This window comes from Phoenix dactylifera, chromosome 4, assembly GCF_051530095.1.
Source record: "Phoenix dactylifera cultivar Ajwa chromosome 4, Ajwa_hap1_PhDact_Kaust_v1.1, whole genome shotgun sequence".
In the NCBI taxonomy this organism is placed as follows: Eukaryota; Viridiplantae; Streptophyta; class Magnoliopsida; order Arecales; family Arecaceae; genus Phoenix; species Phoenix dactylifera.
In genome coordinates, this window is record NC_143193.1 from 25,557,518 (window position 1) to 25,701,696 (window position 144,179).

Genomic DNA, 144,179 nt, shown 5'->3' on the forward strand with positions numbered 1-144,179 from the left:
CAAATAACAAACAATGTCGCCATGTGTCAAGCAATGGGTCCATGTGCCATGCAATAATTTTGGTTTATTTAAAATTCATGAAATCCAATTCCATGTTACCAATAATTGCCACATCATCTGAGCCTAATCCCCTTGGGTTGCACCTAATCAAATTTGGTCAAACCCGAATTAAAACAAAGCAATTTGGTTGAACCCAATCTAATCAGGTCAGACCCTGATTGAGCTCAAATTGAATCCAATTCAATTTTGGCTCATGCAAACTCAATCAAATTGAATTATTACTTTGTGTTGGACCTAATTCAATTAGGTCAATCCCCAATTAAGAACAAATTAATTTAAAATTAATTTGATCAGCTTAAGTCCTTTTTGGTTCTGACCTAATCCAATCAGGTCAAAACCCTGATTGAGCCCAAACTTGAATCCAATTCAATTTGGCTCATCCTTAGCACAATTACTCAATCAAATTGAGTTTATTAGTAATTTAATTACTAATTAATCCTTCAATAATTACTTTAATTATTTTATAAGATAATTTGCCAATCAAATTGACCAAATTACCCCTGAATGATTCTTAATCATTCATCAGCTTTCTTGATCAATCAGGAATCTTCTATGCGTGTGACCTCATAGGTTCGAACCTAAGCCGGTAGTATAGGAACAATTTTCTACACTAATCGATGTGACCATCTAGCAATGGTACCCGACGTCCGGATAGGTCGAATATATGCGAAGCAAATATTCTGGAATCCTGAACTATGGTTACTGTATAATTCAATCCCTTTGACTCCTAATGCCAGGATGACTTAGAGCTCACTGTCAACCCTATAATTAGTACATCCATTATGTGATTAACTTTAGATATCCTGTGACTCCTCACTGGGATTACCCTGGCCAAGGTTTTGCTAAATTAATCACAAGACATTATCTCCTGTTTTCAGGAGGGGTCAATTCCATCTTGACTCATAACTGACTACGCAAGTACTTGACTGCACCCAGTGACCTTCCGTCACTGAATTAGAAATTCAGGTAGTCCGGTACCAAAATACAGTGAGTTGCTTGCTAGTCACAGGTTGCGGTCTCAGGTCAGAGGGCCAAACTTATACCCATATCCACTCGGAACATCTCTCGACAGTAGAGCGTTCCGGAATTGGTCACGTTTAGTGAAATGTACTTCTACACTTCACTTGTGTGGCATACCAGTGTCTCCACACTCCTTGGTTAAGAGGACAACCAACGTATATGTCACACAACGACCTAATCTCGATAATGTTGTCGTCCTAGTAACAACATATCATTTCGTCGCAAACAAGTTTAAGGACTCAAAGATAAATCCTCATTTATCATAACATAAGTCCTAAGGACTTCATCATATAAGAGTTCATTTGAAGATGAAATGATGAATAATGCCAAATAACACTTTATTAATTTGTCAATTTATTTACATAATTCAATCATCAATATGCTGACGATTGACATTTAGGATACAAATTCCAACAAAAAGGGGATGTAATTTATTATTATTTTTATTTTACATCTGGTTGTATTTCTGTGATGTGATGTACGTCAACGATCAAGTTGAAGATAAGGCATGAGATGAACGGCGATCTAAGCGGTTGATGGCGATGGGATCAAGAGTTGATCAAGGATCGAATCAAGGAGGCTTGGAACCAATTCAAGAGTTGAAGACCAATTGATCGATTGACGTGCATGTGCTTGTAATACGACCTAATTAGAATCCATGATCATCACCTATTTAAAGTTTAGCTTTATTTGATGCTGCGATTATAACTGCCTGTGATGTGCCGTTTGCATGTGATGTGAATGAGAGCGGGATAGATAGGTTTACATGTGATGTAACAAACCCAATTGAGACCTAAATTAAAACCTCCTCAATCAAGTCGAGAGTGAACCAACATGAGCGAGTCATATTAGATTAATTGATCTAATTGGTGTCTAGGAAAGCATGAAAGGTGGTTACTTAATTAGGACCTTACTCTCTGAGTAAGGGGAGCCTCCCACCTGCTTACCTGGCCAATTGTTCGACCTCTTATGAAGAGCTCAAGTTGCAAACACTAAGACCTGATTAACCAATATTAAGTCAATAGGTCTTCCACTGTAGTAGAGCTGCTAAGGTCTTTCTGATGTTGATTTGTCTCGGCTGGATACAGTGGGCAAGTTGCATCGGAGGGCTGGACCTCTCTATAGATATGAGATGTTGTAGGGTAAAGGTGGGGTTGGGCACCAATAACTGTTAGGTGAGGACCCAATGACGACTTTATTTCTACGGTTATACGGTGGGTCTGACTTAACTAAGAAATGGGACCAATAACTATTAGGTGAGGTCTTCATGGCTTAGAGATCAAGTTGCACTGCAACATGCTTGAGAAGCATTGTACAAGAGTTGTACACTCATCCATCTATGTGTCACCAATAACTATTAGGTGAGGTGCCATGTAGATTGGTGAGACCGCAGTACCTACTAGAAACCCTAATCGCGTAGGATTTCCGTTTTTTTTACCAGGGGAGTGTAAGGAATTCGAGAAAATAGTAGGAGGTACATTTGTTCTAAAAGACCTTAGAATAGATTAAGGATTACGTACAAAAGTCTAACTAGAATCTTTACTCTCTGCAGATACAATGTCAGCTTCAAATCCTTTGACCCGTATTCTTGAGACCAACCGACTGACCGAAACCAATTACAAGGACTAGCTTAGAAACCTCAAAATTGTTTTGAACTGTGAAAAAATAGGCTACATACTCGATTCAGATATCCCCACACTACCAACACATGCTACTGATGTTCAGCGTGAGATGCATCAAAAGTGGATGGATGATGACATTAGAGTCAAGTGCCATATGATGGCATCCATGTCCAATGAACTCCAATGCCAGCATGAGAATATGAAGACTGCTAGGGACATACTAGCACACCTGCAAGAGTTGTATGGTGAACAGAGTCGCACAGCTCGTTTTGAAGTGTCCAAAAGGCTCTTCAAAGCAAAGATGCGCGAGGGGCAGTCTGTCCATGATCACGGTTTGACTATGATCAAGGACCTAGAGGAGCTTGAGAAGCTCGGTATGAACATGCACAAGGAATTGCAAGTAGATCTGATCCTTCAATCCCTTCCTGATTCATTTGGTCAGTTTATAGTAAACTACCACATGAATAAGATTGAATGCACTAAGACTGAACTGATAAATATGTTGGTAACTGCTGAGGGAGCCTTGAAAGGTTCAAGGGGCAATGTCCTTGCTGCTGAGTTGACTTCTGGCTCCAAGAGAAAGTCTACTTGGAAGAAAAAGAAACCTGCTAAGAAGCAGAAGAAAGACAAGAAGCCAAAGAAGGAAGTTCAAAGAAAAAAGGCTAATGACAAAGGAAAATGTTTCCACTGCAATGTCGACAGCCACTGGAAGAGAAACTGTCCATCATACCTCGAGAGCCTGAAGAACAAGAAAGGTGACACACCTTCAGAAGGTATAGACTTGCTCATAATTGAAACTAATCTATCGGTTTCTTCTACTTCTAGTTGGGTTATAGATTCTGGTTCTAGTGCTCATTTGTGCACTACCATGCAGGGTCTAAAGGAAAGTAGAAGGCTGGCGGAAGGTGCGGTAACCCTTCGGGTTGGCAACGGGGCAAAAGTTGATGTTGTGGCTGTGGGCACCTACCATCTGCGACTACCGTCTAGTTTTAGTTTATTACTTAAAGACTGCTATTATGTACCTGCTACTAGCAGAAATTTGATTTCTGTTTCATGTCTAGCACAGGAAGGTCATGTTTTTATATTTGACAAAGACTGCTGTTCTATTTATTTCAGAAATAAAATAGTCGCACGTAGTTTTATAATTGACAGTCTCTATCATTTGCATATGGATGTATCTGTAAATGTGTCTGAGCAAGAAGTGAGTGCCAAAGGATCCAAGAGATCCAGGGATGAGATAAACCAAAAATATTTGTGGCACCTCAGGCTTGGCCATATTGGAGAGGACAGAATGAACAAAATGGATAAAGATGGGCTTCTCGGCTCATTGACTTCTGAGTCATATCCAGTTTGCGAGTCCTGTCTTCAAGAAAAAATGGCTAGATTGCCCTTTGCAGGACATGGGACGTTATTCGTACTTCATTATCTTTACCTATGGCACATTGAGAGAAAAACAAAGTTTAATTGTTTTGTTAAGTTTTTTTTATTGTGATTCGACATAACATAAACGGAATCACGCTCTGCTGGCTGAAGGCAAGCGAGAACAACTCTTTTCGCGTTGTCTCTTTTTCAACAGGGTAGGAAGAACAGGAGGCTTCCCCAACTCAATGTGCCATGTGATCTGTCCCCGTTTACGTACCCCACTGGCTTCTTAGTACCCTGCCACCCATTCGACGCGTCGGGGGTACTCGACCACCGGGAGATAGGGATTTAGTGACTTACCAACCAACCGGACTAGGAGGGCAAGACATACCATACAAATCACGGCTTCGGCTGCTGCTCCCCTTCCCTAGACCAACTGACCTACCCTCGTCCTGTTTTTGTGCGGAATAACACACAGCGGGTCAATCTTTGAAAATTTCATTGTAAATGTGAAATACTAATACTAATACAAATGTGGGAGGGATCAAGAGCAGGGTCGTTCCTGCCTTTTTAGAGCTTGGTCTCGGGCATCTTCTCTCCAAAGCCCGCTCTCCTCTGGTTTCAATCTCATCAGGGCTTCCCTAGCCTGTTGATAATTTAGGGGGTCGAGTAGGACATTCCTTGATGATATGGCCATCCTTTTTGCAGTACTTGCATAATTTTTTGGGACAGTTTGAAGCATAATGGCCAAATCCTTTGCAACAAAAATACTGAAATACTTACCCTAGTACACACAGATGTATGTGGCCCATTCGATGTGCAAGCTAGGGGACGTTATTCGTACTTCATTATCTTTACCGATGATTATTCACGGTATGGGTATGTGTATCTTATGAGACACAAGTCTGAATCTTTTGAAAAGTTCAAGGAGTTCAAGAATGAAATAGAAAAACAAACTGGAAAACCTCTTAAGGCTCTTCGATCAGATCGAGGAGGATAATACCTTAGTGGGGAAAACGGCATAGTCTCACAGTGGACACCTCCGGGTACACCTCAACTCAACGGGGTGTCAGAGAGAAGAAATCAGACTCTATTAGATATGGTCCGGTCCATGATGAGCTTCACTAATCTACCAATATTTCTTTGGGGAGATGCCTTAGTTACCGCAGTATATCTACTGAATAGAGTTCCCTCTAAATCCGTTCCTACCACACCGTATGAGATATGGCATGGTAAGAAACCAAGTCTTGGTCATCTCAAGATTTGGGGATGTCCGGCCCACGTCAAAAGACTACAGGCGGACAAACTAGAGGCTAGGACCATAAGTGCTCGTTTTATAGGATATCCTAAAGAGTCATTAGGATACAATTTTTACATCTCAGAGGATCACAATGTATTTGTGAGCCGTCATGCCATCTTCTTGGAAAACCAGTTTATCCTTGATAAAGGTAGTGGGAGGAAAATTGAGCTTGAAGAGAAAGTTTCTGAAAAGCAACGAGTCATGAATCCTATCGAACCCATTCATATAGAGCCAGTACACGATGTTCCTCAACCACCTCGCAGATCTAGTAGGGTCTCCCATCCTCCCGATAGATACTTAGGTATACTAGAAGAGGATACCGAGAAAATGTTCCTAGTGGGAGATAGGGATCACATACAGGATCCCAAAACCTACGACGAGGCGATATCTGATATCGATTCCGAGAAATGGTTGGAAGCTATAAAGTCAGAGTTAGACTCCATGCATTCCAACCAAGTCTGGACCTTAGTAGATCCACTAGAAGATATTGTACCTATTAGATGCAAATGGATCTACAAAAGGAAGATAGGTTCGGATGGAAAGGTAGAGACCTATAAAGCAAGGCTAGTGGTGAAAGGGTATAGTCAACGCGAAGGCATTGACTATCAGGAGACCTTTTCACCTGTAGCCATGCTAAAATCCATCCGAACATTGCTTGCCATTGCAGCATTTCATGATTATGAAATCTGGCAGATGGATGTGAAAACTGCTTTCCTGAATGGATATCTTGATGAAGATATCTATATGGAACAGCCTTTGGGTTTCACTTAAAGCGATGGAGATCACAAGGTCTGCAAGCTGCAAAGATTCATCTATGGACTAAAGCAAGCATCTCGGAGTTGGAACACTCGTTTCGATGACGCAATCAAAATATTTGATTTCATCAAAAATGAAGAGGAACCGTGTATTTACAAAAAGGTTAGTGGGAGTGCTGTCGTTTTTCTCGTACTGTACGTGGACGACATCCTCCTGATAGGAAATGATATTCCCATGCTAACCTCGATCAAGGTCTGGTTGTCAAAAGAGTTCTCCATGAAAGACCTTGGGGAAGCATCCTATATTTTGGGAATAAAGGTCTATAGAGATAGATCTAAAAGGATGCTTGGCCTATCACAGAAGATGTACATAGAGGAAGTGCTGAAAAGGTTCAGCATGGAAAACTCTAAAAGGGGTCTCTTACCCTAAGGCATGGAATTCATCTCTCGAAGAAGATGTGCCCCAACACATCTGAAGAGATTCAACGCATGAGCAAGATCCCCTATGCATCGGCAATAGGGAGCCTCATGTATGCCATGCTATGTACACGACCTGATATAGCCCTTGCTGTGAGTGTCACAAGCAGATATCAGTCGAATCCAGGTGAAGAACATTAGACAGCTATGAAGAATATTCTTAAGTACTTGAGAAGAACTAAAGATTTATTCTTGGTCTTTGAAGGATCATCAGAGTTAAAGGTAGAAGGGTACACAGATTCAGACGTCATGACTGACGTTGATGATAGAAAGTCAACATCTGGATATATGTTCTTGTGCAATGGTGGTACGGTGAATTGGAAGAGTTCTAAACAACCGATCATTGCTGATTCTACTATGGAAGCTGAATACATCGCCGCCTCTGAAGCTGCTAAAGAAGGCTTCTGGTTCAAGAAATTTATTGCAGAGTTGGACGTGATGACATCAGATGCCATAACACTCTACTGCGATAATAATGGCGCCATAGCTCTTGCTAAGAAGCCAAGGTCTCATCAAAAGTCCAAGCATATAGAGCGGCGCTTCCACCTCATACGCGACTATGTTGAGAAAAAGTATGTCGAGGTGCAGAGAGTAGACTCCGCGGACAACGTGGCAGACCCATTCACTAAGCAGCTGAGTCAGCAAAAGACTGAAGCCCACCTTGAGAAGATGGGCCTAAGATATATGACCAATTGGCTTTAGTGCAAGTGGGAGATTGTTAGATGTATGCCCTAGAAGCCAATCTGGCTGACACATTGTTAATTCTGGGGATATAATTTTGTACTTGACTATTTATTATTGAATAAATGAAAGGCATCTTTTTCATTCATATTGTTATTGTGTCTATGAATCGTCCAAGGAATTAATAAGATGATGATCCATATTCTCAAGAGTTGAGAATTTGAGCCATGTATCATTAGTGATTAATTTCTAAACGCTCCTAATCGATGGATCATCACGAGGACGGTGATCGATCCGATGAGATCAGTACACACATTACTTTTCCTATGGATGGACGAGACTCGAGTCCACGGTGTGGAGACACTGAAGTAATAGTGCAGGTGCTTGTTAGAGAAAAAGGTACTGAGCGTGACCAAAACAAGAAGTCACTTGGATGTCTATCCACTCGTCAGTGACTTGCTTGATGTAGCAGTAGTATGACTGATCCTTTGACCTGCGATGCTTCGGCTACTCATAGTGAGGTTATTGTAGTTTGACTGCACATATACATGGTCTCTAGCCATATGGGTCCATGCAGTGTAGATTGGCTGCAGTAGGTTCACTGTAGGAGTAGGGTATGCACCTATAAGAAATCTATCGACCTTGATAGATAAGGAGAGATCCTATGTGATTTATAAGACTGAGTTTGTAAGACCTCGGCCGGGGCAGATTGCACAGTGGAGAAAGAGTTCTCCGCTCTCGAACTTAAGTCGAATAAATCTTGACATATGATAGGTGATGGGGTTTGACGAGTTGTCCATGACCTCCATCCTGTAGGGATCCACGATAGTAGGACTGTATCACATGATAACTGCATCTAGAGGTTCATCATTCTATTATACTGGGTAGTCACTACATGCTGCTAGGTGTCACTGATGGATGGTCGAACTCATAGGGATTATCTCGATGATCGATAAACCCTAATGAGTAGAGTTGGAATCGTTCCAATCCATTGAAAGAAGTTTTCAATGATATTGTGATAGAGATCACAATATATCTCACTACCAGTCAGAGTAGAACCTATGGGGTCACACACACTAGAGGTATTGACCGATCCGATGGTTGAATCATGATTAGGAATCACAAGTAATCAATTCGATTGATAATAAGTTGAAGAAGGAACAGAGGAAAATAATTAAATTGGACTTAAAACAAGAATCCTACTTGGACTGGGATTCCTACTTGGACTGAGAATCCTATTTGGAGTAGGACTAGGATTCCTACTTGGAGTAGGATTCCTACAATCCTAATTAGATTAGGAGTTTTGAATTAAATTTGGATTCCTACTTGGAGTAGGATTTCTAGAGTCCTAATCGGATTAGGACTTCAAATTCAAATAAGAGTCCTAATTGGATTAGGACTAAAATTAAATAAGTCCTAATTGGATTAGGATTTCTTAAGTCCTAATTAATTATTAGTCTAATGAATCAACATGACTCCTAATTGGATTAGGATTGAAGGGTTCAATTGAATCATGGTTCATTCAAGTTCTAATTGGATTAGGACTAGCATAGATTGAACCCAATTGATTCATGATTTGACTTAAGCCTAATTGGATTAGGACTAAGCCACAAGAGGGACACCTAATCCTCCTTGGAGGAGGATTAGGTTAACCAAATAAGAGGGGCATGATCCCCTCTCCTTTTCTTGGTGTGGCATGAAGAGAGGGGGCCGGCGCCCCCTCTTAGGAAGTTAGTCTAGGGCTCCTAAATTGTAGGAGCCCTAGATGGCTTTAAAAGGGGAGCAAGGGCCGGCGCCCTATGTGATGTGATCTCCCTCTCCTTGCAGCCGTGGCCTCCCTCTCCTCCTTCTCCATCTTCAGCCGCAAGCAAGGGAAAGCAAAGGAAGATTGTTTGGTGGCCTCTTCCTCCTCCCTTCTTCCTTCCAACGTAGGAAAAAGAAAGAAGGCTGCAGGGGCTTTGATCTTCTTCCTCTCTTCATCCTTCTTCTTCCTCCTCCCAAGCACAATCAAGGGTTGATTAAAAGGAAGGACATCAGCCATCAAAAGTTATCTCTGCAAGGGAGCTAGCACCCCGGGGAGATAGAAAGCTTGGATCGGTTCCTGCTTCGTGTGGATACCCGTAGAGGCCGGGCACTTGAACGGCTTCAAGCGAACCTTCATCCAAAAACTACGATCATCAGTTTGTGGTGATCATCTACCCGCACCAGGTGAAGATCTGATCTTCTAATATTTTAAAAAGTTTTTAATCCTTGTCTATCTACGAACGATTTTAAACAACGTTCATGCGATGAACGGTTGATCCCGCGCATGCCTCTTCCGCTGCATCTGAAATTTTTGAAATTTTTCTGCGGCATGGGCGGGTTTCTAACATATTGGATATGGTCTGGTCCATTATGAACTTCACTTATTTATCCTTGTTTCTTTAGATAGATGCCATATTTTCAGCTATTTACATATTGAATAGTGTTTTCTCTAAGTCTGTTCCTACCACACCGTATGAGATATGGCATGGTAAGAAGCCGAGTCTTGGTCATCTCAAGATTTGGGGATGTCCAGCCCACGTCAAGCGACAACAGGCGTACAAGTTAGAGGATAGGATAATTAATGCTCGTTTTATTAGATATCCTAAAAGATTTATTAGGATACGATTTTTACGTCCCAAAGGATCACAAAGTGTTTGTGAGTCGACATGCTATCTTCATGAAAATAGTTTATCCTTGATAGAGGCAGTGGGAGGAAAAATAAGCTCAAAGAGAAAGTCACTGAAAAGCAACGAGCCATTGTGCTTATGGAACCTATTCATATTAAGCCAGTACACGTAGTACCTCCTCCACCTCGTAAATCTAGTAGGATCTCCCGTCCGCCTGAAAGGTACTTAGGTATGCTTACAGAGGATGTAGAGGAAGTGTTCCTCATGGGAGATAGAGATCAAGGTAAGGATCCCAATACCTACAACGAGGCGATGTTAGACATCGATTTCGAGAGATGGCTGGAAGCAATGAAGTCAGAGTTGAACTCCATGCATTCCAACCAAGTCTGAACCTTAGTAGATTCACCAAAAGGTATAGTACCTATTGGGTGTAAATGGATCTACAAGAGAAAATTAAGTTCGGATGGCTAGGTAGAGACCTATAAGGCAAGGCTAATGGCGAAAGGTTATAGTCAGTGCGAAGGCACTGAATATCAGGATACTTTTTTACCTGTAGCCATGCTGAAGTCCATTCGAATATTGCTTGATATTGCAGCATAATATGATTATGAGATATTGTGATGGTGATCACAAGATCTGCAAACTGCAAAGGTCCTTCTATGGACTAAAGCAAGCATCTCGGAGTTGGAATACTCGTTTCAACGATGTAATCAAATCGTTTGATTTCATCAAGAATGAAGAGGAACCATGTGTTTATAAGAAGGGTTAGTAGGAGGGCTATTGTATTCCTCGTGTTGTACATGGATGATATTCTTCCAATTGGAAATGGTGTTCCCAAGCTAACTTAGGTCAAGGTATAGTAGTCTAAGGATTTCTCCATAAAAGACTTTGGAAAAGCATCCTATATTTTGAGAATTAAGGTCTATAGAGATAGATCTAAAAGGATGCTTGTCCTGTCACAGAATATTACATAGAGGGAGTGCTGAAGAGGTTCGGCATGGAAACCTCTAAAAGGGGATTATTATCCCTTAGGCATGAAATAAATCTCTCCAAGAAGATGGGCCTCAACACATCTGAAGAGATTCAGCGAATGAGCAAGATCCTTTATGCTTCGGCTATAGGGAGCCTCATGTATACCATCCTATGTACGTGATATGATATAGTATATGCTGTGAGTGTCACGAGCATATATCAGTCAAATTCAGGCAAGAAGCACTGGATAGATATGAAGAACAGTCTTAAGTACTTGAGAAGAACTAAAGGACATGTTCTTGATCTTTGGAAGAATATCAGAGTTGAAGGTAGAAGGATGCACACATATTGATGATAGAAAGTCTACATCAGAATATGTGCAATGATGGTTCAGTAAATTGGAAGAGTTCCAAACAACTGATCATTGTAGATTCTACCTTAGAAGCTGAATGTTAAGCCGTATCTAAGGGTGCAGAGAAAACCTTCTGGTTTAAGAAGTTCATTGCTGAGTTAGGTGTAAGGTCATCAGATGCCATAACCCTCAACTACGATAACAAAGGCACCATAGCACTAGCTAAAGAGTCAAGGTCTCACCAGAAGTCGAAGCACATAGAGCGGCGGTTTAACCTAATAAGCGATTACCTCGAAAAGAAATAAGTAGAGAATCAGAGAGTAGACTCCATAGAAAATATGGTGGACCCATTGACTAAGCAGCTAAGTCGGCAGAAAACTGAAGTGCATCTTGAGAAGATGGGGCTTTAGGTTTATGGCCGATTGGCTTTAGTGCAAGTGGGAGATTGTTGGAAGTATGCCCTAGAAGCCAATTTGGCTGATGCATTATTTTATTCGGGGACATAAATTTGTACTTGACCTTACTATGAATTTATGAAGTTGGGCATTCTTTTCATTCATGTTCTTATGTATCCATGAATCGTCCAAGGAATTAATAAGATGATGACACATATTCTCAAGAGTTGAAAATTTGAGCCATGTGTCATTAGTAATTAATTTCTAAATGCTCCTGATCAATGGATCATCACGAGGACGGTGATCGATCCGATGAGATCAGTACACAGATCGCTTTCCTTATGGATGGACGAGACTCGAGTCCACAGTGTAGGGACACTGAAGTGATAGTGCAGGTGCTTGTTAGAGAACAAGGGTACTGAGCATGACCAAGACAAGAAGTCACTTGGATGTCTATCCACTCGTCAGTGACTTGCTTGATGTTGCAGTAGTGTGACTGGTCCTTTGACCTGCGGTGCTTCGGCTACTCACAGTGAGGTTATTGTAGTTTGACTGCACATATACATGGTCTCTAGACATATGGGTCCATGCAGTGTAGATTGGCTGCAGTAGGTTCACTGTAGGAGTACGGTATGCACCTATATGGAATCTATCGACCTTGGTAGATAAGGAGAGATCCTATGTGATTTATAAGACTGAGTTCGTAAGACCTCGGCCGGGGCAGTAAAAATAGTGGAGAAAGAGTTTTCCACTCTCGAACTTAAGTCGAATAAATCTTGACATATGACAGACGATGGGGTTTGACAAGTTGTCCATGACCTCCGTCCTGTAGGAATCTACGATAGTAGGACTGTATCATACGATAACTGCACCTAGAGGTTCATTATTCTATTCTACTGGGTTGCCACTATATACTGCTAGGTGTCACTTGTGGATGTCGGGACTCACGGGCATTTACCTGATGATCGGTAAACCCTGACGAGTAGAACTAAAAGTGTTTCAGTCCACTGAAAGGTGTTTCAGTGATATTAAGATGGAGATCTCAATATGTCTCATTACCAGTTAGATTAGAACCTACGATGTCACACACATTAGGGGTTCTGATTATTAGGATTGTCGCATTGTGATTTGAAATCACAATGACAATGTGATTGATGTTTGAAATAACCCACTAAGAGTTAGTGAGTTAAATGGAAGAATTAAATAATTATAATTAGATTATAATTAAGTCTTTTATTGCTGATTAATTGAGTCAAATTATGTTGGGTCTGACACAAAGAAATTTGACTCAAATCCTAGTCAAGAGTTGGCTAGATCGAGTCCCTAAAAATGCTGCCTAATTCAGCCTTTTTCTTATTATTGGAGCCTCCCTCTTGATGCCTTATTTTGAGGGGTCAAAATAGGCAAGAGGGGGCAGCCAAGAGGGCAAGGAGTGGCGTGGCCCCCTCTCCTTCTTTGTTTTCAGCCGGCACCCCTTGATTCTTTCCAAGAATCAAGGGGCCATCCAATTAAAAAAGGGGAGGCGCCAAGGAATCCTAGTGGGACTAGGACCCTTGGCGCCTAGGGTTTTGTGCCTTATAAAACCTTGACATATGACAGACGATGGGGTTTGACAAGTTGTCCATGACCTCCGTCCTGTAGGAATCTACGATAGTAGGACTGTATCATACGATAACTGCACCTAGAGGTTCATTATTCTATTCTACTGGGTTGCCACTATATACTGCTAGGTGTCACTTGTGGATGTCGGGACTCACGGGCATTTACCTGATGATCGGTAAACCCTGACGAGTAGAACTAAAAGTGTTTCAGTCCACTGAAAGGTGTTTCAGTGATATTGAGATGGAGATCTCAATATGTCTCATTACCAGTTAGATTAGAACCTACGATGTCACACACATTAGGGGTTCTGATTATTAGGATTGTCGCATTGTGATTTGAAATCACAATGTCAATGTGATTGATGTTTGAAATAACCCACTAAGAGTTAGTGAGTTAAATGAAAGAATTAAATAATTATAATTAGATTATAATTAAGTCTTTTATTGCTGATTAATTGAGTCAAATTATGTTGGGTCTGACACAAAGAAATTTGACTCAAATCCTAGTCAAGAGTTGGCTAGATCGAGTCCCTAAAAATGCTGCCTAATTCAGCCTTTTTCTTATTATTGGAGCCTCCCTCTTGATGCCTTATTTTGAGGGGTCAAAATAGGCAAGAGGGGGCAGCCAAGAGGGCAAGGAGTGGCGTGGCCCCCTCTCCTTCTTTGTTTTCAGCCGGCACCCCTTGATTCTTTCCAAGAATCAAGGGGCCATCCAATTAAAAAAGGGGAGGCGCCAAGGAATCCTAGTGGGACTAGGACCCTTGGCGCCTAGGGTTTTGTGCCTTATAAAAAAAGAAGCCCCATGCCCCCACTTTTTTAAATGAGTTCTTCTTCCAGCCGTGGGGCAGCAAGAAGGATTTTTTGGGATATTTAAATCAGCAAAGAAAGGGAGAGAAAAGAAAAAAAAACAGTGAAGGGTTTTCTTCTTACTTTGAAGGCTTCACAAGGTGGGATCCTTGTGATTTCTTCTTCCTCCTTCTTCGACATCCAAGAGAGGCTTTTGCAAGGAGCTAGCACACCGGTGAAGCTCCATCTCTGATCTTCAGCAACCTCGTGTGGATACTTGTAGAAGCTGAGTATATCACTGCCTCTGAAGCTGCAAAGGAAGCCTTCTGATTCAAGAAATTCATTGCAGAGCTAGATGTAATACCATCAGATGCCATCACACTCTACTGCGATAATAATAGCGCCATAGCTCCTGCTAAGGAGCCTAGGTCTCATCAGAAGTCCAAGCACATAGAGCGGCGTTTTCACCTCATACGCGACTACCTCGAAAAGAAATATGTCGAGGTGCAGAGAGTAGACTCCGCGACAATGTGGCGGACCCGCTCACTAAGCAGTTAAATCAGCAGAAGACTGAAGCCCACCTTGAGAAGATGGGACTTAGTTATATGTCTGATTGACTTTAGTGCAAGTGGGAGATTGTTAGATGTATGCCCTAGAAGCCAATCTGGCGGACACATTTTTAATTCTGGGACATAAATTTGTACTTGACTTTATTATTATTGAATAATAAATGGGCATCTTTTCATTCATATTGTTTATGTGTCTATGAATCGTCCAAGAAATTAATAAGATGATGATACATATTCTCAAGAGTTGAGAATTTGAGCCATGTATCATTGGTGATTAATTTCTAAATGCTTCTGATCAATGGATCATCATGAGGACGGTGATCGATCCGATCAGTGTACAGATCGCTTTCTTTATGGATGGATGAGACTAGAGTCCACAGTGTAGGGACACTGAAGTGATAGTGCAGGTGCTCGTTAGAGAACAAGGGTACTGAGCGTGACCAAGACAAGAAGTCACTTGGATGTCTATCCACTCGTCATTGACTTGCTTGATGTTGCAGTAGTGTGACTGGTCCTTTGACCTGCGGTGCTTCGGCTATTCACAGTGAGGTTATCGTAGTTTGACTGCACATATACATGGTCTCTAGTCATATGTGTCCTTGTTATGTAGATTGGCTGCAGTAGGTTCACTGTAGGAGTAGGGTATGCACTTACATGGAATCTATCGACCTTGATAGATGAGGAGAGATCCTATGTGATTTATAAGACTGAGTTCTAAGACCTTGGCTAGGGCAGAATATATAGTGGAAAAGAGTTTTCTACTCTCGAACTCAAGTCGAATAAATCTAGACATATGACAGACGACAGGGTTTGACGAGTTATCCATGACCTCCGGTCTGTAGGGATCCATGATAGAAGGACTGTATCATACGATAACTGCACCTAGAGGTTCATCATTCTATTCTGCTGGGTGGTCACTACATACTGCTAGGTGTCACTAGTGGATGGTGAGACTCACAGAAATCATCTTGATGGTCGATAATCCCTGGTGAGTTGAGTTGAAATTGTTTCAACCCATTGAAAGGAGTTTTCAATGATATTATGATAGAGATCGCAATATATCTCACTACCAGTCAGAATAGAACCTATGGGGTCACACACATTAGAAATATTGATCGATCTGATGGTTGAATGTGATTAAGAATTACAAATAATTAATTAGATTGATAAATGGATAACCCGCTAAGAGTTAGTGGTTGGAAGAAGGAACAATTGCAATCGAATTGCAATTTAATTTAATTAATTGGATTTAATTATTTAGACTTGATCATGAGTCCTACTTGAAGTAGGATCCTTGGAGTCCTAATTGGATTAGAATTTCAAATTAAATTAGAGTCCTACTAGGAGTAGGATTTCTTAAGTCCTAGTTGTCTTAGGGCTAAAATTTGAACAAGTCCTGATTAGATTAGGATTTTCTTAAGTCCTAATTAATTTTAAATTTAATCTAATTAATTTCATGACTCCTAATTAGATTAGAATTGAAGAGTTCATTAGAGTCATGGTTCAATTAAATCCTAATTAGATTAGGATAAGGAGGAAATTGAAATGGGTTCATAAAAATCCTATTTTGAATAGGATTGGACTCATAAAATAAACCCAAATTAAATCACCCTTTAATTTGATTAAATGGTGAATTTAATTGGACTTGAGGGAGGGGCCCACGCCCCTCCCCTTGGTGCTTGCGTGAGAAGAAAAGGAGGGGGCTACGCCCCTCCTTGCTTGCCACCTAAAGGGATAAGAATGAGTTCCTTAAAAATAGGAACTCATCTTTATCCCTTAAGGCATTAAAAGAGCATGGGAATTTCGGCCACTATTCAAGGCTTTTCCTCCTCATTCCAGCTGTGAGCATCCTCCTCCATCTTCCTCCTTTGAGCCGCAATCAAGAGAAGAAAAAGGAAAGCCTAGGACGCCCTCTTCCTTCTTCATCTTAGTTCAAAAAGAAGGAAAAGAAAAAGGCTGCGCAGAGGCATTCAATCTTCTTCCTTGGTTCTTCTTTCTTACTATTCCTCTCAAGCCAATCAAAGGTTGATTCAAAAAAGAGGACTTCAGCCATCAAAAGCCTTCTCTGCAAGGGAGCTAGCACCCCGAGAAGATCCAAAGGCTTCGATCGACTCATTACTTCGTGTGGATATCCGTAGAGGCCGGACGCGTGTGCAGCTTCCACTGAGCCTTGATCAAATACCACGTAAATCAGATTTGCGGAGACTATCTACCCGCACAAGGTGAAGATCCGATCTTCTTAATGATTTTAAAATGGTTTAAAATAATTTAATTCTAATCTATCTACAAACGAAAGGTTTTAAAATACGTTCATGCGATGAACGGATCCCGCATATGTTTTTTCGCTGCAATCTGAAAATTATTTCAAAATTTTCATGGCATATGAGGGATGCTAACATCAAGATCGAGTCAAGAGTTGAAGACGATTAAACCAATTGACGGATCCCATTTTCTTAACCAATTGAAGACGATTAAACCATTGTACAAGAGTTGTACACTCATCCATTTATATGTCACCAATAACTATTAGGTGAGGCGGCATGTAAATCGGTGAGACCGTAGTACCCACTAGAAATCCTAATCATGTAGGGTTTTCGTTTCTCCATCAGGGGAGTATGAGGGATTCGAGAAAATAGTGGGAGCATATTTGTTTTAAAAGTTTCTAGAACAAATTAAGTTTAAGTACAAAGTCTAACTAGAATCTTTACTCTCTACAGATCACAATGTCAGCTTCAAACCCTTTGACCCGTATTCTTGAGACCAACCGACTGACCGGAACCAATTACAAAGACTGGCTTAGAAACCTCAAAATTGTTCTAAGCTGCGAGAAATTAGGGTATGTGCTCGAGAACGACATCCCAAAGTTACCATCACGTCCGACCGATGATCAGCGTGAGACGCATGAGAAATGGACGGACGATGACATTAGAGTCAAGTGCTACATCATGGCATCCATGACTAATGAACTTCACTGTCAGCATGAGAACATGAAGACTGCTAGGAAAATATTGGCACTCCTGCAAGAGTTGTATGGTGAGCAAAGCTGCACTGCACGCTTTGAAGTGTCCAAGAGGCTCTTCAAGGCAAAAATGCGCGAGGGGTAATCTGTCCACAATCACTGTTTGACTATGATCAAGGATCTAGAGGAGCTTGAGAAGCTCGGTAAGACCATGCATAAGGAACTGCAGATAGATCTGATCCTGCAATCCCTTCCTGATTCATTTGGTCAGTTTATAGTAAACTACCATATAAATAAGATTGAATGCACTGAGACTGAACTATTGAATATGTTGGTAACTGCTAAGGGGGCCTTGAAAGGTTCAAGGGGCTCTGTTCTGGCTGCTGAGCTAACTTCTGGTTCCAAGAGAAAGTCTACTTGGAAGAAAAAGAAGCCTGTAAAGAAGCAGAAGAAAGACAAGAAGCCTAAGAAGGAAGTTCATAAGAAAAAGGTAAGTAACAAGGAAAAATGTTTCCACTGCAATATCGATGGCCACTAGAAAAGGAACTGCCCTTCATACTGTTAGAATGTGTCACATGCCGCTGAAAATTCAAAAATTTTCAGATATGCAGCAGAAAAACATGTGCATATCCCGTTCATCGTATGAACGTATTTTAAAACCATTTATAGATATATTAGGATTAAATTCTTATTAAATCATTTTAAAATCATGATTAAGAAGATCAGATCTTCACCTTGTGCGGATAGATGGTCTCCGCAAATCTGATTCACGTGGTATTTGATGAGGGTTCAGTGGAAGCCGCACATGCGTCCGGCCTCTACGGGTATGCACACGAAGTAGTGAGTCGATTGAAGCCTTTGGATCTCCTCAGGGTGCTAGCTCTCTTGCAGAGAAGGCTATTGATGGCTGATATCCTTCCTATCAATCAACTCTTGAATGCCTAAGGGAGGAGGAAGAAGAAGGATGGTTCAATGGAAGGAGAACAAAAACCCGCAACCTTTTCTTTTTCCTTCGCATTGGAACCAAGGAAGGGGATGAAGTAGACCATGCCAAGAGCTTCTTTTCCCTTGCTTCCTTGTGGCTGAAAGGAGGAATGGAAGAAGGTTCCTTGCTGCCAAAAATCCCAATAAAAATTATGAAAAATTCGAAGCCCCTTTAAACCCCTCTTTTATGGTGTGTGGATAGAGATGAACTCCTAAATTTTAGGAGCTCATCTTTATCCCTTTGTGAATTCAAAATAGGAGGGGCATGGTCCCTCCTTTTTCCTTCACACCACCAGCCAATGGAGGGGCGTAGGCCCCTCCCTCTTCTCCCATATGGTTGACCCCTAGTTGATCAAATCAAGTAGGGAGGGTTGGGTCCAAAGGATGGGTCCAATCCTATTCAAAATAGGATTATGTACACCCATTTTAATTTCTCCAAATTCTAATCCAATAGAATTTAATTGAACCATGACTCAATTGAACTCTTCAATCCTAATCTAATTAGAAGTCATTTAATTAATTAGATTAAAATTAAAATTAATTAGGACTTGAGAAAATCCTAATCTAATCAGGACTTGTTCAAATTTCAGCCCTAAGACAATTAGGACTTCAGAAATCCTATTCCAAGTAGGACTCTAATTTAATTTGAAATCCTAATCTAATTAGAACTTCATGAATTCCACTCCAAGTAGGACTCATGATCAAGTCCAATTAATTAAATTAAATTGCAATCTGATTGCAATTATTACTTCTTCAACTCACTAACTCTTGGCGGGTTAACCAATTATCAATCAAATTGATTATTTGTAATTTCTAATCACAATTCAACCATTGGATCGGTCAATACCTCTAATGTGTGTGATCTCATAGGTTCTATTCTGACTGGTAGTGAGATATATATTGCGATCTCTATCACAATATCATTGAATACTCCTTTCAATGGGTTGAAACAATTCCAACTCAACTCACCAGGGATCATCGACCATCAAGATGGTCCCTGTGAGTCTCACCATCCACCAATGACTCCTAGCAGTATGTAGTGGCTACCCAGCAGAATGGAATGATGAACCTCTAGGTACAGTTATCGTATGATACAGTCCTTTTATCGTGGATCTCTACAGATCGGAGGTCATAGATAACTCGTCAAACCCCGTCGTCTGACATATGTTTAGATTTATTCGACTTGAGTTCGAGAGTGAAAAACTCTTTCTCCACTATATATATTGCCCTGGCCAAGATCTTAGAACTCAGTCTTATAAATCACATAGGATCTCTTCTCATCTATCAAGGTCGATAGATTCCATGTAAGTGCATACCCTACTCCTATAGTGAACCTACTGCAGCCAATCTACACAACAAGGACCCATATGACTAGAGACCATGTATATGTGCAGTCAAACTACAATAACCTCACTGTGAATAGCCGAAGCACCGTAGGTCAAAGGACCAATCACACTACTGCAACATCAAGCAAATTACTGACGAGTGGATAGACATCCAAGTGACTTCTTATCTTGGTCACGCTCAGTACCCTTGTTCTCTAACAAGCACCTGCACTATCACTTCAGTGTCCCTACATTGTGGACTCGAGTCTCATCCATCCATAAGGAAAGCGATCTGTGCACTGATCGGATCGATCACCATCCTCGTGATGATCCATTGATCAGGAGCATTTAGAAATTAATCACCAATGATACATGGCTCAAATTCTCAACTCTTGAGAATATGTATTATCATCTTATTAATTCCTTGGACGATTCATAGACACATAAACAATATGAATGAAAAGATGCCCATTTATTATTCAATAATAATAAAGTCAAGTACAAATTTATGTCCTAAAATTAATAATGTGTCCGTCATATTGGCTTCTAGGGCATACATCTAACACATACCTCGAGAGCCTGAAGAACAAAAAGGCAAACACACCTTCTAAAGGTATGTTAGACTTGCTTGTAATTGAAACTAACCTTACGGTTTCTTCTACTTCTAGTTGGGTTATAAATTCTGGTTCTAGTGCTTATTTGATTACCTTATCAAAACGTATATTCCAACTCCGTGAAGCTTGCTTTAATTCATAAATGGATTTTTGAAACTTGCACACTTTATACTCATCTGCATATGTAAAACCTTCAGGTTGTATCATATACACTTGCTCTTCTAAATCTCCATTTAGAAATGCGGTCTTTACATCCATTTGCCGGATTTTATAGTCTAAATATGCTGCTATCGCAAGCAAAATCTGAATGAACTTGCGCATTGCTACAGGAGAAAACGTCTCGTCATAGTCAATACCATAATGTTGACGATATCCCTTGGCAACCAGACGGGCTTTATAGGTCTCTACCTTTACGTCTGCGCCCCATTTCCTTTTGAATATCCACTTAGACCCTATGGGTTTAATCCCTTCGGGTGGGTCAACTAATGTCCATACATCATTGACCTTTATGGATTTCATTTCGGATTGCATGGCTCCAAGCCATTTATCAGAATCATACCTCTTCATTGCATCCATATATGTGATCGGATCCTCATCATTTTCATCAAGTTTGATAGGATCCCCATCCCGGACCAAGAAACCATAGTATCTGTCCAGCTGATGTGGTACTCTACCCGATCATGGTGCATCTAATATAGGTTCTGCATATGATCTAATCAAATCCGACTCAACTGGTTCAATAGATGGTGTCAGGTCTTCTACATGTTGAACTTCTCTAAGCTCAACATTAGAGCTTTTTGTTCCTTCACCAAGAAATTCCTTCTATAAGAAAATTGCTCTATTGCTTACGAACAACTTTTGTTCTTCAGCAAAGTAGAAGTAATATCCTTTTGTTTCTTTAGGGTAACCAACAAAGAAACATTTGTCAGACTTGGGTTCAAGTTTGTCTATCTTCAAACGTTTGATGTACGCCGGACACTCCCAAATCCTAAAGTGAGAGAGCATCGGCTTACGTCCAGTCCACATCTCATGTAGTGTTTTATTTACAGACTTACTTGGAACTTTATTTAGAATATAACAGGCTGACTCAATAGCATATCCCCAAAAGGATATGGGCAGATCAGCAAATCCCATCATGGATCGAACCATATCTAACAGAGTTTGATTTTTACTTTCTGACACACCATTATATTGTGGTGTACCAGGAGGAGTCCATTAGGAGAGAATCCCATTTTCTTCTAGATAAAAACTCACTGGAGAGGTATTCACCTTCTCGATCTGATCGAAGAGTTTTAATACTCTTTCCAGTTTATTTTTCTACTTCATTACGATATAATTTAAATATTTCAAATGATTCAGATTTATGTCTCATTAAATAGACATAACCATACCTAGAAAAGTCATCTGTAAACGTAATGAAATATGAATACCCATCTCTAGCATTTGTACTCATTGGCCCACATACATTAGAATGCACAAGGGTCAATAAATCACTGGCTCATTCACCTTTTTCGGTAAAAGGTGATTTGGTCATCTTACCAAGAAGGCATGATTCACAGGTTGTCAATGATTCACAATCATTAACATCGAGGATTCCCTCTTTACTTAACCTGTTCATCCTGTTCTTGTTAATATGACCTAGCCTATGATGCCAAAGGTAGACATCCGTGATATTATCTATTTTATGGCGCTTATTGGATTTATACATTACATGAACAGGCTGTGACAAAATGTAAATGCCATTACTCAGAATTCCATTCATTACAACAACACCATTCCAAATGACATTGCAATAATCCTTTTTTATTGATATTTCATAACCTTTTTTGGCCAAAAGGCCTACAGAAATGATATTCAATAGAAAACTTGGACAATAGTGACAATCACTAAGGACATTTACATGAGAGCTGAATTCAAGTTTAAGAATTCTTAAAGCTAGAACTGAAACTGGTCTTCCATATCCAAAATTCAGGAACCTTTCTCCTTCTTCAAACCTCTTACTGACTTGTAGCCCCTGCAATGAATTGCAAATATTAAAAGGACTACCCGTATCCAATACCCAAGTCAAATTATCACAAATAGAAAAATTGCAAGGTGTTATCATATAAGTACCTTGATTGGCAACTGATTGCCTACTTTTCTTAGGCCGGTTCGGATCGAGGGATGTAATGTAAAGAGGACAGTTCCTCTTCTAATATCCTTGCTGTTAGAAGTATGCCTTATAAGCCAACGTGGCTGACGCATATTTGTAATCTGGAGTACAAATTTGCAATTTGACTCTTATTAATAAATAAGATTGGGCAATTTATTTTTCATTCATGTTTGTATGTGTCCATGAATCGTCCAAGAAATTAATAGATGATGACACATATTCTCAAGGAGTTGAGAATTTGAGGCATATGTCATTGGGGATTAATTTCTAAATGCTCATGAGTCGATGGATCCATCATGAGGGATGGTGATCGATCCGCTAAGATTAGTGCACAGATCACTTAGTCATATAGATGAGTCTCGAGTCCACGTGTAGAGACACTGAAGTGATTATGCAAGTACTTATTAGAGAACAAAGTACTAAGCATGACCAAAGATATCTATCCACTCGTCAGTGATTACTTATGCTGCAGTTGTATGACTGGTCCTTTAACCCGCGATGCCTCAGCTATTCACTATGAGGTTGTTGTAGTTTGACGAGCAAGTGAACTTAGGCCCTAGCCATTCGGGTCCTTGTAGTACGGATTGGCTACAGTAGGTTCATTTTGAAATAGAGTTGCATCTAGATGGGATCTATCGACCTTGATAGATTAGGAGTGATCCTATGTGATTTATGAGACTGAGTTCGATAAATTCCTGGCCATGTATTTTAGAAAAAGAGTTTTCCATATCTCGAGCTGGAAGTCGTATAAATTTGACATATGACGGACGATGGGGTTTGACGAGATATCCATAACCTCCATCACGTCGGAATCCATGATAGAGGGACTGTATCATACGCTAACTGCACCTAAAGGTTCAGACATTCTATTCTGTTGGGTTGCCACCATATACTGCTAGGTGTCACTAGTGGATTGTGAGACTCGAAGGCATTCACTTGGTGATCAGTGAACCTTGAGAGTAGAACTGAAATCGTTTCAGTCCACTGAAAGGAGTTTCAGTGATATTGAGATGGAGACCTCAATATATCTCACTACCTGTCAGAATAGAACCTACGGGGTCACACATATAGAGGATTTAATTAGTCAGACTATTATAATTATGATTTGGAATCACAATAGAAATCAATCATCAATATGATTGGTGATTGAATTAACCCACTAAGTGTTAGTAAGTTAATGGAAGAAGAATTAAGTGGAATTGGTTGCAATTGGATTGCAATTGGGCTGATTTAATGAGCCAAATCAAATTGGGTTCGATCCAAATTGATTTGGGTTCATGATTGGGTCAATTTGATTAAACCCAAGTTTGTGTGGATTTTAAAGACCACATGTCGTCGTAGGATGAATATGACTTAAGTCATGTTCACACTATGCAGACTTTAAAGTCCACATGGCGTCGTAGGATGCATGCTCCCAAATCAATTAATTCTCCTAATGAGATCAGAAATTCTAATGTGATCAGAAAATTAATCAATTGATTAAGTGGACATATGTCATGCATCTATGTGCACAAGGATTGGACACTTGGCATTAATCCAAGAGTGGGTTATAGTCGCATACTCCTAATAAAATTAGGAGAGGCCCTAAACCCAATCTATAAAAGGGTAGCAAGGAAGACATTATGAATCAATTCTCTCCTCTTCCTCTCCACGCCTCCTCTTCTTTCTTCCTCCTTCTCCACGGCAGCAAGGGGTCTTCATCCTCCTCTTCTTCCACGGTAGCAAGGCAAGGAAGATCCACGTGCAAGGTTCCTCCTTCTTCCTCCATCGCGAGCAAGGTTGAAGAAGAAAGGTTCTTCATCAAGAAGGTAAGTTGCAGATTCTTATTCCAACTTATGATAGTCATGAGAGGTCTTTGCAAGGAGCTAGCACTCCGGTAAGACCTATTCTCAGATGATTAGATCCTCGTATGGATACCTGTAGAGGCCGGACAATTGTGCGGCTCAAACAGGAACCTAGAATAGATCATCAGGCTGCGGTGTTCTACACCTGCAGAATTTTTGAAGATAAGATCTTCGAATCTAATAACTTCTGATTTTGTTTTAGTTTTATAAATCTTAATCAACCCTCCTCAGATCCTAATCTTTCCTTTCTAATGAGTTTAAAGATCTTCTGGATTTGGATCCAGAAAAATTTTTGAATTCTACGATCCGAGGCACGTTCATACGATGAACGACGTTCCGTTCGAATTCCACTGCAAACGTCGCATCGAACGGGGCGTAACTCAGCACTTGCTTCTTGCAGAAGAAGCACTCTGCCTTTCTCTGATCAGCCTTTTTATTCTTTTTCTGACTAGGCTGAGCATGGTGCACCGATTTTTTTTGGAATTTTTTTTTCCTTTCTTAAAGGGGCGACCCTTGGATGAACCTCCCACTAAGTTTACCGTCTTCTTAAGAAGTTGGTGATCATTCTCAAATGTCTGTAGTAACCCCAACAATTGGTGATAATTTACTACAGGTTTCGTCATACGAAAATGAGTGAGAAAAGGACGGTATGATCCAGGCAATAAGTTTAGTATGGCATTCTTCCCCAATTGATCATGAAGGGAAAAGCCAAGAGAGCTTAGACGCTCGATCAACTCAATCATGTACAGTACATGATCAGTTACCGAGGTTCCATCTTTCATTCGGGCGCTGAAGATGGCACAACTAGTTTTGTGCCTCTCAACGTTGTCAGGAACACCGAATGATTCATTCAACACTTGAATGATATCTTCCGGCTGCATATTCTCAAAATGCCTACTAAACTCATCACTCATTGCTGCCAACATGATGCATCGAACAGTGATCCGGTCACTGAGCCACTTCTGATAAGTGTCTCTGGCCGATCTTGATGCATTAGCAGCGGGCTGCTCAGGTGCTTGATCCGTTATCGCATAAAGGATCCTCTCATGCTCTAGCACTATTTTCAGTTTCCTATGCCAATTATTGAAATTTGTACCAGTCAACTTGTCATTGTCCAACAATGAGCGAAGTGACAAATTAGTGGCCATTTCTGCATAAAAAGAAAATTTGGCTATTAGTATATGAATTGACTAAACTCAATAAACTTGGACTTTAGTCTAAAGGTACTCCCACTATTTTATACAAATTGGTAGCCTCTACCTCTAATTCAAAAAATTACTCCTAATTCTTTAGTGGGCACTAGAATCCACCAAATCGCATATAGGCTCGAGTGTGGCTCGGCCAACCCATATGCACCTATTGGTAGGTTTTTAACCAATTGCTTCACCAAGCAACTTCTAGTGATAATGTTGCCCTAGATTTTTCGGCAGGCATGTAGCGCCTCCACCGAATATCCTAGTCAGGTCCAACCATTAAATGATAGGGTTAAGTCTAATCAACTAATAGACGACCAAGACCGAGTATGGCTCGGCTCATCTGACCACCTATTGAAGGTACACTTATCTCATCATATATTGAATAACAATTCCAATGCTTGATAGGTATCAGGCGTGTGGCGCCTCCAATAATTATCAAAATATTGGACCCATTATCACCCAACTTAATGGAAGGCTATGACCTAGTTATCTCCATAACCATTTCATTTTAAGGACCTAATAATTTTAGAGGATTTCATAATTAGGATAGATGAGAAGATTCGGTTAGTCTAATTTCTCCCACTGACTTCACCAAATCAGATTAGACTGAAACCGGTTAAGGAGACACCTAAATTAGTCATACTGATTTTTCTTAAGGCATGCGCTAACTCGAATCATTAAGTGATCCAATCAAAATGTGATTGACCATGCCGGCCAGGTAAGTAAGATCGGTGGAAGGGATATGCCATTAACTCGACAAAGACGAATCAGTGCGAGTAGCTCCCAATTAAAAACCACCGATCAAGTCTGCCAAACTTACCTTAGACACTGACTGGTTAATCAATTTCGATTTGATTACTGAAATGACTCGGGCTACACCACTGAGCCTAAATCAAGTTACATCTTGGTCTAATCAAAGACATGGACTTGATCCATCTACAACTATTGTAAATTGACTTAGAATTTTCTTGACCTAATCTAGTTACTACTTAATTAGATTTGATCAATTAATTCTATTAGTCCATGTATGATTCTAACCTTAGGTCTAACCCAATCCTAAGAACTTGATTCAAGCTAACCCATATGCCCAAAGAATTATGCAATGTCAATTAATTGAGTTACAATTCTATTTCATAACACTTAATTCTTAATTAAGTTTAGACTTATGAAAGTTTTGATCATTGCATATTTCTTTTTAATTACATATTAATTTTAATCTTTTAGTTCTTAAAACATATTTTCAGATCTGAGTTTTTGTAATTAATCACATGTAATCAGATTTAATTTATGTTTAAGTCATTATGTTTTATGTTCATGCATCACATATATATAACAACATGAATTAATACAAACAACATACATCTTATATATTTGTTTTTTCACTTTTATTTTCAGATCTGATTTGTTTATTAAAATCAGAGATCATATGAATCATAAACTTTATTTAGATCTAATCTAAACAATATTATGATTTCAGATTTATTCATGTTACTAATTCTAACACAAACATGCATCATATGCATCCAAAATTTCAGATCTACTTAATCATGCATAATCAGCAATTAAATCAATCATAAAAAGTACTTTAGATCTAATCTAAATATGTTAATGATTTCATATTTAATTGCAAGAATTAAAACATAAAAATTTAAATATAAACCTAGCTCTGATACCACTGATCGTGCATCCTAGGTTCTTCGGTGTTTAGCATGTTGAATTTTTTTTTTTGAAAACCATGGCTGAACCTGATCGGGTTGCCTACGTACCCCTTCACAAGGGGGATCAAGCCACACGTAGTTCTTTTTAAGTTTCAAAAATGTAGTGGGAAAATGAATCAAACAATTTAATTCATGCATGCTTATAAGATCAAATTTAGAAATCAGCACATTAAGAACACATAGGATTATGCTGGAATTGTTTAAACAATTATGCTAAAACTTTTATGCATGATTAACTATCAGATCTGAAACTTGAGAATTCCATTCTAATTAATCTCCGAATATCCATCGAATGGATTCTAGAGATATCTCCATAAGGAGCCCCAAAAGAGGGTAAAACCTCGGGAAATCGGACCTAGACCTTGGCACCATAATAAATGATTAATGCTAGATTAATACCTTTTATGATGGATGAAAGTTGTGGATCTAATTCTTGACTTTGCAACCATGCACACGAATGGCCTCTACGAGAAGTACACGCGAAGCCCTGAAGGATCTTCTTCCGCAACAGTGTTAGCAGCTGCAGAACACTTGAAAGCTGAAATCTGCTCGCCAGGATTCAATCAACTCTTGATCAATCGTCTTGAAGCAGATGGAGATGAGGTTTGTAAGAAAAGTAGAGGACTCAGATCTGATCTTGAATCTTCGAGATATTCACCCTGAAAACCCTATCTAAAATGGAGAAGAAGAGGAGGAGGAGGCGTGTGAGAAAGAAGGCTGCAATTGATATTTTCGGTGCTCATGTTTGACCCCTTTTAATGGCCTCCGAATTTTCATTCAAAATTCAAAATTTATATTCAGAAAACCTTCTTTAGTTGGTGCATGCAAAGGAATAGGAACAACCCAAATCAGATCTCAACAAAATCTGATTTAAATTCAAATTTTAAACACATGTGCAAGAGGGGAGGAATTTGAAATCCATGCAGCAGAATTTTCCTTCCTCCTGTCGCATATATTTCATTTGAATTTTGAATTTAAATGATTCAGAGGTTCACACGCCAGCTAGGAAAGTTATTTGATGTATGAAATCATTTAATATATTGCTTAATGTTTGAATACAAATTCAAACAACAAACAATGTCGCCATGTGTCAAGCAATGGATCCATGCGCCATGCAATAATTTTGGTTTATTTAAAATTCATGAAATCCAATTCCATGTCACCACTAATTGCCACATCATCTGAGCCTAATCCTCTTGGGTTGCACCTAATCAAATTTGGTCAAACCCGGATTAAAACAAAGCAATTTGGTTGAACCCTAATCTAATCAGGTCAGACCCTGATTGAGCTCAAATTGAATCCAATTCAATTTTTGGCTCACCAAACTCAATCAAATTGAATTAATTACTTTGTGTTGGACCTAATCCAATTAGGTCATCCCCAATTAAGCGCAAATTAATTTAAAATTAATTTGATCAGCTTAGGTCCTTTTTGGTTCCGACCTAATCCAATCAGGTCAAAACCCTGATTGAGCCCAAAGTTGAATCCAATTCAATTTGGCTCATTCTTAGTACAATTACTCAATTAAATTAAGTTTATTAGTAATTTAATTATTAATTAATCATCCAATAATTACTTTAATTATTTTATAAGATAATTTGCCAATCAAATTGACTAAATTACCCCTGAATGATTCTTAATCATTCATCAGCCTTCTTGATCAATCAGGAATCTTCTATGCGTGTGACCTCATAGGTTCGAACCTAGGTCGGTAGTATAGGAATGACTTCCTACACTAATCAATATAACTATCTAGCAATGGTACCCGACGTCCGGATAGGCCGAATATATGTGAAGCAAATATTCTCGAACCCTGGATTATAGTTACTATATAATTCAATCTCTTTGACTCCTAATGCCAGGATGACTTAGAGCTCACTGTCAACCCTATAATTAGTATATCCATTATGTGATTAACTTTAGATATCCCGTGACTCCTCACTGGGATTACCCTGACCAAGGTTTTGCTAAATTAATCACAAGACATTATCTCCTATTTTCAGGAGGGATCAATTCCATCTTGACTCACAACTGACTCGCAAGTACTTGACTGCACCCGGTGATCTTCCGTCACTGAATTAGAAATTCAGGTAGTCCGGTACCAAAGCACCGTGAGTTGCTTGCTAGTCACAAGTTGCGGTCTCAGGTCAGACGGCCAAACTTATACCCATATCCATTCGGAACATCTCTCAACAGTAGAGCGTTCCGGAATTGGTCACGTTCAGTGAAATGTACTCATACACTTCACCTGTGTGGCATACCAGTGTCTCCACACTCCTTGGTTAAGAGGACAACCAACGTATATGTCACACAATGACCTAATCTCGATAATGCTGTCTCCTAATAACAACATATCATTTGGTCGCGAATAAGTTTAAGGACTCAAAGATAAATCCTCCTTTATCATAACATAAGTCCTAAGAACTTCATCATATAAGAGTTCATTTGAAGATGAAATGATTAATAATGTCAAATAACACTTTATTAATTTGTCAATTCATTTACAAAATTCAATCATCAATATGCTGACGATTGACATTTAGGATACAAATCCCAACAGTTTCAGAAAGGGATATACTAGTAATGCACCATATCATCCAAGGACTCCCACTGAACCTACCTTGCCTGATGCTTAGATACATGGAAGCTCAAGGTCAAAGAAAAGGAGCTTCACTTCCTTATGGTATGGTCTTAACTTAAGTCCTCTGTAACTTCAATGTAAATCTAGAAGGAGAAACCAAGAAAGAATTATCATCTTCTGATGTTTACAATGACAAATCACTGAAGAAGATGGGATTTGTCAAATCTAAGGAAAAAATGGACTCATAAACGAAAAGGATCTCAAGATGAAAGTGGTCAAGACACTACTACACCACTAAAAGGCAAAAGAATCCCTACACAAGCACCTCCAACAGAACCACCAGTCAGTTAGCCTCCTCCAATACAAAGACCATCAGATCCTCCACTCAGACTTGACAAATGGCAGTTAAAATTTATTGGAGACAATATTATAAAAGCTATGTTCAATTTTGGAGAAAGTTTTTTATCGTCTGAGAAAAGCTTGAAGAGTTGACCCTTGTTCAAAATGAGTCGACCCCCGAAATTGAAGAGTTGACCCTTGCATTTGAAGAGTCGACCCCTGCTCAGTCTTAGCGCCGGGCGAAAAACTAAAGCATGAGTCGACCCTTGTGTTTAAAGAGACGACTCCTTATGAAGATGAGCCGACCCTTAAGAATTAAGAGTCGACCCTTTGAAGATGACACAGCAAAAGCACTCTCCACGATTTGAAGTGTCAATCCAGAAAGAACATGAGTCGACCCCTGAGATACATGAGTCAACCCTTGTACTGCTAGGATCACAACGGAAAGCTGTGAACGATTTGTCTCTTCTGTAACAGAAAAAGATTCTCATCAAAATAGAAAGAAAGGAATTCAAATCCCGTCGAAGAATTTGTTTATAAATACGAGGGAACCTTAGAATAGAAACAACAAGAAAAGGGAAAAGATTCCATTGAAAACAAAAAGTTTCCACTGAGAAAAAGAGAAGAAAAGCTTAACAGTTCATCTTCCTCACCAGCACTGTAATCAGAAACTTTCTCTTGTGAGGAGATCAGTCGAAGTTTCTCATTGCATCGTGAAGAGCTGCTGTTCAGACATTGGAACATCCTTCCATAGCAAACTACTTCATCGGCTTCAGCTTTTTTGCTTTCATTGATTTATTTTTTATATGCTCTGAAGCTTTAAGTTTTCAAGTTACAGCATTCTTTTAGTTGGATTAATTGCTGTTGTAACAGTTTCATTGATTTGAAACTTGTAAAGGCTCTTCCAAGCCTTGATTGGAAGTTGCTGAATCAGGTGTATTCAGCAAGGGTGATAGTTTTGGTTGGTTCATCTGAAAACAAATGGTGTAAAGTTTTTGGTTGGTTTGTCTAAAAACCAACTGGGTTGTTTGTGATCTCGGAAAATAAAAAATTTTTGGTTGGTTGCCTGAAAAAACCAACTGGATTTTTGATTGTGAACCTGAAAAACAATCAGGCTGTAATCTGCTGGGTTATAGTAAAAATCTCAAGCTAGGCTTGAGGAGTGGACGTAGATGCTGGGAGTGCACCGAACCACTATAAACCTTGGTGTTTGTGATTGCGGTTCTTCTCTTTCTTTCCTCTGCATATTCCTTACTGCATTCCTAACTTTTATTTATTGTCATATTTGTGCAATCTCATTTTCGCTGCTGAATCTATAAGATATTAGTAACTCATACTCTCTATACGTTTCAATGTTCATAAATTTTTTTTAAGAGACCCAATTCATCCCCCCTCTTGGGCTGCACCTCTGGGCAACATACCTTTAACTCCGATCCTCCTCCAAAGACCAAGAACAAATCTTTAATTCTTCTTAAGTACTTAAGAATGTTCTTCACAGCTGTCCAGTGCTCCTTGCCTGTATTCGACTGATATCTACTAGTGACACTCACAGCAAGGGCTATATCAGGTCATGTACATAGCATGGCGTATATGAGGCTTCCTAGAGCCTAAGCATAAGGGATCTTGCTCATGCGTTGAATCTCTTCAGATGTGTTGGGGCACATCTTCTTGGAGAAATGAATCCCATGCCTAAGGGGTAGAATTCTCCTTTTGGAGTTTTCCATGCTGAACCTTTTCAGGGCATAAATCTAACATGCCTGCCTCTCCTCCTTCTCACACTTCCCTCCTCCAAGGGCATGGGCATAAATCTAAGATATCCGCCCCTCCTCCTTCTCACACGCCCAAAGGAAGGAGGGGCGTCCGCCCCTCCTTTCGTTTTTGGTCCACACGCCAAGAGGAGGGGCATCCACCCCTCCTCCTCCTCGTCGTTCATATGGATTGCCACACGGCACAAGCTTATCCCTTGGATTCTCTCCAATCTCTTTTAAGTAAGGAATTTGATAGAATTAAGTAAGAGGTATGGTAGAATTTGGAGGGATGAATCAAGGAGTGATTTATCATTGAGATTATTCCTTATTTGAATGGGCATGAGATGCCTATAAAAGAGGGCTAAGTGTGAGGCATAAAAGCATTAGAGCCTTCATTCAGCCGCCCACTCCTTCCTCCTTCTCCTCCCTGGCTTGAGCAAAAGAAAGAAGAGGAGAGGCGTCTTCTTCTTCTTCCTCTTCGTCCTTCTTCATCCTCCTTCTTCCTCTCAAAGTAATCAAGGAGTTGAGGGAGAGAAAATCAGCCATCAAACCGATCTCTGCAAGGAAGCTAGTACCCTGGTGAGATCAAGAAGCTTGAAACGATCTACCTCGTATGGACACCTGTAGAGGTCGGATGCTTGTGCGGCTTCAAGCAAACCAAATCCAACGATCATCAGATAACGGTAAAGTTCTACCCACTCAAAGGTAAAGATTAGATCTTTATAAATTCTTTACAATTAAGAATTGTAGTAGATCTGAAAATTAATCTAGTCTTTAATTTTAATTTTTTCTTTAGATTTCATAAATCTGAGTTAGAGAACACAAAATTTTTTTTGAAATCTACGTTCTCTAGGACGTTCATGAGATGAACGACCCTGCATATGTCTTTCCGTTACGATCGTCGCAACGTGTGCGGGGGTAACTCGATAGTTGTCACGTGAGAAGGGCTGGGGATTAGTGTTTTGGCCAGTAGACATGTTGGTAGAGTTGTTGGCAGGGACAAAGCCTTTTCGTTTGGAAGAGAAGGATCTGGTGTTTTTGGAATTTTTATTGGTTTGCTTGGGATTGGTTTTCTGGTTAAAGAAAGCTTGGAAGGATGTCGAGTCTGGGTTGTGAAGTGAAATACGGGTTTCATAACTTTGTAGAAGGGGAACAACCTCACTGTATGATGGCATAGGAGGTTTAAGCATGGAAGTAGTAAAAGGTTCATAGTGAATGCCTAAGCCAGTAAGAAGGGAGAAAATCTTGGTTTTGTCACTTACCGCGTTGCCAATGGCTGCAAGACTATCGCAAATACTCTTGAATTTGTGAATATAATCATTGAGGGAAGTATCCGAATCTTTCCAAAGATAAGTTAATTGTTTGAGTGAGTTGAATTGACACTCCTGTGAAGCTTGGGCATAGACTTCCTTCAATTGACGCTCCTGACTTCTTTGGAGGTATCCACGCCGATCACATGACCGAGTGCTTCCTCTCCCAGGGTGCCAATAATCCAGTCTCATAGAAGACGATCAGTGGTCTTCCATTTTTTGAATTCTGGATTAGGAATGGGTGCTGAAGTGGAATCGCCAGTGGCAGGGAGTAGAGCTGGAGGGAGTGATATGTCACCAGTTAAATAATCTAACAAATCTTGACTCTCGGCTAAGGCAAGAATTTGTTCTCTCCAAAGTGGATAGTTTTCTGGTTTAAGACGAAGTGTCACAAAATTGCTAACACTTAAAGAAGATGCGGAAGTCATTTTGATGCTCTAATACCAAGCAGAAGACAAAGAAAAAAATGGTTTTTGAAGTCTCACCACACCTAACAGAGTGGGTAGATACTTGTATTTATTGAGTATTGTAATAACCAATTATTGAATATATACCAAGATTTACTACACAAGACTCTGTCAAGGTAAAACAAGAATGAACAAGAGTTGTTATCTAAGAGTGGTTAGGACTCGTGAGTTTAAGTTTTTGAAACACAATCTGTGCTGACTTGGTCTTCTATTCGGACTTGGTCTTCGCTGTTAACAATCACCAAGTGTAAAGGTTGCTTGCACCCGGAAGACAAGCAGTTTGTAAAGCTTTGGAAAACATAGTGAATTAAATCTTGAAAAGGAGTCCCAAAGAGTGGATGTAGGCTCACAAGAAGACCGAACCACTATAAATCATTACGTATTATTTTTCTTCCCTTCGCTCTTTAATTTTCCATACTTAGCTGCATATTTGTGATTATCACTTGTTGCATCTAGTTTATTTCATTAGATTTAAAAACTTAAGGAGATTTGTTTTTATTTCACAAAATTTTATAAAACTCAATTCACCCTCTCTCTTGAGTTTGCCACTCCGGGCCAACAGATTTCCCATACTTTACTTATGGAATAATAGATGAAACCTTTCAGATTCAAACAAAAACATTATTAGTACAATTTTAGCAAAAAATCATGCCAAAAAACTAGGAATAAGTAAGGTTCAAACCAGATACAAGATCAATATTTTGTTCGGCCATTCTCTGCTCGTCAAGCCACTTGAATGCTTTAATTGATGAAGCTAACATCTTTCAAAAATTATCAAATTTTGTTGGTTTATGACCCATGAGCTAACAATTAAAATTTCAGATTAAAATACTTATCCAATTATGAGTTAAAATTCTCGGACTATAATAAGGGCGTCCACTTTGGGATTGCCATCAAAATATACAAAATCCTTCCTATCCCCTAATTCATTGTTACCTGTGGAGTAATTGAGTATTCCCTAATTGATTTTGATGAGCACAAAGCATTTTGAGTATATCTTATGTTGTACTAATGAATTCAATCTAGTGTTTCAGGCAAATATGTGTGAATTTCTGTTTAAGTGCCTCGAGCTTTGGTTCAAAGTAATTTGGCTAAGTTGATGACCCAAAGATTGAGTTAAAGATTGATTTTGATGATCACAAAACCTTGAAGTATAATTACTAATGTTTATGTTGCAAGAAGAAAGATATTTATTTTGCTAGAAACATAACAAGTTGGAAGAATAGAAGAAGGCCTCAAAAGCTCTCAAAAAGTTGGAAGAAAGATATACTTAATTGGCCCAAGTTTCAAGTTCAAAGGATTCAAGTTGGAGGAGCAAACTCAAAGAAAGATTCAAAAGAATAGTCCTCGAGTCGACTCCTGGAAGTTCCGAGTCGACTCTGGCACTCTAGAGCTTCAAAGAACAGTGCTCGAGTCGACTCCGGAACTTTACGAGTCGACTCCGACTGAGAACAAACAAAAAAAACAGAGAGTTGATTTTCAGTGCTACAGTGCTCGAGTCGACTCCCAGGTCGACTCCGAGACTGCGAGTCAGCTCCCAGGTCGACTCCAGGACTGCAAACAGACAAAACAGAAAGTTGATTTTCAGCAGAGTCGACTCCTACTTCAGCCGAGTCGACTCCAGCACGCTGGGAGGCGTAACGGCTAGTTTTTTCTTGGCTCCAACGGCTCTATTCTTGTCTCTAACGGCTAGATTTTTGTTCCCAAGTCATCCAAAGCTATAAAATCAAGAGGAGAGCTAGGGAAGAAGTTATGAAAGTGGGAGAAAACATTTAGGAAAGAGATTTCAAAGAGATTACAAGAAAAATCTCCCATAAGCACAAAAGGGCCATCCAAAGCGAAATAGAGAGAAGAAGAGCATCCTAGTGAATCCCAAAGCTTCCTCTCCATCCGTGTGCTGCCTCAATCATCCTCTACCTCGTGCCAAATCAGAAGAGGGTCAAGTAAAGAAGAAGCCGAGTTCCTTCATCTTCAAAATTCGTTTGAGAGCTTCTCTTTACTCCATTTGTTTATATTTGATATATTTGCTTAGTTAAGAAGCTTGTACTTGCTTTAAATTCTTAGTCTAATATCTTGTAACTTGATTCAATCAAGGGATTGAATCAAGAGGTTAAGGTTTGTTGGTGAGCCAAAGAAAAACCAACGGTGTTAAGGTTTGTTGGTGAGCCAAAGGAAAAACCAACGTTGTAAGGTTGTGGTTGGTGAGCCTTTGGGAAAACCAACTGGGTTGGATTGTGAGCCCGTGAAAACAATCGATAGGTTCTAGTCGGTGAGCCTGTGAAAACCGACCGAGTTCGTTGTGATCTCGCAAAACAACAAGTTGGGTTGTGAGCTTGTAAACAACCGGCTGTAATCTGAGGGATTATAGTGAAATTCCCAAGAGGTCTTGGGGAGTGGATGTAGGTGCTGGGATGCACCGAACCACTATATTTTTGTTGTATTTGTGATGCTCTTTGTTGTCTGACTTCCTCACTCACTTACTTACTTAGATACTAAGCTTGCTTAACTCTTCTTCGTGCATCCTTTAGTTGCAAGCATATTCAATTTACTTAATCAAGTCTCATTCAATTGAATTGCATACTTGGGCAAACCTAGACTAATCTTTTATTGAATCCGCTGCTTAATAGTTGATTAGATCAGAATCATACTCTTGCTAAGTTTAAATTTCACTAAGCATCCATACAACTTAGCTTAATTAATTCTAAAAGATTAGAAGTAGTTTAAAAGTTTTTAAAAGACCCAATTCACCCCCCCCTCTTGGCTTGTCACCTTGGGCAACAAGTGGTATCAGAGCAGGTGCTCAAGATTAATTATTGATCTCACGATCAAGAGCCAAAGATCATGACAACTCAAATAGATAGTTATCTAGGAGAGGGACAGTTAATTGATAGCCCTCCACTGTTTAATGGCATAAACTACACATATTGGAAAGCACGCATGCGCATTTTTATTCAATCACAAAACTATTATTTATAGAAAATCATAATAAATGACCTTCACACACTCTCTCAAACTATTAATGAAAAGGACTTAGCACAATTGAATGCTAATGCTATGAACATATTATATTGTGCTATTCATGAAACGAAGTTTAATGAAATTTCTGCATGCTTATCTGCTAAGGAGATCTGGGATACTTTAGAAAATATTTATGATAAATCTCAGATTAGCTCACATGTGCTTCAATTGCGTACTAACAATGAGATTGCAGAATCCTCCACAGTAGCCGAGTCGACTCCTAGTTTGTCCGAGTCGACTCCTAGAGAAGAACAGTCTGAAAGGCAGAGACACAGTCTTGAAGACCCTGTGAACGAGTCGACTCCAAGTAGTTCCGAGTCGACTCCCAAGTTAGCCGAGTCGACTCCGACAAGGCCCGAGTCGACTCCGAGGCAGAACAGTTCAAAAGACAGAGAATCATCTTTTAGGCCTCTGAGAACGAGACATCTCCCGAAGATCTCGAGTCGACTCTCAAGTCAGTCGAGTCGACTCCAAGTAAACCCGAGTCGACTCGAGGAAGAAAGAACAACAAAAAAATTCAAAAGCTTCCTAAAGACAAAGAAGAAGAGGAAGCAAGAAGAAAGAAAGAAAGAGATAAAAAGGAAGAAAGTTTTGACCAAGGAAGAGTCAAGCAAGAAATTAAAAGCCAGAAGCAACAATGAACTACAAAAGGTAACTAACTTATGTTTTATGGCACTAGAAGATAAAGTAGAATCTGAATCTAATGAATTTCATGAAGAATATTCTTATGATGAACTATTAAATACTTTTCATGATTTGTATAGTGAATGTAGAAAATTAGCTATCAAAAATAAAAATCTTAAAAAGCTAAATCTCGAAATCTCAAAAGAAAAAAATTCTATTGCTGAAATATATGACAAACTAAATTCTGAAAATAAAAGCTTAAGGTTAAATTCAGAACAATTGATTCAAAAAAATCAGAATTTAATTAAAGAAAATCAAAACTTAAATGAAGAAACTAACCAATTAAAATCTTTTATTAACAAATTCACTGTAAGTTCAGAAAGATTAAAAATAATGTTTGAAAGTCAATATGTTGCTTATGATAAATCAAAATTTAGCTTGACACCCTTACTTAATAATAAATCTCTAGAGAAAAAGGTTATCAATTCACCAAGCAAACTATTAAATAAGATAACTTATTTCAAACATAAAAAGAAGGGGCATAACAACTTTATCTATCGTTCTAACATAATTAAATCAAGTGGTAAAGTTATTACAATTAAACAAATCTGGGTTCCAAAAGGAACCATATGTCCTAACTCTCAAGGACCCAAGTAAGCTTGGGTACCCAAAATGAAAATATGAGGATGTAGACATAGATGTGCTAAGATACCCATGGAACAAATAGATTCATACAAATGGGTGTTCTAGACACACGTCAAAAAAATGAAACTTAAAACATACTTATGAAAAGTAATTTTAAATAAAAATAATAATAATAATAATAATGAAATCAGTAATCCTTGCATCTCATCATTATTTTTGCTTTAGTATTTGATTAAAATATGAATTGCATGTATTGATCAATTTTGTGATATAGAAAATACTTTTGGAAATATAATCAAATCACTTCATTTTATAGTATACTTTACTCACTATTGGATAAGTTGCTAAATGATTAATCAATTTATTAAGAATAACTCTATGAATTCTCTATATGCTTGATTGAGAGTTTTTATTCATGGCATTATTGTTTATTGATCATAGATATGATAATGTGTACTTGGTGTGCTTTTGAATATATGCACTATGAATACCAAGATTAAAGAAACCATCTTTGGCATATAAAATCAACTCATGCTAGTATGTACTTAATCTCAAAAGACCTTGCCATTGGCTTACTTAGATTATCTTCTGAAAGGTCAAAGTTTGCTATGCATGCTAACTAAGAAAACAAACAAAAATCAATTTCTAAATCTAAAGATGTTGTTTCCATCACTAAGTTTTCAAAAGCTTACATTGGATTTGTTCTTGGCAAATAAAATTGAAATATTTTCTGTATTTGCTAAATCTTGTAAAAGTGTTTCAAATGATAAAGGTTTCCAAACTATGAAGATAAAGAGTATCATGGCACAGTGTTGAAAACCAAAATCCTGATAAAGTTCATACAAAAATTAATTATTTCAGCACCAAGGACACCATAAGTAAAATAGGGTTAATAGAATTCTTGAAGAAATGAAAAAGACAATTGTGTATGATAGTCATCTACTTAAATATTTTTTTAAAGCTATCATCACTGCTTGTCATACATATGATTTCTATTAGATCTATTTTTGATGAAAACTCCTTTTGATCTTCTGAAAAATAGAAAATGAACTATTGCATATCTTTCATATTTATCAGTAGTATATGTTATACTTGATATGGTTTCTTGAAAGTAATGCCAAATCTGATAGAGATATGTCTATCCTTGGATATCATTCATCAAGCAATGCATATAGAATATTCAATGAAAAGATTTTAGTTGCAGAAATATCAATTCATTTTATTCTTTATGAGACTAATGATTTATTATCAAGATACTAAAATCAAATTATATATGTATATGGTTAATCTTTTACATATAACAATCTGAAAATATGTTAATAATTAGAACCAAATTGAGTTTTTCAGAAATGCACTTAATGAAGAAAAATTGATGACTACTAAAAGACCAAATCAAGAAAAGATGAAATAGATCTTGATAAGATTCTTGTATGATTAGAAGTAAAGATCACCATTATCATTTGCTTGCTTTATGAGCTTTATATTCTATCAAATGAGTGTGTAGAATGGACTCCTATGTGCTTACTTTATTAAAGAAGATATTTGTTAAATAACTACCATATTTGAAAACACTCATTACAAATATGATAAAGCAATATATGATTTGAAACAAGCATCAAAAGCATGATATAAAAGCTTAAGCAACCTTTTTGATAGAAAGTAATAGTGATAAATCTTTGTATCAAAAAGAAGAATTTGTGATATCTTACTTGCTCAAAGTATACATTGATGACATCATTCTTGGTTCTACTAATGGAGATTTATATGAAGATTTTACTAAGCTCATGCAAGGTGAGTTTGAAATATGTATGATGAATGAATTAACATTTTCTCTCGAACTCCAAATTAAGCCAAACAAGAAAGGGGATCTTCATTGACCAAAGTTAGTCCACAAGAAAACTCTTAATAGAAGATTGGCATGAAGAAGGTATGTCTGTGACCCCATCTTGTAGAATTTGAAAAGGATGAGCAAAGTAGATCTATTGTTTTAAAGCTGTATTGAAGCATGATAGAATAACTATTTTATCATACAGCTAGTAGACCAGATTGTATGCTCATTATGTGCCCTTGTGCAAGACTTCAATCTAACTTTAATGAATCATATTTTATTGATAACAAATAAATCATAATCTGAATTTTGATAGAAACAACCGTTTAAGATAAGTTGATTAAAACTTAGCTAACATGTCTTATTGATAATTATCTTAAGCAAATAGAATCTAAGCTAAATTGATTCTGAAAATAAAAAAAATTAATTTGACCTTGATAAATCTTTCTATTGCCTCACATGCTTGTCCTTGAACCATCTTGGTTAATGAAACTATCTCTTTAGTTCAAGTGATATGTGCTTGCTTATATTTAGGCAATCTCTTGAGTAAAGTGACTCAACATGCAACTATTGTCATATCTTATATTGAGTCATCTAGTTAAAAAAATATGTTGGATGAATGTTTTGTATCTTGAAGAAACTAATGACTTTCCTTCAAGAAAGAAAAGGAGTTTGTTAATAATGCAGGATCCTTGAGCAAGAAAATGAGAGATCTCAACTTGAAGGATATCTCCATGTAAGATACAATAAATATTCACATGCAAACAAGAGAGAGGACCTTCTTCAGCCAAAAGTTCATACATAAGAAATCTAGTAGGTATTTGACTGAAGAATGCAGAATGAATTGGTAATTCTAGATACTTCTCTCATAAATTAATTGAGCAAAGTCAATAACTTAAATCTTATTATGGCATGATTAAGGTCTTTAATTATAAATTTTTGATATCATGTCTATATATATATATATTGATTGACTTATACTTTTAGAAATTATTTCATGGTTTGCCCAAACTAAAATATATCTTTGCCTATGTCATAACCATGAAATACACAAGTTTATGCTTAAAATTTTGATTTAAAATAACTTGTGAGAAATTATGAATCCTTGAGCACAATGAAAATGTTGTGTGCATGATATACATCTATATGATACATAAGATTATTTCTTTATTCTACTCTTTCATGTAAATTACTTGAGAATAACAAACAGAGAGAGAGATAAAGAAAAGAAAATGGATATTATTCAAGAGATGTAAAATCTAAGCAAAGGCAAATACTCCAATCTTAAGGAAAAGCAAAACAAGCATAATATATTCGGCACATTTGGAAGGGATAAAATTCGTAATTAATTACACTTAAACAGGGAGAGTTTGAAGTGAACTTTATAAATTTTCTATATTGCTCATCATAGGGATGGTGCCAATGGGGAGGCTAGTGGTAGTACCCGGCACTATTTGACCCAACTATTCGGTGTAGGGTATATTAGGAATGGCACAAGAGGGAGGCTAGTGGTAGTACCTCGTGCCCCTTCCAACTCCACCGGATAGGGAGCAAATAGAGTATAGAGCATAAGAAAGTAAAAAAAAATGAAAGACAAAATAAATGAAAGTATATAAGAAGAATCAAGTCAATTTTTTCTTTTATCACTTGAAAACACACTTTAAGGATGAAATCAATGCAAGATTATATTTAAATAGGGGGAGTTTATTTAAAAAGAATTGATTTTGATCCTTAACATGCTTGTTCTTAGTATTTTTATGCATGACTTAACACATAATATATTTTGCATGTGGCATGATGTTTTGAATTATGAGTTCTCGATATTTTGTAATGCCGCATACTTGAATAAGTTGATTGAAATAGGTCTTAACTTGGAATATGTCTTAACTTTGCTCACAAGTCTTTGCTTCACCCTTGCCTCAAACTAACTTGTGTTCCAATGCTTGAATGTTTAAAATACTACATAAAGTTTTTTTTTAAGTAATATTAAAAAGAAATTTCAGTTTTATCATTCACGATTAACTTTGAAAGTTAAATAGATTTACAAAAAGAAGAAGAGAAGGAAATTTCTATTTAGGCAAAATGAATTGATCTTGATCTATCTTTCTACTTGCCTAACTTTGATACATAATGTCCTAATACTTGTTAAAATATCCTTTATTTTGTATCGAAACTCAATATTAAATACAAAGATTCTGAAAGTGCTCGAATGTTATTGAAATATGTGTTTTCAATCTTAGTGATTTAAGATGAGCTACAATGTAGAAGATACATATCTAAAATTATAATTTTGAAAGCCTCTATTGAAAATCCTTATGTAATTCAGAATCTGATTTTGTATAAAAGCTTAAACTCAATATGATTTCTAAATAAATTCTTAATGTAAGAAAAACAGAATTAATTTTGATGCCTTGGTTGATTGCTCCGATACGCATCCGAAACATATCATTTCTTATCTTTAAAGTGTACTAATATTGGTCCAAATGATGTGTCTTTCGATGATCTTGATTGAAAACAAAAATTTCTAAATATATGATTTTATTTTGATATTAAAAAGATTTATTGTGCTTCATGTATACATTGCTGAAAAACTATAATTAAGAAATTGAGTTCTATAAATATATATATTTCAATGATCATCTATATGTTTTTCTCTCCTACATTATTAAAGACTTCCATCAATATATATATATATATATATATATTATTAAGAGAGTGAATGATCTTAAGTCTAGAAACATTTCAGCTCACTCAAATGATTCTTAAAAGAAAGAAAATGTAAATGCTTTTAAAAGAATTTGAGCTTCAAATAAATCATTTTCTGATTAATATTTCAGTACATTTTCTCAAAGATTAAGAGGAAGCATAACTTGTTCTTGAAAGATTAAAAAGAGTGATTGCTATAAATTTTGAATAATTCTAGATCACTCTACATTCTTGATATCATAAAGTTTCAGTTTTATTCACGTTTATCATTAAAATCTGAAATTCAACAAAAGAAAAAAATGATTAAAGAAGAATGCATCTTTTGAGGGGGAGCTTTAGATATTCAGTATCTTATCCTATAGTTACTTTAATACATACCTTGAATTTTATGGATTGATTTTGATGAACCTCCTTATATTGCAAGACTTGCTTTAATTATATAATAAGTTTATACCTTGAGATGAGTTCTATAAAGGTTGTCTTATCTCAAACCTTGAGTCTTATGAAAATAAGCTGAAACTTATAGAAAATATATTTTTGAGATTGACAATTTTATTGAACATTATCTTCAAATTCTAAACTCTTAAATGGAATGATCAATTGAGGGGGAGAAAGAAAATTTCAGAAGGAGAGATCTGATGGAACTTAATCGCATAAATCTATAACTAAAGGAGAGAAAATGAATACTAAATGAAAAGTGATCCTAATACTCTCCAATATGTGTCATCTGAAATTTAAATCTGAAAATCTTTATGATACACCTTGAAGCTTGTTATTTAGTTAATATATCTTATGCATAAATCATGAACCAAATTGCAATTCAAACAGATGATCTTAAGAGCCTCTAACTTAATGAAAAAGGGGGAGAATAATGTGTTGAATTTTCTTGAGTATCTCTCAGAAAATCTATTTTGAAAATTCAGTAATGAGTCCTAATTGGCTTGTTCTTTAGAACTTCAATTTTGTGCCAATTCATTATTATATGTATCAAAATGTACTTATTTTTAAAGGAATAAAAGAACTTTGAAATTATACTTAAAATATTGCTATTATACTCCATAAAAGAAAATTAGTTCAATTGCTCTCATGCTGCTAAAATACTTAATATATTGGGCAAAAGATCTTAAATGAACAAGCTTTCATACTTATTATTAAAAAAAATGATTAGATTTTCATTCGTGCTTTTCTTAAATATCATTTGTGGTACTTCTTGAATTAACTTAAGAAAGATTCCACCTACACTTGAGTTGAAAACTATCCTTGGAATCACATTCGATGTGCTCTCATCATCATTTGCCTATTCTGATTAATCTGATTCTGACATTATTGCCTTGAGTTATATGATTCATATTCTTGCAATAATTTGACATGCATTAATTGAAAATCAGAGTACTATAAGAAAAAGAAATATTTGAATATTCTTATCTTTGTGCTTAATGTTTCACTATCTTTTTGATGTTGTCAAAAAGGGGGAGAAATATCTAAGTATATGCTCATAATGCTTTATGTGTTGATTATGTTAAGTTGATTAAATCTAAAGCACTATCATGAAGTATATTTTAAAGATACATACATATTTTCTACTTCATGCAACTTAGTTATGCATTAGTTCTAGAACATAATCTATTTTATATTGCATATACTCCAAGTTTTGTCATCATCAAAAAGGGGGAGACTGATGACCCAAAGATTGAGTTAAAGATTGATTTTGATGATCACAAAACCTTGAAGTATAATTACTAATGTTTATGTTGCAAGAAGAAAGATATTTATTTTGCTAGAAACAGAACAAGTTGGAAGAATAGAAGAAGGCCTCAAAAGCTCTCAAAAAGTTGGAAGAAAGATATACTTAATTGGCCCAAGTTTCAAGTTCAAAGGATTCAAGTTGGAGGAGCAAACTCAAAGAAAGATTCAAAAGAATAGTCCTCGAGTCGACTCCTGGAAGTTCCGAGTCGACTCTGGCACTCTAGAGCTTCAAAGAACAGTGCTCGAGTCGACTCCGGAACTTTACGAGTCGACTCCGACTGAGAACAAACAAAAAAAACAGAGAGTTGATTTTCAGTGCTACAGTGCTCGAGTCGACTCCCAGGTCGACTCCGAGACTGCGAGTCAGCTCCCAGGTCGACTCCAGGACTGCAAACAGACAAAACAGAAAGTTGATTTTCAGCAGAGTCGACTCCTACTTCAGCCGAGTCGACTCCAGCACGCTGGGAGGCGTAACGGCTAGTTTTTTCTTGGCTCCAACGGCTCTATTCTTGTCTCTAACGGCTAGATTTTTGTTCCCAAGTCATCCAAAGCTATAAAATCAAGAGGAGAGCTAGGGAAGAAGTTATGGAAGTGGGAGAAAACATTTAGGGAAGAGATTTCAAAGAGATTACAAGGAAAATCTCCCATAAGCACAAAAGGGCCATCCAAAGCGAAATAGAGAGAAGAAGAGCATCCTAGTGAATCCCAAAGCTTCCTCTCCATCCGTGTGCTGCCTCAATCATCCTCTACCTCGTGCCAAATCAGAAGAGGGTCAAGTAAAGAAGAAGCCGAGTTCCTTCATCTTCAAAATTCGTTTGAGAGCTTCTCTTTACTCCATTTGTTTATATTTGATATATTTGCTTAGTTAAGAAGCTTGTACTTGCTTTAAATTCTTAGTCTAATATCTTGTAACTTGATTCAATCAAGGGATTGAATCAAGAGGTTAAGGTTTGTTGGTGAGCCAAAGAAAAACCAACGGTGTTAAGGTTTGTTGGTGAGCCAAAGAGAAAACCAACGTTGTAAGGTTGTGGTTGGTGAGCCTTTGGGAAAACCAACTGGGTTGGATTGTGAGCCCGTGAAAACAATCGGTAGGTTCTAGTCGGTGAGCCTGTGAAAACCGACCGAGTTCGTTGTGATCTCGCAAAACAACAAGTTGGGTTGTGAGCTTGTAAAACAACCGGCTGTAATCTGAGGGATTATAGTGAAATTCCCAAGAGGTCTTGGGGAGTGGATGTAGGTGCTGGGATGCACCGAACCACTATATTTTTGTTGTGTTTGTGATGCTCTTTGTTGTCTGACTTCCTCACTCACTTACTTACTTAGATACTAAGCTTGCTTAACTCTTCTTCGTGCATCCTTTAGTTGCAAGCATATTCAATTTACTTAATCAAGTCTCATTCAATTGAATTGCATACTTGGGCAAACCTAGACTAATCTTTTATTGAATCCGCTGCTTAATAGTTGATTAGATCAGAATCATACTCTTGCTAAGTTTAAATTTCACTAAGCATCCATACAACTTAGCTTAATTAATTCTAAAAGATTAGAAGTAGTTTAAAAGTTTTTAAAAGACCCAATTCACCCCCCCTCTTGGCTTGTCACCTTGGGCAACATAAGTGTTGGACTCAATTTGAACCAAAGTCTGCATCACGAGTTGACTCTGGGTGGTTTGATGTTTCTGGCACAAGCTCGAGTCGACTCTGGAACTCCTCGAGTCGACTCCGACTGAGAACAGACAGAACGATGGTTTTCAGACCCTATCAGCGAGTCGACTCCTGAAGGTTTCGAGTCGACTCCGATGGTCTCGAGTCGACTCCAAAGGGTAACAGACAGAAAGATAGAACGATGGATTTTAGATCCTATTACCGAGTCGACTCTAAAAGGTTGCGAGTCGACTCCCAGAGGAAAGCAGTCTGAAAAGGCAGAGACTCACTTTCGGAGACCCTGTGAACGAGTTGACTCCAAGTGTTGTAGAGTCGACCCCCAAGATCGAGTCGACTCTAGTAAGGTCCGAGTCGACTCCAAGGCAGAAATGTTCAAAAGACAGAGAATCAATTTTTCGGTCTCTGAGAACGAGTCGTCTTCCGAAAATGTCGAGTTGTCTCTCAAGTCAGCTGAGTCGACTCCAAGTAAACCCGAGTCAACTCGAGGAAGAAAAACAGAAAGTTAAGTTTCTGAAACCCTGAGAACGAGCCGACCCCTAAGTGCCCGAGTCATCTTCAGCTGTTAGCGAGTTGACTCCAGTTTGGTCCGAGTCAACTCCAGGACGAGGCATGCACTTTGATTCAAATTTGGAACAGCGGACGAGTCGTTTCCAGTAAAGCGCGAGTCGACTCCAGTAACAGCCGAGTCGACTCCAGATCGCACGAGTCGACTCCAAATCGCACGAGTCGACTCTGATCCTAACGGATACATTGTTAGGATGTGCAGACGGGACAGAACGGCTCCGGCTCCAAATCTCTCTCTAACGGCTAGTTTTCGAATGAAACCACTTAAATAGCCAGAGTGAATAGTAGTAGACAACAAGAGAGCTATTTCACTTGAGCATTAAAGCATATCAACCACTAAGAGCTTCAAGAGAGTTAATCCGAGCAAAAGAAGAAAGAAGCATATTCAATTCAAACCGAAAAGTGCTTCCTTCGCATTCAAGGCTCTACTACTGTCCTCCAACCTTCGATGCTTTCAAGAGGAGACTCAGAAATCGAGAAGCCCCATTTTCTCATCTAAAATCTGTTTGAGGGCTTCTAACTCTACTTTGCTTATATTGTTCTCACACTTGCTTCTTAGAAGCTTTCTTTGTGAACTCTTAAACTTTGTCTTTTTCTTACTTGATTCAATCAGGGGATTGAATCAAGGATTGTAAGGTTTGTTGCTGAGCCAAAGATAAAACCAATGGTGTAAGGTTGTGGTTGGTGAATCGGAGAAAGCCAACTGGGTTTGATTATGAACTCGGAAAAATAATTGGGTGGTTTTAGTCGGTGAGCCTGTCAAAATCGACCGAGTTCGTTGTGGCCTCGTGAAAACAACAAGTTGGGTTGTGAGCTTGTAAAACAACCGGTTGTAATTCTAGGGATTATAGTGAACTCCCAAGTATGGCTGGGGAGTGGACGTAGGAGCAAGAGTTGGCTCCGAACCACTATAAATCTTTTGTGTTTGTATTGCATCATGTCTCTTTCACTCTCTTCACTCACTGCATCTAGTAATCTAATTAATCCGCTTGCAATAGATTTAGTTAATTACTTATCATATTTTTAATTGATCAATATTTAATTAAAACCCAATTCATCCCCTCCTCTTGGATTGTCTCCTTGAGCAACATTACCCAATCTCTCTGAAATTTTGGGAATTAAATCTTACTTGAACCTTTCAAAATTTAGTTCTATCATTTCAAAAATCTGATTAAAGAAAAGTTTAGGGTCTTAGCTTGATGATGGCTTTTTTCTCTAAAGCTCCGACCAGCGACAACGAGGCAGCAACTGATGAGGCTCAGTTGAGAGGAGGAGAAGAGAGAGGAGGAGAAGGTGGAGGGAAGAGGGGGAACAGAGAGTCAGAGATGGTGATCGGAGGCTGAGGTGCTTACAAGAAGAAAGAGGCCACAATCGTGTGAGAGAGAAGAAGGTGCGTGAGAAGCGGCGATGGCAGAGCGAGGCAGTGGAGCTAAGGTCACAAATCAGGTGAAGACCCGTGATAGGAAAGGGAGAGGCGGTGGAGCAGAGAACTTTAAGCGCTCGTGCAAAATAGGGTGAGTTCTCCCCTATTTTGAATCTTAAAATGGGAAAGGGCACTGCCTTTAATGACGGACCCAACATATGTATGAGCTCGGGCTGCGATCATGAGCTGGGGTATCATAGCGTGGCAGCAAACAAACTACATGACAGAAAAGCTAGGCAGATCGGGCTTTTCTGGGATTGAAAGGATTAGCGTCAAGTATTGAGATGAGGTTGTTACATCATTTTGTATCCTGAATTTTTTTTTTCTAAGATCGTGAGATTTGAATATATCTTGAAAAGAGATATTTATTTGATGTACCATATGCTGAACAGCATACTTTTGAACCTCCTTTTATTGTTAATTAGCCAAATGCATAAATCTGTAAGCGGAGCTAACTCCACTCTACCTTATGGCATGATATTAACTGTTATCATCAAGAATTATGGAGTGGATTTGAGTAATAAGAATAAGGAGAAGTTACTCCATTCGAATACATACAACTAGAATACTCTTCATGGAATGGGATCCTCTAAGATTGATGGATAGTGGACTAGAGCTAAGGGAGAAGCTAGAGTAGAGAAGAAGGAGAGTATGAGGAACGAGCTGAGCATCCTCCTTGTCCAAGTGGCACAGTAGTAACAGCAGGATCCTCCACTTCAGCAGCAGAAGCAGGGAGTCAGTTTACTGATTTTGAGCATCCCTCACCAGAACCATAGGAAATGGGGACATATTTTGGAATAGATAGACCAAAGAATAATATGTAACACAATAAAGTACAACTCTTTAAAGACAAATATAATTAATAAATGGAGCTTTGAATCTACTGATTGGTCTTGATTGATCTTGAATGCACTTCACAAACTCTCTCAATTATAGAGGATATGATCTTTCAGCTCTTAATGAATGTACTTGAATATTTATTTTTTTAAGGCTCCATTTTTTTTCTTTGGCGGTTCATTTCAATCTATTTTCCATCTTCTTGCTTTCTTTTGGTATTCTTATACATTTATACCACTTAGGAGTGGTTGGAAGACTCTCCTAGCCATTAGATTGGTCAAAACAGCCATTGTGAGATAAAAACAGTCATTCTAGTTTATAGAAAAACTAGTCATTAGTGTTGTCAGACGCAGAGGAGTCGACTCGACATTTTTAGGGTCGATTTATGATCTCGAAGAGTCGACTCATGATCTTCGGGGGTAGACTCAAACTAGCTGCTGTTTTTGCGGCACTTTGTCTTTCTTCTACGACCATTATGGAGTCAACATTTTTTGTTTAGAGGTCGACTCGTTCTCTTCAGGGGTCGACTGTCCAACCGACCGAATTTTACTATTCTTTGTCTTTTTTCTATTGCCATTTAAGGATCGACTTATTTGCTTTGGGGGATTGACTCTTGTCCGACTAGAATCAGCTCGTATTTTTCATGTGTCGACTCGCTAATATGATGAAATTTATAGCAATCTGTCTGTTTTCTGAGACTGCTCTAGGTCAACTCGTGATCTGTGGGAGTTGACTTGTGAAGACGTATCAGTCTATATTAGTGTATTAAGGTCGACTCATTGTAATCTAAGAGTCGACTCTTAAGATAATCCAAATCGGAATTTTCTGTATTTGCATGTGAGCAATCGAGAGTTGCTTCAAGGTATTTTTGGAGTTGAGTTTCTTTGTGTAAAACTTTGAATAATTAATCTTCATTTAAAAGTTATTGAAGGCTTTTTTTCTTAGTGTTTTTTTTAAACATTCAAGTATACCCCAAAAAAAAAAAAATGATAAGTATATTTTTTATTTAAATATCTTATGTCATCAAAATTAATTTTTTAGGGTCCACATGGTTCAAACCTAACACAACCATCACGATCAGAAATAGGTACGAGTTCAAGATTTGGAGTGACAGCTCTAAGATTCTCTTCATTTATACACCCCTGAGAATCACAGCCGTCGGAATCCTCCCACCGCATGATGAGAGTCACTGCCAAAATGACTTGATTCTCACCTGATCCTATCCACTACCAGAACCCTATCCTATCCTTATGGTGCCAACGATTTCCTTGCAACCACCCGTCGGTGGACTCATGGTTCGTTTCTTCAGGCATCATCATCTTCATCCTCATCCCGGCGAAAGATACAACAATGATAAGGGCTTGGACTCCCGCTGCCTCATGCGCTCCTCCAACACCAAGTACTGTTACTTCAAAGTCCAAGCCCATTGCAAAGGCACCTCCACCCGTTCCTTTAAGCAGGCGCCACGGCCTTTCCGTCGGTCTCACGGCTCTCACCCTCTCCGTCCTTGCGAATCCTTCCAGGGCTGCCATCTTGGAGGCGGACGACGATGAGGAGCTCCTGGAGAGGGTGAAGAAGGACAGAAAGAAGAGGCTCCAAAGGCAAGGCGTCATCAGCTCCTCCGATAAGGAAACAGGTTCTTCTTTCTTGACCCCTCCCTTTTGCAGGACTGCCATTTCAAATCATTTTGCTTCTTTTGTCCAACCCTGTATTTGAGGCCTTGTTTTACGACACTGTTCAAACCATCTAAACAATGGAGTAGTATAGGCCGGGTTTTAAGGGTATATTTACAATAATAACCGCATCACACTACCAGGGGAATGTCTAGCTAAGCCAGTTCATTTTTCAAATTTATCACTAGCATATGAATTCCATTATAGCATTTCATAGGTCATGCGAATGCTACGGTCCAGTGACCACTGGTTCTTCTATTCGAACAGCAGATAAAGAAAAGACAACGATATTGGATAAAAAATCGCAGTGTTGATTTTATGGTTATATTTTCGTTCTGGATGGCCATAAATCATCGCATAACTCACATCTTTGGAAATTTTACGCAGCTAATTAGATTCGTATGATAGTTGTCACGCCCCCGTCCCGAGATCACGGGCCGGGGGTCGCGCCAACCGCCGCACACCCGTAGGAAACTCTCCCCACGAGCATGCAAGGCATCTAAACCAAACACCTCAATTATAAATTTCCAAAATAATTTAGCAGAATAAATTGGAATCTTATTCCATTGACTAACTCAAGTCATAATGTCTCACAAGTCTAATTATGCAGCGGAATAATCATTTACCAACATGCAGAAACCTAGTTCTTAAAATAATAAAAGTCCACCAATCGTAATAAATGTCCATAATAACAAATCAACTTAAATAACCCTAATCTAAGATAACTTGTGCCACAATCCTTCTAGTCGCTCTCCCAATTTGAATCCCCAATAGACTAGTTCTCGAAATCTGTAAAACAACAAGAGAGGGTATAATGAGCTAGACAGCCCAGTAAGTAATGAACACCCTAGCTAGATAAATCAAGCAATAATATGTGGAAAATAAATAGATATGCAGTTCCAAAGTATAAGTCAAATATTTCTTAAATTCATAAGATTCTTTTCGCGGTTTCAAGATTCTTTCACATATTCAATTCATTTTGTCGATCCTGGACTATGACCACATGTTCCCTGTGGCAGGGTCATCAACACCGACTAATCTTCTTGCGGTGAGTCCTTCAGGACAATCAATTGCCAACGTATCTGCCCCCATTGGTGGGGTCCTCAACATAGCCAGGTCGATAGTTCAATTAGTTCTCTATTTCATATTTAAGTTATAAAAACATACAGTGTCAAAACCAAATATCGTTCATATCTTAACCTCTTTCAATTTACTAGATTCAACTCAACAGCCAAGGACTATGACCACATGTTCCCTATGGCAGGGTCATATCACCGACTATTCTTCTTGCGGTACCAATGTATTAGCCCCCATTGGCAGGGTCCTCAACATAGCTCGACTGCAAGTCTGAATCTATCTCAAGTCATTATCTTTTCTTACATTATGTTCATTGTTTCAAGCCGAAAAATACAATGTCAGAGCAATTAAATACAATTCAACCAGAAGCAAATACGTCCAATCAGAGTCATACAATATTCTAAAAATATACATATAATCCACGCATCAAATTCGTAATCACAAATAATTCGATTCGTAAAACAGATATTTACTTTGCCGATAAATCTAGGAAAGAGGTTACATCACTTACCTTGCGAACGCGATCCACAACAAATCCAATTAATTCTGCAAATCCCTCGCAGCACCTAATATTCAAAAACCATATTTTCTTTTAAAATTCATCACAATATATATATATAAAACCTAAATTTTAACATTCTCCCAGGGCCAACCCTGCCGAAGTGTCTAGCACCCCGAGTTCGGGTTCGGATCCGGGTTCATACCCGTAAACCACCCTCCTTTTAGTTATTTATTCTTTTTTTTTTCTTTTTCCTTTTCTTTTCTTTTCTTTTTCTTTTCTTTTCTTTTCCCCTTCTTCTTTCTTTTTTTTTTTTTCTTTTCCCTTCTTCTCCCGAATCCCCTCTTCTTCTTCGGCGAGACAGGGGACCCGTGAGCCCCCGCCCCCTCTTCTTCTTCCCTCTCGGTCGGACGCAAGGCGGCCGCGGTGGCTGGCCTTGGCAGCAGCAGGAGGTGGCGGAGCAAGCCCGGCCACCCCGGCGACTGGCGGCGGCGAACACGCCGACGGCTAGGGCAGCCGTTTTGGAGCCAAATCCGGCGATCGGCCGGCCCCAACCCACCACACATCGTGGCCAAGCTTCAGAAGAAAAGGAGAAGGTGAGAGATTCTTACCTCAGCCCCGACGAAGAGCGGCGCCTCCCCCTCTCCGACGGAAAAGAAGAAGGAGACCACCCGCCACCCGGTGCCGTGGATCCTCTCTCTCTCCCTCTCTCCCTCTCTCTCTCTCTCTCCCTCTCTCTCGGTGGCCACACGAAGAAGACCCTCCTCCCCTTACGCGCGGCGGCTCTCTCTTTCGGTAGGCTCAAAGGAGGAGAGGAAGGAGAAGGAAGCCCTAAAACAGGGCTCCTCCTTCTTCTTCGGGATGGAGGTTCCATCCCGTTGCCTCACGTGCGTTGCACGTGAGGCCAAGATTTGGGACTGGGCCGGTCGAGTGGACCGGGCCCAGTTCCGGGTTCTTACATCCCACCCTCCTAAAAAGAAAATTTCGTCCCCGAAATTTCCGTACCTACAGTTTCAAAAAGTTGAGGGTATTTCTGCTTCATCTCATCTTCCAGTTCTCAGGTAGCTTCTCTTTCTGTATGATGGCTCCACTGCACCTTGACATAAGGTATAACACGGTGTCTCAAAACTTGATCTTTTCTGTCCACTATCCGCACTGGATGCTCCTTATATGATAGATCTTCTCTAACTTGTATAGGCTCAAGCTCCGTGACATTACTTGGGTCCGGTATATATTTCTTCAACATCGAAACATGGAAAACATCGTGTACACCAGCCAGAGAAGGCGGCAGGGCAAGTCTGTAAGCCACCTTACCAATTCTTTCTAAGATCTCGAATGGACCAACAAATCTGGGATTCAATTTTCCTCGAATGCCGAATCTTGCAACTCCCTTTGTAGGTGATATTTTAAGAAATACATAGTCACCAACTTGAAATTCTAATTCTCGTCTTCTATTATCCGCATAACTCTTCTGTCTACTTTGTGCAGTCCGAAGGCGATCTCTGATTAGCTGAATTTTCTCAACTGTCTGTTGTACAAGTTCAGGGCCCAATAATTTTCGTTCACCAATATCATCCCAACAAATTGGCGAACGACGTTTTCTTCCGTATAAAGCTTCATAAGGCGCCATCTGTATGCTACTCTGATAACTGTTGTTATATGCAAATTCTATCAGAGGTAGATGCTCATCCCAAGAACCCTCCATATCTATGACGCAAGCTCTCAACATATCCTCGAGAATCTGAATGGTCCTCTCAGACTGACCATCGGTCTGAGGGTGAAAGGCAGTACTAAAACATAATTTTGTCCCCAAAGCCTTATGCAAGCTTTTCCAAAATTGTGATACAAATCTAGTATCTCGATCCGACACAATGGATACTGGAATACCGTGCAGTCTCACAATTTCTTTAATGTATAATTTAGCTAGCCTTTCCAGACCGAACCCCACTTTGATAGGTAAAAAGTGTGCCGATTTGGTTAGCCTATCCACTATCACCCATACTGCATCATTAGAACTGGGAGTCTTTGGCAGTCCTGTCACAAAATCCATAGAAATTTGTTCCCACTTCCATATTGGAATGTCAAGAGGCTGAAGCGGTCCTGCAGGTCTTTGGTGTTCAGCTTTAACCTGCTGACATACTAGACATTGTGCCACGAATTGAGCAATTTCTCTTTTCATGTTGTTCCACCAATACAATTCCTTTAAATCTCTATACATCTTAGTTCCTCCTGGGTGCACTGTATATCCAGACTGATGGGCTTCTTTAAGAATTTCCTGTTTGATTACTAAATCCATAGGTACACAAATTCTATTCCGATACCTCAAAGATCCGTCCTCATGAATCCTGAATTCAGATATATCTCCTGCTTCTATCGACTTCCGAATCTTCAATAACTGCTGGTCATTACCCTGAGCTGTCTTGATCCTCTCTATGAGTGTCGGCTGAACCTGCATATAAGCCAGTTGAGTCCTTGTGCTAGATACTCGGATTTCTAGTTCAAGTTTCCTCACATCTTCCAAAATTTGTAGTTGGCTAGTAATCAAAGTAGCCATATTTCCTATTGACTTTCTGCTCAAGGCATCTGCAACAATGTTAGCTTTTCCAGGGTGATAATTTATCGTTAGATCATAGTCCTTCAACAGTTCCAGCCATCTTCTTTGTCTCAAATTCAATTCCTTCTGGGTAAATATATATTTCAAACTTTTGTGATCTGTAAACACCTCGCATCGTACTCCGTAAAGATGATGTCTCCAAATCTTGAGAGCAAAAATCACAGCTGCTAACTCCAAATCATGAGTAGGATAATTTTGCTCATAAGATTTTAATTGTCTAGAGGCATAGGCTACTACCTTACCATGCTGCATCAAAACACAGCCGAGTCCCTTCCTTGAAGCATCACTATAAATTGTGAATCCATCATCAACTGTAGGTATAGTAAGAATAGGTGCTGTAACCAATCGCCTCTTTAATTCCTGAAAGCCTCGTTCACATTCTTCAGTCCATTCAAACTTAACTCCTTTTTGAGTTAAACGAGTCAAAGGTATAGCTATAGAGGAAAATCCTTCCATAAATCGTCTGTAATAGCCTGCCATTCCTAGAAAGCTGCGAATCTCAGAAACATTAGTAGGCCTGTTCCACTGTACTACAGCTTCCACTTTTGCTGGATCCATAGAAATCCCATCTCCGGATATGATATGCCCCAAAAACGATATCTCATTCAACCAAAACTCACACTTCTTTAATTTAGCATAGAGCTTCTCCCTTCTTAAGAGTTGAAGTACGCTTCGTAAATGTTCCTCATGTTCTTCTTTTCCTTTTGAATAAATTAAAATGTCATCTATGAACACCACCACAAATTGATCTAGAAAAGATTTAAATATTCTGTTCATTAAGTCCATGAAAGCTGCTGGGGCATTCGTCAATCCAAAAGGCATCACCAAGAATTTATAATGTCCATAATGAGTTCTGAATGCAGTCTTGGGTACATCTTCCGCTTTGATCTTTAGCTGATGATATCCTGTGCGGAGATCAATCTTAGAGAAAACATGTGCACCTTGCAACTGGTCAAATAAATCATCTATTCGAGGCAAAGGGTACTTGTTCTTTATAGTAACTTTATTCAATTCTCTATAGTCAATGCAGAGTCTCATGCTTCCATCTTTCTTTTTCATAAAGAGCACTGGAGCTCCCCAAGGTGACACACTAGGTCGTATAAAACCCTTGTCCAGTAAATCTTGCAACTGATCTTTCAATTCTTTTAATTCAGCTGGGGCCATTCGATAAGGAGCTTTAGAAATCGGACCTGAACCGGGTACAAGATCAATAGTGAATTCAATTTCTCTGTCCGGTGGCAATCCTGATAACTCCTCGGAAAAGACGTCCGAAAATTCATTCGCTATAGGAATATCCTCTATCTTTAGTTCATCTTGTTGTATATCAATTACTGAGGCCAGATAACCTGTGCATCCTTTCCTTAACATTCGTCCAGCTTGCAAAGCCGAGATAATATGAGGAAAAGCAGTTCCCTGGTTCCCACAGAAACTGAATGCCGGTTCCTCCGAAATTTGGAAATTTACCCTCTTGCCATGACAGTCCACTGAGGCATGATAGGTAGCAAGCCAATCCATCCCCAGAATGACATCAAAATCCCGCATATCAAGTACAATTAGATCCACAGGTAACTCCCTATCTATTATTTCAATTTTGCATGCCTTGCATATAACATCAGTGCTCAACATACCACCTACTGGCGTCTCCACATAGAACTTAGTGGTCATAGATTCACACAATATATTATGTGTTTTGATAAAGCTAGAGGATATGAATGAATGTGTGGCACCCGGATCAAATAGGACATAAGCATAAATATCGAATACGGGAATAGTACCTGTCACCACTGCATTAGAAGCTTGTGCATCCTGCTGTGTAAGTGCGAACACCCTTCCTTGAGTCTTTGGCCTCTGGCTTCCTTCCATTGTCTGCGTAGATTTAATCTCGTTTTTTTGTGGGCAATCTGCAATTTTATGACCTTTCTGTCCGCAATGAAAACAAGAACCTGTAACCCAGGGACAATTTGCAAATTCATGATTACCGCCACATCTTGAACACTTTTCATTCTCATTTTTGGGATTTCTATCTTTATTTGGCTTCTGAGCTGGATTCTTGAAATTCTTGTTTCCCCCTTTAAATTCAGCAGGTCTGTTTCTTTTCTTTTGGTTTCTTTCTCTTTCAGCAAAAGCTTCGTTGACTTCCCTTTCAATGATTAAAGCTTTATTCACCACAGCTGCATAGGTAGTCAACTCATAGGGTACCACTTGCTTCCTAATTTCAGTCTTCAATCCCATCTCAAACTTGTGCACTCGGTCTTGCTCATCCTCTACCAATTTCGGAACAAATTTGGCTAGTTCTGTGAATTTTCCTCGGATTCCATTTGTAACAACCCAAGATCTCACCCAAAATGGCTAGCCGGAAGTTACTATTTGGGTTCCTTGATCCTGTATAAATACCCAAGATCTACCCAGCGAATAACCGATGTGGGACTAAACACACGCCTGCACGGGTCCTCACATACTCTTCCCGTTCAAGCCCTGACATCCTCGTCAAGCTAAGGGTTCATATCTATTCAAATCTAATCACAAGCACCACGATTGGCCCGTAGTCAGCCCCAATGGATCCGTGCTGCAGTGTCCCCTAGTTCACATAGGTTATGGGCCGGGTCCGCTCTGATACCATTTGAGTTGTCACGCCCCCGTCCCGAGATCGCGGGCCGGGGGTCGCGCCAACCGCCGCACACCCGTAGGAAACTCTCCCCACGAGCATGCAAGGCATCTAAACCAAACACCTCAATTATAAATTTCCAAAATAATTTAATAGAATAAATTGGAATCTTATTCCATTGACTAACTCAAGTCATAATGTCTCACAAGTCTAAATATGCAGCGGAATAATTATTTACCAACATGCAGAAACCTAGTTCTTAAAATAATAAAAGTCCACCAATCGTAATAAATGTCCATAATAACAAATCAACTTAAATAACCCTAATCTAAGATAACTTGTGCCACAATCCTTCTAGTCGCTCTCCCAATTTGAATCCCCAATAGACTAGTTCTCGAAATCTGTAAAACAATAAGAGAGGGTATAATGAGCTAGACAGCCCAGTAAGTAATGAACACCCTAGCTAGATAAATCAAGCAATAATATGTGGAAAATAAATAGATATGCAGTTCCAAAGTATAAGTCAAATATTTTTTCAATTCATAAGATTCTTTTCGCGGTTTCAAGATTCTTTCACATATTCAATTCATCTTGTCGATCCTGGACTATGACCACATGTTCCCTGTGGCAGGGTCATCAACACCGACTAATCTTCTTGCGGTGAGTCCTTCAGGACAATCAATTGCCAACGTATCTGCCCCCATTGGCGGGGTCCTCAACATAGCCAGGTCGATAGTTCAATTAGTTCTCTATTTCATATTTCAGTTATAAAAACATACAGTGTCAAAACCAAATATCGTTCATATCTTAACCTCTTTCAATTTACCAGATTCAACTCAACAGCCAAGGACTATGACCACATGTTCCCTGTGGCAGGGTCATATCACCGACTATTCTTCTTGCGGTACCAATGTATTAGCCCCCATTGGCAGGGTCCTCAACATAGCTCGACTGCAAGTCTGAATCTATCTCAAGTCATTATCTTTTCTTACATTATGTTCATTGTTTCAAGCCGAAAAATACAATGTCAGAGCAATTAAATACAATTCAACCAGAAGCAAATACGTCCAATCAGAGTCATACAATATTCTAAAAATATACATATAATCCACGCATCAAATTCATAATCACAAATAATTCGATTCGTAAAACAGATATTTACTTTGCCGATAAATCTAGGAAAGAGGTTACATCACTTACCTTGCGAACGCGATCCACAACAAATCCAATTAATTCTGCAAATTCCTCGCAGCACCTAATATTCAAAAACCATATTTTCTTTTAAAATTCATCACAATATATATATATAAAATCTAAATTTTAACATTCTCCCAGGGCCGACCCTGCCGAAGTGTCTAGCACCCCGGGTTCGGGTTCGGATCCGGGTTCATACCCGTAAACCACCCTCCTTTTAGTTATTTATTTTTTTTTTCTTTTTCCTTTTCTTTTCTTTTCTTTTTCTTTTCTTTTCTTTTTCCCTTCTTCTTTCTTTTTTTTTTTTTTTTCTTTTCCCTTCTTCTCCCGAATCCCCTCTTCTTCTTCGGCGAGACAGGGGACCCATGAGCCCCAGCCCCCTCTTCTTCTTCCCTCTCGGTCGGACCCAAGGCGGCCGCGGTGGCTGGCCTTGGCAGCAGCAGGAGGTGGCGGAGCAAGCCCGGCCACCCCCGGCGACTGGCGGCGGCGAACACGCCGACGGCTAGGGCAGCCGTTTTGGAGCCAAATCCGGCGATCGGCCGGCCCCAACCCACCACACATCGTGGCCAAGCTTCAGAAGAAAAGGAGAAGAAGGTGAGAGATTCTTACCTCAGCCCCGACGAAGAGCGGCGCCTCCCCCTCTCCGACGGAAAAGAAGAAGGAGACCAACCGCCACCCGGTGCCGTGGGTCCTCTCTCTCTCCCTCTCTCCCTCTCTCTCTCTCTCTCCCTCTCTCTCGGTGGCCACACGAAGAAGACCCTCCCCCCCTTACGCGCGGCGGCTCTCTCTTTCGGTAGGCTCAAAGGAGGAGAGGAAGGAGAAGGAAGCCCTAAAACAGGGCTCCTCCTTCTTCTTCGGGATGGAGGTTCCATCCCGTTGCCTCACGTGCGTTGCACGTGAGGCCAAGATTTGGGACTGGGCCGGTCGAGTGGACCGGGCCCAGTTCCGGGTTCTTACAATAGTTGTCTCCGGTCAGCGGTTTAATGACTTAAGATGGATGGAATAAAATTAGATTTACCAACTGAACCACTTGACACCTGCTTCTGCTTTTCTTAAGAAGAAAAAAAGAAAAGAAAAACTGAATTATACAATTTTGTTTAACTTGCCTCGTTGAAACCCTGCAATCCTGTACATTCAGTGAGATGATTTATGCTCATTAGATAGTTCCAAAAAGTCATGTGATCTAATTACTTTTGTGCATTGCATGACTCTTATCTTAGTGCCCTCTGTTTGAGTATCCAAACAGGCCAAGCTCAAGCAAGGCAGGCCATGCTCTAGTTTTGCTCTAGGTCAGCTAGTTTTATAATCAAGCAGAATAATCTAGTTTTCCTCTAGCTCAGCTAGTTTTATAATCAAAGAGAGCTTGAACTAGCTCTTACATTCAAGCTCATATAGTTGTTTACAAACTACACAAGGGATTTGTTAAGATGTGAGGGTTTTCAGATGTATTTCTTAATCTATTTTCTGCCATCATGTTTCAATTTTTTACAGCTAATTACATTCTTATTGCGTTAAATTTGTTAGTATCTAATAGGTAAATATAAATAACACTATTATTTAAAAATAGTAACTCAAATAGTATACTGATATGATTTATTTAATTATTTAATTTATATTTTGATCTTAATTGAGCCTGACGTGAAGGACTAGGTCAATCTCAAGCTTGACTTGTTTACTAATTGAGCAAGCCCTTTCAAGTAGAATTTGAGATTGTGCACAAACCACTTGTAAGTGTTCTGTTCACTTGACAGCCTTGCCCTCTGTTGACGCTTCAAGGTCTTTCACTTGTTGCTCAGTGTTGTTTCAGGAAAGATGTTCAATCTCAATGGATTGTTCCACATCCTTCGACACCTTGCCCCCCCATTTAAGGATATTTTAAGTTGAGACCAATCACTTTCGTTAAGACAATGAAAGCAGTACAGCAGGAGGAGAACACTTGCGTTGTTGAATTTGGCATATTTACACATAATTTCTATTCCTGCCTTTGTTATTCTATATATCATGAGGGCCTAGATCCTGTATATTTTTAGCTATACAGAAATCTTCTTCCACTAGTGCATCCATAAGATAACAAACACCACATATAAGTCATGCAACATTCTCATATAAAAAGCACTAACATCCTATGGACTTTCCAAAGAAAAGTGGTTGTTTAGTTTACTTAAATACCTGTCCTTAATGCAGACTCACCTGATGAACTGATTTGTGCTCGAATTTTACTTGTGTCTTTCTGTCTTTTGATACATAAACAGTTACGCCTGTAATATGTCATGTTCCTTTTAATTCTGTTATAAATGCTTGTAGTACGAACTTTATTTCAACAGCCAACTTTCTGATCCTCATTTGGTAATAATCTGTGAAAATCATTCTCTTCATTATACAAAGAACAATTTTTCTTATTTGTAAGTGGAGGTGACTCTATATTGACCAATAGCAAGCATCGCTGAAAGTCGCATCCTTTTTAGAATGGATTGAAAACAGCTGTGGCTAAGTTTTCACTGATGAATTTTGAGATGCTTGAGGACTATAAAGAACTAGAAGCATAGATAATCTACTGGCTCCACCAACTACTCAAATGAGCAGAGGCTGATTTACATGCCCCCCACACCCCCTTCCCCCCCCCCCCCCCCCCACCCCCGAAAATTATTCTAAAAAAATTGGCCTTTCATCCAACTTCCGAAAAATTGTCAATTCTTTAATACTTTCTGTTATCTCTATTAAGAAAATAGCGTTTATGTTTTATTGGTTTCCAAAAAATCAAATCCTTAATCTTTTTAATGTTACTATTTTAAAATCTGAATCTCATAGGAAGTTTCAGAACTTCCATTGACATACCCATGTTTGTGTTCGTACATGATACTTGCAGATGTAACAGAACAAAATTTCTGAAAACAGTTAGGTGCAACTATAAATTAATTCAAAGATTAAATTTACATTAGACAAGCTAGTGATGTACCAAAGGTCATTAAACAAAATTTTAATAATTTTGAATAAAACATTTTTTCTCAAAAACATTTTTTAATATAAAATAATATTTTAATATTCATAAAAAATGTTGGCTTTATGTATGCATGTAATGCTGGACACTTTAAAATTTAAATCTCATTCAGGCAAGGACGTTTTGTAACTGTTGCCTATCTACCCATATTTGTATTCCTAAGTAACACTTGTAGATGTACACAATAAAAATATATGCAAATAATAGTGCAAATATAAATTAATATAAAGATGAAATCCATGTTATTCAAAAATATTCTTCTTCTCCTTCCTTCCTTCCTTCCTTTCGTTCTTTCTTTATTTCGTTATTTCTTTCTTTCTTTCTTTCTTTCCTTCTTTCTATCATTTGTTTTTTCTTTTGTTCCTTTTCTTTCGTTCCTTCTTTCTTTCTTTCATTCCTTCATTCTTTCTTTCTTTTCTTCTTTCATTATTTCTTTCTGTTGTCTCATGAACCATTCTTCTTTGTTATAATTATAATATTGAGAAACAGTGATCTTTATTATGCACGGCTGCAACTTTGCGGTCAATAGTCTCTACCGACCAATTTATTTCAGAGAGATCCTCAATATTGCACCAATAATGAAAATGGGGAACTGCTCAAGTCACCTGTATAATAAAGAGCCAAATGACTGTCGGGTTACCTCTGCACACGTTGCGACGATCGCAGCGGAAAGACGCGCGCGGGGTCGTTCATCTCATGAACGTCCCGAGGAACGTAGATTTCAAAAAAATTCTGAGTTCTCTAACTCAGAAGATCATGAAATCTGAAGGAAAGGATTAAAATTAATTACTTGATTAATTTTCAGATCTACAATTAAAAATTATAAAGATCAAATCTTTATCTTTGAGCGGGTAGATCTTCACCGCTATTTGATGATCGTGAAAATCAGGTTCGGTTGAAGCCACACAAGTGTTCGGCCTCTACGGGTATCCACACGAAGATCTGGATTGATCGAGGTTGCGATCTCACCGGGGTGCTAGCTCCCTTGCAGAGATCCCTTTTGATGGTTGGAACTCCTCTAAGCAATCAACTCTTGATTGCTTCTAAGAGGAAGAAGAAGGAGAAGGAAGAAACACTTTCTTGCCTTTCCTTTACCATGGATGAAGAAGGAGGGAAGAGAGGAACACCTTCCTCTCTATGGTTTCTTTCATGTGGCTGATGAAGAAGAGGAAGAAGACCAACCTTGCTTGCTGCCCCTTTTCTTTGGCCCTTGTGGATGGAAGAAGGAAGAAGATGAGAGGCCGCCATCATGAAAGAAAAGCTCTAGGGAGAAGAGGAGGGCCGCCAACATGAAAGAAAAATCCTCTTTTCTTTTCTCATGCTTGCCCTAGGTGTGGCCTCCTCATATATATAAGAGAAGCCACGCCACGGGTCTCGCATCCTGGACGCCCGGGACGCGAGTCCCGGACGCCCGGGATGCGCATTCCGGCCAACCGGGATGCGGGTCCTGGGAGCATCCGAGGAAAGGAGGGGCTCTTGCCCCTCCCTTCTAATCCTAATCAAATTAGGATTTAGGTGGCCCTTGGTTTATTGAAACCCAATCTAATTAGGACCCAATTAATCTCTCTATTTGATTCACATGAATCCTAATCTAATTAGGAGTCATCTTTATCTATTAAACCAAAATTAATTAGGACTCTAGGAATCCTAATCCAATTAGGATTCATATAATTTTAGTCCTAATCTAATTAGGACTTTAGGAATCCTACTCTAAGTAGGACTCTAATAATTTGAAGTCCTAATCTTATTAGAACTCTAGGAGTCCTACTTCAAGTAGGACTCTTGAACCTTATCAAATAAGATCGAGCCCAATTAATTAAGTCCAATTGATTCAATCAAATTGCAATCTAATTGCAATTAATCCCTTCTTCAACTCACTAACTCTTAGTGGGTTAAACCAATTATCAATCAAATTGATAATTACAAACCATTGTGATTCCAAATCACAATCCAACCATTAGATCAATCAGATCCTCTATTGTGTGTGACCCCATAGGTTCTATTCTATCTGGTAGTGAGATATATTGTGATCCCTATCACAATATCATTGAAACTCCTTTCAATGGGTTGGAACAATTCCAACTCTTCTCATTTGGGTTCAGTGATCATCAAGTGAATGTCTCTGAGTCTCACAATCCACCAGTGACACCTAGCAGCATGTAGTGGCAACCCAGTAGAATGGAATAGATGAACCTCTAGGTGCAGTTAGCGTATGATACAGTTCCTCTATCGTGGATCCCGACAGGATGGAGGTCATGGATAACTCGTCAAACTCCATCATCTGTCATATGTAAAATTTATTCAACTCCAGTTCGAGATTGAAAAACTCTTTTTCCAAAAACTACCTTGGCCAAGGATTTACGAACTCAGTCTCATAAATCACATAGGACTCTCCTAATCTATCAAGGTCGATAGATTCTATCTAGATGCACTATACTCCTGCAATGAACCTACTGCAGCCAATCTGCACCACAAGGATCCAAATGGATAGGGCCCATGTTTATGTGCTTGTCAAACTACAGCAACCTCACTATGAATAGCCGAGGCATCGCAGGTCAAAGGACCAGCCATACAACTGCAGCATCAAGTAAGTCACTGACGAGTGGATAGACATCCAAGTGACTACTTACTTTGGTCACGCTCAGTACCCTTGTTCTCTAACAAGCACTTGCACAATCACTCCAGTGTCCCTACACTGTGGACTCAAGACTCATCTATCTGACTAAGTAATCTGTGCACTAATCTCAGCGGATCGATCACCGTCCCTCGTGATGGATCCATCGATCAGGAGCAATTCAGGAATTAATCACTAATGACACATGCCTCAAATTCTCAACTCTTGAGAATATACGTCATCATCTTATTAATTCCTTGGACGATTCATGGACACATAAGAACATGAATGAAAAGAATGCCCATCCTAATAAATTCATTATTAGGTCAAGTACAAATTTATGTCCCAGAACAAAATAATGCGTCAGCCAAATTGGCTTCTAGGGCATACTTCTAACAATCTTCCACTTGCACTAAAGCCAATCAGCCATAAATCTAAGCCCCATCTTCTCAAGATGTGCTTCAATTTTCTGCTGACTTAGCTTCTTAGTGAATGGGTTTACCATGTTGACTGTGGAGTCTACTCTCTATGCCTCTACTTATTTCTTTTCGAGATAGTCGCATATTAGGTTAAACCATCCCTCTATGTGCTTGGACTTCTGGTGAGACCTTGGCTCCTTAGCTAGTGCTATGGTGCCATTGTTATCGCAGTATAGTGTTATAGCATCTGATGACATTACACCTAATTCTGCAATAAACTTCTTAATCCAGAAGGTTTTCACTGCACCCTTAGAGGCGGCGATACATTCAGTTTTTAAGGTAGAATCTGTAATGATCGATTGTTTAGAACTCTTCTAAATTACCGAACCACCATTGCACATATTCTGATGTAGACTTTCTATCATCAATATGTATGTATCCTTCTACCTTTAACTCTGATCTTCTCCTAAAGACCAAGAACATGTCCTCAGTTCTTCTCAAGTAATTAAGACTATTCTTCATAGCTATCCAGTGCTCGTGGCCTGGATTTGACTGATATATGCTCGTAACACTCACAGCATGTGCTATATTAAGTCGTGTACATTGCATGGTATACATGAGGCTCCCTATAGCCGAAGCATAAGGGATCTTGCTCATCCGCTGAATCTCTTCAGATGTGTTGGGGCACATCTTCTTGGAGAGATTTATCCCATGCCTAAGGGGTAATAATCTCCTTTTAGAGATTTCCATGCCAACCTCTTCAGCATTTTCTCTATGTACATATTATGTGATAGAAAAAGTATCCTCTTAGATCTATCTCTAGACCTTAATTTCCAAAATATAGGATATTTTTCTAAGGTCTTTCATGGAGAATTTCTTAGACAACCATACCTGGACCTTAGTTAGCATGGAAATATTATTTCCAATAAGAAGGATATTATCCATGTACGATACGAGAAATATAATAGAGCTCCCACTAACCTTTTTATAAACACATGGTTCCTCTTCGTTCTTGATGAAATCAAACGATTTGATTACATCGTTGAAATGAGTTTTCCAACTCCGAGATGCTTGCTTTAGTTCATAGATGGACATTAGCAATTTATAGACCTTATGATCACCATTACAATATCATGATATGCTGCAACAGCGAGCAATATTCGAATGGACTTCAGCATGGCTATAGATGAAAAGGTATCTTGATAGTTAATGCTTTCACACTGACTATAACATTTTGCCACTAGCCTTGCCTTATAGGTCTCTACCTTTTCATCCAAACTTAATTTTCTTTTGTAGATCCATTTACACCCAATAGTTACTATACCTTCTGGTGGATCTACTAAGGTCCAGACTTGGTTGGAATGCATGGAGTCCATCTTTGACTTCATTACTTCCAGCCATCTCTCGGAATCAATGTCTAACATCGCCTTGTTGTAGGTATTGGGATTTGTACCTTGATCCCTATCTCCCATGAGGAACATTTCCTCTACATCCTCTGTAAGCATACCCAAGTACCTTTTAGGAGGACGGGAGATCATACTAGATCTACAAGGTGGAGGAGGTACTGCATGTACTGGCTCAATATGAATAGATTCTATAGGCACAATGGCTCGTTGCTCTTCAGAGACTTTCTCGTCAAGCTCAATTTTTCTCCCACTGCCTCTATCAAGAAAAAATTATTTTTCATGAAGATAGCATGTCGGCTCACAAACACTTTGTGATCCTATGGAACGAAAAATCATATCCTAATGACTCTTAAGGATATCCATTAAAACGAGCACTAATTATCCTATCCTCTAACTTATCCGCTTATTGTCGCTTGACTTGGGCCGGACATCTCCAAATCTTAAGATAACCAAGATTCGGCTTCTTACCATGCCATATCTCTCGTATGGTGTGGTAGGTACGGACTTTAGAGGAAACTCTATTCAATAAGTAAATAGCTGAAAATAAGGTATCTCTCTAAAGAAACAAGGGTAAATTAGTGAAACTCATCATGGACCTGACCATATCCAATAGGGTCTGATTCCTCCTCTCTGACACCCCATTGAGCTGAGGTGTACTAGGAGGGGTCCATTATGAAACTATACCATTCTCTTTGAGATAATCACAGAACTCTCCATTAAGGTGCTTACCTCCTCGATCTGATCGAAGAACCTTAATAAGTTTTTCTGTTTGTTTTTCTACTTCATATCTGAACTCTATGAACTATTCAAAAGCTTCAGATTTGTGTCTCATACACATATCCATACCGTGAGTAATCATTGGTAAATGAAGTAAAAATTATGACCTCTAGCCTGCACATCGAATGGGTCACACATGTCAGTGTGTACTAAGGTAAGTATTTTAGTGGACCTCTCCCCGTGTCCTACAAAGGGTAATTTGGCCATCTTTTCTTGAAGGCAGGATTCACAAATCAGATATGACTCGGAAGTCAATGAGCCAGAAGCCCATGTTTCTCCAATTTGTTTATTCTGTCTTCTCCTATATGGCCAAGCCTGAGGTGTCACAAATACTTTAAATTTATCTCATCTCTAGATCTTTTGGAATCTATAGTACTCACTATTTGCTGAGATAATTTCACAGATACATCGAATGTAAGTGATAGAGACTGTCAATCATAAAACCTCGTGGAACCAATTTATTTCTCAAATAAATGGAACAGCAGTCTTATAAAAATCTTCCTGTGCTAAACAAGATACAGAAATCAAATTTCTGCTAGTAGCAGGTAACAGTTCCTAAGTATCCTGAGCATATCTGACATACCTTCTGAAGGTGTGTCACCCTTTCTTGCTCTTTATACTTCTCATGGATATAGGACAGTTTCTCTTCCAATGTCCGTTCGTAATGCAATGGAAATACTTTTTCTTACAATCGGCCTTTTTCTTGGAACTTTCTTACTTGGCTCTTTCTCAGGCTTCCCCTTCTTTGCAGGCTTCCCCTTCTTCCATGTAGACTCTCTCTTGGAAGTAGAAGCCAACTTGACAGCAAGAACTATGCCCCTTGAACTCTTCAAGGTCTCTAAGGTAGTTACCAATTTATTTAACAATTTTGTTTTGGTGTATACAGTCTTGTTCATATGATAGTTTACTATAAACTGTTCACATGAAGCTAGAAGGGACTGCGAGATCAAATCCGTTTGCAATTCCTTGTGCATGGTCATGCTAAGCTTCTTAAGCTCCTCTAAGTCCTTTATCATGGTCAAACCATGATCATGGACGAACTGCCCTTCGCATATCTTGGCCTTGAAGAGCCTTTTGGACACTTCAAACCATGCTGCGCGACTCTGTTCACCCTACAACTCATGCAGATGATTCAATATGTCCCTGGCAGTCTTCATGTTCTCATACCATTATGTAGCACCTAAATTTATTGTCATCGTTCGTCCACTTGTCATGCGTCTTACGCTGATCAGTGATCGGATGGACTGGTAACACAGAGATGTCATGGTCTAGCATATACCCTAATTTCTTACAATTCAAAACTATTTTGAAATTGCTGAGCCAGTCTTTATAATTGAGTTTGATCAAACAGTTGTTCTCTAGGATATGAGTTAAGAGTTTGGAAGCTGACTTTATAATCCTCAGAGAGTAAAGATTCTAGTTAGAATTTTGTACTTGAACTCTATTTGTTTTATTAGGGACATTTAAAACAAACACCTCCCACTATTTTCTTGAATCTCTTACACTCCTCCGGAAGAGAAACGGAAACCTGCGACTCTAGATTTCAAGTGGGGTGCTACAGTTCCACCAATTTACATGTTACCTCACCTAACAGTTATTGGTGACATATAAACGATGAGTGTACAACTCTTTGTACAATGCTTCTCAAGCAAGTTGTAGCCAACTTGGTCTCCAAGTCATAAGGACCTCACCTAACAGTTATTGGCCCCGTTCCTTGGTTAAGTCAGACCCACCATATATCCCGCAGAAATAAAGCCGTCATTGGATCCTCACCTAACAGTTATTGGAGCCCAACCCCATCTTTATTCCCACTACATCTCATGTTAATAGAGAGGTCCAGTCCCCTAATGCAACTTGCCTACTGTATCCAGCCGAGACAAATTAACGCTGGAAAGACCTTAGCAGCTCTACAATGGTGGAAGACCTCTAGACTTAATATTAGATAATCTAGTCTTAGTGATTCTAACTTTGAGCTCTTCATAGGTCGTAATTGATCAATTGGCCAAGTAAGCAGGTGGGAGGCTCTCCTTACTCAAAGAGTAAGGTCCTAATTAAGTAACCACCTTTAATGCTTTCCTAGACACCAAGATCAATTAATTAAATATGGCTAGCTCAATGTATCGCTCACTCTCGACTGATTGAGGAGGTTTTAGGTCTCGATTAGGGTTTACATCTTATGTAAATATGAAACTCCTTTCATATGTTATGCGTTTACATCTTATGTAAATGACATATTTGTTTAGGTTTACACCTTATGTAAATATAAAACCCTTTCATATGTTATGTGTTTACATCTTATGTAAATGACATATTAGTTTAGGTTTACATGTTATGTAAATGACCTAACCTATTTGGGTTTTATTTACATCCCATGTAAAGATTGTTTAACATTTATATATATACATCTCATGCATATACAATTTCCTTTTAAGCATTGGCCTAAACAATATTATCCTTTAATTATCATGAATCCATGATTTGATCATATCTTATTCATCTCATGCATATATAATTTTCCTTTTAAGCATAGGCATAAACAGAAAAATATATTTTTATGATCATGAATCCATGATTGATTCTTATCACATGCATCTCAGGCATACAATTTCAGATCTGATAATTTTAATTTTAATCATGCTACCAATTGAATCTCTGATCATGCAAGACATGATTTTTAATTGTTTCAATCTTATTGTAATTTAAAATCTACATGCAAGATCATAAGAATAAAAATCAGCATGCTGAAATTTCTGAAAACTGAAATTTCAGCATGTAGAAAATTTCAGCAAGCATGAATATTAAAATTCAGATCTAATTTAATCCTAATCAAGCCTCTCAATTTTAATCTTAATCCCTTAAACGCGGCTCTGATACCACTGTCAGGTTACCTCTGCACACGTTGCCACGATCGCAGCGGAAAGACGCGCGCGGGGTCGTTCATCTCATGAATGTCCCGAGGAACGTAGATTTCAAAAAAATTCTGAGTTTTCTAACTCAGAAGATCATGAAATCTGAAGGAAAGGATTAAAATTAATTACTTGATTAATTTTCAGATCTACAATTAAAAATTATAAAGATCAAATCTTTATCTTTGAACGGGTAGATCTTCACCGCTATTTGATGATCGTAAAAATCAGGTTCGCTTGAAGCCGCACAAGTGTCCGGCCTCTACGGGTATCCACACGAAGATCTGGATTGATCGAGGTTGCGATCTCACCGGGGTGCTAGCTCCCTTGCAAAGATCCCTTTTGATGGTTGGAACTCCTCTAAGCAATCAACTCTTGATTGCTTCCAAGAGGAAGAAGAAGGAGAAGGAAGAAACACTTTTTTGCCTTTCCTTTACCATGGATGAAGAAGGAGGGAAGAGAGGAACACCTTCCTCTCTATGGTTTCTTTCATGTGGCTGATGAAGAAGAGGAAGAAGACCAACCTTGCTTGCTGACCCTTTTCTTTGGCCCTTGTGGATGGAAGAAGGAAGAAGATGAGAGGCCGCCATCATGAAAGAAAAGCTCGAGGGAGAAGAGGAGGGCCGCCAACATGAAAGAAAAATCCTCTTTTCTTTTCTCATGCTTGCCCTAGGTGTGGCCTCCTCATATATATAAGAGGAGCCACGCCTCGGGTCTCGCATCCTGGACGCCCGGGATGCGAGTCCTGGACGCCCGGGATGCGCATCCCGGCCAACCGGGACGCGGGTCCTGGGAGCATCCGAGGAAAGGAGGGGCTCTTGCCCCTCCCTTCTAATCCTAATCAAATTAGGATTTAGGTGGCCCTTGGTTTATTGAAACCTAATCTAATTAGGACCCAATTAGTCTCTCTATTTGATTCACATGAATCCTAATCTAATTAGGAGTCATCTTTATCAATTAAACCACAATTAATTAAGACTCTAGGAATCCTAATCCAATTAGGATTCATATAATTTTAGTCCTAATCTAATTAGGACTTTAGGAATCCTACTCCAAGTAGGACTCTAATAATTTGAAGTCCTAATCTTATTAGAACTCTAGGAGTCCTACTTCAAGTAGGACTCTTGAACCTTATCAAATAAGATCGAGCCCAATTAATTAAGTCCAATTGATTCAATCAAATTGCAATCTAATTGCAATTAATCTCTTTTTCAACTCACTAACTCTTAGTGGGTTAAACCAATTATCAGTCAAATTGATAATTACAAACCATTGTGATTCCAAATCACAATCCAACCATTAGATCAATCAGATCCTCTATTGTGTGTGATCCCATAGGTTCTATTCTATCTGGTAGTGAGATATATTGTGATTCCTATCACAATATCATTGAAACTCCTTTCAATGGGTTGGAACAATTCCAACTCTTCTCATTTGGGTTCACTGATCATCAAGTGAATGTCTCTGAGTCTCACAATCCACCAGTGACACCTAGCAGCATGTAGTGGCAACCCAGTAGAATGGAATAGATGAACCTCTAGATGCAGTTAGCGTATGATACAGTCCCTCTATCGTGGATCCCGACAGGATGGAGGTCATGGATAACTCGTCAAACTCCATCATCTGTCATATGTAAAATTTATTCAACTCTAGTTCGAGATTGGAAAACTCTTTTTTCAAAAACTACCTTAGCCAAGGATTTACGAACTCAGTCTCATAAATCACATAGGACTCTCCTAATCTATCAAGGTCGATAGATTCCATCTAGATGCACCCCTACTCCTGCAATGAACCTACTGCAGCCAATCTGCACCACAAGGACCCAAATGGATAGGGCCCATATTTATGTGCTTGTCAAACTACAGCAACCTCACTATGAATAGCCGAGGCATCGTAGGTCAAAGGACCAGCCATACAACTGCAGCATCAAGTAAGTCACTGACGAGTGGATAGACATCCAAGTGACTACTTGCTTTGGTCACGCTCAGTACCCTTGTTCTCTAACAAGCACTTGCACAATCACTCCAGTGTCCCTACACTGTGGACTCAAGACTCATCCATCTGACTAAGTGATTTGTGCACTAATCTTAGCGGATCGATCACCGTCCCTCATGATGGATCCATCGATCAGGAGCAATTCAGGAATTAATCACCAATGACACATGCCTCAAATTCTCAACTCTTGAGAATTTGCGTCATTATCTTATTAATTCCTTGGACGATTCATGGACACATAAGAACCTGAATGAAAAGAATGCCCATCCTAATAAATTCATTATTAGGTCAAGTACAAATTTATGTCCCAGAACAAAATAATGCGTCAGCCAAATTGGCTTCTTGGGCATACTTCTAACAATGACTATGTAGGACAAGGAAAGACCACTAAAGCTTCTGATGGAGCTGTGGAAAGGGGTTAGAAGACACCTTACATTTCAGAATACTCGATGCTGGATGTTAGTATGTGTAATGTTGCGCATTATAAGGCATGCTGCTTGGATGGTAGTATATGTGTAATGCTGCAAATTGGTATGACTTTTGGATTCTCCAATTTTAAAAGCTTAGGATTAATGCATGGATTTGCAGTCTAGCATCTAAAGATCAGTATTAATATGTTTCTTACAGAAATCTAGTTCAACATGAAACCAAGATAAGTATCACATATGGAGTCATCTTCCAGTTATAATATATTTATTTAACGGGAGGTGGTATCCCCTACCCAGCCAGCCAGTTGTAGGTCGGATTTGAACAAAGTCATTGCGTACCACATCCCAATCACTTTCCTAATTGGGCTAGTAGGAACCCATCATCATCCATTTGTAATCGATCAACAATCAAGCCAAAAAGTAGCATTGTTACCTGAAGAAAGATTGCAGATGCAATTGATCATTTAGTCTATGCATAAATACGAACATTAATTAAAGGGTGCATTTGGTTTATAACTATGTTCCCAGTGTTCTTAAATTATTAAACATTATTTTAAATAATTTTTTGATCATCCAGTGGTATAAATACCTAAAAAATGAAGGCTTGCGTTCTTTCTGGTTCGGTTTGTAGCTTTTGGAGTATATCTATATCATCATACTTTAAAGGAATCCAAGAAAATTCTTTAAGTATCCTTGTCAATATATAGATTGATATTGTTTGACATTAGCATGTCAATCAGGGAAAAAAATATAGCAAGGCGCTATTAAGATCTAACAATCTATTGCCAATCTTCAAACAGTAGAATTCGATGCTCAATGCCAAATGATGCTCTCTTATGTGTGATTAAATTTGATGCTGCTGAAAACTGGCCCATCCAAGGCACTGCGATTAGAAGCACAATGATGCTGTAGAGCTCGGCTATTGGCTACTTTGGTGGGGATCGGAGAGGGCGAACGACGCACAGTTGCTACCGGGGTCCTTGTTGGGTGGACGGACTCCAACCTGAAATAGCACAAATGAAGAAGTCCTCGGGCTGGAGCATATCCGGCGGGGGACTCTCTGATGCCTAAGTTAGGATGGTTCCCTAAATGCCCTGGCCAAGTTCTTTTGAACTCATCTAATAAATCACATATGATCTCTCCTAATCTATCAAGGTTGATAGATTCCATCTAGATGCGACCCTAATCCGATAGTGAACCTACTACAGCCAATCTGCACCATAAGGATCCTTATTGATAGGGCCTATGTTATGTGCTCGTCCAACTACAGCAACCTCACCGTGAATAGCTGAGGCATCGCAGGTCTAAGTACCAGTCGTACAACTGCAGCATCAAATAAGTCACTGACGAGTGGATAGACATCCAAGTGACTTCTTGCTTTGGTCACGCTTAGTACCCCTGTTCTGTAACAAGCACTTGCACAATCACTCCAATGTCCCCACACTGTGGACTCAAGACTCATCCATCAAAAAAAGTGATTTGTGCACTAATCTCATCGGATCGATCAACATCCTTCGTGATGATCCATCGATCAGGAGCAATTCAGAAATTAATTACCAATGACACATGTCTTAAATTCTCAACTCTTGAGAATATGTGTCATTTTATTAATTTTTTGGACGATTCATGGACACATAATAACATGAATGAAAAGAATGCCTAATTTTATTAATTAATAAAAAGATCAAGTACAAATTTTGTTAGCAACCCTCATATGCCATGAAAATTTTGAAATAATTTTTAGATTGCAGCGGAAAAACATATGCGGGATCCGTTCATTGCTTGAACGTGTTTTAAAACCTTTCGTTTGTAGATAGATTAGAATTAAATTATTTTAAACCATTTAAAAATCAATAAGAAGATCAGATCTTCACCTTGTGCGGGTAGATGATCTCCGCAAATCTGATTTACGTGGATTTGTTGAAGGTTCGATGGAAGCCGCACACGCATCCGGCCTCTACGGGTATCCACACGAGGTAGAGGACCGATCGAAGCTCTCGTATCTCCCCGGGGTGCTAGCTCCCTTGCAGAGATTTATTTTGATGGTTGAAGCTCCCCCTTTTCAATCAACTTTTGATTGATTTGTGGGAAGGAACAAAGAAAAGGAAGAAGATTGCAACACTCCTTACAGCCTTTTCTTTTGTTCTCGCGGTGGATGAAGGAATAGAATAGGCATTATCCCACATGCCTTCCTCCCTTTTCTTTTTGTTCTCACGGCTGAAAAACAAGAGAGGAGAATAGGGGGCTTGCGGCTGGCTACTCAAGGGAAGATTCCTTTTCTTTTAAAAGCTCACGGCACAAACTTTTTGGGAGGGATTTTATAAGGGGGCAGCCCCTGGTTTTTTTAATATGGATAAGTGTGGAGCTCCTAACTTTTAGGAGCTCCATATTTATCCCAAGGAGGGGCGTACGCCCCTCCTTTTCCCTTCAATTAATGAGCCCACGGAGGGGCCTACGCCCCTCCCTCATTTCTATCATGCACGTGGAGCTCCTAATGCCCCTCCCTCATTTCTATCATGCACGTGGAGCTCCTAAAAATTAGGAGCTCCAATGCTTATCCCTTTTGTGCCGCACAAAGAAGAGAAAGAGGAGGGCGTGAGCCCCTTTCCTCTTATGTAGACTTAATCCTCCTTAGAGGAGGATTAGGTGACCCATCTTTAAGTGATTCCTAATCTAATTAGGAATTATTTTAATTTATTAGATTAAATTAATTAAGACATTAGAAATCCTACTCCAAGTGGGACTTTAATTTAACTTGAAATCCTAATTTAATTAGGACTTCAAGAATCCTACTCCAAGTAGGACTCATGATCAAGTCCAATTAATTAAATCCAATTAATTAAATTAAATTGCAATCCGATTGCAATTATTCCTTCTTCAACTCACTAACTCTTAGCGGGTTAACCAATTATCAATCAAATTGATTATTTCTGATTCCTAATCACATTCAACCATCGGATCGGTCAATACCTCTAATGTGTGTGACCCCATAGGTTCTATTCTGACTGGTAGTGAGATATATTGCGATCTCTATCACAATATCATTGAAAACTTCTTTTAATGGGTTGAAACAATTTCAACTCAACTCACCAGAGATCATCGACCATCAAGATGGTCCCTATGAGTCTCACCATCCACCAGTGACACCTAGCAGCATGTAGTGGCAACCCAGCAGAATAGAATGATGAACCTCTAGGTGCAGTTATCGTATGATACAGTCCTTCTATCGTGGATCCCTACAGACCGGAGGTCATGGATAACTCGTCAAACCCCGTCGTCTGTCATATGTCTAGATTTATTCGACTTGAGTTCGAGAGTAGAAAACTCTTTTCCACTATATATTCTGCCCTGAACAAGGTCTTAGAACTCAGTCTAATAAATCACATAGGATCACTCCTCATCTATCAAGGTCGATAGATTCCATGTAAGTGTATACCCTACTCCTACAGTGAACTTACTGCAGCCAATCTACACAACAAGGACCCATATGACTAGAGACCATGTATATGTGCAGTCAAACTACAATAACCTCACTGTGAATAGCCGAAGCACCGCAGGTCAAAGGACTAGTCACACTACTGTAACATCAAGCAAGTCACTGACGAGTGGATAGACATCCAAGTGACTTCTTATCTTGGTCACGCTCAATACCCTTGTTCTCTAACAAGCACCTGCACTCTTACTTCAGTGTCCCTATACTGTGGATTCGAGTCTCGTCCATCCATAAGGGAAGCAATCTGTGCACTGATCGGATCGATCACCGTCCTCGTGATGATCCATTGATCAGGAGCATTTAGAAATTAATCATCAATGATACATGGCTCAAATTTTCAACTCTTGAGAATATGTATCATCATCTTATTAATTTGTTGGACGATTCATAGACACATAAATAATATGAATGAAAAGATGCCCATTTATTATTCAATAATAATAAAATCAAGTACAAATTTATGTCTCAGAATTAATAATGTGTCCGCCAGATTGGCTTCTAGGGCATACATCTAACAAATTTATGTCTCAGAACAATTACAATGCGTCTGCCAAATTGACTTCTAGGGCATACTTCTAACACTTCTATCGGAAGGTTCGCCTTCTATGTCCCCAACTAGAATCTTGCCTTTGCTTTCTGGTGGGTTGTTTTGCTTTCTCTCCCCTCTTTTATCTCTTTCTCCTTATTTTCTTCTCTTTTTCTTGGCGACCATCCATCGACCCATCTACTGGAGGTCGGTCTTCCAACAATGAGGTACTAGGTCTCTATGACCTCGGAGGGAGTTCTTTCCAAGGTGTCTTCCTGTCTAAATACTGAGATAAGTTTTCTGGGGAAGTCCAAACTCGATCGAATTTGGATGGCATTTTTTATTTTCGTGGGCTTTGTCCTTGAACGCCCTGGTCCTTCAGATCGGATGACTTTGCCTAGGGAGAACCATATGGCACTATATGAGGAGTCCCTGAAGGTAGGATAACACTTCCGATCCCGTCGGTTATTGCCGACCTACTGTCCCAGTACCAATTTGTCCCCACACAGCTCATGCCCAATTTTTGGAGGATGATTGTGGGCTTTTTTTAATTTGTCTTGCTCCAAGGGATCACTCCTATGTCGGGGATGCTTCGAGCTTTCTTTCAAGTGAAGCCCCATCCTCGGAATAAGGGGTGGTGGTATCTTTCTTGGAGGAAGGGTTATAATGTCCTTCCTCCTGGCCCTTTGTCCATCCACGAGTGAAAAGGGTAGAATTTCCTTATGCCTTCAACGACTCCTTGGGGTTTTCCAACCCTGTGGAGGACACCTAGGAACCAAGCATTGAGCCCTTCCCTTTTCTGTTGGATGAAGGCTCCATCTTTGGCCAAGCTGCTTCAAGAGTCGGCCTTGGTCGGCGCCGGCTTAAGCCCTGCCCCTTTTGTTAGTATATTTTCTCATCTTGTTCTGCTTCTTTTTTGTTAGTCTGGCTTTATGACTAACTTCCTCCTCTTCCATTCTTACACACATGAAGTTCGTGTTGGAATCCCTCGCACGCCGCAGAAAAATTCTGAACGCAACGGAAAGGCATGCGCGAGATCCCGTTCATCGCATGAACATATTTTAAAACCGTCGTTCGTAGATAGATTAGGATTAAATTTTTTTTACATCATTAAGAAGATCAGATCTTCACCTTGTGCGGGTAGATAATCGCCGCAAACTGATGATCGTGGTATTGATGAAGGTTCGATTGAAGCCGCACATGCGTCTGGCCTCTATAGGTATCCACATGAGGCAGAGGATCAATCGAAGCCTTTGAATCTCCCCGGGGTGCTAGCTCCCTTGCAGAGAAGACTTTTGATGGCTGATAACCTCCCTTTGAATCAACTCTTGATCAATGCCTAAGGGAGGAGGAAGAAGAAGGATGGTTCAATGAAGAAGAACAAAAGCCCTTTGCAGCCTTTTGTTTTCTTTTGCGTTGGAACCAAAGAAAGGGAGGAAGGAGGCCATGCCACAATTTTTTTCTTCCTTTTTCTCTTGCGGCTGAAAGGAGGAGGAGGGGTGGACTTTGCTGCCGTATTTCCAAAGCGAAAAAGAATGAGAGGAGGGGTCGCACGCCCTCCTCTTTGAAGCCCTAAAGGATTGGGATGAGCTCCTAAAAATTTAGGAGCTCATCCTTATCCCCACATTTCCAAGAGAGGAGGGGCGTACGCCCCTCCTTTTCTCTTCACGCAAATGCAAAGGAGGGGTGTACACCCCTCCTTCCTATTCTCCCTTAAGTCAGCCCCCACTTAATCAAATTAAGTGAGGGGGTTGGGTCTAATGCTAGAGATCCAATCCTCTTCCAAAGAGGATTAGGTGCACCCATTTTCTTTCCTTTCAAATCCTAATCCAATTAGGATTCAATTGAACCATGACTCAATTGAACTCTTAAATCCTAATCTAATTAGGAGTCATTAGATTAATTAGATTAAAATTAATTAGGACTTAAGAACTCCTAATCTATTTAGGATTTATTAAATTTCAGTTCTAATCCAATTAGGACTTTAGAAATCCTACTCCAAGTAGGACTCTAATTTAATATGATCAAGTCCAATTAATTTAAATTTAATTGATTCAATTAAATTGCAATCTAATTACAATTATTCCTTCTTTAACTCACTAACTCTTAGTGGGTTACACTAATTATCAATCAAATTGATAATTATGAATTATTTTTGATTTCTAATCATAATTCAACCATCGGATCGGTCAATACATCTAATGTGTGTGACCCCATATGACGCGGAATGGGGTGGGCTGCAGAATTTTCCCCTTGATGATGGTGGCTGAAATTTTTTTTTTTTTTTTTTTTTTAAGCAATGGCAATGGAGGCTAGGTTTCTTTGTGGGGGAAGGGAGGAGGAAGAAGATGGGTTGCTGGATGGTGAGATTGAGTTCAAGGAGGTTCAGCCAATGAACCAAAATTAGGCACCAAGATTGATGGGCAGCTGAAATTGGGATGCACCTACTAGGATGGCCGGCTTGGGTTAATTGAAGTCCTATTGGAATTAGGACTCAAGGGAGTACGTGAGAGGGAGTTGTGGCATGGGGAATACGCTGGAGGGGCTGAGGTGGCACTCAAGGATGCGCACACAAGGGAAGGGAGGCGTGAAACAAGGAGAGGGAGTTGTGGATAAGGATGAATTAGTTTGGAAGTCTCATCCGAACTAATTTAAACTTGGAAGGTGTGTGGGGAGGTGTCCCACCTCTTCCTCCAGCATCTTGGCGTCGCACCAAGCAAGGGACTAGCTCCTCTTCATGTAAACAAGGGGAATTTCAAAATCCAACCCTCCTTTATATAGAAAGAAAGGTTGGCAAAGAATAAGGACTACACAGAATTTTAAATTGGACTCCTAATTACATGAGGACTCAATTCAAAATTTAAATTTTCTAATTGACCAATCAAAGGCCTTGACACCTAAGCCTAAACACCTAGGAATCCATTCCATATGGCGTGTGGATTGAAACTCATCAAAGGAGTTCAGCCGCATGCCATGAATTAGACTAGGTGAACCCACTCCATGCCGCATGGGATCAAGTCCAATGACCTTAGACTCTCTTCCTTTTGACATGTAACCACTTCTAATTAGCCATGGACCCATTCACGCCTTGGACTCAATGTAATTGACGTTGAAGAGGCTAACCCATTGTAAATCAAATCACTTATTACATGGACTCAATCTAATTTCAGCTTGGACTCAACTTTGCTTGGACTCAAATTCTTTTCACCCCTCACCCAATGTCCCATGCTATTAGAATGAGGGTGGTGCTCCTGCATCAACTCTCCCTAGCTGGAAAAAGACTCGTCTCTGTCGAGTTTCGCAACTGATAGAGCTCGTAGAGATCCGGGTTCAATCGTTGGACTTCCTCCGTCTTCAACCAAGAACAATCTGAAATTGGCCCGCCTTTCCATTTAACTAGAAATTTCCATCCAAAATGTCTTCAATGGTTTCTTTAGGGGTTGATCGACGTGGTAGTTGTAGGCTCATGTGTGGCGTATCTAAAGAAAAACCAGCTCAAAATTTAGTTTCTGCAAGGTTGGGGTCGACTCATAGAAAGGTGGGGTCGACCTATGAAGAGCTGGGGTTGACCCCAGTGAAGGAAGGGTCGACCCCAAGAAGTCATAGAAAGATGACAGAGAGCACTTCTATGTCGGTCTCAGGTGGGGTCGACTCCTAACAGTCAGGGGTCGACCCCCTCTGTCGGTCTCAGGTGGGGTCGACCTCAGTGAAGGAAGGGTCGACCCCAGGAAGTCATAGGGAGACGATAGAGAGCTGTTTTCTGTCATCTTAGGAAGGGGTCGACCCCTAGAGAGCTTCTCTAGGGTCGACCCCAATGAAGGAGGGGTCGACCCTTGTCTGTGAGGGGTCGACCCCTGAAGTATTGGGGTCGACCCCTGATCTGCAGGGGTCAACTCCAACGCCATGCCAGGCGTTCCATTCAGTCAATGACAGAAATTTTTGGTCTTTGACTGGCTTAGGGACTTCATGATTTATGTTTCTAAGGGTCTAAGTCATTCTTGGGTTAGGTTTAGACTCAAGGGAAGAGAGCATGTAAGTCACGAACTTGGGTTGAGTGTTTTCTAATGTGGCTTAGGGAGAGATTGAGTTGGCTTGGGATTAGACTAAAATTGAGAGCCTATATAAAGGCTTGATGTAATCAGTTTTAGGGTTATCACTTATATTATTTCTTGGAAAAATAAGAGCCGCCAGAAAACTTTCTCCCACGTTCTCTTCTCTTCCTCTTCTTCTCCATGAAAACCCTAGTTTGTGATTGTGATTCTTCATCTCTTCTTCCTTCTTTCCCCACGCAGCCTGACGCCCTAGGGGACGCCCTAGGTTAGCGGATATCAGAGATCCACACACTTCCGCACAGCGCCAACAATTAGTATCAGAGCGAGGTTTTGGCGTAGGAAAGAAGAAACGAAGGAAAGACATCAAGAGGAAAGCAGTCCACTTATCTCCCTTCAAGGTGATTTCTCAAATCAGATTTGTGTTTATTTGTGATTGTGGTCTGGCCAACAATGAACAATGACATGAAGGTGGAGTATGAGAAGTTTAATGGAAAGAGAAGCTTCTCTATGTGGAAGGTCCGGGTGGAGGATCTCTTGGTGCAGAACTATCTGGATTCGGCCTTGGAGGATAGGCCGGAGGGTATGACAGATAAGAAATGGTTTTCTTTGGAGAAAAGGACTTGCTCTGCCATCAGAGGATGCTTGGCGGATTCAACCTTGTACAGCATCCTAGAGGGGAAGACACTCAAGGGATTATGGACAAAGTTGCATACCATGTATATAGGGAAGAATATGTGTAACAAGTTGATGTTGAAGAAACAATTGTACAGCCTTCGGATGCATGAAGGTGGAGATATTATTCTTCATATTCAGAGGTTTGACCAGGTTTGCAATGACTTGCAGACCCTTGGGGTGAAGATGGAAGAGGAGGATAGATCTCTACTCTTGCTTTGCTCGCTGCCAGGTTCTTATGATCCTTTGGTTACTACTTTGCTGTATGGAAAGGAGACGCTGAATTATGAAGACATAATTTCTATGCTAAGGTCCAATGAGAAAAGAGAAAGATTGACAAAGGATGGAGTTCCTCAGGAAGGTCTTACTGTCGGAGAGAGGCCTGGGAGAGGGAAGGAACAGAGCAAGCAAAGGGGATGATCAAAGTCCAAGAAAGGCAAGAAATAGTTCGGATGCTACAAGAGCAATGAAGCAGGACACTTGAAGTGGAATTGTCCATTTTGAAAGAAGCTTCAGGAAGAGAAGAATGGCAAGGATTCAGCCAGTGCCGTGGCTGATCTCAAGGTGGAGGATGACCTTTTGGTAGTTTTGGATGATCAAAGGAACAACACGGATATCTGGACAATGGATTCAGCCTACTCTCATCACTACACACCAAATCGGTCTTGGTTTACTACATACACCAAAATCGATGAGGGGAGTGTGACATTAGGAGATGATCATCCTTGCAAGGTGATTGGCATTGGAACCATCAAGGTGAGGATGTTTGATGGGATGGTGCGGACTCTTACCAATGTAAAGCACGTCCCGGATCTAAAAAAGAATCTAGTGTCACTTGGCTACTTGGAGAAGAACGGTTACAGCTTTAGTTGCCGTTCCAGGAGTGGTATTTTGAATATATCCATAGGAGCCATAGTTATGATGAAGGGGAGGAGGTTGGAGAATAATTTGTACAGGATGAAAGAGTCCATGGTGTGTGGGGGATCCGAAACAGCAGCAGTGGCACAGAGCCAGCAGGAAGCATATCGTTTGTGGCATTACCGCTTGGGCCACATGGGAGATCGTGGTATGAAGATGCTGAGCAAAGATGGACTGATATCAGATCTGGATGGAGGAGTTCCAGAGGTGTGTGAGCCTTGCCAGTTGGAAAAGCAACAAAGGATGAAGTTTTCTACCAGTACTACACGTAGCGGTGGTCCCCTGGAGCTAGTGCACACGAATGTTTGGGAACCGGCCCCGGTCACAACCAGGAATGGGGCAAGATATTTTCTAACCCTTATTGATGACTTTTTAAGGAGAGTTTGGATGTACTTCTTGAGAAAAAAGTCAGAGGTCTTCTCTAAGTTCAAAGCCTGGAGGGCAGAGGTAGAGAAAGAGAAGGAATGCTGCGTGAAGTGTGTGCGGTCCGACAATGGTGGCGAATTCACAAGGAGTTTCTGAAATTTTGCGAAGATTGTGGGATCAAGAGGCAATTTTCAGTGAGGAAGACTCCTCAACAGAATGGGGTGGCAGAAAAGATGAACAGTACTCTCATGAAGAAAGCTAGATGTATGAGATTGCAGGCAGGGCTTCCCAAGGTGTTTTGGGTGGACACAGTAGACACAGCCTGCTACTTGGTGAATCGATCTCCTCATACAAAGGTAGATGGAAGAATTCTAGAGGAGCTATGGTCTGGAAAGAAGGTGGAGGTTGGCCATCTTAGAGTATTTGGGTGCACGACATTTGTGCACATTGATCCTAGTGAGAGGAGCAAGTTGGATGCCAAGTCACGAAAGATGGTGTTCATAGGATATCCGCGTGGAGTCAAGGGTTATCGACTGTGGGATCCCTTGGAGAAGAAGACTACTATCAGTAGGGATGTGGTCTTTGATGAGAATTCTGTCCTAAAGATGCAAAGAGTGAAAGAAGAGTGGGGGGAGAACCAACCGGACAGGGTTGGATAGCTAACTTCTTATTCAGTTTTACCTTTTGCAGGTGCACCAGAAGGACATAAAATTCAGGTGGAGCACTAGTCAGAGGTGCCTCCACATGTGGAGAGGAGCGAGATGCTAACTCGGAGATGAGATGTGCAAAGGGAGGAACAAGATCCCAGCAGAAGCATCGGAGTCGCACTGCACAAGCCTAAGCGGATTGTGAGGCAGCCGGAGAGGTATGGTTTTGGCGAAACCATGTCTTATGCATTGGTTGCTGTGAATGAAGATCCGGAGACCTATGAGGAGGCATTGGCATGCCAGGATAGCGATAGGTGGGTCCAAGCTATGGCAGAGGAGATGCAGTCTCTCCAGAAAAATCAGACTTGGCGGTTGGTGCAGTTACCAAGTGGAAAGAAGCCCATTGGATGCAAGTGGGTGTTCCAATGCATGGAAGAACTTTCAGATAGAGAAGGCATCAGATACAAGGCTAGGTTAGTGGCTAAGGGATACTCCCAGAAGGAGAGCATTGATTATAATGAAGTATTCTCCCCAGTTGTTCAACATACTTCTATTCGGATGCTGTTGAGCATTGTTGCCATCCAGAATTTGGAGTTGGAGCAAATGGATGTTAAAACAGCCTTCCTCCATGGAAATTTGGAGGAGAAGATTTATATGGAGCAGCCAAAGAGGTTTGGTGATCCAGGGTCAGAAGGAAAAGTCTATTTGCTACAGAGATCACTCTATAGGTTGAAGCAATCATCAAGGCAATGATACTTGTGGTTTGATACATATGTGAGGAGCATTGGCATGATCAGATGTGAGTATGACCCTTGTGTCTATGTAAAGACTCTTAAGGATGAGTCTAAATTATATCTACTCTTGTATGTAGATGACATGCTGATTGCTTGCAAGAGTAGAGGAATTGTGGAAGACTTAAAGGTAGCCTTATCTCGAAAATTTGAGATGAAGGATTTGGGTCCAGCCACGAAGATTCTAGGCATGGAGATTCTCAGGGATAGAACCAAGAAGGTGCTACATTTATCTCAGGGAGGTTACATCAGAAAGGTATTGTGGAGATATGGCATGGATGGAGCGAAACCGGCGGCATTACCAATAGCCGGTCATGTCAGTCTTTTGAAGACAATGTCACCACAGACTGAGGTGGAAGCTGAGAAGATGAAGAGCATTCCATATGCTTCAGGAGTTGGAAGTTTGATGTATGCCATGGTCTGTTGTAGACCAGATTTTGCACATGCAGTTAACCAAGTCAGCAGGTTCATGGCTAACCCTGGCAAGGAGCATTGGAGAGCACTGAAAGGTATTTTTAGATACTTGGTGGGCACAGTTGGAGTTGGTATTTGCTATGGACAGGAAGGTAGCAAGGAAAAGGATTCCAATATGACCAAGGAGAACCAAAGCTGGATGATTGGTTTTGTGGATGCTGATTACGGAGGAGACATGGACACACGGCGTTCATACCACAAGTTATGTGTTTATTTGAACAGAGGTCCAGTGTTATGGAGATCAAGCTTGCAATCAATCACGGCATTGTCTACAAGAGAAGCAGAGTATAGTGGCATCACAAAAGCTGTGAAGGAAGCTCTATGGTTGAAAAGATTGGCATTGGAAATGGGATTTGCATAGAAGGCTGTCAGGGTGCATTGTGATAGTCAGAGTGCATTATGTTAGGTTCAGAACTCGGTCTGTCATGCGAGGACCAAACATATTGACATCAGCTACCATAAGATTAGGGAGTTGGTGGAAGAACGTGAAGTGGAGCTAGCCAAAGTTCATACGAAGGAGAACCTGGCAGATGCACTGGCCAAGACTCTTCCAAGGGATGGCTTCCTTAGGTGTGTGACGCTGATAGGATTGATGGACCAAGAGAAGCTTGCAGAGGCTTTGGAGCGCCAAGGTGGAGATTGTAGGCTCATGTGTGGCGCATCCAAAAGAAAATCAGCTCAAAATTCAGTTTCTGCAAGGCTGGGGTCGACTCATGGAAAGCTGGGGTTGACCCATGAAGAACTGGGGTTGACCCCAGTGAAGGAAGGGTCGACCCCAAAAAGTCACAGGGAGACAACAGAGAGCACTTCTCTGTCGGTCTCAGGTGGGGTCGACCCCTAACAGTCAAGGGTCGACCCCAGTGAAGGAAGGGTCGACCTTAGGAAGTCATAGGGAGACGACAGAGAGCTGTTTTCTGTCGTCTCAGGAAGGGGTCGACCCCAGTGAAGGAGGGGTCAACCTCTGTCTGTGAGGGGTCGACCCTTGAAGTATTAGGGTCAACCCTTGATCTGCAGGGGTCGACTCGAACGCCATGCCAGACGTGCCATTCAATCAGTGACGGGAATTTTTGGTCTTGACTGGCTTAGGGACTTCATGATTTATGTTCCTAAGGGTCTAAGTCATTTTTGGGCTAGGTTTAGACTCAAGGGAAGAGAGCATGTAAGTCATGGACTTGGGTTGAGTGCTTTCTAATGTGGCTTAGGGGAAGATTGAGTTGGCTTGGGAGTAGACTAAAATTGAGAGCCTATATAAATGCTTGATGTAATCAGTTTTAGGGTCATCACTTGTATTATTTTCTGGAGAAATAAGAGCTGCCAGAAAACTTTCTCCCACGTTCTCTCTTCTCTTCCTCTTCTCCACGAAAATCCTAGTTTGTGACTGTGATTCTTCATCTCTTCTTCCTTCTTTCCCCAAGCGGCCTGACGCCCTAGGTTAGCAGATATCAGGAATCCACATGCTTCCGCACAGCGCCAACAGTAGTGATGGTGGTACGGCTGGAGGGTCTTCATCTTCAGCATAGTGTCCTTCATAAAGCTGCAGGTCTTCAACATTGAAAATTGGGCTAACCTGCAAGTCTTCAGGCAAATCAAGCATATATGCATTTGGTCCCATTCGTTTCACTACCTTGAAGGGGCCGGCGCGACGAGGATGAAGCTTCTGAAAATTTCTGCAAGGAAAGCGATCAGCACTCAACTGCATCATCACAAGGTCTCCTTCTTTGAATTTCAGGGGACATCGCTTCAAGTCTGCTTGTTGCATGTAAATCTCGGTGTTGGTGACCAAATGACGTCGAACTTCAGCATGGATGTCTTGTATATACCTAGCGAAGTCTTCACCACCTTCGTTGGTCCTTGTGTTGATGAAAAGTGGTACAAGATCAATGGGCCGCCGTGGCTTCAATCCGAAAACAATCTCAAAAGGTGACAATCCTGTGGTATGGTTGGCACTGCTGTTGTAGGCAAACTCGGCATGGTGTAAAATCAGATCCCATGACTTCACATGATCCCGGACTAAACATCGAAGAAGGTTCCCAAGACTGCGGTTGACCACCTTGGTTTGCCCATCAGTTTGAGGATGATAGGCACTAGAGAAGGAAAGACGGGTGCCAAGCTTCGCCCAAAGTATCTTCCAAAAATAGCCAACGAACTTGACATCACGATCAGATACAATAGTCTTCGGAAGCCCATGTAGACGAACCACTTCTTTTAAGAACAAATCAGCAACTCGAGATGCATCATAAGTCTTTGCACAGGGCACAAAGTGCGACATTTTTGAAAACCTGTCAATAATGAAAAAAATAGAATCATGTCCTCGTACCGTCTTGGGCAACCCAAGCATGAAGTCCATGCTGAGGTCCTCCCATGGTGAGCTCGGCAATGGTAGTGGAGAGTAGAGGCCGGCATTGGATTTTGTTCCCTTGGCTAGTTGACAAGTTCGGCAATGTTTGATGATTCGGTGGACATCCTTGCGCAGGGTCGGCCAATAGAACCTATCCTCCATCATAACAACGGTCTTGTCACGCCCGAAGTGACCAGCAAGACCTCCCCCATGAACCTCCCGGATGAATTGGTTGCAAAGAGAGGTTTCTGGAATACATAAGCATGTGCCACGAAAGAGAAAGCTGTCATAGATCGAAAAATCAGAATGCTGCAGGTGACCTCCTGCCGAAATTTCGGTGTAGAAAGGCTGAAAATATGCATCAGTAGAATATAGAATTTTCAGATTATTGAAGCCCGTTACTTCTATATTCAAGAGGGTGAAAACATGTGTCTTCCGGCTAAGGACATCAGTGACTCAATTTTCTGCACCCGGCCTATGCTTCAATACAAAAGTAAATTGTTGCAGTACATCCACCCATCTCGCATGTCGCGCACTTAGCTTCTTTTACGAATTGATGTACTTTAGAGAGTCGTCATTGGTGTACATGACAAACTCTCGATGTAGGAGATAATGCTTTCAATGTTTAAGAGTTTGAACCATAGCATAAAACTCAATATCATAAGTGGAATACCTTCGCTTGGCGTCGTGGAGCTTTTCGCTGTAGAAGGTGACGGGATGACCTTCTTGGCTCAGAACTCCACCAATCCCGATGTGAGAAGCATCACAAGCGACCTCGAAGAGCTGAACAAAGTTTGGAAGTCGAAGAACTGGGGCTTGGGTTAGACGTTCCTTGATGTCTTCAAAGGCTCTAGTGGCGGCCGGCATCCAACGAAAATTTTCAGCCTTCATACAATTGGTGATTGGTGCTACTATGCTGCTGAAATTTCTTATGAACCGGCGGTAGAAGGAAGCCAAGACATGGAAGCTCCTCACCTCATGAATGTTACTTGGCGTCGGCCACTCCCGAGTGGCACGAACTTTCTCCGAATCTACTGCAACACCTTGATCTGAAATTATGAAACCAAGGAATGGTACTTGTGATTCAGCAAAGAAGCACTTCTTTAGTTTAACATAAAGTTTTTTTGATCGAAGTGTAAGAAGCACTCGGCGAAGATGTTGCTGATGATCCACACGGCTACGACTGAAAATCAAAATGTCATCAAAATAAACAACCATAAAGCGCCCAATGTACGTGTTGCCCAGTAGGCAGCCCAAGAGGGGGGGTGAATTGGGGCTTAATTAAAAATACGGAAATTCAATTTGTGCTTAATCTAAAATGTTAGTTAACGATATGAAGATAATGAGACAATGGAAAAGCAAAGCAAAAAGACACAAAATTTATAGTGGTTCGGAGCTACCCTTGCTCCTACGTCCACTTCCCAAGTTTCACTTGAGATTTTCACTATAATCCTAGAATTACAGCATGGTTGTTTTACAAACTCACAAACTAACTTGTTGTTTTCACGAGATCAGAACGAACTCGGTTGGTTTTCACAGGCTCACCAACTAGAACCAATCCGACTATTTTCACGGGCTCACAATCCAACTCAGTTGGTTTTTCTGGATTACCAACTACAACCTAAATCCTTCTGATTCAATCCCTTAATTGAATTAAGCACCCAAATATGAGAATAAATGTATAAGTACAAGCTTCTAGTAAAGCAGATAAAAAATAGTTTTAAATGAATAAGGGAAAAGAAGCTTCTCAGATGATTTTAGCCGATCGAGATGCTGCTTCTTTTCTTCTGAATCCTTTCTTAGATCAAACAGCAATAAAGGATTCTTCTATTATGGCTCTGGTGTAGAGAAAGAATGGATTTTCGATGAAGACTTGCTTTCTCCCGATTTTCCTTTGAATATCCTTTGAGCCCTTGTTTCAAACTGATTTGCTTTTTTTCTTTGTTTGGGGTTTTCATTCTTGTATTTGTTTCATTCTGAATGGGTCTTTTTATAGCTTAGTTTTGAAGAAACTAGACGTTATACCCAAAAACTCGTCGTTCTGTCGCGCCTGTCATTTCTGACAAAAAGCTTCGTTGAAGCTGGAGATGGCTCGCCCATTCAGGAGTCGGTTCGACTAAAATTGGAGACGTCTCGTATGAGTCTGGAGTCGCCTCTTGCTGGGAATCCTTCGGTCGGGTTATCGATCAACTTTTTGTTGGAGTCGGCTCGCGTGGCTCGGAAGTCGTCTCGCAACTTCGTCCACCGAAAACAAGTTTTCTGTTTTTGTTTGAGAGAGTCATCCCGAACTAGTGAAGAGGCGACTCGTGCTTCGTCCGTGGATAGGAGACGACTCGCGCTTGACTCGAGTCGACTCGCGCTTTGCGACTTGAAATACACTTTCTGTCTACCTGAGAGAGTCGTCTCGTAACTGCCGAGAGTCGTCTCGTGCTTTGTTTGAAGAATGGGAGATGGCTCGCGCTTGACTCGAGTCGACTCGCGCTTTGCGACCGAAAATACCTCTTTCTGTCTTTCTGAGAGAGTCGACTCGCGCTTTGTGGAGATGGCTCGAAGGTGTGCCAATATTCTATGCTTGTGCCGGAGTCGACTCGAACTTTCTGGGAGTTGACTCGAACTCTGAAAAGTGCTTGAGTGGTTCCAAAGCTTGACTCTAAGATCCATGAACCATTTCTAAGTTATTCTTTTGAAGTTGTAGCGTCGTTATCCTGAAGATACTTGTTTAAAACTGTTAGTCCAACAAAGAATACACTCAAAATGTTTTGGTACATCAAAACCAAGTTAGAGATTAATCAATTACTCAGCAATCTCCCCCTTTTTTATGATGACAAAACATTGAGTGTTTTCAAACAAGTATAAATTGCATAAGTAAATTCAATCAAGAATGTATGCTCATCTTTTTAATTTATCCGAGATATGAAAAAGGTGAGCAATAAACTTCAATATTATGATGCTCCCCCTTTCTCTTGGAATTTGTGTGATCATGTGAGTTCTTAATTTGTATAACAGTAGTTCATTTAGCTCCCCTAGATTAGTGCATTTGATTCCCTTGGCTCCCTCTAAATTTGTGCATTATTTAATTTACTTACCTTCTTTACCCTTTATACATAGTTCTTGTTTTCCTAACTCTTCTCCCCCTTTTTGTCATCAGCGAAAAATATAATAGAAGAGAGTAGTAATTACAAAAGACTGATAAGAAATTGTCAACCCTAAAGGATGAATTTTGATGATTATAAAACACTTGAGATCATGTTGTGTACTGATGACATTGGCTTAATTGTGAAGTTTTATAAGTCAAGAAAAATCAGAAGAATTGAAGCACTGCAAAATCTTAAGTTCTTCGCAAATATCTCATTGGACATGTTCTAAAAGGAATTGATCTTAATCTAGTCTATGGAGATCTGAAAAGAAGTCTAAAGTTTTCTATTTGAAAGACTTGAGTCAACTTCTAAGAAAAAAGGACAAGTTTAAGTTGATTCTGATAAGTTTTATTCAAGAAACACAGTCAAAGAGTCGACCCCCGTAAAACATGAGTTGACCCTTGTGTAGTAAACAAAAAGTTTTTTATCGCCTGAGAAAAGCTTGAAGAGTCGATCCTTGTTCAAAATGAGTCGACCTCCGAAATTGAAGAGTCGACCCCTGCTCAGTCTCAGCGTCGGCCGAAAAACTAAAGCATGAGTCGACCCTTGTGTTTAAAGAGGCGACTCCTGATGAAGATGAGCTGACCCTTAAGAATTAAGAGTCGACCTTTCGAAGATGACACAGCAAAAGCTCTCTCCACGATTTGAAGTGCCAATCCAAAAAGAACATGAGTCGATCCTTGTACTGCTAGGACCACAACGGGAAGCTGTGAACGATTTTTGTCTTCTTCTGTAACAGAAAAAGATTCTCATCAGAACGGGAAGAAAGGAATTCAAATCCCACCAAAGAATTTGTCTATAAATATGAGGGAACCTCAGAATGGAAACAACAAGAAAAGAAAAATATTCCATTGAAAACAAAAAGTTTCTACTGAGAAAAAGAGAAGAAAAGCTTAACAGTTCATCTTCCTCACCAGCACTGTAATCAGAAACTTTCTCTTGTGAGGAGATCAGTCGAAGTTTCTCACTGCATCGTGAAGAGCACTGTTCAGACATTGGAACATCCTTCCACAGCAAACTACTTCATCGGCTTCAGCTTTTTGCTTTCATTGATTTATTTTTTATATGCTCTGAAGCTTTAAGTTTTCAAGTTACAGCATTCTTTTAGTTGGATTAGTTGCTGCTGTAACAGTTTCATTGATTTGAAACTTGTAAAGGCTCTTCCAAGCCTTGATTGGAAGTTGCTAAATCAGGTGTATTCAACAAGGGTGATAGTTTTGGTTGGTTCATCTGAAAACCAATTGGATTTTTGATTGTGAGCCCGAAAAACAATCAGGCTGTAATCTGCTGGGTTATAGTGAAAATCTCAAGCTAGGCTTGAGGAGTGGACGTAGGTGCTGGGAGTGCACCGAACCACTATAAACCTTGGTGTTTGTGATTGTGGTTTTTCTCTTTCTTTCCTCTGCATATTCCTTACTACATTCCTAACTTTTATTTACTGTCATATTTGTGCAATCTCATTTCCGCTGCTGAATCTATAAGATATTAGTAACTCATATTCTCCATACGTTTCAACGTTAATAATTTTTTTAAGAGACCCAATTCAACCCCCCTCTTGGGCTGCACCTCTGGGCAACAGAAATTGAGCATTTCATTTCATCAAAAGAGTGTATACATTTTTGATGTAGGAGTAGGTTCAAAAAGTACATCACTTGTGTGAGAGAAAAAAAATCTGACATGAGTTAGTAGTTCAGGCAGCAGGCACACCAGTAATCCTATTCTTCTTCTGAGGTAATATTTTCAGGACTACTAGCCTTAGAAGGAGGACCTCTAGGAAAATGCCTAAGACATCTAGTACGGGAGGCAATCTGTATATGCTGTGGGGGTCTAGAATGCCTGCTGGCTCTCCCTCTAGAAGCACGACCTCTGGAGGATGATGCTGCTGGCTGTCGCCCTAGACCATTAGCAATCCTTTCAACTTCTGTCTCAAGGTGCTGGAGTCTGGCTTCTATGGCCTCAATCCTCCGGATACCCTATTCTATCTTTTCGGTGAGTTTGGCATTCACTTCATCTACAACCATTTTACCCATTTTCTTCATTTGATCATCATCAACTCCCATAGGAAATTTTGCTAGCTGTCCAGATGATTCAGAAGATGAGCTATAGGGAGGTGCAGTCTGTGCTCGTACTCGGCTAGACTCACCTTCTTCCAAGTATCTAGAATTTTTTCTTTGCCATTTTCTCTTTATTTTACTGAAACCCATTCTGTGCAAGGATTTTTCATTATATACCTCAGCATTGTGGAGTACTATCTGTGGTTCATTTTCAGGAATGACAACCCCAAAAGCTCTAAACAGCAAGGTGAGAACCATTCCATAGGGTAGACTTAGTCTGATTTTTGTGGCTGCCTCTCTCATGTAGATCATCATCATTCTTGGTAAATTTAACTGAATGTCCTTTATCAAATAGTACATAACCACAATGTCTCTTTCGGTTAGCCTCTCAAAAAGTCCCATCCTAGGGAACAGAATCCTTGCTAAGATACTGTGGAGTAGCTTCATCTCTATGGGTAGTTGGATTGCTGTAATATTCTCCACGGGGCCTATGTCATTCTTTCCCAGAATTGCTTTTAGTGCACTCACTTTATCACCAGGTCCTATAGGGGAAAATCCTTCATTCGACATTTTCAGAACTTGAGGAAACAGTTGCTCGATTAATATGATGTTGGTTTCTCTAACAGAGCAAGTCAAAGTTCCTATTTGGGTATCAGCCTTCAAGGATCGGTAAAAATTTCTAACAAGATCAGGGTAGATGGGTAAATCCAAAGAGCACATGTAGTCCCAACCGAAGGCTTTGAATTTTTCTCCTATTGTAAGTCTTTCTCTTACCAGAAACTCAAAATCAATCCTCCTACCTTTAGTTACATTTCTTTCGGTCGTCGGCGAAGGCGAGATCGGAACTGTGGGTTCTGTCGAGCTGGTTCTTCTCCATGTGGATCTCGCTTCCTCTTGACTCATTTCTTTAAATCTCTTCCTTCGAAATGCGAGCCTCTTCCTAGATCCCATTGGTGCGAAGAATTGGTGAGGACACGGAAGATCTTGAGGTTTTACCTTAGAATCGAAGAGAGACGGTGAAGAGCTAGGGCACGAGGGAAGAGGGGTTGAGGAAGTGTTCGGAAGGTGAACAACTTGCTTGCGGTTCAAGTGGGTGTCCTATCGGTGAGTTAACCCAAGGTTTAAAAGAGCACAGCTGTAAAAAGAATCGTCGATTCAAATTCGAGATGTCTCGTGCAAGGGTTGAGACGACTCGACTAGTCAGTTTTTCTTTGAGACGTCTCCCGCAAATGTTCGAGACGGCTCGGCAAAAGTAGGGCACTGTGAGTCTGACCTCGAGACGTCTCATGCATTGGTCATAGATGACTCGCACGCAAGTCAACTCGAATTCTTCTCGAGTCGGCTCGAGGTCTATCCTTCTTCAAACCATTTATAGAGGTTAATCCAAAGGATCTAGAATTGGTTTGATTGACTTTTACCTTTGGACAGTAGCCAGGAATGTTCCATTTGATTGAGAGTCAGATCATGAAGGAATGGATTTAGGGAAGTGAAAACATGATCATTGAAAGGGATCAATTACTTCCAATTTTCTTCGAAGAGTACTAAATCTATCTTCACTTAAGGATTTTGTAAGAATATCGGCTAATTGATCATCGGTGCACACAAAATCAAGTAATATGTCTTCATTTGAGACATGATCCCTTAAGAAATGATGTCGTATTTCAATGTATTTAGTCCTTGAGTGTTGAATTGGATTTTTAGATAAATTTATAGCACTTGTATTATCACAATTAATGGATATTTTTGTTTTCTTAATCCCATAATCTTCTAATTGTTGTTTAATCCATAAGATTTGAGCACAACAACTTCCGGCTGCTATATATTTAGCTTTCGCCGTCGATAATGCAACCGAATTTTGCTTTTTGCTAAACCATAAAATTAAGTTTTCACCTAGAAGTTGACATGTGCCGCTTGTGCTTTTTCTATCTAATTTACATCCTGCAAAGTCAGCATCTGTGTGTCCTATTAGTTTCAAGTTGGAGTCTTTTGAGTACCGTAACCCTATATGTTGAGTTCCAACTAGATTTTTAAAAATTCTTTTAACTACATGTAGGTGTGATTCTTTTGGATTTGATTGAAATCTGGCACACATGCATACACTTAACATAATATCTGGTCTACTTGCTGTAAGATACAACAAAGATCCAATCATACCTCTATAGAGCTTTTGATCTACACTCTTGCTTGCTTCATCTTTGTCTAATTTGCATGATGGACTCATGGGTGTGCCTATGGATTTATTGGTTTCCATCCCAAATTTTCTTAACATTTCTTTGATATATTTGGCTTGGTTAATAAATATTCCATCCTTTAGTTGTTTGATTTGTAAACCAATAAAGAAATTCAGTTCCCCCATCATACTCATTTCAAATTCACTTTGCATTAATTCTGCAAATTCTTGACATAGACTGTTGTTGGTAGCTCCAAATATAATGTCATCAACATAGACTTGTACTATCAACATGTCCTTGTCTTTTCTTTTCAGAAATAGAGTAGTGTCAACACCTCTAGTGAATTCATTTTCCAATAAAAATTTCCTCAATCTTTCATACCATGCTCTTGGTGCTTGCTTTAGTACATAGAGTGCCTTGTTGAGTTTGAAAACATGATTAGAGTATTTATGATCTTCAAATCCTGAAGGTTGTTCTACATACACCTCTTCAGTTATATACCCATTTAGAAAGGCACTTTTGACATCCATTTGATAAAATCTGAAGTCCATAGAAGTGGCAAATGCAAGCAACAGTCTAAGGGCTTCTAATCTAGCTACTAGAGCAAAGGTTTCATCAAAGTTAATTTCTTCTTCTTGTATATCCCTTTGCTACGAGCCTAGCCTTGTTTCTTATAACAATACCATTTCATCTAACTTATTTCTGGAAACCCATTTTGTACCTATTATAGGGTAATTCTTAGGTCTTTCAATTAATTCCCAAACATTATTTCTTGTAAATTGGTTCAATTCTTCTTGCATTGCATTTACCCAATTTACATCTACTTCTGCTTCTTCTAGGATCTTTGGTTCAATTTGGGAGACAAAGACTAAGTAGTTATTTGCATTTCTAAGAGATGCCCTTGTCTTAATTTGATGTGCTGGATCACCTATAATTAGTTCCTTAGGGTGGCTAGCTGCATATCTCCACTCCTTAGGTAGATTATGATCTAGTTCTTCAACTACTTCAATCTCAGCTTGTTCAACATCCTCTTCATGGTTGGTATTGGTGAATCTTCAAGAGTAATTCTTTCAATCTCATTTTTCAGAATTTCTATGTCATCTTCAGGTTCATCCATCCTAAGTGAATGACTAGAATTCTCATCAAAAACTACATGTACTGATTCCTCAACCACAAGTGTTCTTTTGTTAAATACCCTATAGGATTTGCTAGTTGATGAGTATCCTAGAAATATTCCATCATCTGATTTTCTATCAAACTTTTCTAGATTGTTTTTATCATTATTGTGTATGTAGCATATGCAACCAAACTCATGAAAGTGACTAATGTTTGATATTTTGCCTTTCCAAAGCTCATAGGGTTTTTTCTTAAGAATTGGTCTGATGGAAACTCTATTTAGAATATAGCATGCTGTGTTTACTGCTTCAGCCCATAAGTACCTTGGAAGATTTTCCTCACATAACATGGTACGGGATATATCTGCTAGAGTTCTGTTTTTTCTTTCTACTACCCCATTTTGTTGAGGTGTTCTAGGTGCCGAGAAGGTGTGGTTAATTCCGTTTTCATCACAAAATTCATCAAAAAGACGATTTTCGAATTCAGTCCCATGATCACTTCTTATTGAGATAATGGTTGTTCCCTTTTCATTTATGACTTTCCTATAGAATTTTAAAAAGATTGAAAAGGTTTCATCTTTATGTGCTAGAAATATTACCCATGTGTACTTAGTGAAGTCATCCACTATTACAAAATCATACTTCTTACCTCCCAAGCTATTGGTCCTAGTTGGTCCGAAAAGATTCATATGAAGCAATTCTAAGGGCCTAGAGGTTGACACATCATGCTTGGACTTAAAGAAACTTCTTATCTGCTTTCCTAGTTGACAACCTCTACATACTCTATCTTTCTCAAAGTTTATCTTAGGTATCCCCTTAACTAGTTCCTTGCTAATCAATTTAGAGATTAAGTCTATGTTTGCATGCCCTAGCTTACGATGCCATGACCAACTAATTTCATTATCTTTTGCTTTTGTGACCACTAGGCATTGATTGCTTCTTACAAGATCATCTAAGTTTATCATATAGACATTACCATGTCTGTATCCTACAAAGATAGTGTTATTATTTGTTGAGTTAGCTACGGTGCACAGTGAGGCTTCAAAGGTAACCTTGAAACCTTTATTATACAATTGACTAATGCTAATAAGATTATGCTTTAATCCATTCACATACAACACATTATCTATGAAAGTAGGAGAGATCTGAATTTTACCAATATCGATGATTTGACCTTGACTATTATCCCTGAAGGTTACCACTCCTTCTTTCGACTCGAGGGTGAAGAATTCATCTTTATCACCGGTCATGTATCTTGAACAACCACTATCGAGGTACCAATTTCTTTTAGCTTGGTTGGCCGCAAGACATACCTGTATGAAAATCAAAAGATTTTAGGTACCCAAGTCTTCTTGGGTCCTTCATGGTTAGTGTGAGTGGATCCTTTTGGGACCCAAATTTTCTTTATGTTGTTTTTCTTTGATATTTGTCTATGGTTGCATACATAAGATTTATGTCCAGGTTTACCACAATAGAAACATGTAGGTTCATTAGATTCAGTTTTTGTTGCTTTGACAAAAAAGTTCTTTAAAAGTTTTTGTTCCTTGTTAGGCCTAAATCCTAGCCCTGCTTTGTTAAAAATAGCTCTTTGACTACTTAGAATCATATCTAGTTTTTCAAAGCTGAAAGTGAACTTATCTACAATTAACTTATACTTATCTGCTTCCTTTTTAAGGTTTTGGTTCTCATTTAGCATCTCTTCATTTTGTTTAATCTTCTTCTGTTTTTCAGATTTCAGCATTTGCACTTCTTTGGCTAAAAATTATTTTTCTTCATTGTATTTTTCTGATAAATCATTTAAAGTGTTGTTTTCAATTCTTAACTCTTTATTTTTCATACCAAGTTTCTTATAGTCACTAACTAGTTCATTGAAGGCTTTATATAATTCATCAAAAGAGAAACTTGGTAAAGCAGTAGAACTTACCTAATTATCTTGAGCCATAAGGCAAATGTTGGCTACTTCTTAGGGTTCTTCTTCTGATGAAGATTCATCACTATCTCCCCACATTGCAACAAATGCCTTCTTCTTCTTTTTTTGCAATTTCTTTAAAGCGGTAGGTTCATGGCAGTAGTAGGGATGCATCTAGATGGAATCTATCTACCTTGATAGATTAGGAGAGATCCTATATGATTTATGAAACTGAGTTCGTAAATCCTTGGCCAAGGTAGTTTTTGGAAAAAGATTTTTCCAATCTCGAACTGGAGTCGAATAAATTTTTCATATGACAGATGATGGAGTTTGACGAGTTATCCATGACCTCCATCCTGTTGGGATCTACGATAGAGGAACTGTATCATACGCTAACTGCACCTAGAGGTTCATCTATTCCATTCTGCTGGGTTGCCACTACATGCTGCTAGGTGTCACTGGTAGATTGTGAGACTCAGAGGCATTCACTTGATGATCAGTGAATCCGAATGAGAAAAGTTGGAATTGTTCCAACCCATTGAAAGGAGTTTCAATGATATTGTGATAGGGATCACAATATGTCTCACTACCAGACAGAATAGAATCTATGGGGTCACACCCAGTAGAAGATCTGATTGATCTAATGGTTGGATTGTGATTTGGAATCATAATAGTTGTAATTGTCAATTTGATTGATAATTGGTTTAACCCACTAAGAGTTAGTGAGTTGAAGAAGGAATTAATTGCAATTGGATTGCAATTTGATTGAATCAATTGGACTTAATTAATTGGACTCGATCTTATTTGATGAGGTTCAAGAGTCCTACTTGAAGTAAAACTCCTAGAGTTCTAATTAAATTAGGACTTCAAATTATTAGAGTCCTACTTGGAGTAGGATTCCTAAAAGTCATAATTGGATTAGGACTAAAATTATATGAGTCCTAATTGGATTAGAAGTCCTAGAGTCCTAATTAATTTTGGTCCAATAGATAAAGATGACTCCTAATTAGATTAGGATTCATGTGAATCAAATAGGGAGACTAATTGGGTCCTACTTAGATTAGGATTTAATGAACCAAGGACCACCTAAATCCTATTTTGATTAGGATTAGAAGGGAGGGGCTTTTCCCTCTCCCTTCCTTGGATGCTCCCGGGATCCGCATACCGGATGGCCGGGATGCGTGACCCGGATGGACGGGACTCGCATCCCGGATGCCCGGGTCGTGAGACCCGTTTTGGCCAAACTTTGGTATGGCTCCTAACTTCTAGGAGTCCACGCCTAGGGCTTCAAAGAAAAAGAATAAAAAGGGGGGCACCTTGGGATTATTCTTGGTGGTTCTTTTTAGGCGAGCGGCGTCCATCTCTTCCTTCTTCCATCCGCAAGGCACAAAGAGGGGTAGCAAGCATGGAGTCTTCTTCCTCCTCTTGGTCAGCTACATGGAAGAAAATAAAGAGAGGAAGGTGTTCCTCTCTTCCCTCCATCCATGGTAAAGGAAAGGCAAGAAAGTGTTTCTTCCTTCTCCTTCTTCTTCCTCTTGGAAGCAATCAAGAGTTGATTGCTTGGAGGAGTTCCAACCATCAAAGAGGGATCTCTGCAAGGGAGCTAGCACTCCGGTGAGATCATGACCTTGATCGATCCAGATCTTCATGTGGATATTCGTAGAGGCCGGACGCTTGTGCGGCTTCAAACGAACCCAGTTTCCACGGTCATCAGATAGCGGTGAAGATCTACCCGCTCAAAGGTAAAGATTTAATCTTTACAATTATTTTTGTAGATCTAAAAATTAACCAAGTATTTAATTTTAATCTATCCTTTAGATTTTATAATCTTCTGAGTTAGAGAACTCTGATTTTTTTTTGAAATCTACGTTCCTAGGGATGTTCATGAGATGAACGATCCCGCGCGTGTTTTTCCGCTGCGATAGTCGCAACGCGTGCGGGGGTAACCCGACACCAGGCACCAAATCTATGGCAGGTTGGATATCCCTCATCGGTGAAAGCTTCTTGGGAAGGTCCTCTTGGGTTACATCAGAAAAATCATTCAATATAGAATTGAAATCAGGAGGAACAACTTCTGAAATTTCAGCCCCAACCTTCCTAGACACTAGTGTATACATGACACCAATCTCTCGGCTACAAGCTTCAAACTTTCTCATGGTTAAAATCTGTTGGATTATCAGATTTTCAGAGGTAAAATCAGTGATTCGAAGGGCTTTAACACAACTCTTTTGTTGGCACAATATAGAGAATAACAATTGGATCGACCGTCATACTCGACACTACAATCATACAACCATGGTTTTCCTAGAAGAAGATGGCACGCCTTCATGGGCAGAACATCGCACCATACTTCATTTTGAAAGTCCTTACTAAGTGAAAAACTGAACAAGCATCTTTGTTTAATAGGGATGGAGGAGTCTTCGATCCAACTTATCCGTTACAGCTTTGGATGCGGTACCAGTTTCAGATTCAGTTTTTTCAGCACTTCTTCGGATATGATGTTCATGTAGCTTCCATTGTCGATGATGAGGTTTAGGGACTTGTTGGCATGCTCGACGCGAGTGTGGAAGATATTGGTGCACCTCCAATCTTCCTCCACGTTCTTCTCCTATTTGCAACCCATAAGAATCCGCCGCACGACGCACACTAGTAGATCTGAAGCTTCTAGCTCTACCGCAGGGGCTTCTTCATCATGTTCTTCGTTCCCTTCATTTTTCTCTTCATCAGCAGGCTGAAAGGGATGAGTGACTTCAGAGGGTCCTATGATCTCATTCTTCTCACATGCTAATGCAAAACATTGGTCTCGGGTAGGACAAACAATGGCGAAATGGCCTCGCCCGCCGCACTTGTAGCATTCAACAAGATTCTTCCCTTGCGGCGTGGATTGTGGCATAGGACCTTTACCCTTTTCATTAGCCCTTGGAACACCCCTCTCCTGAGATGTGATTCGATTAATAGTGGTTTCAGATCTGAAAGCAGGGGTGTTACCTCGCGGAAAAGGAACTCCTCGGTTGGTGCTGCGCTTAGGAAACCGTCATACAACCGGTGCTTGCGCAGGGTGTCTTTGTCGTAGCTGCGATTCAACTCAAATAGCAAGTTGGTATGCCTCCTCTAGGCTGAAGATGCACGCCATCATTAGCTCCCTCTTGATGTCATCCCTCAGCCCGGATCGGTACCGAGTTAGGGACTGTCGATCCGTCTCCGTGAGGTTGCTGCGGATCAACAACTCATGGAATCGGGCCGTATACTTCTCTACGGAAGAGCTTCCTTGACGAAGTTTCAAAAGTTCTTCAAAGAGTGTCTCCTCATAATCGAGGGGAAGAAACTTCTCCTTCAGATGAAGTTTCATCTCCTCCCAATCATTGATAGGAGGCTGTCAAAGTCGATGAAGCTTTTCTTCAATGCTATGCCACCATATGTGTGCTTGGCCCTTAAGCTTCATCTTTACGAATCGCACCTTGGTTTTATTGGGCATGCTGAACCACTCGAAGTAGTCTTCGAGAGATATCAGCCAATCCTGTAAGTGGGTTGGGTCCATGCTTCCGCTGTAATCAGCAACTTCTACACGAACCTGCTTCATTGCATCGTCGAAGTCATTGTGCTCCCGCTGATTTTGATGAACATAGGGGTTTCTGAAATTATTCCCCATACGAGGAATGTTTGGAGGGGGCATCCGCTGACCCCTAGGGGGCCTATGAGGTGAGAGACCTCTTGGGGAGAATGCCTCAACGTCGGGTTCTTTCTCGAGCGGCACTTATAGATTTTCAGGATGTGCAGGAACGCCATGATCATCTTCAAGATTGTCTTACTTGGGGAAGTGACGATCCCAAACAACTTCCATCTTCTGATTCAAAGCCGCCATTTGCTGGATGAGCTCGGCCATCATCTCAGCACGTTGTCGTTCATTGTTATATGGGAGACCACTTCTGGTACTCATGGCGACAAGGATTCGCTCTGATACCAATTGATGACGAACAGGGTGGGCTGCAGAATTTTCCCCTTCATTATGGTGGCTGAAATTTTTTTTTCCCTCTAAGCAATGGCAATGGAGGCTAGGTTTCTTTGTGGGGGAAGGGAGGAGGAAGAAGATGGGTTGCTGGATGGTGAGATTGGGTTCAAGGAGGTTCAGCCAATGAACCAAAATTAGGCACCAAGATTGATGGGCGGCTGAAATTGGGATGCACCAACTAGGATGGCCGGCTTGGGTTAATTGAAGTCCTATTGGAATTAGGACACAAGGGAGTACGTGAGAGGGAGTTGTGGCTTGGGGAATACGCTAGAGGGGCTGAGGTGGCACTCAACGAGGCGCACACAAGGGAAGGTAGGCGTGAAACAAAGAGAGGGAGTTGTGGATAAGGATGAATTAGTTTGGAAGTCTCATCCAAACTAATTCAAACTTGGAAGGCGTGAGGGGAGGCATCCCACCTCTTCCTCCAGCATCTTGGCGTCGCAGCAAGCAAGGGACTAGCTCCTCTTCACGCAAACAAGGGGAATTTCAAAATCCAAAACTAATTTCATTCATCATACCCTCCCTTATATAGAAAGAAAGGTTGGCAAAGGATAAGGACTACACAAAATTTTAAATTGGACTTATAATTACATGAGGACTCAATTCAAATTTAAATTTTCTAATTGACCAAACAAAGGCCTTGACACCTAAGCCTAAACACCTAGGAATCCATTCCATATGGCGTGTGGATTGAAACTCATTAAAGGAGTTCAGCCACATGCCATGAATTAGACTAGGTGAACCCACTCCATGCCGCATGAGATCAAGTCCAATGACCTTAGACTCTCTTTCTTTTGACATGTGACCACTTCTAATTAGCCATGGACCCATTCACGCCTTGGACTCAATCTAATTGGCGTTGAAGAGGCTAACCCATTGTGAATCAAATCACTTATTATATGGACTCAATCTAATTTCATCTTGGACTCAACTTTGCTTGGACTCAAATTCTTTTCACCCCTCACCTAATGTCCCATGCCATTAGAATGAGGGTGGTGCTCCTGCATCAGATAGTGAGATATATTACGATCTCTATCATAATATTATTGAAAACTTCTTTCAATGGGTTGGAACAATTCCAACTCAACTCACCAGGGATCATCGATCATCAAGATAGTCCCTGTAAGTCTCACCATCCACCAGTGACACCTAGCAGCATGTAGTGGCTACCTAGCAGAATGGAATGATGAACCTCTAGTTGCAGTTACGCGTGATACAGTCCTTCTATCGTGGATCCCTATAGGAAGGAGGTCATGGATAACTCGTCAAACCTCATCGTCTGTCATATGTCAAAATTTATTCGACTTAAGTTCGAGAAGTGGAAAACACTTTTTTCTCTATACATACTGCTCCGGCCGAGGTCTTATGAACTTAGTCTTATAAATCACATAGGATAATTGCTTATCTACCAAGATCGATAGATTCCTTGTAGGTGCATATCCTACTCCTACAGTGAACCTACTGCAGCCAATCTACACCATAAGGACCCATATGGCTAGAGACCATGTATACGTGCAGCCAAACTACAGCAACCTTACTATGAATAGCCGAAGCACCACAGGTCAAAGGACCAGTCACACTACAACATCAAGTAAGTCACTGACGAGTGGATAGACATCCAAGTCACTTCTTGTCTTGGTCATGCTCAGTATCCTTGTTCTCTAACAGGCACCTGCACTATCACTTCAGTATTTCTACATTGTGGACTCGAGACTCGTCCACCCATAAGAAAAGTGATCTGTGCACTAATCTCATCGGATCAATCACCGTCCTCATGATGATCCATCGATCAGGAGCATTTAGAAATGAATTACTAATGACACATGGCTCAAATTCTCAATTCTTGAGAATATGCATCATCTTATTAATTCCTTGGATGATTCATAGACACATAAACAATATGAATGAAAAAGATGCCTATTTATTATTCAATAATAATAAAGTCAAGTATAATACTATGTTCCAGAATTAATAATGTGTCAGCCAGATTGGCTTCTAGGACATATATCTAGCAATCTTCCACTTGCACTAAAGCCAATCGATCATATATCTAAGTTCCATCTTCTCAAGATGGGCTTCAGTCTTCTGCTGACTTAGCTGCTTAGTGAACGGGTCTGCCACATTGTCCGCGGAATCCACTCTCTGCACCTTAACATATTTCTTCTCAAGGTAGTCGCGTATGAGGTGAAAGTGCCGCTCTATGTGCTTGAACTTCTGATGAGACCTCGGCTTCTTAGCGAGAGCTATGGCGACATTATTATTGCAGTAAAGTGTTATGACATCTGATGACATTACATCAAACTCTGCAATGAATTTCTTGAACTAGAAGGCTTCCTTTGCAGCTTCAGAGGTGGCGATATACTTTGCTTCCATGGTAGAATCAGCAATGATCGGTTGTTTGAAACTCATCCAATTTACCGAACCACCATTGCACAAGAACACATATCCTGATGTACATTTTCTATCATCAATATCAGTCATGAAGTCTAAATCTGTGTATCCTTCTACCTTTAACTTTGATGCTCTTCCAAAGATCAAGAACAAATCTTTAGTTCTTCTTAAGTACTTAAGAATGTTTTTCACAGCTGTCCAGTGCTCTTCGCCTAGATTCGACTGATATTTGCTAGTGATACTCACAGCAAGAGCTATATCAGGTCGTGTACATAGCATGACATATATGAGGCTTCTTATTGCCGAAGCATAAGGGATCTTGCTCATGCATTGAATCTCTTCAGATATATTAATGCACATCTTCTTGGAGAGATGAATCCCATGCCTAAGGGGTAGCAGACCCTTTTGGAGTTTTTCACGCTGAACCTCTTCAGCACCTCCTCTATGTACATCTTCTGTCATGGGCCAAGCATCCTTTTAGATCTATCTCTATAGATCTTAATCCCCAAAATATAGGACGCTTCCCCATGGTCTTTCATGGAGAATTCTTTTGACAACCAGACCTTAACCGAGGTTAGCATTGGAATATCATTTCCTATCAGGAGGATGTCGTCCACGTACAATACGAGGAACACGACAGCACTCCCACTAACCTTCTTGTAAACACATGGCTCCTTTTCATTCTTGATGAAATCAAACGTTTTGATCGCATCATTGAAACGAGTGTTCCAACTCCGAGATGCTTGCTTTAGTCCATAGATGGACCTTTGCAGCTTGCAGACTTTGTGATCTCCATCACTGGAAGTGAAACCCAAAGGCTGCTCCATATAGATATCTTCATCAAGATATCCATTCAGAAAAGCAGTTTTCACATCCATCTACCAAATTTCATAATCATGAAATGTTGCAATGGCAAGCAATGTTCGAATGGATTTCAGCATGGCTATAGGTGAAAAGATCTTCTGATAGTCAATGCCTTCGCGCTGACTATACCCTTTCGCCACTAGCCTTGCCTTATAGGTATCTACCTTTCCATCCGAATCTATCTTCCTTTTGTAGATCCATTTGCATCCAATAGGTACTATACCTTCTGGTGGATCTACTAAGGTCCAGATTTGGTTGGAATGCATGGAGTCTATCTCTGGCCTTATAGCTTTCAGCCATTTCTCAGAATCGATATCTAATATCACCTCGTTGTAAGTATTGGGATCCTGTATATGTTACTTATCTCCCGTTAGAAATATTTTCTCGGTATCCTCTATTAGCATACCTAAGTATCTATCAGGAGGATGGGAGACCCTACTAAATCTATAAGGTGGAGCAGGTATTACATGTACTGGCTCTATATGAATGGATTTTATAGGATTCATAACTCGTTGCTTTTCAGAGACTCTCTTCAAGTTCAATTTTTCTCCCACTGCCTCTATCAAGGATAAACTATTTTTCCAAGAAGATAGCATGTCGGCTCACGAAAATATTGTGATCATCTGAGACGTAAAAATTGTATCCTAATAACTCTTTAGGATATCCAATAAAATGAGCACATATGGTCCTAGTCTCTAACTTGTCCGCCTGTAGTCGCTTGACGTGGGCTGGACATCCCCAAATCTTGAATGACCAAGACTCGGCTTCTTACCATGCCATATCTCATACGGTATGGTAAGAACGGATTTAGAGGAAACTCTATTCAATAAGTAAATCGCGGAAAGTAAGGCATCTCCACAAAGAAATATAGGTAAATCAGTGAAGCTCATCATGGACCGGACCATATCCAATAGAGTCCAATTTCTCCTCTCTAACACCCCATTGAGTTGAGGTGTACCCGGAGGCGTCCATTATGAGACTATGCCATTTTCTTTGAGATACTCCCGAAATTCTCCACTAAGGTATTTTCCTCCTCGATCTGATCGAAGAGCCTTAAGGAGTTTTCCAGTTTGTTTTTCTACTTCATTTTTTAACTCTTTGAACTTTTTAAAAGACTCAGATTTGTATCTCATAAGATACACATATCCATATCGTGAAAAATCATCGGTAAAGGTAATGAAGTATGAATAACGACCCATGGCCAGCACATCAAATGGGCCACATACACCAATATGTACCGGGTAAGCTGTCCTCTCCAATATGGCCAAGCCTGAGGTGCCACAAATACTTCTGGTTTATCTCATCTCTGGATCTTTTGGATCCTATGGCACTCACTACTTGCTTAGACACATTCACAGACACATCGATATGTAAGTGATAGAAACTGTCAATCATGAAACTACGTGCAACTAATTTATTTCTGAAATAAATAGAACAGCAGTATTTATCAAATGTAAAAATATGACCATCTTGTGCTAGACACGAAACAGAAATCAAATTCCTGCCAGCAGCAGGTACATAATAACAGTCTCTAAGCAACAAATTAAAACCAACGGTAGTCGCAGATGATAGGTGCCCACAACTATAGCAGCAACTCTTACCCTATTGCCAACCCAAAGAATTACTGCACCTTCCACTACTCTTCTACTTTCCTTTAGACCATGCATAGTAGTGCACAAGTGAGCACTAGAACCAAAATTTATAACCCAACTAGAAGTAGAAGAAATCGTAAGATTAGTTTCAATTACGAGCATGTCTAACATACCTTCTGAAGATGTGTCTGCATTTTTGTTCTTTAGGCTCTTGAGATATGAAGGACAGTTCCTCTTCCAGTGGCTGTCGACATCGCAGTGGAAATATTTTCCTTTGTCATTAGTCTTTTTCTTTTGAACTTCCTTCTTTGGCTTCTTGTCTTTCTTCTGCTTTTTCGCAGGCTTCTTCTTCTTCCAAGTAGACTTTCTCTTGGAGGTTGAAGTCAATTCAGCAGCAAGGATAGTGCCTCTTGAACCTTTTAAGGTCTCCTCAGCAGTTACCAACATATTCAACAATTCAGTCTTAGTACATTCAATCTTATTCATATGGTAGTTTACTATAAACTGCCCAAATGAATTAGAAAGGGATTGCAGGATCAAATCAACTTGCAATTTCTTGTGCATGTTCATACCGAGCTTCTCAAGCTCCTTTAGGTCCTTGATCATAGTCAAACAATGATCATGGACAGACTACCCCTCACGCATCTTTGCCTTGAAGAGCCTGTTGGACACTTTAAAGCGTGCTGTGCAACTCTGCTCACCATACAACTCTTGCAGGTGTGCCAATATCTCCCTAGCAGTCTTCATATTCTCATGCTGGTATTGAAGTTCATTGGACATTGATGCCCTGATGTAGCACTTGATCCTAATATCATCGTCCATCCACTTTTCATACGTCTCATGCTGATCATCGGTCGGATGTGATGGTAATCTATGGATATCGTTGTCGAGCACATAGCCTATTTTCTCGCAACTCAGAATAATTTTCAGGTTTGTTAGCCAGTCTTTGTAATTGGTTTCAGTCAGTCGGTTGGTTTCAAGAATACAGGTCAAAGGGTTCGAAGCTGACATTGTAATCTGTAGAGAGTAAATATTGTAGTTAGATTTTGTACTTGAACTCTATTTATTTTAGGAATTTTTAAAATAAATACACCTCCCACTATTTTCTCGAATTCCTCACACTTCTCTGGTAGGAAAACGGAAACTCTACGCGACTAGGATTTTTAGTGGGTACTGCGGTCCGACCGATTTATATGTCGCCTCACCTAACAGTTATTGGTGACACATAAAAGGATGAGTGTACAACTCTTGTATAATGCTTCTCAGGTAAATTGTAGGGCTACTCGATCTCTAAGTCATGAAGACCTCACCTAATAGTTATTGGCCATATTCCTTAGTTAAATCAGACCCATTGTATAACCGTAGAAATAAAGTCGTTATTGGGTCCTCACCTAACAGTTATTGGTGCCCAACCCCACCTTTACCCCGCAACATCTCATGTCTAATAGAGAGGTCCAGCCTCCCAATGCAACTTGCCTACTATGTCCAGCCGAGACAAATCAACACCGGAAAGATCTTGGCAGCTCTACTACGGTGGAAGACCTATGGACTTAATATTCCATGATCAGGTCTTAGTGATTGCAACCTTGAGCTCTTCATAGGAAGTAATCGATCAATTGATCAGGTAAGCAGGTGGGAGGCTCCTCTTACTCGGAGAGTAAGGTCCTAATTATGTAATCACCTTTCATGCTTTCCTAGACACCAATTAGATCAATTAATCTAATATGACTAGCTCATTGTTGGTTCACTCTTGACTGATTGAGGAGGTTTTGATTTAGGTATATTTCGTTTAATTATCTACATCTCATGCAAATAATTATCTACCCACTTTGCATAAACATAAACATAAACATCCAGGCATAATCACAAAAATAACTGGTGATGATCATGGATCCAGGATGGGGTCATAATACAAGCACATGCACGTCAATTGGTTAGATCGTCTTCAACTCTTGACTCGATCTTAATCCCCTAGGTCCAATTGTGATCAACTCCTTGATCCATCTTTAACCAACCCTTGATCTTGATCCATGCAAGTCGTGCTTGTAGAGGCATGCATCGATCAACCATCGACGTGCAAACACATCACAGATTACATCCCAGATTACTTTAAAAGTAAAATAATAATTACAATCCTTTTTCATGAGATACGCAGGTCTCTAATACATGAATTTAAGATGCACGCAGGCATCTGAAAATCTGAATTACATGCCATCTCATAACATCACAGAACATCGCAGAACATTTCAGCACATGTATAAGGGTTCATCCATGATCATCACCATACTCATCTCATGCATAAATATAATTTACAGATCTGTAATTTAACTGATGATGTTATCTCATGAGTTGCTGATCATACAAGATATAATTCTAAATATTTGTAATCATATTAACAAAACAATAGAATCATTAATCTATGCACACAAAAATCAGCAACCTGAAATTCTACATGCAGCAAATTTCAGCATGCATAATCTTTTAAATTTTCAGATCTAATATGTCTTTAATGATTAATCCTAATCTTAATCTACGTAACCATGGCTCTGATACCACTGTTGGAATCCTTCGCACGCCACAGAAAAATTCTGAACGTAGAGGAAAGGCATGCGCGAGATCCCGTTCATCGCATAAACGTATTTTAAAACCATCGTTCGTAGATAGATTAGGATTAAATTCTTTTTACATCATTAAGAAGATTAGATCTTCATCTTGTGCGGGTAGATGATAGCCGCAAACTAATGATCATGGTATTTGATGAAGGTTCGATTGAAGCCGCACACACGTCCGACCTCTACAGGTATCCACACGAGGCAGAGGACCAATCGAAGCCTTTGAATCTCCCCGGGATGCTAGCTCCCTTGCAGAGAAAACTTTTGATGGCTGATAACCTCCCTTTGAATCAACTCTTGAATGCTTAAGGGCGGAGGAAGAAGAAGGATGGTTCAATAAAGAAGAACAAAAAGCCCTTTGCAGCCTTTTGTTTTCTTTTGCGTTGGAACCAAAGAAAGGGAGGAAGGAGGCCACGCCACAATTTTTTCCTTCCTTTTTCTCTTGCAGCTGAAAGGATGAAGAGGGGAGGACTTTGCTGCCGTATTTCCAAAGGGAAAAGAATGAGAGGAGGGGTCGCACGCCCTCCTCTTTGAAGCCCTAGCTGATTGGGATGAGTTCCTAAATTTTAGGAGCTCATCCTTATCCCCACGTTTCCAAGAGAGGAGGGGCGCACACCCCTCCTTTTCTCTTCATGCAAATGCAAAGGAGGGGCGTACGCCCCTCCTTCCTATTCTCCCTCAAGTCAGCCCCCACTTAATCAAATTAAGTGAGGGGGTTGGGTCTAATGCTAGGGGTCCAATCCTCTTCCAAAGAGGATTAGGTGCACCCATTTTCTTTCCTTTCAAATCCTAATCCAATTAGGATTCAATTGAACCATGATTCAATTGAACTCTTCAATCCTAATCCAATTAGGAGTCATTAGATTAATTAGATTAAAATTAATTAGAACTTAAGAACTCCTAATGTAATTAGGACTTATTAGATTTCAGTCCTAATCCAATTAGAACTTTAGAAATCCTACTCCAAATAGGATTCTAATTTAATATGATTAAGTCCAATTAATTTAAATCCAATTGATTCAATTAAATTGTAATCTAATTGCAATTATTCCTTCTTAACTCACTAACTCTTAGTGGGTTACACTAATTATCAATCAAATTGATAATTATGAATTGTTTGTGATTACTAATCACAATTCAACCATCGGATCGGTCAATACCTCTAATGTGTGTGACCTCATAGGTTCTATTCTGTCTGGTAGTGAGATATATTGCGATCTCTATCACAATATCATTGAAAACTTCTTTCAATGAGTTGGAACAATTCCAACTCAACTCACCAGGGATCATCAATCATCAAGATAATCCTTGTAAGTCGTACCATCCACCAGTGACACCTAGCAGCATGTAGTGGCTACCCAATAGAATAAAATGATGAACCTCTAGGTACAGTTTTCGCATGATACAATCCTTCTATCGTGGATCCCTATAGGACGGAGGTCATGGATAACTCATCAAACCTCATCGTCTATCATATGTTAAGATTTATTCGACTTAAGTTCGAGAAGTGGAAAATTCTTTTTCCACTATACATACTGCCTCGGCCGAGGTCTTACGAACTCAGTCTTATAAATCACATAGGATCATTTCTTATCTACCAAGGTTGATAGATTTTTTGTAGGTGCATACCCTACTTCTACAGTGATCCTACTGCAGCCAATCTACACCACAAAGATCCATATGGCAAGAGACTATGTATACGTGTAGTCAAACTACAGTAACCTTACGGTGAGTGGCCGAAGCACCCCAGATCAGAGGATCAGTCATACTATTGCAACATCAAGTAAGTCACTGACGAGTGGATAGACATCCAAGTGACTTCTTATCTTGGTCATGCTCAATACCCTTGTTCTCTAACAAGCAACTGCACTATCACTTCAGTGTCTCTACACTGTGGACTCAAGACTTGTCCACCCATATGAAAAGTGATCTGTGCACTAATCTCATCGGATCAATCACCATCCTCGTGATGATCCATCGATCAGGAGCATTTAGAAATTAATCACTAATGACATATGGCTCAAATTCTCAACACTTGAGAATATGCATCATCATCTTATTAATTCCTTGGACGATTCATAGATACATAAACAATATGAATGAAAAAGATGCCCATTTATTATTCAATAATAATAAAGTCAAGTACAATACTATGTCCCACAATTAATAATGTGTCAGCCAGATTGGCTTCTAGGGCATATATCTAACAATTCGAGGTAGAAGAACTCTTCCGCTCCTTGAGGAAGAGGAAGTCCAGCGAGAGCAGTTCCTTCTCGGGCAAGAGGAGTGTACCCATTGGGCCTGTTATCATGATTGAGGAGCCCGTCAAGGGAGAATCATTGAAGGTGGAGGTGCTCACTGTCCTCCTCATCGATGTACAATTACCTACTCTAGCGACCGCTCTGATCTTCGAGATGGCCTCTATGGCTGTTGCGATTTCATGAGTTAACCAGATACTGCCAGTCCTTCTTCGGTCCCAACAGAAGGGCCACATTCTACTACTGGTCCTGCCACTGCCATGCCGCAAGCCAAGGCATTTGAGCTAGTCTTCAACCCTCCCATCAGGGGCATGCATGCATCGACTTCTTTGCATCGTCCGACCCTACGGAGCATAGAGTCGGGGACCTTTTTACCAAACTGGTCTGTGAGGGTCTCCGACTCAGTGCTACATGAGGGTGATCTTCGGGTGATGGTCCAGGGATTCATGTTTCTTGGCAACGAGGAGCTGCGGTGGAGGCCGTCGGAGAACATGCTCACCTCGTCTTGCCTTACTGCCATTGGGGTAATCAAATTGTTTCTTCTACCTGTTTGTTTTTTGTTTTTCTTGTTTGTTTTTTGAATAACTGGACTCCTTTTCGTTCTTGTGGGGGTGTACACCGTCCGCATACTCATTGAGGTCATCCGCTCCCATTAGCAGAGATTGGAGGTCTTCGACCGCCTCTTTTGAGAGGCGGAGCACAATAGAGCCCGCACTGAGGCGAGCGGGCAGAGGCCGAGAAGAGAAGAGAGGATGCTGAGGCGCAGGCTCGGTTCTTCAGCTCCAAGGCTAAGAATTCCCAGGCAGAGCTGCAGCAGATGGTCGTTTGGCTATAGGAGATGCAGCAGGCCATCAGCGAGGAAGGGGCCTGTGTGAGGAGGGAGGTCGATGTGACATTGCCCGCCCGAGGGATGCAGTCACTACAGCTGAACTCCAATTCTCCCAAGCTGAGGAGAGGGTCGCTTGGGTAGAGGATAAAGTTGCCCAGTCTAAGGAGTGGGCCGACCTCGTAGCCAAAGAGGTCGCCTGGGCAAAGGAGGAGGCTTCCCGTGCCGAGGATGTTGGGATTTGTATCCTAAGAGTCAATCGTCAGCATGTTGATGATTGAATTTGTAAATGAATTGATAAATTAATAAAGTGTTATTTGGCATTATTCATCATTATTGTACATCTTTAAATGAACTCTTATATCATGAAGTCCTTTGGACTTTTTTTATGATAAAGGAGGATTTATCTGTGAGTCCTTAAACTTGTTCACGACCAAATGATATGTTGTTACTAGGACGACAGCATTATCGAGATTAGGTCGTTGTGTAACATATACGTTGGTTATCCTCTTAACCTAGAAGTGTGGAGGCACTCATATATTGCATAGGTGAAGTATAGGAGTACACTTCACTGAATGTGACCAATTCCGGAATGCTCTACTGTCAAGAGATGTTCCGAGTAGATATGGTAAAAAATAAGTATCCCTCAGACCTAAGATCACCACGATGATTAACAAGCAACTCACTATACTTTGATACCGGACTAGCTAAATTTCTAATTTAGGAATGGAAGGCCACTAGGTGCAGTCAAGTACTTGCGAAGTCGGTGCATGAGTCGAGATAGAATTTGACCCTTCTGGTGATAGGAGATCTTGTGTTCAATTTAACAAAACCTTAGTGACAGGAGATAATGCCCTTGTGTTCAATTTAACAAAATCTTGGCCAAGGTAATCCTTGTGAGGAGTCATAGGATTTCTAAAGTTGAATCACATCATGGATGCACTGATTAAAGAGTTGACAGAACTCTAAAGTCATCCTAGGCATTAAGAATCATAGGGATGAATTATACGGTAACCATAGTCCAGGGTTCTAGAATATTGCTTCGCATATATTCGGCCTATTCGGATGTCGGGTACCATTGCTAGATGGTCACACCGATTAGTGCAGAAAATTGTTTCTATGCTACCGGCTTAGGTTCGAACCTATGGGGTCATACGCATAGAAGTTTTCTAGGTTGATCATAGTGGCTGATGGATGATTAAGAATCATCCAGGGGTAATTTGGTCAATTCGATTGACAAATTATCCTAAGCAAAAGTTGCATTAAAATAATTAAAGAATTATTGGAGGAATGATTGGCAATTAGATTGCTAATTAATTCAATTTAATTGAGTGATTGAGCTTAGGTTGAGCCAAATTGAATTAAATTCGATTTGGGCCATGACAGAGTTTGACCTAATCGGATTGGGCCCAAACCAAATGGATTGGACTTGACCCAATAGATGGACTTGACCCTATTGGATTGGGTTTGATCCGAGGTCCTTATCTGATAAGGATTCTAAGTTCAAAAGTTTGAAATTTTAAAAGGAGATCAATTCCTAACAATTTAGGAACCCATCTTTCCTTCTTGGTGAAGGAATTGACACATCACTTTCCCTTGATGCATGGCGCCTCTTACCTATTTTTAGTCAATTGTTGGCATAAAGGAAAGAGGATGCATGGGCTTTAAAGATGGCGCCTACAAATATTCTAATCAGATTAAAATGAATCCCTTAAAGTAAGGGATCAAATGACACTTGTCATTGTCTTGTGTCTCGCGCCATATGATAGGATTTATCCTAATTAGATTAGGATCTAATCTCATCAAATTAATGGCGCATGGTGACACATGGCATGCATCTAGGGTGAGGCGCCATATAAGTGAATTTATCTTAATTTGATTAAGGGGTTAATTGCTTTAAATGATAGTGTCATTGTTGGGAACCCGCCCATGCCGCAGAAAATTCAAAAAAATTCAGATGGCAGCGGAATCAGCATAAGCGGGATCGACGTTCATCGCATGAACATGTTTCAAGAAACCGTTCGTAGATAGATAAGAATTAAAACTTTTAGAAACATTAGAAGATCAGATCTTCACCTTGTGCGGGTAGATGATCACCGCAAACTGGAGTTCGTGATTTTAGGATGAAGGTTCGCTTGAAGCCGCACAAGCGTCCGGCCTCTACGGGTATCCACACGAAGCAGAGGACCAATCCAAGCTCTCTATCTCCCCGGGGTGCTAGCTCCCTTGCAGAGATTACTTTGATGGCTGATCACCTCCCTTTACTTCAACTCTTGAATGATAGAGGGAGGAGGAAGAATATGAAGGGATCAAGGAAGAAGATCCAAAAGGCTAGATGCAGCCTTTCCTTTTCCTTGTGTTGAATCCCAAACGAAGGAGGAAGAAGAAGACTATCAAGGCCCTTTTCCTTCTTGCTTGCGGCTGATCCAAGAGGAGAGAAGGGTGGCCACGAATTGGAGAAGAGGAGGGCTTCTAATGATGCCCTAGGTCAGCCGCCCACCTCCCTTTTTAAAGTCATGAAGGGCTCCTACAAGTTAGGAGCCCTTGACTTATTTCCAAGAGGGGGCGCCGGCCCCTTCTCTTCATGCCGCACCAATCAAGAGGAGAGGGGCTCATGCCCCTCTTACTTGGTTAACCTAATCCTCCTCCAAGGAGGATTAGGTGTCCTTCTCATGGTTTAGTCCTAATCTAATTAGGATTAACCAAATCATGAATCAATCGGGTCCAATCTATGCTAGTCCTAATCCAATTAGAACTTGAATGAACCATGACTCTATTGAACTCTTCAATCCTAACCCAATTAGGAGTCATGTTGATTCATTAGATTAATATTTAATTATGACTTAAGAAATCCTAATCCAATTAGGACTTGTTTAATTCTAGTCCTAATTCAATTAGGACTCTAATTTGAATTCGAAGTCCTAATCCGATTAGGACTCTAGAAATCCTATTCTAAGTAGGAATCCAATTTTAATTCAAATCTCCTAATCTAATTAGGATTGTAGGAATCCTACTCCAAGTAGGAATCCCAGTCCTACTCCAATTAGGATTTCCAGTCCTAATCTAATTAGGACTCTAGGAATCCTACTCGAAGTATGATTCGTGTTTTAAGTCTAATTAATCAATTTCCATTCCTTCTTCAACTTATTATCAATCGAATTGATTACTCGTGATTCATAATCACTTTCCAACCATCGGATCGGTCAATACTTCTAGTGTGTGTGACCCCATAGGTTCTACTCTGACTGGTAGTGAGATATTTTGTGATCTCTATCACAATATCATTGAAAACTCCTTTCAATGGGTCGGAACGATTCCAACTCTACTCATTAGGGTTTATCGATCATCAAGATAATCCCTATGAGTCCCACCATCCACCAGTGACACCTAGCAGCATATAGTGGCTACCCAGCAGAATAGAATGATGAACCTCTAGGTGCAGTTATCATGTGATACAGTCCTACTATCGTGGATCCCTACAGGACGGAGGTCATGGACAACTCGTCAAACCCCATCGTCTGTCATATGTGAAGATTTATTCGACTTAAGTTCGAGAGTGGAAAACTCTTTCTCCACTGTGCATACTGCCCCGGCCGAGGTCTTACGAACTCAGTCTTATAAATCACATAGGATCTCTCCTTATCTATCAAGGTCGATAGATTCCTTATAGGTGAATACCCTACTCCTACAGTGAACCTACTGCAGCCAATCTACACTGCATGGACCCATATGGCTAGAGACCATGTATGTGTGCAGTCAAACTACAATAACCTCACTGTGAGTAGCCGAAGCACCGCAGGTCAAAGGACCAGTCACACTACTGCAACATCAAGCAAGTCACTGACGAGTGGATAGACATCCAAGTGACTTCTTGTATTGGTCACGCTCAGTACCCTTGTTCTCTAACAAGCACCTGCACTATTACTTCAGTGTCCCCACACCATGGACTCGAGTCTCGTCCATCCATAAGGAAAGTAATGTGTGCACTATTACTTCATGATGATCCATCGATCAGGAGCATTCAGAAATTAATCACCAATGATGCATGGCTCAAATTCTTAACTCTTAAGAATATGCATCATCATCTTATTAATTCTTGGACGATTCATAGACACATAAACAATATGAATGAAAAAGATGCCTTTTATTTATTTAATAATAATAAAGTCAAATACAAATTATGTCCCAGAATTAATTATGTGTCATCCAAAATTGGCTTCTAGGGCATACATCTAACAGTCATGACACATGGCATGATCCTATGATGAGGCGCATGATTAGAGTTGACCTAATCAAGGGATAAGATTTATCCCTTGAGATTTTATTTGTATAATGAAAGGTATATCCTTTAATGCGCCAAATAATAAAAGGAGAGGAGGAGGAGGCATGGAATAGGAATGGAATGATTTCAATCATATTAATTTTCTTCCTTAACACACGCCAACACCTCATCACCCTCTCCCTCCAACACCTAGAAAATGCAGGATTCTTCCATAAGGGAAAAAAAGAAGCAATCTGATTTTGTGAATATCAGAGAGCCCATCTCCTCTTCTTCCTCATACATTCTTGTCCTTTCTCGAAGAAGATCAAAGGTTGATCACTTTCGAGAAAGATTGATTTCAGCCATCACAGGACATCCTCGCGAGGTAGCACTTCCGTGGATGTTGATCAGCCCAGGGCTTCGTGTGGACGATCCATAGGGGCCTGACAAACTGTGCGGCTACGAGACACGGATTTATTTGTTTCTATTTTCATAAAGGTATGAATCTAGAGACTTGTCTAGAGATAGATTTTTCGCTAGCATTTTAGTTCAGATTCAATACCCCAAGGGTTCATACCTCTATTGGGGCTCCTCACGGAGTAATATCTAGAGTCTATTCGATGGATATTCAGAGATTAGTTGGATCTAAGTTGTTTAAGTTTAGAACTTAAATAAGGTCTTTCATTTCAGATCTTATGTTAATCATACATTAGATTTTAGCATAATCGTTTAAAAGATCCCGACACTTTGATTATGAGTTTTTGTAGTGATGTTTTTGAGATTTGATTTCTCTTGCATGGTAGAATTAAAATGTTTAATTCGATCTTTCCGCTGCATTTTTCAAACATATAAGAACTATGTATGGCTTCATTCTCCTTTTGAAGGGGTACGTAGGAAACCCGAATAAGTGCAGCCGCCGGTTTTAAAAAAAAAAAATAAATTTCAGCATGCTGCCACTGCTAGACTGCATAGATCTCTTTCAGAGGAGAGGGCCCAGCACGCTGTCGCGGACTCCAAGGCTTCGATAGAGTTTTGCAGCGAGATGTTGGTGGCCACTAGAGACTCCTTCAAGAAGGGTTTCACTGTCTGCTGGGGAAGAGTCTATAAGATGGATCCTATGCTCAACCTTAGCTTGGTCACCTTCTTGGGCGAATGCTCGGGCGAGGAGGCCTTCCTTCGGGAACTGGGGAGCAAGTCCAAGGAGGAGGAAGAGGAAGAAAAGGAGGAAGAGTCGAGGAGAGATGCGTAATTGTGTTTGCTGCTTTTTATCTCTCTTTCCCCCCTTTTTTTGTGTTGGCTCGGCTGCGAGCCGTTGTTTGTACTTTTCTTCCTTTTTTTGCCAAATGAATGAGAGTTTGCTCGTCTTTTTACTTGGTGGCTCCGCGCTGGGCTTCCCAAGTGGCTGCTTCCTGATCAACCACGTATTGGTGTTGTGACGAATTCTGATCGGCTGGTCCTTCTGGTGAGCTGTGGCTGATTTGGAGGCGTATCAAAATTTATAGAGGTATGAGGATCCAAATAAGCCTATAGCCTTTTAGCATTTTGCTCCCACAAAATGGGAGCAAAATAGAGGGTGGAAGAGTCAGTTTGCAGTTTCTTCTGCATTGTGTTTTCATATTGAGCACATAAACCTTATTTTCTAATAAACAGATTTTTTGTCATATCATGAATTATCAGGTTAAGGATTGGCTAAACTTTTGGAACTATACTCTTTGAATTCAATTAATGATTGAATGAGAAGCTTGAGGTGGTAAGTTTACCCTAGAACCCAGGATTTTATTATTGAAGGGCAATGTTTGGGTACAACTTTGCTGGTATTTAGCCTTACTCTTTCAATAAATCTATTTTATCCTAGTGATAAGTGTTATTGTAGTTGTTTTATCATCCTTCCAACATTCATCAGCCAAATAAAGGGAAAAGTAATTGCTCTCCTCATCCTTGAAGTGTAGAGTGTTAAAATATTAGAATATTACACAATACTAACATTCCTTCTTTTGTTGTTTAATTTCTTGATAAGACATCTAGAGTGATTAAGATTTATAAACTATTTAGTTGTCATTTTGGTTTTCTTCATTTCTTCCTCGCACACAAACCCTTGCCCATGGAAATTATTAGAATTCCATTTGATTTTTCCAACTATACTTCTATGACTTTTCAGTCTATTGACTGAACAATTAGTTTTATTATCACAGGTTATCTGCAAGAGCTTATCTACAAGCTCAGCAAAGTGGGCCAAGCTATTGAGAATAATAATCTCTCTGCAGCAAGTTCTGTTTTAGGCCCAAGTGCCAATGCTGATTGGTTACAAAATGTCAATACAGCTTTCACAAAGGTTGGCAGACAACTACCAGTTACATTTGATCTAGGCGTCCCTGTTCAGAATTATTGTAAATAATTATCTTAATCCTGCCCTCGTAATTCATTTGCCAGCTAAGCTCTAGTCCTGAAGAGAAAATTGAGGTGGACACATTCAATTCCTCATTGGCATCTTTATTTTCATCAGGTGCCGTTCATGTTACAAACTGGCTCCTTTTATCCAGACATTCTGCTATTTTTCAGTAAGGTTAAGCTAACATGCCCTCTTCTTGCAGTTGGCAAGCGTGACATCGAATCATCCAAACTGGCTTTTGTATCATCAGCTACTGCATTGGAGAAGTGGATAGGCTTGACTGGCTTAGTTGGTCAGCTTAAAGGTCTCTGACACAAAGTTGGAGCCTTGTCAGCACAGTGCAGTAACAGTTTTTTTCCTCAGGTGGATTTGAGTTCTGTATGGCATCCTGTTGTTTATATCTTGCTTTTAGGTGCTTTAGGTTTCTACTATTACTAAATTTTTCACAGTGGTAAATTCATCAATCCTATCCCTTTTTTGGTAGTAGTTGAGAACAGCTCATTGAAATGCAGTTAATTAAAACCAACGACATAGATGGGCATCACCTACTCTCCTGACCTCACTCTCGCGGTGGGGTGGTAATTGTTGGTTGTCATGTATGATCGCCCAAGCTTGTAAACCGTTAATGTTTTCTGGAGAATCCAGGGATGCGAATCCATAGCATGCCTTTCATTTCATAAAACTTACCAAGTTTGAGAATAGCAAGACTTATTATATATGTTATTTGCTGTAGCACTTCTTTTTATGGTGATACTGTGATAATTACTGTGTACTGCTTTTGTGTTTAATTATTGCAAGCGGAAATGTCGAACAACTGGTTAGAGAATTCACCTTTAAAGATTGTTTGATCAGAATATTTTCAATGTAGCTTCGAGGAAGAGGTAAGGTGGTGGCGCAAGTGAACATTAATGACGAAACCCGAGAATTTAGAATTTGGTGGGCAGATTACAGATTAATTGGAGTAGAGTTGATGAACGTGATTTCTAAGCTACAATTTTTTTTTTCTGGCTTCAACTGGAGATGAATTAATGTGTAAGCAGATTAAAACAGGGGATCTTCAGTTGAATAATTGGAATAAATTTCAAAAAACATGGTGGAAGCCTTTGGGCGTCTCCTGAGGCAATTTGGAAAACCATGTAGTGGAAAAGACAAAATTCTTCCTATAGTTTAATAGGAGGGAAAGTTACCTACTGCCGAAATTATTTTAAAGAGGCACTGGCTGTTCCTTCTTAGTTGTGAGAGGAAAGCCCTGATCATTTGTTCTTCAAAGCAATTCTCCAAACGAGTGTATTTTTTGATTTTAGGGAAGCTCAAAAATACTTTGGGCTGAATGGAAAAGAATAGCAACCAACAAGGTTTGAAGGTATGGCTTCTTTTCGCCGCCACCGATTGTTGGTCCTTGTGGTTAAAAAGAAATAGCAGAATTTAGTCCAGCAGATCAAGTTGTTGACAATTTCCCTTGAATGATTGTCTCATTCAGTACTACCCCAAAGTCCGGCTGCATTGGAATTCTTTCTTCTGAATGATTGTTTCCTCTGATTTTTGTATCTTTTGTATTTATACTCTTGCTTTCCTCTGTTCAAATTTGTTTCTTTTCTTACACCTGCTTATGTTCTCTCCAAATAAAAGTGAATGAGCTTGCAAATCTTTGCTCTTAAAAAAGGACAAAAAAGAAAATGTTCTTGTCAGATTTAAATGTATATATATGTGACGCAGGTCTGGATTTCAGTGGATGAGTTCTATGTTTTATCCAAGAAAAAAATAATTTCAATCCTTTCCTAGTTAAATCATAACTTTGTTGCAATAAGATACCTCAGCCACCATATTCTTCCTGAAACTATGTAAGCAATATATGCAAAGGGTGTCATTTTGGAGAGAGGACAAGGCTTTGGACAAAAATGGAATAAACAATACAATATTTGGAGTCGTGCAGGATTTATTAAAAATAAACAATCAGCAAATAAAAATACATATATATTAGATTCACAAATGAATTAGCAAGCAAATAAATAATAAATAATGATGTTTAGATGTGGCCTCAATTAGGGGCGAACCTGGTGGTTGGGGGGTGAGGATGATAGTATTATTTCGATGATTAACACAATAATTGAGAGAATATCAAATTAATAATGCAGTTTAACTTGATACATCATTAATGAATGTCATATCCTCGATACATTCATGATACGTTAAGAAAATGAGATCAACATGACTCATAATGATTAACAACAAGATAAAATATGTAGTAGAAAATGATAGAGAGCTTTTAAATCTAATTCGGCAAAGTTTCAAGTCAAGTAGACTGTTAAGGGCAAAACTGTAATTTTTATTGTTAAGGGTATGAAGCTCTATCGTGTCATACACTCAAAATTATTTGAAATATACTCTATTGACTTTATGAATTAGTCTAACCTTAAGATGCAGAAAATTGTGAGTTGATCGACCCCAAAGAGGTTTGGAGTCGACCCTGATACATATGGCACGCACTGGCACGGAGTGACACACTTGGCACAGAGTAAGAGTCGACCCCAGAAGAGGTGGAGTCGACCCTGGCACGTTTTGGAACGATTTGGCACGTACTTGTAAAAATGGCACAGATGAACAGTAACTGGGGCCGACCCCAAGAGAACATGAGCCGACCCCAACGTGCAACCTCAAAGAAAACAACTCTCTGGAATTTACTGAGAGGGCCGACCCCAAGTTTCCTTGAGCCGACCCCAGGTGGAGTTGTCCCCAGGAAGACTTGAGTCGACCCCAGTGGAGCCGACCCCAAGAGAACATGAGCCGATCCTAGGATGAGTGTCCAAAAACCGTGTCTCTAGAATCTCTGAGAGGGCCGATCTCGACGAATTTTGGGTCAACCCCACTGTAGAACGGGTCGACCCCAAGAAAGCATGAGTCGACCCTAGTGAAAATAGTCAGAAAAACAAGGTTCCGTGGTTCTTGAGAAGGCCGACCCCACTGTAATAGGGGCCGACCCCACTGTAGTAGGGGTCAACCCCATAGAAGTTTGAGTCGACCCCAAGGCTGATGAATAGTAACTTGAGCCGACCCGAGAGAAGTTTGAGTCGATCCCAAGGCTGATGAACAGTAACTTGAGCCGATCCCAGAAAAGCTTGGGTCGATTCCAGCACGGCTGACAATATAACGACTAGTTCTGCAGATGTACTTTTTGAGCTCCCAACGGCTAGAAACGGCTAATTTTTCAAATCAAACAGTTGGAAAGTGATCTATAGAGGTTGGAAGGTATTTAAGAGATATTATTCATCAGAGGAAATTATCTTTTGCAAAAAATCAATAGAGTATTCAAGAGAAAGCAAGCCCAGGTGTTCTTCATCAAATTGCTTCATTCAAGTCTCAAAAAGAAGGTGGTTGAGCAATCTGAAAGTGCATTCAACAGCTCCACCAACCTATTGTGAAGTGAAATTGATGCGGGGAAGCGTGGGATTCAATCTCCTGCAGCCCGCTGCAATTCACAGCAACAGGAAACAGAGGAGTTTGGGCTCAGGAAAACAGAGCTTCAAGTTTTTTTTCATTCACCGTGTAAAAAAAACAAGCCAAAAGGAAAAAGAGAGGCGGCGGCCCTTTACACCAATCCTTTTTATAGGGCCACGATCTCCCTCTAAACCCTAACAATAAGGACTCAATTCCTAACCAAATTCGAATTAAAACAGACTCCTAATCAAATTAAAATCAAGCCAGATTTCAGAACAAAATTCAGACTTTAACAGACTCAAGTTCAGAAGTTTCAAACAAAGTAGGACTCAATTAAACCAACATTCAGGATCTTGTAGACCGTGGGATTGATCTCTAGGATCAGGAGATCAAGTGGGATTTGTTGGAATCCAAGGATCGCACTCCATCCGCATCGTCTTCCTTGGTTTCGTCTCGTCCATACCCACCCTGTTCCCAGGCCAGCAGAACTTCAGCAATAGGGGAATTTTCAGCAATTCCTTGATCTGCATCAGTCCCCTCCACTTGGAAAGAACTCGTCCCTGAGTTCCTCTCAGGATACAGCGGCTCTCCCGGATCATGATACTCATAGAGATCAGCAACATTGAAAGTTTTTGAGATTCCCATGTCTTCCGGCAAGTCAATCACATATGCGTTACTATTGATCTTCGTTAAAATCTTTATGGCCCATACTTCCGTGGCTTCCACTTGCTGTATGCTCCCACTGGAAATCTCTCCTTCCGCAAGTAAACCATTACCTCATCTCCTTCTTTAAACTCCTTATATCGCCTATGTTCATCCGCCTTGGCCTTGTACCGGGCATTCATACCTTCCAAGCGCTTCTTCACCTCCAACTGTGTTGCTTTAACTTCCTCCGCTAAATTTTCTGCTGCTACACTCTTTCCTGGAAATTTTGGTAGACGAACTAAATCCACAGCATGCTTTGGAGCTTTTGTATAAACAATAGAGAAAGGTGATTTACCGGTGCTTCGATGATTAGCACTATTGTAAGCAAACTCTGCTTGGGGCAATGCATGATCCCAATGCTTCGGACTATTCCCACAAATACAGCGAATTAGATTTCCAAGGGTTCGATTAGTGACTTCTGTCTGCCCGTCAGTCTGAGGATGTGCAGTGCTACTGAATTTTAAGGAAGTGTCAAACATTCTCCATAAAGTAAGCCAAAAGTGACTCAAAAATTTTGAATCCCGATCCGATGTGATAGATTGTGGGACTCCATGCAAACGGACAATCTCCCTGAAAAATAACCTTGCAATATGGGACGCATCTGATGTCTTTTTACAAGGGATGAAATGCGCCATCTTGGAGAAACTGTCCACAACGACGAAGACTGAATCCACACCTCTCTGCGTTCGGGGAAGACCCAATACAAAGTCCATCGATAGATCCTCCCAAATGTCATTTGGCACAGCTAGGGGCATGTAGAGACCGGTGTTTTGAGACTGTCCTTTTGCTGTTTGACAAATATAACACCTCTGGACAAACTTTCCAACATCTCTTTGCATTTGTGGCCAATAATACCTCTCCATAAGACTAGCAATGGTCTTGTCTCGGCCTAGATGCCCACTAAGCCCGCCACCATGAAGGTCTCTAATCAGCTTCTCTCTCAGTGATGATCTGGGAATGCACAAGGAATTACCCCGGAATAAATAACCCTCTTGTATGTGAAAATCTTCCATTGCATGATTGCTGGAACACTTGGCCCACACATCCTTGAAGTCATCGTCTTCAGCATACAACTCCTTCATGCATTCGAAACCCACAACCTCCAAGTGCAAGGTTGTCAATAATGTGTTACGCCGACTCAATGCATCTGCCACTCGGTTCTGTTGTCCAGATCGGTGCTTCAACACAAAAGAAAATTTCTGCAAGAAGCTTACCCATCTGACATGCATGCGGTTCAAGTGGTTCTGGCTATTGATGTACTTCAAGGCCTGATGATCACTGTATAAGACAAACTCCCTCTGAACTAGATAGTGCTCCCAGTGCTTCAATGCCCGGATGATGGCATAAAACTCAAGCTCATACGTAGTCCATTTCTGCCGTGCTTCGCTGAGCTTCTCACTGAAGTACTCCACCGGCCGCCCTTCTTGAGTCAGAACAGCCTCTATCCCAACTCCCGAGGCATCACACTCTACCTCAAATAGCTTCTCAAAGCTTGGCAAAGCTAGCACTGGTGCCGAAGATAATTTTTCTTTTATCAATTCAAAGCTAGCTTGCTGAGGCTCTCCCCATTGATACCGACCTTTCTTCATACAATTCAGTAATAGGAGCGACAATGGTGCTGAAATTTCGAATGAAGCGCCGATAAAATGTTGCTAACCCATGGAAGCTGCGGACTTGACTGACATTTGTGGGGGTGGGCCACTCCCGTATTGCCCGCACCTTCTCTTCATCAACATGTATACCGTCGGCCCCAACAACAAACCCCAGAAACACCAGGCGGGTAGTTACAAAGTGGCACTTCTTAAGATTGACAAACAATTTATTTTTCCTCAATGCAAGCAAAACCGCCCTCAAATGTTCCTTATGCTCAATCTCTTTACGGCTATAAACCAGGATATCATCAAAATAGACAATGACGAACTTTCCAATAAATGGTTTTAATACCTGGTTCATTATCCTCATGAAGGTGCTCGGTGCGTTGGATAGGCCAAAAGGCATGACCATCCACTCGTAAAGTCCATCCTTCGTCTTGAATGCCGTCTTCCATTCGTCACCGGGCCGAATTCGGATCTGATGGTAGCCGCTCCGAAGATCAATTTTGGAGAAAACCTTTGCTCCTTCCAGCATGTCCAGCATGTCAGTCAAGCGGGGAATGGGAAATCGGTACTTTACCGTTATCCGGTTGATCGCACGGCTGTCCACACACATGCGCCAACTTCCATCCTTCTTCGGTGTCAACAAGGCTGGCACTGCGCATGGGCTCATGCTCTCCCGAATCAGCCCCTTCTTCATCAGATCTTCAACTTGCTGCTGCAGAATTTGGCTCTCCTTAGGGCTCAGGCGGTAATGAGGTAGATTGGGAAGGCTTGCGCCAGGCACTAAATCAATGTGGTGCTGAATTTCTCGCATGGGAGGCAGCCCATACGGCAATTCTGCAAGTGTAATATCCTGAAATTCCATAAGCAACTCCTCAAACTCCTTGGGCACCGGCTGCATGCTTGCTGAATTTGATTGCTTCGCGGCCAGCACCAGAATTTGCTTGGTCTCCTTGACGTCCTCCATGAACTGCTCTGCTGAAACTGCAAGAAAGAATTTCCCCTCCACTTGAGAAGATTTGGGGATGCACCTTTCATTCATGGGAACTAGGAGGATTTTCCGGCCGTGCCACCGAAACAAATAGGTGTTGTCCCGACCCCTGTAAGTGACGTCCGTGTCATGCATCCATGGGCGCCCCAGCAAGACATGGCAAGCATCCATGTCCACCACATCACACACAACCTCATCCTGGTAATACCGTCCAATTGATAATGGGACCTTGCACACCTTGTCCACTCTTGTTTCAGCACCCTTCTTAATCCACCCGATCTTGTAAGGAGACGGATGATCTTCGGTCTTCAATCCCATTGCACCGGCCAGTGCCAAGGAAGCAATGTTCTCACTGCTGCCACTATCAATGATCACATTACATACTGTTTTATTGATGGTACAGCGAGTTTTGAAGATCTTGTGGCGTTGGGACTCCTCTTTAACCTTTGGAGAAAGCAAAATTCGCTGAACTACAAAAGAAGCTGGAACCCCCTGATCAGGCGTCGTCACGGTCACCTCCTCCTCTTCTGACCGCTCCTCCTCTTGCTCTTCTTCCTCATACAACACCCCTTCATCCTCCTCCGCCTCTACTACGTTAACGGTCCGCCGCCTCGGGCACTCATTGGAACGGTGCCCAACCTCTTGACACCTGTAACATCTAATGGGCATAGGCTTTTCATAAGGATTGCTGCCCCTCGGTGCCACAGGTTGCTTGCTAAAATTTCCGGCGCCCCTTGATGCAGTTGGAGGTAGAGGCTGACTCGAAGAGGTGGCACCATCAACGCCCTTCGGTTTCGCCGTGGTGGGGCGTGAAGGAGTAGCTCGATTTGTGGGTTGAAACTGATTCGCCCTTCGCGTCGCCTGTGCCTCCAGTTTCAAGGCTAAGCTCGTGGCTTCGGATAGACTCCACACGGGATAAAGATCCACTTGGTCTCGGATCGCCGGCTTCAACCCACCAATGTACCTCGCCACCTGCTGATTTTCTGTTTCTGACAGGTTGTTGCGGGCATTGAGTCGGTTGAATTCATCTGTGTATTCGATCACCGTTCGGGGGCCCTGTCGACAATTCTGATACTGGTGGTAGAGTGCCTGCTCGTAGTCAGGCGGGAGGAAACGACTTCGCAGGTGCTGCTTCATCTTGCGCCAGGTAGAGATCTGCATCTTTCCCTGCCGCGGACGGTTGTGCTGTAGTTGATCCCACCACGCGGAGGCTCCACCCTTCAACTTGTAGGCAACCAGCTTCACTTTTTTCTGATCTGGGATCTCCATGTAATCGAAGAATTTCTCCACCTCGGCCAGCCAATCCAGAAATCCCTCGATGTGGAGGTTGCCGCTGAAGGTTGGAAGATCCACTTTTAGTCTAAAATCAGAGGAGCCATGGTCTCCTCTTTCACGCCGAAAACCCGCTGGTTCCTGGTTCCGTCGCGGACGCCACCCGCCAACGTCGTCGTAGACCCCTCTTCCATCAGGCGATCGACGTCGTCGTTCGCCCCCTGCACGCCTGAAATCAGCCTGCTCGGGGTTTCTTCTCGGGCATAGACCATCGAACTCGAAGAAGGCGGGTCCTTCTTCCTCATCTTCGGACGAGTCCATGAGGGGTTGCTGCCTATGCCGGTGGGGAAGATCTCGCGCCGGTGCTGGTGGTCCACGAGGGAAGGCCTCGCCGGCTGGCACCCGATCCCGGTTGAGATCTCCATGATTTCCGATCCTCAACTCTTGAAGTGCATGCTGGATGTCGCGCACAGCACCTTCAAGGCCTCGGATCGCTGCCCAAAGCGCCGGCACCCCGTGATCACCGTTGCCGGGGTGAACGCTCGCAGCGCTGTCATCCGCCATCGAAGCAGGAGAAGCCTGCTCTGATACCAAATGATGCGGGGAAGCGTGGGATTCAATCTCCTGCAGCCCGCTGCAATTCACAGCAACAGGAAACAGAGGAGTTTGGGCTCAGGAAAACAGAGCTTCAAGTTTTTTTTCATTCACCGTGTAAAAAAAACAAGCCAAAAGGAAAAAGAGAGGCGGCGGCCCTTTACACCAATCCTTTTTATAGGGCCACGATCTCCCTCTAAACCCTAACAATAAGGACTCAATTCCTAACCAAATTCGAATTAAAACAGACTCCTAATCAAATTAAAATCAAGCCAGATTTCAGAACAAAATTCAGACTTTAACAGACTCAAGTTCAGAAGTTTCAAACAAAGTAGGACTCAATTAAACCAACATTCAGGATCTTGTAGACCGTGGGATTGATCTCTAGGATCAGGAGATCAAGTGGGATTTGTTGGAATCCAAGGATCGCACTCCATCCGCATCGTCTTCCTTGGTTTCGTCTCGTCCATACCCACCCTGTTCCCAGGCCAGCAGAACTTCAGCAATAGGGGAATTTTCAGCAATTCCTTGATCTGCATCAGAAATAATCTGAGCAAAGAAGAGAAGAGCATCCTCAAAGTGATAACTATTTCTCATCTCTTCTTTTAGTGCATATTTGTTATATTTGCTCATTTAGGAGCTACATACTTCTTCCTTTTAAATTCCTTGTAAGGTTTGTTGGTGAGCCTGTAAAACCAACGGTGTAGATTGTTGGTGAGCCCGCAAAACCAACGTAGGTTATTGGTGATCCCGAAAAATCAAAGTATAAAGGTTTTTGGATTGTAAGCCCGAAAAACAATCCAACTGTAATCCACGGGACGTAGGTGCTTAGGAGAGCACCGAACAACTATATTTCTTGTGTGTTTGCATTGTGTGTCTTTCTAATTTCACTACACACAATTAATATTAACTAAACTACCCATTCATCTATCAATTTGATTAAGGGATTAAAAATTTAGAAAATCCAATTCACCCCCCCTCTTGGCTTGTCACCTAGGGCAACAAGTGGTATCAGAGCGGATGCTCTCATAGTATTTGTTGATCTCATGATCAAGAGCCAAAGATCATGGCAACCCAAGTAGGATGTTCTATAAGCGAGGGGCAATCCACAAATAGACCTTCTTTGTTTAATGGCACGAACTACACATATTGGAAAGCTAGAATGAGAATATTTATTCAAGCTCTAGATTATGATTTGTGGAATATTATAACTAGAGGATCACACACACCCACAATTAGCATAAAGGGCACAATCATTCCTAAACCTGAAATAGATTGAAATGATAGTGATAAAAGACTAGCGCAACTAAACGCTAAAGCGATTAATGTACTTTACTGCTCCCTAGATGTAAATGAGTTCAATAGAATATCTACATGAACCTCCGCCAAAGAAATTTGGGATAGACTAGAAGTCATACATGAACGAACTAATCAAGTTAAAGAGTCAAAAATAAATATGTTAGTACATAGGTATGAATTATTTAAAATAGAGTCCACTGAGTCCATAATTGAAATGTTCACTAGATTTACGAAAATCATAAATGGACTAAAGAGCTTAGGCAAATTTTATACTAACTCTGAATTGGTGTGAAAAATTCTCAGGTCTCTACCAAAAGTTTCGGAGGCCAAGGTAACCGCAATTCAAGAGGCAAAGGATCTCATGTTAGAAACCCTGCCCATGCCGCAGAAAATTATCAAAATTCAGATGCAGTGGAAGAGGCATGCACGGGATCAACCGTTCATCGCATGAACGTTGTTCAAAAACCGTTCGTAGATAGATAAGGATTAAAACTTTTAAAACCTTTTGGAAGATCAGATCTTCACCTTGTGCGGGTAGATGATCACCGCAAACTGATGATCATGGTTTTGGATGAAGGTTCGCTTGAAGCCGTTCAAGTGCCCGGCCTCTACGGGTATCCACACGAAGCAGGAACTGATCCAAGCTTTCTATCTCCCCGGGGTGCTAGCTCCCTTGCAGAGATAACTTTGATGGCTGATCTCCTCTCTTTCTTTCAACTCTTGAATGTGCTTGAGAGGAGGAAGAAGAAGGATGAAGAATAGTAAAGGAACAAAACCTCTGCAGCCTTCTTTCTTTTCCTTGCGTTGGAAGGAGGAAGGGAGGATGAAGAGGCCACCTTTCTTTTTCTTCCTTTGCTTGCGGCTGAACCAAGGAAAGGGGAGGAGAGGGGGCCACGAATTGGAGAGGGAGAGAGCTTCAATGATGCCCTAGGTCAGCCCCCACGCCTCCTCTTAAATAGCATGTAGAGCTCCTACTTTGTAGGAGCTCCTTGATAAACTTCCAAGAGGGGCGCCGGCCCCTCTTCTTTGCCGCACCAAGCAAGAAAAAGGAGGAGGGGCGTGTGCCCCTCCTTCATAGTTAACCTAATCCTCCTTTAAGGAGGATTAGGAAGTGAGGATGATAATGTTATTTTGATGATTAACACAACCATTGAGGCCATATCAAATTAGAAATGCAAATTAACTCGATACTTCATTGATAAATGGCACACCCTTGATACACTCATGATACATTAGGACTATATGGTCAAAACCACTCTCAAGAATTGATAAACGAGATAAAATTTGTAATAGAGAATGGTAGAAAGCTCAAGAATCCATTTTGGCAAAGTTTCACGTTAAAAATACCTAAAAGGGCAATTCGGTAATTTTCACTGTTAAGGATATGAAACTCTATTGTGCCATGCATCGTAATTTGCTTGGAATATCATATTGTTGTTTCAATGTGCATAACTAACCTTCAAAGTGCAGAAAAACATGGTTAGAGTCGACCCCAATTAGTTTGGAGTCGACTCTGATACATTTGGCACGCCTTGGAACGAAGTGGCACACCTTTGGAACACTTGGCACAGAGTAAGAGTCGACCCTAGAAGAGATGGAGTCGACCCTAGCACGTTTTAGAAACATTCTGGCACATTCTAGCACTTATGGCATGGATGAACAGCACTTGGGTCGACCCAAGTGAAAGTTGAGTCGACCCCATCTTCAAGCTTCAAGAAAACAAGTCTCTGGAATCTCTGAGAGGGTCGACCCCAATGGAACTTGAGTCGACCCCACCTTGAGTCGACCCAATCTTGAGTCGACCCAACCTTGAGTCGACCCAAAAAGAGTTGAGTCGACCCAAGTGAAGGAAGGCTGAAATACAAGGTTCTGTATTTTCTGAGAGGGCCGACCCAAGAAAAGCTTGAGCTAACCCAAGTCTGATGAATAGTGGTTTGGGTCGACCCCAGAAAAGTTTGGGTCGACCCAAGCACGGGCAGAAGCATAACGGCTAGTTGTGCAGAAGTGCTTTTTGAACTTCCAACGGCTATAAACGGCTAGTTTCTTCAATCCAACGGTCAGGAAGGACTATTTGGAGGTTGGAGAAGTATTTAAGAGGGAGTATTCATCAGAGGAAGAAAGCTTTGGAAAATACATCAAGTGCATTCAAGAGAGAACCCTAGCAACGCAAGCTTCATTCAATTGCTTCATTCAAAGAGCCAAAAGGAAGTGGTTGAGCAGATTCCAAGAGACATTAAGAGCTCCACCAACCCTTGAAGAGTGAAGCAATCTTGACAAAGAAGAGAAGAGCCTTATTAAAGGGATAACTATATTCTAAACTCTTCTTTGTAGCTCATAATTGTTTTATTTGCTCATTTAAGAGCTTTAGTTCCTTGTTCTTTATTCTTGTTGTAAGGTTTGTTGGTAAGCCTGTAAAACCAACATTGTAGGTTGTTGGTAAGCCCGTAAAACCAAAGTAGGTTGTTGGTAAGCCCGTAAAACCAACGTAGGTTGTTGGTAAGCCCGTAAAACCAACATAGGTTGTTGGTAAGCCCGTAAAACCAACGTAGGTTGTTGGTGAACCCGTAAAACCAATTGTGAAGGTTCGTTGGTGAGCCCGTAAAACCAACATAGATTTTTGGTGATCCCGAAAAACCAAAGTGTAAAGATTTTTGGATTGTGAGCCCGAAAAACAATCCAACTGTAATCCGCGGGATTATAGTGAATTCCCACGGGGTCGCTTGGGGAGTGGACGTAGGTGCTTAGGAGAGCACCGAACCACTATATTTCTTGTGTGTTTGCATTGTGTATTGTCTTACTTTACTACAATTACTTACTCATCAATTAACTCGATTAAGGAATCGAAAAGTTAGAAAAACTAATTCACCCCTCCCTCTTGGCTTGTCACCTTGGGCAACAAGTGGTATCAGAGCAAGATGCTCATATAGTATTTGTTGATCTCACAATCAAGAGACAAAGATCATGACAATTCAAATAGACAGTTTTCTAGGAGAGGGACAGTTAATTGATCGACCTCCACTATTTAATGGCATAAACTACACACATTGGAAAGCACGCATGCGCATTTTCATTCAAGCACATAACTATGATTTATGGAGTATCATAGTCAACGGGCTACACACAAACACTAATCATGATAAGAAAATGGCTCAGCAAAATGCAAAAGCCATGAATATTCTATATTGTGCATTAGATGATAGTGAACTTAATAGCATATCTTTTTGCATAACTGCTAAGGAAATCTGGAATATGCTTGAAGGTAAATATGAATGCACTAATATTTTTAGTGAATCTGAAACTAGCTCTGAAGAAGAAGAGCAGCAAACTGAAATTAAAAATCCTTGCTTTATGGCACATGAAGATAAGGTATGTATTGGAATACAAAGTGATTTCTCATTCCAAGATAAAGTACATGCTGAAACTCAATCTGATTTTACATTTGATGAACTTCATGATGCTTTTTCTGATCTATACTTAGAATATAAGAAGCTTAGTTTAAAGAAAAAAAAGCTAAATCAGAAAAATCTATCTCTTGCTGAAAGCTATGATATAACTCAGAAAAATAGTAAATTACTTTCAGAAGACAATGAAAGGCTAACTAAAGAAGTTAACAAATTTAAGCCTATAGTTGAAAAATTTACTATCAGCTCTGAAAAACTGAACTTAATGATAAATAATCAAAGAGCTGAATTTGAAAAGGCTGGATTAGGATATCAATCTTGGTACACACAAAAATTTCTTAATGACATATGTGTTAAATCCTCCACTATCTATCCTAAAACGGATTCTAATTTATCTGATGAACCTAATGAACAAAAACAGAAAATTAAAAATCCATCATCTACTTATATTAAATCGATGTTTGTTAAATTTAATAAGAGTATGCAGAAATACATTCCTTATAATCCTAAAATCTGCAAGCCTATGGACAAAATAGCTATTAAGAAAATATGGGTTCCAAAAGGAACAATAATAGCTAACCTACAAGGACCCAAAAGAGCTTGGGTTCCTAAGTTGAAAATCTAAATATTTTCTGTAGGTGTGTCTAGCACTCAAGGCTCCAACAAAAGATGTTAATTTAGACATTGGGTGCTCTAGACATATATTAAAGAATGAAACTTAAAATATACTTAAAAAAAGTAATTGAAATGAAAAGAATAATGAAATTAGTAATCCTTGCATCTCATCATTCTCTTTGCCTTAGTATCCAATTAAAACATAAATTGCAGGTATTAATCAATTCTGTGATATAGGTAATGTTGCTGGTGGTCCAAACCGAGAACGATTGGCACAGCGGTGTGAACGGGGTTCCGTTTGAGTTGCCTTGGTTGGTATTGATTGCGCTCCACCTTCCACCGGGAAACCTGCAAGCAAGCCTCGCACCACCACTGGGGTAGTGGGGGCCCTCCGACGATCAAGTCAGAGGAGATTGGAGGAGAAGGAGAGATAATAGTAGCAAGTAAGAGAATGCTCTGGAAGTTCTCGCTTACCCCTCCCCCCTCCTCCCCCCAGCCGCATATATACCAGGCTGGGGGGTCTTTCAGGGGGGTTCGTCATCGTGGGGCACGATGGAGCTGCCACTGACACGGCCGTTACAGGGCGTCATGGGGCAGCGCTGGGTACGGCCATGACAGGGCGTAGTGGAGCTCCGCCTTGTACGGCTGTTACAGGGGATCGTGGAGCAGCGCCAGATACAACCGTTGCAGGGAGTAGTGGAGCAGGAGGCTGCGGCGTGCCACTGGGGAATAGCCTGTCGTTATCGAGAGATGTCCGACTCGGGGTCGGGCTGCGGAGACGAAGATGTCCGACTCGGGGTCGGATTGCTGGATCAAGGGGCAGCCGACTCGGGGTCGGGCTGCGGAGCCGAAGATGTCCGACTCGGGGTCGGATTGCTGGATCAAGGGGCAGCCGACTCGGGGTCGGGCTGCGGAGCCGAAGATGTCCGACTCGGGGTCGGATTGCTGGATCAAGGGGCTGCCGTAGTCTTCCTGGGCGCGCGTGCCGGTCACGTGGGGCATGGTGGCTAAGTTCCCCCGTAACAGTAGCCCCCCACTTCCGAGCCCGGAACCAGAAGGGGAACGGGTGAAGGGAGTGATGCTTCGAGATTGCCGCCATCCCTCGGAGAGGCGCGCGCGCTTCGAGCTCCCCGCCTTCTTTATGGCGTATGGCGGTTGTTGCTGACCTGGCAGTCTGAGGATTTCGGCGGACATCCTTCCTTAATGGCGTCGATTCGCCTTTGGGGCGCGAGCGACCCTTCGGCAGCCAGGCGTCCTCTGGCGTCACCGAGGCGTCACCCACCTTTTCGCCTATTTAACCGGGGGCCCTCCTCCGTCCGCCTTTCTCTTTACAGACATCTTCGAGTTTCTCCTTTGCGCTGCCGTCATTGCCGTCGGACTGTTCGCTTGCTCCTCCTTTGACGCTCTCGGAGCCGTTCTTCCTTCTCTTCCGGTGAGTTGCCCCATTCTTCAATTTAAGGCTCTCCATACTTTCTCCTTTTGTATTAGTGTACTCCAGTCGTTCCGGTCCTTTCCCCCTTCTTCTTTTTAACTCTTGGTAGCGTCTCGCTGACTCCCGACTCTTGAAATTCTTCTGGCGCTAGGCCAGGTATCTGAGGGTTAGGCCTCAGGGAATTCTTCCGGCGCTAAGCCAGGCATCCGAGGGTTAGGCCTCAGGAATTTCTTCCGGCGCTAAGCCAGGCATCCGAGGATTAGGCCTCAGGAAATTCTTCCGGCGCTAAGCCAGGCATCCGAGGGTTAGGCCTCAGGAAATTCTTCTGGCGCTAGGCCAGGCATCCGAGGGTTAGGCCTCAGGAAATTCTTCTGGCGCTAGGCCAGGCATCCGAGGGTTAGGCCTCAGGGAATTCTTTCGGCGCTAGGCCAGGCATCCGAGGGTTAGGCCTCAGCAACTTCTTCCGGCGCTAAGCCAGGCATCCGAGGGTTAGGCCTCAGAAACTTCTTCCGGCGCTAAGCCAGGCATCCGAGGGTTAGGCCTTAGGAAATTCCGCTCGTTGGTCGGCCAAGGCTGGCGCAAGCCGAGGCGACCGGTCGGGGCTTCAGGCTAGTTTGCTCCCGGGATGATCATCGGGTTAGCCTGGCATCCGAGGGCCAAGCCTCGGGAGATTCCGCTCGTTGGTCGGCCAAGGCTGGCGCAAGCCGAGGCGACCGGTCGGGGCTTCAGGCTAGTCTGCTCCCGGGATGATCATCGGGTTAGCCTGGCATCCGAGGGCCGAGCCTCGGGAGATTCCGCTCGTTGGTCGGCCAAGGCTGGCACAAGCCGAGGCGACCGGTCGGGGCTTCAGGCTAGTCTGCTCCCGGGATGATCATCGGGTTAGCCTGGCATCTGAGGGTTGTCAGGCCTCAGGAAATTCTGCTCGTTGGTCGGCCAAGGCTGGCGCAAGCCGAGGCGACCGGTCGGGGCTTCAGGCTAGTCTGCTCCCGGGATGATCATCGGGTTAGCCTGGCATTCGAGGGCCGAGCCTCGAGAAATTCCGCTCGTTGGTCGGCCAAGGCTGGCGCAAGCCGAGGCGACCGGTCGGGGCTTCAGGCTAGTCTGCTCCCGGGATGATCATCGGGTTAGCCTGGCATCCGAGGGCCGAGCCTCGGGAAATTCCGCTCGTTGGTCGGCCAAGGCTGGCGCAAGCCGAGGCGACCGGTCGGGGCTTCAGGCTAGTCTGCTCCCGGGATGATCATCGGGTTAGCCTGGCATCTGAGGGTTGTCAGGCCTCAGTCGCTTGCCGCCCGACGGGATTTCTCCGTGGCCAGCTGCGATCGTGTTTCTCCTCCTCTCCAAGCGTCGCCTGGGGAACACCAGATGGGCATTAAATGCTAATTGAGAGGTTACCTGGGAAATCGGATCGCCAGTTGCTGCTTGCGAGGAGTGTCAGTTAAGCGGCCGCGATACGCGCGTTCTTCGAGGCGGATGCGGCCTGGGCGCGAGCGGAGATATGTGGACCTAGGGGTACAGGCCACCCGGAGTGTCCTGCACAAAGAATGCGATTAAGGAGAATAACGCTTAGGAAATCGCGGGAAGATATGCCTCGAGAGCCGGATCGGCTCCGGATTCAATGCACCCGCATTTATTGGAGCCACCCGCATCGGAACGACCGGGGGGCCGCAGTTTGGCTATAAATATTGGTGCAGGTGCGATGGAGCCTGCCAAGCCGGAGCTGTTCAGGTTGCCATGGATCGTGGGCCTCCTCTCCGGCGCAAGGTTGAGAGACCCCTACCGAAGGAACGGGAGGCGCGCCCTTCGCGACTTCCGCCAACTAGCCGTTTCATCTGGGATCAACAAGGAGGTTCTCCCCGGCGGAACTCCACTCTAGGCGTTTCATCCGGGATCACGTCTCCCCTCCTTGAAGTTCAGCCTCCCGATTGAGCTCCGCGCCAGACGCTTGATCCGGGACCGCGCCTCCATATGCTCTTCTCCCTTGTATTCCTTCTCTCCCCTAACACTGGGGAGGATCGGAATATCCCTTGGAGGTGGCGTTCCCCTGGAGGCAGCGGGAGCTTCTTCTGCGGCGGCTCCTCGTCTTTTTCGTGAGGCATGGATGGCGCCTCTGGGTAGGAGCAGTGTGGACTTCTCCTTCGTCCACTTCTTCTTCATCCGCGCTGGCTCTTCGTCTTTTTCGTGAGACGTCGATGGCGCCTCCGGTTGGAAGCACCCACTTCCGGTGGGATTGCAGCCGCTTCGGATGGAGGTTTCGGGATCCCAGATCTTCAGCTCCTCGGAGTCTCCACCTCTTCTTTACTTTCTTTACACCCTAATTCCCCTCTGGGAATTTCTTGTAATCACACGAGCACGCCATTGTAACCAGAAATTATTGAAATGAAAAGTGTTATACATTTTTGAACTGTCTTTCTGGCATTGTCGTTCTACTGGTAATACATCCGCAGGTTAGCGGAATTCCAGCTCCTTGGAATTTCTCGACCATCTAGGGCCTCCAACTGGTAGGAGCCAGGTCGGTTTACCCAGCGAACCCTATACGGGCCTTCCCAATTTGGCGCTAGCTTCCCACCTTCCGCAGGTTGAGATGCTTTAGCTCGCCTTAGCACCAGATCTCCGATTCTGAAAAGCTTCGGTCGGACCTTGGAGTTGTAATATCGGGCCACCCTCCGCTGATACATCGCCATCCGAACCTGCGCCATTTCCCTCGCTTCTTCCAAGAGATCCAGGTTCCCTCGGAGTTGCTCCGAATTGGCCTCGGGTCGGTGCGCGGCCACCCGAGGTGAGGGGAGTCCGAGCTCCATGGGGACAACAGCTTCCGTGCCATAGGTTAGGCTGAAAGGCGTCTCCCCGGTAGGGGTCCGATGCGAGGTCCGATACGCCCAAAGGACATTCTCGAGTTCTTCGACCCAAGCTTGCCCCGTCCGACCGATTCGCGCTTTGATTCCTTGGAGGATTGTCCGATTTGTGACCTCGGCCTCGCCGTTGGTTTGGGGATGTGACACAGATGTGAACCGATGCTCGATCCCGAACTCCTCGCAGAAGTCACGGAAATGCTTGTTGTCAAACTGTCGACCATTATCCGAGATGAGGACCCGAGGTACCCCAAATCGGACAATGATGTTCTTCTTCACGAACTTCCGGACTTGCGCCTCCGTGATAGTGGCCAGCGGCTCTGCCTCCACCCACTTGGTGAAGTAGTCGATTGCAACAATCAAAAATTTCCGCTAAGCTGAAGCGACGGGAAATGGTCCGAGGATATCCATTCCCCACTGGGCGAAGGGCCAGGGTGCAGTGATTGGTGCCAAGGGGACAGAAGAGACTCTCTGGACATTGGCGTGGCGCTGGCAGGCGTCGCATTTCCGTACATGATCCTTTGAGTCCTCCAACAAGGTAGGCCAATAATAGCCTTGCCTCATGATCTTGTGCGCCAAGGACCTAGCCCCCAAGTGTGATCCGCAAACGCCTTCGTGGACTTCGCCGAGGACGTAGGCCGCTTCCGAGGGGCGGAGGCACTTTAAGAGGGGGGCGGTGAACGAGGTCCGATACAGCCTCCCTTCATAGAGTACGTAGTGGGCGGACTTCATAACAAGTCGCCGAGCTTGATCTTCGTCTTCAGGGAGGATCCCTTCGGCGAGGTAGGCGACAAGCGGGTCCATCCAAGATGGCTCCGGATCAATCGCCATCACCGCTCCAGCCTCGCCGATGCTCGGGGCATCCAGGGTCTCCAGGTAGATCGCCCTCGACAAGTTGTGCGCGTCTGCGCCCACAAGCGGGACAACCTGTCGGCCCTGGCATTTTCACTTCTTGGGACCTGCTGGATGTCGACACTGCCGAGGTCGGGAATGAGTGCTTGCACCTTCCGGACGTAATTCTGCATGGTCGGGTTCCGGGCCTCGAACTCCCCACGGACCTGCCCGACCACCAGCTGGGAGTCGGTGAAGACCTTCAGGCGCCGGATGCCGAGCTCCTTGGTGAGTTTGAGTCCCGTGACTAGGGCCTCGTACTCCGCCTCGTTGTTGGTCACTGGAAATCCGAACCTCAAGGCATACTCGGCTATTACTCCATCAGGACTGGTAAGGACCAGCCCGGCCCCTCCACCTTCGGGGTTCGACGACCCATCGATGTGAAGCGTCCAAATCGGGAGGTCGAGGCTGGGTGTTTCCGGCAACCTAGGTTCCGCCTCCTGCACCGTGCACTCAGCGAGGAAATCCGCGAGCGCCTGGGCCTTGATGGCGGGTCGGGGCTGGTAGCGGATGTCGAACTCACCAAGTTCTACTGCCCACTTCACCAGCCGTCCCGCATTCTCAGGATTGCTGAGGATCTGCCGCAGCGGTTGATCGGTCAAGAGGGTGACAGAATGGGCCTGGAAATAGGGGCGAAGCCTCCTGGTCGCGGTCAGCAGCGCGAAGGCGATCTTTTCAGCCTTCGTATACCGCGTCTCGGCATTCCGTAGGACCCGGCTGATGTAGTACACAGGCTTCTGGAGCTTTGCCTCTTCCCGAACCAGTACCGCACTGACTGCGGTTGGGGAGACCGCCAGATAGAGGTAGAGCATCTCCCCTTCTTGCGGCTTGGACAGCAGGGGAGGAGACGCCAAGTATTCCTTGAGCTGGTCGAATGCTGCTTGACATTCGGCCGTCCAGAGGAAGTCTTTCGGGCGTTTCAACACCTTGAAGAAAGGTTGGCAGCGTTCGGCCGATTTTGCCACAAATCGTCCGAGCGCGGCGACCCTCCCAGCGAGCTCCTGAACCTCCTTCACTTTGGTCGGAGGGGACATATCTTGGATGGCCTTGATTTTGTCCGGGTTGGCTTCGATCCCCCGCTGGTTGACAATGAAACCGAGGAACCTCCCGGCCGAAGCGCCAAAGGCGCACTTCGCTGGGTTCAGCTTCATGCGAAACTTCCGCAAGGTGGCGAAAGTCTCCTCCAGATCCGCGATGTGCTGGTCTGCATGGCGGCTCTTCACCAGCATATCGTCCACGTACACCTCCATGTTCCGGCCGATTTGCTCTTTGAAGATTTTGTTGACGAGGCGCTGGTAAGTGGCGCCAGCATTCTTCAGACCGAAGGGCATTACCTTGTAACAGTACAGCCCCCGGTCTATTATAAAGGCAGTTTTCTCCTCGTCCTGTGGAGCCATCATTATCTGGTTGTAGCCGGAGAAGGCGTCCATGAAAGACAGCAGCTGATATCCGGAAGTCGCGTCGACCAGTTGGTCTATCCGCGGGAGCGGAAAGCTATCCTTGGGGCATGCCTTGTTCAGGTCGGTGTAGTCGACGCACATCCTCCACTTTCCGCTCGCCTTCCGGACAAGTACGACATTTGCCAGCCATTCGGGGTAGCTGACCTCCCTTATGAATCCTGCCTCCAAGAGCTTGTCTACCTCCTGGTCGACCACTCGGATCCGATCCGGGGCACAGTGTCTCTTCTTCTGTTTTACCGGTCGGTGGGTCGGGTCGACGTTGAGGGCGTGAGAAATGACCTCCGGGTCGATCCCAGGTACATCGGCCGCCGACCAGGCAAACACATCGACATTGGCTCGGAGGAATTCCACCAACCGGGCCCGAGCTCCCGGGTCGAGATTGGCGCCGACCCGGATCGTTCTGTCCGGGCGACCTTCCTCGAGGGGAACTTCGATCACACCCTCGGCCGGCTCCCCGTGCCGCAAGGCCACCTCGTCTCTGGCGTCGAGGGACTCGACGCTTAAGGCTTCTACGGGCTTCTTCTCTTTGAGAGTTGCTAGGAAACATTGCCTTGCGGTCGGTTGGTCACCTCGGACCTCTCCAATCCCGGCCGCCGTGGGGAACCGCATGAGCAAGTGGTACGTAGAGACCACCGCGCGAAGGGCGTTCAGTCCGGGTCGTCCGAGGATAGCGTTGTAGGCCGAGGGAACACGGACGATCAAGAACCCGAGCCGCACCGTGGCTTCTGCGGGTGCAACGCCCGCAGTCACAGGCAGCTCAACGACACCTTCGGCCGAGATAGCGTCACCAGTGAATCCTATAAGGGGGGTGGATGTTTTGTGCAACAATTGTCTGGACAAGCTCATCTTTTGGAAGGCCTCGTAAAACAAAATATCAGCTGAGCTTCCACTATCCACAAGAACACGCCTTACATCATAGTTTGCCATAGTGAGGGAGATCACCATGGCGTCATCGTGGGGGGTCTGAACCCCCTTTACATCTTCATCACAAAAAGTGCTTACATTACCGACCCTTTGCCTCTTTGCGACGGCTGCCCCTGACGCTTCAGTCGAGCCCCCTGCGTTCCTCTCGGGCCGGGGGCAGCCCCCAGTGATAGTGTGGATCACGCCCGCGACGGGTCGATTCTGCTCCCGAGGCTCCTGAGGGGCCGGGTCGGCCGGACGCGGGTCTGCGGGGGGACGTCGGTCGTTCACATATCGACCGAGACGCCCTGGGCGGATGAGAGCCTCGATCTCGTCCCGAAGCTGGAAGCAGTCTTCGGTGTCGTGGCCGTGGTCTCGGTGGTACTCACAGTACGCCCGAGAGGGCCTCCTCCCAGGAATCTTCTTCATCTGTCTCGGGACCGGGAGGTCCTCCCGCCCCTTGATTTCCATGAGGATCTGGGCCCGGGGAGTCAGGAGAGGAGTGTACCGGTTGAAACGTCGGGGCGGAGAACGAGGGCGTAGGGCGCCGTGGTTCCTCGCCGGTGACAGGCTTCTGCGCCGACGTTGAGGCGTCGGGCTCCTCCTCTGGTGTGCCTCTTTTCGCCTTTTCTTCCCGAGCTTTGGAGGGATCTCGGCGGCCTCCTTGCTCCGGTGGGCGGCCGCCTCCTCGGCGTCCGCATACTGGTTCGCCCGGGACAACAGCTCCGGGAAGCTCCGCGGCAGGCGTTTGTCCAGGGAGAAGTTGAGTCTGCCCTTTCGGAAGCCACGCTTCAGGGCTGAAAGAGCCACCTCCTGGCGGTTCCGGACTTCCAGCGTAGCCTTGTTGAAGCGGGTAAGATAATCCCGCAAGCTTTCTCCCTCGTTTTGCCGGACATCAAAGAGGGAGTCGGAGACCAGTCGCCGCCGGCTACTGACGGCGAAATGGGTGATGAAGAGGCGAGTAAACTGGTCGAAGGACTGGATTGAGTTAGCCTCCAAGCCGGCGAACCACGCCCTTGCCGGACCACGGAGGGTCGCTGGGAAGGCCTTGCAGAGGAGAGGATCTGATGCTCTGTGGAGGAGCATAAGGGTCCTGAAACTCTCGACGTGATCCCGCGGGTCTGCCGCCCCGTCATAGGGCTCGATCGCCGGCATTTTAAACCCCGACGGATTCGGGGTCCGCAGGATCCTCGAGGCAAGCTCCGGCTGGGAGGAGATCTCCAAGTCGGCGAAGGGATCTTTGGAGTGGCCCTTCAGGACCTGGAGTTGTCGGTGGAGATCGTCCACCCGCCGGTCCAGGGAGCGCGACCGATGGGTGGGAGACAAGGAGCACCGAGAGGGGGACCGACTGGAGCGCGGGTTCCTTGAGGACTGGGGGGTTTGGGAACGCGCCCGGGCCCGCCTCTCGTACCCCGCGCAGCTCCGATGGGAAGGTCCCGGCAGAATGGACCGTGCTCGAGAATCTTCCTCGCGCCGGCGCTCCTCCCCATGGGAGAGGAAGGAGCGCGGGTTGAGGAGGACAGGTGAGCGCTCAGGGAGCAGCGGCTCCTGGGCCCGCTGCGGCGCCCGAGACATCACACCCTGCAGGTTCTGCACTGCCTCCGCGAGGGTGCGAACCTGCTGGGCTAACTGGTCGAACTGAGCGGCTTCGACCATCTGAATGGGAGGTGGAGCAGTGGAGTGTTGCTGAGAATGTGTTGGAGACGCAGCGGCCTCCCAGCCAGAGGCGCGAGAGGCCCCGCGACCGGAGGCATTGGAAGCTCCACGACCACCTCGCCGTGCCATTACGATCGCTCTGAGATTCGGCCCTTCCTCTAGCGCCAACTGTTGCTGGTGGTCCAAACCGAGAACGATTGGCACAGCGGTGTGAACGGGGTTCCGTTTGAGTTGCCTTGGTTGGTGTTGATTGTGCTCCACCTTCCACCGGGAAACCTGCAAGCAAGCCTCGCACCACCACTGGGGTAGTGGGGGCCCTCCGACGATCAAGTCAGAGGAGATTGGAGGAGAAGGAGAGATAATAGTAGCAAGTAAGAGAATGCTCTGGAAGTTCTCGCTTACCCCTCCCCCCTCCTCCCCCCAGCCGCATATATACCAGGCTGGGGGGTCTTTCAGGGGGGTTCGTCATCGTGGGGCACGATGGAGCTGCCACTGACACGGCCGTTACAGGGCGTCGTGGGGCAGCGCTGGGTACGGCCATGACAGGGCGTAGTGGAGCTCCGCCTTGTACGGCTGTTACAGGGGATCGTGGAGCAGCGCCAGATACAACCGTTGCAGGGAGTAGTGGAGCAGGAGGCTGCGGCGTGCCTCTGGGGAATAGCCTGTCGTTGTCGAGAGATGTCCGACTTGGGGTCGGGCTGCGGAGCCGAAGATGTCCGACTCGGGGTCGGATTGCTGGATCAAGGGGCAGCCGACTCGGGGTCGGGCTGCGGAGCCGAAGATGTCCGACTCGGGGTCGGATTGCTGGATCAAGGGGCAGCCGACTCGGGGTCGGGCTGCGGAGCCGAAGATGTCCGACTCGGGGTCGGATTGCTGGATCAAGGGGCTGCCGTAGTCTTCCTGGGCGCGCGTGCCGGTCACGTGGGGCATGGTGGCTAAGTTCCCCCGTAACAGGTAATATTTTTAAAAATATAACCAAATCACTTCATTTTATAGTATGATTTACTTACTGCTGGATAAGTTGCTAAATGATTAATCAATTTATTAAGAATAACTCTATGAATTCTCTATATGCTTGATTGAGAGTTTTTATCAATGGTATTATCTTTTATTGATAATAGACATGAGAATGTATACTTGATATGCCTTTAAATATATGCACTATGAATACCAAGATTAAAGAAACCACTTTTGGCATATAAAATCAACTCATACTAGTATGTACTTAATCTCAAAAGACCTTGTCATTGGCTTACTTAAATTAGTTTCTAAAAGGTCAAAGTTTGCTATGCATGTCATCTAGAAAAACAAACTAGAATCATTTCGAAATCTGAAAACATTGTTTCCACCTCTTAGTCTTTGAAAATTCTCCATAAGAACTTATTTGGATCTCTAGGATAGTGAGCCTAGGAGATAAGCTTCTTGACTTTGTAATTATGGATGATTTCTCAAAGCTAACGTTGGTTTTATTCTTGGCACTTAAATTAAAATATTCTCTGCTTTGGCACAAACATACAAAAGGTTTCAAATAAAAAGGGTTTGCAAACTGTGAAAGTATCATGGCACAGTTTTGAAAACCAATTTGTTAATAAGGTTTGCACAGAAAACGGTATTGAATACAATTATTTTTGCACCAAGAATACTATTACATATAGGGGTTATAAAAATATAAAAATAGAACCTTTGTTGTGTAAGGACAATGCTTTGTGATAGCAGTTGATTAATGTTATCATCACAGCTTGTCATATTATAAGGTTTCTTTTAAATCTATTTTTGAAGAAAACCCCATGTGAACTCATGAAAAATAGAAAATCAAATGGTGCAAACCTTCATGTTTTTCAGTTATACATGTTATGTTCTTATGAATGAAATATATGCCAAATCTGATAAAATAAGTGTTTCTTTGGATATTACTCTCTAAGCAATGCATATAGAATATTCAATGAAAAGATACTAGTTGTAGAAATGTCAGTTCATATTATTCTTATTAAAACTAGATCTTTTATTGAGAATATAGTTTGTCATTTTGCTTCTATTTAAAAGACATTAAGAAGAATGAACAAGATGATAATTGGTTAAGTTAAACTAAATCATTTTGAAAGGGATAAAATTTGAAATCTTATTGAAGAATCTGAAAACTTTTTATATTTGGAACAAAACTGAGTTTTTTAGAAACACACTTAATTAAGAAGAATTTGTGATTACTAAAAGAATTAATCAGAAAAGATGAAATAGTTCTTGATGAAATCTTTGCATGATTAGAAGCCAAAGATAACCACTTTCATTTGATTGTTTTATGAGACTTGTATTTTGTCAAATGAATGTGTAGAATGAACTTCTGTGTGGTTATATTATTAAAATTTTTATGTAAAAATAACCATCTATATTTGAAAAATATTCATTACAAACATGATAAAATACTATTTGATTTAGAACAAGCACCAACAGCATGATATGAATGATTAAGTAACTTTTTGATAGAAAGTAATAGTGATAAAACTTTGTATCAAAAAGAAAAATTCTGATATCATAATTGCTCAAATATATATTGATGACATTATTTGTGGTGCTACTAATGAAGCTTTATGTAAAGTTTTTTTTTTCTAAGCTCATGCAGGGTGAGTTCGAAATGAGTAAAATGGATGAACTAATCTTTCCTCTCGAACTCCAAACTAAGACAAATAAGAAAGGAGATCTTCATTGGCCAAAGTAAGTTCACAAGAATATTCTTACAGAAGTTTGGCATAAAGAAAGGTATATCTATGACCCCATATTGTAGAGTTTAAAAATAATGAGCAAGGTAATTTTATTGTTTGAAGCTGTATTACTATATCATGCAGTTTGTAGGCCAAATTGTATGCTCATTTTGTGCTTATATGCAAAGATATCAAACTAATTCTAATGAATCATATCTAATTGATATCAAAAGATTCATAAAAATCTGTTAAGATAATAAAACTAAGTAAGTACTCCAATCTTAGGTAAAAGCAAAACAAGCATAATATATTCAGTACATTTGTAAGAATTATGTGAGCATTCCTTTGGATGGGATAAAATCCATAATCAACTATAATAGGAAGAGTTTGGAGTGAACATTTTTAAAGAGAAAAGTTTAA

At 41.4% G+C, this 144,179-nt stretch overlaps 1 protein-coding gene across 1 annotated transcript; it reads left to right on the forward strand.

Moving 5' to 3' along the window:
• The first annotated feature begins 50,101 nt into the window (after window positions 1-50,101).
• LOC103698096 (chloroplast thylakoid lumen protein) lies at window positions 50,102-118,710 on the forward strand. The gene is made up of 4 exons (XM_039118607.3): window positions 50,102-50,531; window positions 117,769-117,908; window positions 118,007-118,079; window positions 118,168-118,710. Exons 1-4 carry the CDS (start codon window positions 50,246-50,248, stop codon window positions 118,275-118,277), a joined length of 609 nt encoding a protein of 202 aa, XP_038974535.3. The 5' UTR covers window positions 50,102-50,245; the 3' UTR covers window positions 118,278-118,710.
• Window positions 118,711-144,179: the final 25,469 nt, after the last annotated feature.

Excerpts from the sequence above, each read along its gene's own strand:
- LOC103698096 (XM_039118607.3), top strand. The coding sequence starts at position 50,246 with ATGATAAGGGCTTGGACTCCCGCTGCCTCATGCGCTCCTCCAACACCA. Across the intron at positions 50,532-117,768 it reads CTCCTCCGATAAGGAAACAG|GTTATCTGCAAGAGCTTATC; the intron begins GTTCTTCTTTCT and ends TTATTATCACAG. Across the intron at positions 118,080-118,167 it reads GGCATCTTTATTTTCATCAG|TTGGCAAGCGTGACATCGAA; the intron begins GTGCCGTTCATG and ends CTCTTCTTGCAG.